At 50.1% G+C, this 121896-nt stretch overlaps 6 protein-coding genes across 9 annotated transcripts; 4 read left to right on the plus strand and 2 right to left on the minus strand.

The window, feature by feature from the left end:
• The first annotated feature begins 49212 nt into the window (after nt 1-49212).
• Nucleotides 49213-69619, plus strand: Ctdsp2 (CTD small phosphatase 2). 3 transcript variants are annotated; one of them, XM_085843231.1, is made up of 8 exons: nt 49213-49767; nt 61267-61415; nt 62367-62405; nt 62776-62877; nt 63592-63648; nt 65634-65726; nt 65805-65990; nt 66141-69619. In XM_085843231.1, the coding sequence occupies exons 1-8, from the start codon at nt 49704-49706 to the stop codon at nt 66264-66266; spliced, it is 816 nt and encodes a 271-aa protein (XP_085699357.1). In that variant the 5' UTR covers nt 49213-49703; the 3' UTR covers nt 66267-69619. The 3 variants fall into 3 exon arrangements, with proteins under 3 accessions (XP_085699357.1, XP_021029546.1, XP_085699358.1); XM_021173887.3 differs by having other exon boundaries at nt 49222-49767; nt 61267-61412; XM_085843232.1 differs by lacking the exon at nt 49213-49767 and adding an exon at nt 53973-54156.
• Nucleotides 69620-69666: 47 nt separating this feature from the next.
• Nucleotides 69667-90106, plus strand: Avil (advillin). Its single transcript, XM_021174704.3, has 20 exons — nt 69667-70479; nt 72982-73060; nt 74308-74382; nt 75826-76022; nt 76883-76991; nt 77082-77192; nt 77634-77836; nt 78261-78339; nt 78460-78558; nt 79223-79376; nt 79471-79571; nt 80016-80153; nt 80314-80472; nt 81112-81291; nt 82988-83133; nt 83581-83725; nt 85557-85745; nt 86200-86268; nt 87554-87679; nt 89595-90106. Exons 2-20 carry the CDS (start codon nt 72995-72997, stop codon nt 89706-89708), a joined length of 2460 nt encoding a protein of 819 aa, XP_021030363.1. The 5' UTR covers nt 69667-70479; nt 72982-72994; the 3' UTR covers nt 89709-90106.
• A 1623-nt stretch (nt 90107-91729) lies between these two features.
• On the minus strand, nt 91730-100074 carry Tsfm (Ts translation elongation factor, mitochondrial). The gene is made up of 6 exons (XM_021174500.3): nt 99971-100074; nt 99672-99845; nt 98766-98894; nt 97564-97686; nt 94302-94389; nt 91730-92310 (listed from the first exon to the last, which is right to left on the minus strand). The coding sequence occupies exons 1-6, from the start codon at nt 100043-100045 to the stop codon at nt 91904-91906; spliced, it is 996 nt and encodes a 331-aa protein (XP_021030159.1). The 5' UTR covers nt 100046-100074; the 3' UTR covers nt 91730-91903.
• Nucleotides 100075-101839: 1765 nt separating this feature from the next.
• On the minus strand, nt 101840-110781 carry Eef1akmt3 (EEF1A lysine methyltransferase 3). Its single transcript, XM_021175320.3, has 3 exons — nt 110447-110781; nt 110217-110328; nt 101840-102328 (listed from the first exon to the last, which is right to left on the minus strand). Exons 1-3 carry the CDS (start codon nt 110705-110707, stop codon nt 101919-101921), a joined length of 783 nt encoding a protein of 260 aa, XP_021030979.2. The 5' UTR covers nt 110708-110781; the 3' UTR covers nt 101840-101918.
• Mettl1 (methyltransferase 1, tRNA methylguanosine) lies at nt 110770-115572 on the plus strand. Of its 2 annotated transcripts, XM_021174481.3 has the most exons (8): nt 110770-110949; nt 111130-111298; nt 112280-112443; nt 113701-113885; nt 113990-114103; nt 114260-114361; nt 114513-114678; nt 115241-115572. In XM_021174481.3, exons 1-7 carry the CDS (start codon nt 110886-110888, stop codon nt 114660-114662), a joined length of 948 nt encoding a protein of 315 aa, XP_021030140.2. In that variant the 5' UTR covers nt 110770-110885; the 3' UTR covers nt 114663-114678; nt 115241-115572. The 2 variants fall into 2 exon arrangements, with proteins under 2 accessions (XP_021030140.2, XP_021030139.2); XM_021174480.3 differs by having other exon boundaries at nt 114513-115572.
• Nucleotides 115573-117371: 1799 nt separating this feature from the next.
• On the plus strand, nt 117372-121654 carry Cyp27b1 (cytochrome P450 family 27 subfamily B member 1). The gene is made up of 9 exons (XM_021175201.3): nt 117372-117614; nt 118219-118409; nt 118815-119017; nt 119104-119304; nt 119377-119549; nt 119811-119983; nt 120187-120265; nt 120816-121013; nt 121329-121654. The coding sequence occupies exons 1-9, from the start codon at nt 117420-117422 to the stop codon at nt 121440-121442; spliced, it is 1527 nt and encodes a 508-aa protein (XP_021030860.1). The 5' UTR covers nt 117372-117419; the 3' UTR covers nt 121443-121654.
• The last annotated feature ends 242 nt before the right edge of the window (nt 121655-121896 follow it).

Here is a 121896-nt window from a genome sequence, read left to right on the forward strand (position 1 = left end):
CCACGGAGGGTCTTCAGGCTGAGTTCAGGAAGTCACCTGGTGTCCTGACTGCCATAGAGAGCAGACTCATCCTGGTGAACAAATGTTTTGGGTTGTTCTATAAAACCCAAGGAAAACCACAGTAGGTTAACAGTATTCCAGAAGAGTCTAGATGTGCACACTTTGCCTTCAAATACTAACGCCATTCATCCAGTGTGTGTGCTTGGCACAGAGCTGAACGGTGGGGGTCCAACGAAAGGGCAGCCCCTCCCTGAGCCTGGATGCTGCCTCACAGGAAGAGGCAAAGAAAGACGTTTCGGTCCTCCACTGGGCAGCCAGCCCACCCAGCCCCTCCCAGCCCTCCCCACCCCCCCAGCAGGTGTTGCCCCCATTCCTGCTCTGTGTGCCTTATGGTTTCTGCCAAGAGCCAATCCTATCAGAAGGCTCTAACTCCCTAGGGTTTGGGCAGTGGTTATAAGAGGTACCCTAAAGATCTCTCCAGAAAGTGAGATCAAAGTTGGCAGCCTCCTGATTCCCTCCCAAAATGATAAAGCCAGCAAGTTAGAGTTTAGTTTGGGCCCCACTTGGATCTCCCCCATCTTGTGTTCTCTCCCCACCCCCACCCCACCCTCTGTCTCTCCCTCCCTCCCTCCCTCCTCTTCCTCTTCCTCTCTCTCTCTGTTCTCTGGTGTGGCCTTCCAGCATCCAGGACTGCTCCTCTCAAAGCTTCCTGAGCCAAGGATTTGCCCAGCTTACATACAGCTCAACTGCCCTCTGATCTCTGGGGTGCTGAACCCCCTTAGCCCTGCACAGATTCCTCCTGGATCACCCACCGGTCTTTTCTGTTGCTGTAAGATTTGCTGACTGCAGGTGCTCCACCATCCACCATTAAGTACAATTCTGACCACTGCTGCCGTGAGCCCTCCTATACCGGATCAGTCAGTCTCTGCCTTATTCTTGGGGCTATTCAAATATTTCCCATATTCAAATATCTCTCCTATTTCAAGCTCCCCTCCACCCTTCACAGGCACAGCCTGAAAGTGCTCAGAGGAAGACCCGACTGTGAGCCTGCAGCGAGCCAAGATTTTAAAGGAACAAACAAATTAAGGGCCTGATCTGAGAACACCCAGGAAGCCACGAGCTCTGCTACCTTTAAAAGGAATCTCTGGGGCTTTTTTCAAATGCACCGAGGAACGCAATGGCTGCCGAGTCTGATCTGCTCACCATGGACGCGGGGCCTTGGCAGAGAAAAGCAGCCCAGGCCCCGCCAAACCTAACTGCTTTAAATTAGCCTTCCAGTAAAAAGGGGGTGCTGTGCTAACGGGTCCCCAAAGCCTCCCAAGCAGCAAAGCTCTGTGACTGAGACTGTATTTCCCCTAAACAGCCTTTGAGGAAGCGCTAGTAACAGAGTGGACAATGGATTGTGGATCAGGCCTGGGACTGAAGCTGAAGCTAAGAATTGGGCTTTCACTGCATCTCAGGCCTGCTTCCCTCTCTCCCTAAAAGGGCCCCTGCTCTTTCCCAAGTTGCCTCCAAGTGGAAGAGAACATGTAACTCCCCCAGAGCAGAGAGGCCCAGGAGAGGGGAAAGCAGGCAGGCCCCATGCAGGCTCCCCTCTGACTCTGTGGAGACACTCCTCCCTCCCAGCATGTGTGTGTGTGTGTGTGTGTGTGTGTGTGTGTGTGTGTGTGTGTGTAGGGGGTTATGGACTTTCTGAACAGCTCATCCTTCAGCCAGCCCAGGACCCAGCATCCTGAACCCTCATTTACAAGTTTTCAGTGCCAACTAACACATTTGACAATCTCCCCAAATATGGGCCCTACCAGGTCTCATTTCCAAGGTCTAAGTAGTGGAGGATTCTGAGAGAAAGGGGGTCTTGGGGGTGTGAGAAGTGGGGAGGAATCCAACCAGACAAACCCAACGCCTTAGTTTCCTGGACCAAGGCTAGAAAGGACCAGAAGGAATGTCCCCAGCCAGCCCCATAGCAGTCTCACCGCCCCAGGAGTGGATCCAGAGATCTTATTATGAATCAACAGTTCCAGGAAAGGCTCTACCCCAAGCCCACGCTCGGCCCAGGACCTAGCCAGGAATCACCAAGCAGTCCCAAAATTTCAAGGCATAGTCACTTTCCAAGTCAGGCCGCTCTGCACACCAGCCCCCTCTCCTCTGTACACCGAGTGCCTGCTCTGCAGCCCCATAGCTAAGAAGGGATCAGCTGGTTTTAAAGAGCGCATTCCCGCATTCCCGGCTCGGTTTTGGTTCTAGCTTTATCTGTGTCTTATAACAGCACCCTTCCCTGTGTTTATAGGAATTCTGCAGGCAGGGAGCTCAGCTGAGGGGCCCCCTAAACTGCCCAGTCTGTGCCTATTCCAGATTTTGTCAGGAGGCCTCCAAGAAGAAACCTTCCAGCTAACTGCATCCCTGCCAAAAATATATTCTAGTACATAATTGGAGCCCCACCCTGCAGGAGCTCCATGATTGCACTCCCACAACCTCACAGTACCTTCCAAAATTTGTCCCCACAAACTACCCCAAGGGTCTCAAAAGGTTTATACTCCCACTGGCCTGTGGCTTGGATTTCCTGCCTTTCTCCCCTCTGGTCTTTATGGCCTTCCTCTTGCCGTGCCTGTCCTGTCTCAGCACCCTGGGCTCTGCCCCGCTGATGCTTTCTCCCAGACACCCGACAATCTGCACAGTGGCAGACTTTTCTTGCAGTCTGTGGTTACTAAGAACAAGTGACTCTGCTAATGGGATTATTCTCCTGAACATGTATCGACTCCACACCTCCAAAATTCTTCTCAAGCTTCCCCTGAGCTCCCCATGTTTTCTTTCTTCCTTTCTTTTTTTTTTTTTTTTTTTTTGGTTTTTGGTTTTTGGTTTTTTGAGACAGGGTTTCTCTGTATAGCCCTGGCTGTCCCGAAACTCACTCTGTAGACCAGGCTGGCCTTGAACTCAGAAATCCACCTGTCTCTGCCTCCCAAGTGCTGGGATCACAGGTGTGCGCCACCACCGCCCGGCCCTTTCTTTTATTAATTTTATGATGTTCTTGTATGTGTATAGGTGACTTGCCTGCACATAAGCCTGTGCACCACTTGCATGCCTGCTGCCTGAAAAAAACAGAAGGGGGCATTGAATCCCCTGGAACTTTTGCTAAGGATGGTTGTGAGCCACCATATGGGTGCTGGGAATTGAACCTGGGTCCTCTGGAAGAGCAACCAGTGCTCTTAACCTCTGACTCCTCTCTCCAGCCCCCCTACCCTGCCCTACCTTCAGTTTTCTGCCTCTTTCTCTTTCTTTTCCTCCTGATACAGAGCAACTTCAAGTTCCTGTGGGTTCCTCCTTCTGCAGAATGCCCAGAGGGTCTCATGTACTCACAACAAATAACCCTTGCACAAATGGTTCTTCACAGCCTATTCCAGCCTACTCCCCAAAGAGAAACATGTTCTCCGGGAGAGCGGTGGGCTTCTTCCCTAGAATGACAAGGCACAGCATGTTATGCTCTAGGTAGCACCGTCTTCCTATGGACTTACCCAACCCCTCACATCTGGTACCACCAACGGTCAAGAAATCCACCCCTAATTGCCTGCCTACTATTTGTTTCTAAATGAGTAAATAAAGACATTTATTTAGTCAGGATTGGGCGGTGCACACACGTGCCTCAGTGCACAGATGGAGGTCAGAGGACACCATGTGGGAGTCAGTTCTCTCCTGCCCTGTGGGATACAAGAATGGAAGAGGCTGGCGGCAAGCCCCTCACCAGACCTTTGTTTCTGAAGGTTTGCTAATCAGAATCCTTGTTTTGGTTGGAAGGACCATGTTGTCCAGTCAACGAGTCAGCGAGTCAGCGAGTCAGCATGTAAGACACAGAAGGACAATAAATGGCTCCACCAGAGGAGATTCTTAAAGTACTCAAGCTCTCAGGACAGGAGGAACCAAGGGAGGGGGATCTGGACTTTTGATGTGGGGCGAGGTAAAGGATGGGCGGTGTTATGTGACTGATATCACAGAGCAGTATGGAGTCACCAAAGCTGGCACTTGAAAGGGTAAGTGGTATATTACACATGCTTTATTCTACCTTTAAAACTAAGCCAGCAGCATGGCCCCAAGAGGAATTAACCCAACAAACAGCAGCCTTCCTTCTATAACCTCAGTCAAAGCACAGCCCCGAAAGCGCCCCCATACAGGTCTCTGAAGAAAGAACAGCTCACCACCCTCAGAGCCAGCAGCCTGCCTTCTTCTTGTCAGCCCTGCCCTGATGGCTACAGGAGCCTTTCTTGAATCTAAGGAAAATGCCAGAACCCCAGAGCAGCGACAGCTGGAGTATCGTCAGCTGTTGGTTCTATACCTAAGTCTGTCATTAAAATCATCTGTGCGATTTTTATCTGTCTCAGCCTTCTTATAGAGAGAACCAGGACGGTAACGGCCAGTCTTCCATCAAGATAACAGAGGGGAACGTGCTTTGAGAAGCGTGTGCAAACTGGTCTTTCCCATTTCCCTTGATCAGACAAGAAATATCTCAAGCCTAAGAAGGAAGCCGCTACCTGAAAATAAGGAGGTAGCCTGCACCATTCAGTAAATACAACTTCGACCAGAGATAGGAGGACATCTTCTCCTAATCTATGCCAGAAAACCCTCATTTTACCAAGACACTTATTTCTCCATGATTGACTCTTTTAGCAGGTTTTTTTAAAAGATGATGATGATGGAGGTGGTGATGATGGTGATGTCAGAAGTGACACCTTCTAGACACCTTCTAGAGACACCCAATGCACTCTAATATGCTGAGCATCAACAGATTAATGGGGAAAAATGCCATGACCATGCATCCAGTGGCCAGTCCACAAATTTCATAAGAAGGTGGTCCAAAGATGGCTCCTGTTGGCAGTGTTGGCTGCCCTTCAGTCTGCCCACCGGCTGGATTTATTGCCTTGGCTGTTTCCACAGGATGTAGGCGGCAGCTTCTCTCTTCAATAAAAGTCCTTCTTTCCCTCGGACACAAGAAACAAGTTCAAATTACTGCGGCCCAGGTGAATGCCAGAACATCACCCCTCGCCCTGGGTATCCCTGAAGAACCAATATGGAGCCTTCCAGAGAAAGGTTCTGAGCCTCCTCCTGGCCTCAGGCTCACAATACTCAGGACTTGTGCCGCACCTCTCAGGGCCCCAGCTCCGTGCAGATGGAAGTCATCTGGTTGAAACTTTGTACTGACTTCATCAATAATTACGTTATACTTGGCCACACCCATTCCCGCATCATCTCCTTTGGAGTCCCCTTCCCACTCACCCAGGCTGCGCCAAAAAGCAGAAAACCCAACAGGGGATCTAGGGACATGGTGTGGGCCAAAGACTTGGACCATGCACCGCTTCAGGCCCCTACTTCGTCCAACACAGCCCCCCACGCATCGGCCTCAGCTCAGAAGCCGAGGCTGACACATCCGATAGCCAGCCTTTGCTTTAACCAGGGAGGAGCCGTGGAGTCTTCATCCTGCTGGAGCCTTTGCACCGTCCGGACCTTACAGGGTGGCCCGCTGATCGTGCCTGGTCCCCAAGTCTTCTGGATTCACATGGGAGCATCCACGGGTCACCGAATCCCAGATTCAAAGACACCCCCTGCCCCGAAGAAGAAGAAGAGAGTTGTGTAAAACTCTGAGAACCTCACTGTAATTCCAAAATGGCCTTCTTTCCCCTTTTGTAAGAGCTTCGTCCTGCATGCAGGAAGGGCAGATCAAGAGGACTTTGAACCCAGGGACACCTGGGGGAATAAAATATTGCCGTAAACCTCTTCACCGGGTCTCACAGAGGCGGCCTGTGTAAGAGAGCAAGACCTTGCTCGCCCGACTTTACCACAGCTTGGGAACCAGGAAGAATGCAGAGTGGGAAGGCCCCAGAACTAAGAGGCCCAGGAGCTTGAAGCTCTGTGGAAGGGGAGGGGGACTTCCAGCCCCCCCCCCATTTCTGAAAGGGCTGAGGATGTCTCCTGAGGAGGAGCTCCAAAGGGTCCACAGCAAGACTGGCAGCCTGGAATGTGGGCACAGCCCCCTCTTGCCCCAGCTGCCCTCTCTGCTTCTCACAGGAGGAGTCGTGCCCCCTTGGAGGCCCCCAGGCCCTCGGCTGGTGGAGACCCACCCTGCCTTCTCACAGGGAGCTTTGAGGAACTGCAACTCCAGTCTCTGCCCTCACAAAGCCCCCCTCTGTCACAGCCTGCCTCCCTGAGAACAACGCCCCCCTCAAATTTCCCCCGACTGTTCCCACCCCCACGCATGTGCCTCCTACAACAGCAGATTCTAAGCAAAGTTAATGTCAGATACCGTCTCCCAACAGCATGCCGGAACAAAGGCTGCACATAACTAAATGTGCCCGGGTGCTTGTCAAGGCTTAGGCAAACTTAATTACAGGGAGAGGCAAAGCCACTCTGAGCAGCCACACCTGGCCATACAGTAAACAGCACTTCTTCCTGTCGAGATGGGGGAGCCGAGAGACAGGGAGGCAGGCGACAAACCACAATTTGAATCATTTGGGTTGAAGCTATAAATATAATAATGAGTCATTTGTAAAATATAATTTCATCCAAAAGCCTAGAAAAAAAAAATAGGAAAGCAGTCTCTGTGCTATTTCAGGCTAAATCGTTCAAGGGTGTTCTGCCAGAACCTTGGGAGGGGACCCAGATGCCCACCAGCCTGGGACTCACATATGGGCGTCCTCAAGCCCGCCCCCTGCCAGGGTGCGGCTGGGGACCATGCTTAGGCACAGGCTGAGACTGGAAGGCTGGCATCATAGAATGCATAGCTCGGAGAAGCGATAAGCCACGGACAGGCCAGCGTTGGCATCCAGGCAGCGAAGACAGGTCTAGGACAGATGTGTTGTAGCTTTTAGCTAGCTTCCCCACCCCCCACCCCCACCCCCGTCTTGGGGCCCAGTAGCCTTTCAGGGAGAGGGTGACTTTTATTATTATTATTATTATTTAACTAGTGTGGCCCAGGGTCTCTGCCTGAGTCCATGGGAAGATCCATTCCAGCCCAGGGTCCCAGTTGCTGAGAGCAGTGTATAATAAACCTCTTCTGAGCAGAGATCAGTAGGCGTGGCCAACTCAGCCACACAGTTGTGAAGAGCATGATTACGGAGAGGCAGCGTAACGAATCTGTGTGATCTTAAAACTACTTAGAGGGCTGGAGAGGTGACTCTGCCATCTGAGCGCGACTGTTGCTTTTGCAGAGACCCCAGTTCAGTTCCCAGCACCCACACCATGTGGCTCCAGGGATCTGATGCTTCTGACCTCAATGGGCACCTGTGCTCATGTATGCATATGCACGTGAGGACACATGGGGACACACACACACATGCACACACGCACACATACACATACACCTACATTTAATTTAAAATGATAAAAAATGCAAATTTAAAGAATGCTAATTTCATGACAGATCTTTGTTAAAAGATCTTCCTATGTTTTGGTTTTTTTTTTTCCTTTTTTTTTTTTTTTTTTTGGTTTTTCGAGACAGGGTTTCTTTGTGTAGCCCTGGCTGTCCTGGAACTCACTTTGTAGACCAGGCTGGCCTCAAACTCAGAAATCCGCCTGCCTCTGCCTCCTGAGTGCTGGGATTAAAGGCGTGCGCCACCACACCCAGCCTTTTTTTTTTTTTTTTTCTTATCTCCTTTCTTTTTTTTCCTTTCTTTTTTCTTTTTATGACTGAAACTCTCAAGCATGGGAAGTGTGGACACTTCGCAGCTCTCAGACCACCCCACTCTCAGCAGCAAGGGCAGCTGCCATAGAAGAAAGAGGGGCCAACTAGTTGCTCTTAGACTCAAAGTCCCCAAGTCCCAAGAGCCTGTGAATGCTACTGCTGCAGCCCATGAAAATCCCTTGGGATGATGATCTCTGCGATGACCCTAACACAATTTTCACAGGGAGCAAGGGACCTGTCAGTCATGTGGCCATTTCCTTGATTGTGCCCTCCCCCCAGCCTTGAGCAGGCTGAATCAGACCTTGTTTGCCACAGTCGTGTAGTCCACCTAGGGTGGAGTCTATAGCGCTGCCAAGTCTGCAGCTTACTGCAGGAAGCCACTACCTGCTGAGCAGCTGAGCTTCAGAGAACTTTGTCTTGGCTCGTTACTTCCCATCCATCCCCAGCTTTCCTTTCAGAAACCCAGTGACCTGTGACCACTGGTGGCTACACTTGAGCTGTCATCTTTTGTTTGCTTGCTTTGTCCTGTTTTGTTTTCTGAGACAGGGTCTCCCTGTGTAGCCCTGACTGTCCTGGAACTCTTTCTGTAGACCAGGCTGGCCTCGAACTCAGAGATCTGCCTGCCTTTGCCTCCTGAGTGCTGAGATTAAAGACGTGCACCACCGTTGCCCCATTTGAGCTATCATTTTGGCTGTAGAAGCTAGTTCAGAAGTCTCAGGGTGATCCCCAGAGGCTAGAAATACTTCAGCAGTGGGCGTCCCCCAAGGGGCGCCAGTTCCCACGACCAGTGACACTGCAGCTGTCACAGCTTCTTCTGCGATGCAGATTTTGCTTCAGGAAACCTTCCTTTGGCCATGTGCACTTCAAATGACACTTTAAGTGACTGTGCCAACACCCACTCAGATGACCACACCCATGGCCGCCCCAGACCCCCATAGCTGTCTCAGGTCTAGACAAGAAGACACGCCTCTTTGCAACCATGACAGCACATACATGACCAGGTGAGTAAGCAGAGTGCCGCTCACTTGCTGTCTGGGGCTAAAACCCACACTTCAGTAAAGGGCTGTCAGTGCTTTATTGCCTGCGTGTGGCTTGGGCTAAGCTGGACACCCCAAGAAAAGAAAACTCTCAGGGCTGCCAGCCGGAGCCTCATGCAGCAGCAGCTAGATTAAAGGGTTCCTACAGCACTAGGCAGAGTTCAGAGGGCCATGACGAGGCATGGCTGTGGAAGTGCTAGAGGCCGATGCCGCTAGATCAGCTCCAGAGTGATGTTTGAAATACAAAACCACAAAGGGTGGCTAGCAGTCCTGTTAGCACTAGCCACTGGGTGTTGACCCTGCTACGCAAGGCCTACAGGTTGAAACCTCTAGGTTGAAAGCCATTGATTAGCTTGGTGTGATTAGCTTCAGGAACTGGAGCTTGAAGCTTCAGACACTAAAGGTACACCTTACCTGTTTTCCATTTCTATGTAAAGCAAGGCAGAGGCCCCTCGGCTGACTGGCGGCATTGCACGGCAGAACATAGAGTGTCTGGACAGCCTTGGTTGGTGACGGGTAAACTAAGAACCAATCTGGCTTGGTTTGTAGTCTTTGAGTGAACTTCTCTTTCTCACTCCTATGTTGTCTATAGTTGGGGGAGTGGGCAGGCAACATTCCACCTGCTATTTAGGAGGTGTCTTGTTAGGGATTCCATCACTGTGAAGAGACACTATGACCAAGGCAACTTATATAAAGGTAGACATTTCACGGGGGCTGGCTTACATTTTCAAAGGCTCCTCATCATTATCCTCTTGGTGGGAAGCATAGCAGCATGCAGGCAGACACCGTGCTGGAGAAGGAGCTGAGAGTTCTACATCTTGATCCACTTGCATCCAGAAGAGAAGACTGGCTTCCAGACAGTTAGGAAGAAGGTCTCGAAGCCCACCCCCATAGTGACATGCTTCCTCCAACAAAGCCACACCTCCTAATATTGCCACTTCCTGGGGCCAAACATTCAAACCACCACAGGAGGGAGGCTAAGCCAACCAGTCACAACTAGTGAAGCTGCAGCCAGTGTCCCTGTGTCCTGCATCCTGCCTTCTGCTGTCTTGAGTGGGGCAGTGTTGAGGTTGGGTCTGTTGCTATGTATTGTAATGCTAAACATGGCCCCCAAAGCCTGGTTGTCCCCAGAGAAGAAGAAATGCTCAGAACCTATGTAACCTTGCTCCTTAATTTAAAACTATGCCAACAGCCTATAGCTGGACAGAAGAGAGGTAGATAGGATTTTGGTTCCTGGGCCTAGGGTCTGAGGCAGGAACTACGGGGGGGGGAGGGGGGTAAGGGGAGAAGAAGGTGAAGAGAAAGGAAGATGACATGGGGTAGGGGAATTATAGAAACAAGTCCATGAGGGCTGGCCAATTGGAGTAGGAACAACCCAGGCACAACAAGGCAAGTCATATCTCAGGGTTATTGGTAGGGAACTAGACAAACTAGCATAGAGGGTTGATATCTGCACAGCTCTAGTGCTATCAAGGCTTATTATAAATATAAAGCTTTTGTGTCTTTTATCTGGGAACTGAATGAATGATCAAAGGCGGGGTAGAAACCCCCAGTTGACATCAATTATTACCCACAACAGGACAGCTTTATTTTCTCCAAGACTTACTTAATGTTATTAAATATCTAATCACTGTTCACACTTTCTAAATGTCCCATGTTTTTCTGCTTCTCAAAGACTTACTCGTATTATGTTTAATTACTTCTAAGTGTGTTGTGTGTGTGTGTGTGTGGGGGTGTCTGCGTGCAGGTATAAGCACAGGCAATGACGATGGAATACAGATTTTAGTAATAACTCAGGAATATTGGAGGGGATGTTTGGGAGTGGCCCAGCCATTGAGCTGATTAAAGCATATTAAATATAAAGCTGTGTACGTGTGTGCATGCATCTTTCATTCAGGAATCCAGAACATTGGGGCGGGTAACAAGGAATGCACGCCGACACCACTGCCCCTGGGGCAATTTGAGCAGGATTAATCACCTACTACAACTCCTCCATCCACACTCCCTCCACCCACACCCCCTCCATCGAAGTCCTCGGGATTGTCTCCATTAAGTTACTGTCTCGTTTTGCTGACATGGAAGCGCCCAGAGACACACGTCCATTCAGTTCATGTAACATTTTTTTGTCTGGTTGTTAGCACTTTGTCTGTTGAGAGCACATCTCATCCTATGTGCTAAGGTTGGCCTGAACTCCTGGGAATCCTCCTTTCTGGGTCTTTCAAGTGCTGAGATTGCGGGTGTGAACAGCTGTGCCCTGCTGATCTTGTACAACTTTTTAATTGCTTCAGGATCGAGGGTGAATTCAGTTTCTGCTATTCTGTCTTAGGCAGAAACCGAGGCCGCTGGGTAACATCTATGTATGTCTGTCTATTCATCTCAGGGTCCTGTTTTTAGAAGATTTCTCTGTAACCATCACTGACTCCACCAACCACTCTATCCAAATTCATGGGTGCCAGGGTCACATCTATATTTCCTTATATCCTGGTATCTGGCATTGAGTAGGTGCTGACCCTGACATGGTGTGCACACCTGTCACCCAGAACTCAGGAGGCAGAGGCAGGAGAGGCAGAGTTCAGGATTATCCTCAGTTACATGGTTTGAAGCCAGCCCGAGCCATGAGATGCCCTATAGGAAAAAATAAGCAAGTAAGTCAATAAATGAAGGAAGTGCTGATGAACTAAATATGTAGGAGAATAAAGAGAAATAAGTGGTCACTCAGACATCACCAGCTAGAAACAAACAGTAAGCCAGGTGTGGCACAGGTGTGGCATAGGCAGCCAGAGTCTACAGAGTGAGTTCCAGGACATCCAGGCTACATAGTGAGACCCTGTCTCAATAAAACAACGAGGCTCTACCCATGCTGAGTGTATGCTTGGGGCTTAAGCACTCACAGCAGCAGTGACAGTGACATCTGTCCTCTGTATTTCTCACCCCAGTGAAGCTGGCCGCGTGCAGAGAACTCCCAAGAATGTGACTTTAAATATCCTGACCTTGACAGTGCCACAGTCTTTGATCCAGGGCATGTGAAGCTGACACAGGAGACACCCAAGGTGCCAAGAAAACAAAACCCGCTTGCCTGAGGCTCTCGAAACACTGTCAGGGAGTGTGATGGAGAGAAGAAAATCTACATGGAAAAGTCTGGAAATCATCCATACCCATGAATGCATGCCTCACACATGTGAGCACATATTCACGCACACACAAGCACATACATACATAAGTACTCCTTACACATACACTCATGCACACATTCATATATGCACGCACAAGCACACATATAGATGCACAGAGGCACATATATACACACACACTTCCATACACTCGCATGCACACACCCACATACACTCATACACACACACACTGAAATGCACATACAAACAAGCACATATATACACAAGCACTTCCACACATGCACGAACATGTCCACATACACACTCACACAGAAGAACATACATACACATGCATTCCCCCCACATACACACATACACACATGCACACACATACGTTCACACACACACAAGCACACACATAGACAAGCACTCCTACACACACACTCATGCACACGTACATACATGCACATACAAGCACACATATACTCACACAGAGAAGCATATAAATACACACGCACTCCCCCACACATACACACATGTATGTGTGCACACAAACACACACCTAGAACTCCCTGCTTGTGCAGTGACACCAAGTGAAGCCCCCAGACATACTTGTTGCCACTCTGTAGCTGGACCATAGTCCCATTAAAGTAGAACAAAAGCCTGCTTGAAGACCTGAGATTCAGGGCAGGTGAGCCCCTGATGTTGCAGCGTGTATGTCTCCCCAATTTCCTGGGCTCAGGAATCTATGTTTTTGTTTGGCTTGGTTTGGTTTGGTTGAGATTATAATATAATCATACCGTTTCTCCCTTCAAGTGCTCCACTATATCTGCCTTAGCTCTCTTTCAAGTCCCAAGTCCCACACCTCTTTTTTTTCATTAATTTTTGTTACATGCATATATACCTAAATGTAACCTGCTCAATCTGTAAATTACTTGTGTGTATGTTTTCAGGACTGACCGTTTGCTATTGGATAACCAAGTCCTGTGCTCTTCCCTGGGGACAGCTCTCTCTCTCCTGCTCAGCTTTCCCCAGTTGCCTGTAGTTCTTTGTGTAGGGTTGTGTAGGGTTGAAGCCTATTCTTTCCCAATCCACTTCAGCATGCCGTTGCCTTTGTTCAGCTCATGCTTGGGCAGCCATGTTGCCGAGAGGTATAGCTTCTGACATTAGGAGACACAATCTCACAGCCAACACCCTGATCCTCTGGTTCATTCAACCTTTCTATCCCATCTCCCGAAATGTTCCCTGAGCTCTAGGTGCCGGAGTTGCTTTGTAGGTGTCTCCATCAGAACTGGGCTTCCGAACTCTGCGTTTTGATTGGTTGATCAGAACTGGGCTTTTCAATTCTGCATTTCAATTGTTTGCAGTTTTCTGTGATGGTCTCTGTTGCAAAGAACAATTTCCTCGACAAGGGGTGACCCGTGCTTTTGGGGGGCTAATAAATTAGGTTCTTTCGAACTCCTAGTCTATGCCCTACACATAGCAAAAGTACTGCAAGGACAGAATGCAAATCCTGTTACCTATGACTACGGAGTACGTAACAGCCCTAAAGTAGCATTCCCAAGGCAAGTCTCCTAGCCCCCAGAGTGTGGATCAGTAACACAGATCCCTGAGCCAAATTTTACAGGAAAGGAATCAAACTTGGAGATAAAGCCCAAAAAGCTGTATTTGCACGTATACAGAAGGGTGCGGTTTATGTGTTGAAGCCCGAGATCAAGAGGTTGTTTCTCAAGAGGCATTCACCTCGGCCTTTGACACGGAGTCTCTCAGACAAGCTTCATGGATTCACATTCTGCCTCCTCACCGCTGGACTGACTAGCTGGCACACGTACTTTTTCTTCATGAGTCGGTGATTGAGCTCAGCTCAGAATGGTTCCTCAAGCACTTTGTTGATTGGGCTATCTCCCCAGCTGCAAGAGGCAGCATTTTAAAGAACGTCTTGTGATCTGAAAGTATGAGGACCAGAGCTTTAGTATTCCAGCCCTAACAAGACTGACTCATCCTGTTTGGGAGACGGAGAAGGAGAAATATGTTGGGAGTTGCAACATCTCCTGCCCAACGTCTTCATCGCAGCATGGCATCTCTCTGGCAGTGCGACTCCCTGCCCTGATTTCAGGCTTCTCTGCTTCTGGATGATTCCAAGAGCTATCATATAGAACCAAATATCACTGAGGCATATTCTTGCAGCCTGCCTGATAGCATATAAATCCAGATGAAAGTGGCCTCTGCATCTGGAGTAGTCCTGATGCTGACAGCAATCCTCTGTGTGCCCCACGCAGGCCAGCAAAGTGCTATTTGGTCCTCTAATACAGTGGTCCTTAACCTGTGGGTCTCGACCCCCCTTGGGGGCGGGGTCAAATGATCCTTTCATAGTCCTTTACATTGTGATTCATAACAATAGCAAAATGACAGTTATGAAGAAGCAATGAAATAATTGTATGGTTTGGGGCCACCACCACATAAAGAACTGTATGAAGTGGTTGCAGTGTGAGGAAGGTTAGGAACCACTACTGTAAGCAATGAGGCTTAGAAGTCTTCCCAAACCCCCAGCTTCAAGCACAGTCCTGAGTTACACCTCAGAGCGAATTGTAGGAAGGTGAAGGGAGAGTGTCGCATCTTCTCCTCGCACTGAGGCTGTGCCTCTCACATCTGTCACAGGAATACGGTCTCCTTGGTTAGAGGTGACTCTCAAACAGTGTCAGGAAGGAGATGGGGAGCAGCTTCGTGGGCACCCAAGTCTGTCTCGTGTGTTGTGTTCTCCTCTCTGTGTCCACATGCCTGAGGATGGACCACATTCCTTGAGTGCCTCAGGATAGACCACATACTTTGAGTGTCTGTTCATATACTGTAGGAAGTGGTCTTAATGCTTTGATCTAATTTGAGATGGCATGTAAATGCTGAAGGTTCTGTTCCCCGATTGGTTTTTGTTCAATAAATAAAGATGCTAGCGGCCAATGGCTGGGCGGTAAAGGTGGGACTTCCAGGTTCCCCCAGGCTGGGAAAGGAGAGAAAGGAGGAGGAGATCCACTGTGCTTGGGAGGAGGAGACAGCCACCAGCCATGTGAGATCTTGGGTGGAGTGGCCATTGGCTACTTCCTCAGTTGGGTCTAGGGTAGCAAGCGGGAGATTAGAAGCGCAACTAAGCTGAGGGCAGATTTAGAATACTGAGCAAGGAGTAAAAGGTAGGGCACACCAGCCAAGGGAGGCTTAGAAGAGCCCAGCCACTGAGCCATACGGCAGGTTTAAAATGAGCTAATGTGTGTGTGTCTCTTATCTGCAGATCTGAGATAGCTCCTAGACGGATGTGTGTGTCCAATCAGCAGGGAATCCAAAGCCACCGTGTAGACAAAGCTATATGCTACAATATACCTACGAGTGCATCTTAAATCCAAGTTCCTGGACTTTTCCAGGTTTTAGGATGTTAGCCATTTTGTTTTGTTTTGTTCGTTTCTGAGATGGGGGATCTCTCTATGTATCCCTGGCTGGCCTGTTACTCATTGTGTAAACCAGGCTGGCCTCAAACTCACAGAGATCTGCTTGCCTCTGCGAGGTCTCACTGCCCTGGGTTCTGACTCTTCTGACTCAGCCAGTTCCGCTTTTAGGGCCTAGCTCAATTGAACTGGTTTCTACATCCGCTGGGAATATTTAGGCTAGAATAAACAAAACCCCAACTCAACCAGCTTAAACAATATAGAGCTCGTATCACCTCATCTTACTGTGGAGTTCAGGAAACAGGTGACTTCAAGCTTGACCCAAGAGTGTACACAGAGTCACGAAAGACTCAGGTCCCCTCCTCCCTCCCTACCCTGTTTCTTGATTGCTTTCTCACTATGTGTGGTGGTTTGAACAAGAACGTCTCCCATAGGTTCATATATTTGAATGCTTAGACATCAGAGAGTGGCACTGCTTGAGAGGGATTAGGAGGTGTGGCCTTGTTGGAGTGGGTGTGGTCTTAGTAGGAAGTGGGTGGGCTTTGAGGTTTCAAACACCCTATCCAGGCCCAGTGTTTCTCTTTCTTCCTGCTGCCTGCAGGTCTGGATGTAGAACTCTCAGCTACTTCTCCAGCACCACATCTGCCTGTGTGCCACCATGCTTCCTGCCATGGTGATAATGGACTAAACCTCTGACACTGTAAGCCAGGCCCAGTTAAGTGCTTTCCTTCATAAAAGTTGCCACGGTCAGTGTCTTCACATCCATAGAACTCCGGAATACCATGTTTCAACAGCTCCCAACTCTCCCCTTGGACAGTCATAACCTCAAAGGAGTAGCTTCCAAACCACCCTGAGATTCACTGAGGTTCAAGTCTGTCACTGATTTGAAACAAGGACAAGCATATGACCTGATGCATCGACTGCAGCCACAATCCTGATTAGCATAGGCATGGGGGGGATAAGGTCCCATCCCCCCAGAATTGTATGTCTGGGGCTATGACTCCTCTAAAGGAAAACCAGATCTAAGGAAATAGACACTGGGCAGGTACAGCCTAACGTATTAAAGTTGACAAGGTGTATAGTGACAATTTTGGACTTTTGGTCTCTTTTAGAAATACAGAAATATTATAAGAAAGTGTTCTCATTTTAATCCCAGGTGTGGGATATGGGGCTGCTTCAGATTGTCTGGAAGCAGGTGACGATGATTTGCCTCATGCTCTGGCAGGGGAGTGATTTTGCCAGCTGCAGACTGTTTCTGCAAGTTTGTGACACTTGGAATTCTGGGAATTTTTCAGAAGATAGATAAATGCTAGAGCCCTGATAGGAGGGGTTGTTGGTTGCTGTTGGTCATCATTTGTTAAGTATCCATATGCAAAGAAGAAACAACATCAAGAAAACATTAGATCAAATTTGTCCCAAGGGTCTCAATGCCCCTAATCAGCAGGAAGTATTCTAACAATAATGTCACACCACCTTCCCCTATTGGGTGCCACACATGAGGAAATAAATGGGTGAAAGACCAGCGTCCTACCAAAGCTCGGGTAGACTGCCTCAGAACCACCCAGGACAGGCGTCAGGCCTCACAGGCCACACAACCCTGCTCCGCTGGGTGGAGAAGGTGCAGTCTTGGGCACCACAGACCACTGGGTAGCATGGGAGAGCCAGTTTGGGGGTCCTTGGGTCTCACAGTGGTCCAGGACAACTGGTTCTCACTCTCAGACATCTCAGACTGCTGTATGTCTCAAGAGAGCTGAGAACGGGCCCTTAGATGGACTCTGGCCCGGGAGCTAAAGGGGGAGAGCTCTAGCATGTTACCTCTGGGGATGAGAGTCTGGCTAGCACAGGCTGTGAGCTCAGCAGGCGGCTTGGGTTGGCTGGCAGCCATGGCTGGAGCATAGGAAGGCCTCCCAGTGAGAGGTTTGGCTTGTTAGAGAGAGACCTGCTCCGTTGCTCTAACACAAATCTCAATGAGCAGAGACAGTTCATGGTTTGATGGTGTTTACTGTAGAAAGGCAGAGAGAGGAGAGAGAAGAAGAGAAGAAAAGTAGAGGGCAGCCATGGCCACATGGAGAGAGGGCAGAAGGGAAGGGGAGAAGGAGAGTGAGAGGTAAGAGACAAGGAGAGAGCAAGAGCTTAAGAGAGAGAGGAGGGGCCGAGCAGCCCCTTTTATAGTGGGTTGGGCTACCTTGCTGTTGCCAGGTAACTGTTGGGAGGAGCATACCTGGCTGTAGCCAGAATACCAGGAGCTTGGGACGTTGTCTATGTGACTGATAGTCACAAGATTATGGAGTTGAGGAGTTGATGTGGTGTCAGGCGCTTTTGTCTGGGAGCATAGCTTAAGGTTAGGTCCCTTGTAGATTTTTTCTACTGGGTCTCCCGAGTAAGCCTGACTTGACCAAACTGCAGATTGCCTTTCACAGTCCAACATTCCCCTCTATCCTTTTCTCACTTATCTAGGGTTAGGGGGTTGAAAGGGTGGAAGAAAGGGAGTAGAGAAAGGTAGAGTAAAGAAGAACCCACAAAGTAGCAAGAAGAGAGTGTTGGCATTTAGTCTAGGCTCTGTCCCACAGTTACCTGGCAACAGCCAGGTGTGCCTGACTCACTATAAAAGGAGCTGCTGGCCCCCTCCTCTCTGCTTTCTTGCTCTCATGCTCTGTCCTCTTGCTCCTGCTCCCCCTCTCTCCCCATTACAATCCCCCCTCTCTCCACATGCTCATGGCCAGCCTCTACTCCCCTACTTCTCTCTCTCTCTCTCTCTCTCTCTCTCTCTCTCTCTCTCTCTCTCTCTCTCTCTCTCTCTTTCTCTCTCTGCCTTTCTCTGCCTCTTCTACCCTCTCAACTCCCCTCCCCATGCCCTGAATAAACTCTATTCTATACTATACCATCATGCGGCTGGTACCTCAGCGGGAAGGGATGCCTCAGCATGGGCCCACCCCCTTCCCCCACACCTTACCTCGCCTCTAACAAACTATTCCTTCTTCTCTATCTTGGTTATAAAATACAACAGAGGGGCACTAACTGTTTCTTGCACCTTATCCAATCTGATCTCAGACTGGCTCAGGTTCCATGACATCACTGTCTTGATTTAAATCCTTGTGGTTTCCATTTTCATTGGAGTAAAGACAGTGTTTTTGCTAGCGGACCTTACATGATGGCAATGGCGTGTGACCACCATCTTCCTCTCTCACGCTTCCAGTAACCTGACCTTTCATGGCACCTTAAATATGTCACGTTCCTCTTTCCCCAGCACTTCCATGAGTGCTTGCCTTCTCACCAAACCTCTGCCTGGCTAGCTACTCTTTCCTCACAGATTTCTGTGCCTGTCGCTTTTCCTCGATGCTTTCCATGACCCTCAACATGACCCCCATTGGTCTTTCTGGCACCTTGAACTACATGTGGCTTGGTAACCTATCTTGGGTCAAAGCTTTTAGTGTTTACAACTGCCTCAACTGTCTTCCAGGTGTGATCGCCTATGCAGAGACAGATGAAGAGTGACTTCAGTGTTCCTGGCCTTGACAATGCAGGGATACCAAGTGTCACACAGTAAAGCAGTTTAGATTCTAGTGTGCACATAGTGAGCCTTGCTGACCACGGTTGAGCATAGACCCATCATTCCGCCACTTGAAAGACAGAGGCAGGACTATTGCAAGTTTGAAACTAGCCTGGTCGACATAGTGAATTCCAGTCCAGCCACTCAAAAGGAAGTCCCTGTCACAAACAGAACACCCTAAGAATCTTACGTTCCATGTCTTCGCCCACCAGAGTCACATGCAGCTGTAAGACAGTCGTCACCACCACCACCACCACCACCACCACCACACTGTCAGCAGCCCTCTTTAGTGGACACTGCATGGCTGGATCACACACTTGGATGGAGCATGAGAAACTCAGCCTCCACGCAGGGCAGCCGAGCCATCCTGTGCCCAGCACAGTCCTGAAAAATAGCATGAGGAACCCTGGGCTAGGCTCCTACTCTTCAGATGCTGAGATGCTTCCAGTCAGCTCCTCGGTGCCCACCCAGCTGCCCAGAGCTCAGCATCGCACCCCTCATGTGTTTCCCACTTGCCTGCTTTATTGCGCCCTCATCTCAGCTTTCCAAGACCTCCTAGATGCACTGTCTAAACTCCAGTCTCAGGCTCAGTTTTCATTCCCCACAAGATACACAGAAGACACTTTGACAAAGGAAAACAGAGAAGCAGGCTGAGGGGGAGCTCCCACAGCCCCCTTCCCTATAACGAGTCACTGCAGCGATATGACATTTGCAGAGGCACAGGCTTCGCTCAGACTACAAAACCTCTAGCCTTTATTTGCCCCCGTTGACCCCTCTCCCCTAGACATCCTTTATTGACACAATGTTTCCCTGGATTTCCTCCCACAGCCTGGCTACTATTTTCAGTTTCCTTTGTAAAATACAGTGGGTGGTGTTGACGCCACCGGTGATGGGTGCATAGGAGGTTGGAGCTCTGCTCTGCCCTTCAGTGTGTTTTAGACTTTCCAAAATAGTTTTTAAGAATAGCTCTTGCACAGGGTTGTTCTTCTCTCCTCTACCTACCCAGTGGCTCTCAAATGTATAGAGGCTTATATAAGCATCGACCCAGGCTTGTGTTAAATGGACACTCCTTTGCCCTGCTTGACTGGCTCTTGATAATTTTTTTTAATTTATTTGCTTTTATTTTATGTGCATTGCTATTTTGCCTGCATGTATGAGAGTGTTAGATCTTGGAGTTACAGACAGTTATGAGTTGCCATGTGAATGCTGGGATTTGAACCCAGGTCCTCTTAAGTGGTTGTCAGTGCCCTTAATGACTGAGTCATTTCTTTAGCCCTCAATCCCTGCTATTTTTCTGACTTTATCTCCAGCCATATTCCTTTGCTCTCACACTGACCCAGCCATACTGGGCTTCTGGGTTGTCTCTCTTCTTCTTTTTCTTTTTCTTCTTCTTCTTCTTCTTCTTCTTCTTCTTCTTCTTCTTCTTCTTCTTCTTCTTCTTCTTCTTCTTCTTCTTCTTCATCTTCTCCTCCTCTTCCTCCTCCTCCTCCTTCCTTCTCCTTCTCCTCCTCCTCCTTCCTCCTCCTTCCTCCTCCTTCCTCCTCCTTCCTTCTCCTTCTCTTCCTCCTCCTCCTTCTCCTTCTCCTCCTCCTCCTACTTTAAACAAACTTGTCAGGAAGTTCTTACGCAACTGGGCAGTAGTGAGAGTAATGGCACATGCCTTGAATCCCATTGAAAAGCAAGTTCCAGGACAGCCAGGGCCATTAAACAGAGAAACTCTGTCTCACAAAAACAAAAAAAAGTTCTCTGTGACTTGTGCCCTTGCACAGTAATGATTGACACATGCCACTGTGTGATCCCTACTCAGCGTCACCTGCTGCAGCAGTCATCCCGATAACTCGTTCATAGGCACGCACGCACCCTATCACACTGACCTGACTGCACACACTTATCACTCTCTAAAAACATCTCATCTGTCTCCTTGGCTCCTATCCACTAGCTCCAAGTTGGCTAGCTCTCAGATAAGGTGAACTGACTCCTGTTTTCTCTCTCCCCTATCCTGACTTTTTAATCAAGAGGTGTTGGATGTAAGAGATAATTAAATAGGTAGGTGTAACTTTATTTTTTTTTTAAAGATTTATTTATTTATTATATGTAAGTACACTGTAGCTGTCTTCAGACACTCCAGAAGAGGGCGCCAGATCTCGTTACGGATGGTTGTGAGCCACCATGTGGTTGCTGGGATTAGAACTCTGGACCTTCAGAAGAGCAGTCGGGTGCTCTTACCCACTGAGCCATCTCACCAGCCCGTAACTTTATTTTTTAAAAAACATTATTTTTAATGATGGTTCTTTTTTTTTCCATATTTTTTATTGGGTATTTATTCCAATTACATTTCCAATGCTATCCCAAAAGTCCCCACACGCTCCCCCACCCACTCCCACTTCTTGGCCCTGGTGTTCCCCTGTACTGGGGCATATAAAGTTTGCACAACCAATGGGCCTCTCTTTCCACTGATGGCCGACTAGGCCATCTTCTGATTCATATGCAGCTAGAGACACGAGCTCCGGGGGGGGGTGGGTATTGGTTCTTAAACACTTTACTTAATGTCCCTTGTAGTCCACCACCAGAGGTAGTGAGAAAATAAAAGGATACAGGAGGGGGAAGTGGACCTGTTTAGAAAGTTTCCCTGGAACAACTCCCATCGGTGTTGTCTGGAAAGTATCAGTTCAGTTCACAGGTCAGCAGCAGCAGCTCAGTCCACTAGCAAACACTTCACAGACACACCAGCAGTCTAGTTCACAGAGTCGGGCTAGCAACAGCAGTGACACAGCCTAGCAGAGACAGCCAGACCTCAGCCTCAGCTCGAATCAGCAGGAAGGACCCAAAGGGACGCCAGGAAAAGTTCTCGACTGTGTCTTTCAGAGAAGTGAAGATCAGCGAAGACTCAAGACCAACAAGTGTTGCACAGCTAGCTCTATAAGCAAGCCAAGCTCAGTCCTATTTATACCCTCCAAACATCCCATGTCCTCCATGGGGCAAGTCAGCACCGATCTTCCCTCAGCGTCTGTGTCTGTCTCAGAGGACTTCACTGGGCCAATCAGCCTGAGTCCACAGAAGCGGCAAGAAACTGTGACACACCACCAGAAGGTTTTTTTTGGTGTGTTTCTTTCTGAGTCCTGACAAATGCAGCTCAACTACACAATGTAAGGCAGACCAATACATGCATGTCATTAGCGAAAAATCCTTCATCACCTATCCTTCCACGTGCTTGCTTTAGTAGAACATCTTTTCTCCTGTGTTCCTTCAGCTAAATGTTTCTTCCTGAGTCTGTCTTAGTCTTTCACCTGTGTTCACTTCAGAAAAACACTCCTTCACATGTTTGCCCTAGCAAAACACCTTCCAACACAACTGATTTTCAAAAAAATCATTCAAGTTTCCACTTTAGATAAGTATGCAGATAGGTAGATAGATGGCAAGTAGATAGAGAGAAGATAGATAGATACATAGATAGATACATAAATATATATGTAGATAGATAGATACATTGATAGATACATACACATATACATATGTAGATAGATAGATACATGCATACATATGTAGATAGATACAGACATACATAATACATACATAGATACATTGATAGATAGCCTACCTACATATGTAGGCACATAGATACATAGATTCATACATAGATACATTGATAGATACATACATACATATGCAGATAGATAGATAGATAGATAGATAGATAGATAGATAGATAGATAGATAGAGATGAATAGATAGATACATAGATAGGTAGATGGATAGATAGGTGTCCCAGTCTCTGCAGTCTCCGATGTGACAGGAACGACACAGGCACCAAGTCAGATTCACGCAGCAACTTTACTTCGGGCTTTTTCTTTTACAGCTCCCTTCCCCAGCAGCTTCTTCTTAGGGCACGGGCTAAACTACTATTCTACTTCTTCTCATGGCAAGGGCTAAAACTCCTCACTACTTCTGGCTTCTACGTAGGGCAAGGGCTAGACTTCTCTCTCCTCGCTACTCGAGACTCCTCTCTCTCTAGCTCCACCCCACCTCATCCAATCAGAATTCACACACACACACACACACACACACACACACACACACACACACACACGCACGCTCCAGGCATGCGCTTAGGTTGTTCACAGATTGGCTGACAGATCTGGATCATGAGGAACGGTCCAGCCTGGCAGGCAGCCCACGCATGCAGCCTCACTGTGCATGCTCAGGCAAGGCAGTAAACAAGTGGGTTTCACAGGGCCTGTGGCCGCACCTGCTTCCCACAGATAGGTAGATAGATTAATAGATAGATAGATAGATAGATAGATAGATAGATAGATAGATAGATAGATGAATAGCATAGCATTCAGGGTTCAGGAGAGAGCTGGAATTGTAGACTGGAGATAGGAACAATTTCATGGAATGGTCTGCCCAGGGAGAGGGAAGACTAGAATAGAATCTAAGAGATCATCATCAAGAGGAAAGAAGAGGAGGCTGGGAAGGAAACAAGGAAGGTGTGACCAGCAAGCAGGACAAGCAGGGGATGAAGAAGTGGCCAGAAGAGATTAGATTGTGAAAACAGAGTCCCATGGACAGGTCCAGCAAGGACAGAACTGGACAGAGAAACACCTGTTCCTGTCACTTGGAGCTCCCTCTCCTGGCCTCTGCAGGCACTGCACACACAGGTACATACCCACCTGCAGACAAACACATCTACACATAATTCAAAGTCATAGAAAAAAAAAACACATTTTTTCCTCTATTAGATTTTTATACTATACTGTTACATAATTTCTTGCATGTTTACAATGTATTTAAGTTATATCTACTCCCAACCCCTACCCTCAACTCCTCCTGCCCCCTTCCTCTTCCCAAATAAAAATGCACATTTCAACCTTACACATTTATGTACCCATAATAGCTATGGGTACATACAGTTTGTACTTCCGCTCAAAGATAGGAGCAGGAGTCTGGTCTCAGAATGAAAGAACACAGTGTAGCCACTGTCACCTGAAGGATGTGTGATCTAGATACTGTTTATAACCGGATGAAAGAGCAGAGGCTAGCCCGCCCTGTTCTAACTCCAAGGAAGACTTAGCTAACATAGACTAGATAATACTGGAGAAACAAAAAACTGCCCAGATTGGTTTGCCCCATGCAGCCCAGCCTGCACAGATGCCCAGGAGGACCTTCTGGCATCAAGCTCACTCTAGAACCCAGCCTGGTAGAGCAGCCTTTATCTGCACATTGCCCATCGCTGAGTCATAGGAAAAGAGAACTCGGAAGCATTTTTGAATTAGCAATTGGATTCTTGGCCCTGAAGTGAAATGTATGGCTTCCACTCACAACCCACTGGTTAAAACCAGCCAGATGGCTCTATCCAACAACAGAGGGCCAGAAAGACAGATCAGACCATATGTCAGAAAGCAAGGAAGCAGAGATATTTGGTTAACAGCTCAAACCCTTTTGAGACCACCAAGGAGGGCTTACTCTTGACGAATGTTCCCTAGAAGACAGGATCCTGTGAGTGAAGTCACCAACACACCACAGGACCTGGCAAACCTGACCAAAGTTTCTTCACCAGGAGTTGGGGTCTGGTTTGGAGTTCAGAATCCGGCAGGAGAGCTGAACTTATGCTGGGAAGGACTTTGAATTACATAGGAAACATTTTCTAGTCTAATAGATTCTTGGCAACAGGAAGTCACCAGAGGAGCTTTAAGCAGGAAAATAATAAAAACCTGTTTGTGTTTTAGGAGGATAATTTTGGCAGCACAACGGGAAGGTTAGAAGGGCAGGGAGACCATGGCTGTTGCAGGAATCCAGGCAAGCAATGAGCAAGAGAAGTCTGAGAAAGTACCTCAGAGGAGACAGGCAGAAGGGCCTTCTACCTGAAAAGGACTGCTCTCAGAGCTGGAGAGATGGCTCAGTGGTTAAGAGCACTGACTGCTCTTCTAGAGGTCCTGAGTTCAATTCCCAGCAACTACATGGTGGCTCACAACCATCTGTAATAGGATCTGATGTCCTCTTCTGGTGTGTCTGAAGACAGCTACAATGTACTCATATAAATAAATAAAACCTTTTTTAAAAAATGAGTAAATAAAAAGAAAAGGACTGCTCTTCCATGCACCTTCTGACTTTTGTGGAAATAGTCAAACATGAACAAGAGCAGAGAGTTTGCTTAGCTAACAGTAATATCATGTCAAGCAACCACCTTTAGTCATACATGGCTAATGCATCCACATGCCCTACACACCACTAAATCCTCAAAGCAAATCTCCATGATCTCAAACTGTAGATTCTTTAGTATGTGTCCCAAAAGATTAAAATCTCTACTATTGCCGGGCGTGGTGGCGCACGCCTTTAATCCCAGCACTCAGGAGGCAGAGGCAGGCGGATTTCTGAGTTCGAGGCCAGCCTGGTCTACAAAGTGAGTTCCAGGACAGCCAGGGCTATACAGAGAAACCCTGTCTCGAAAAACCAAAAAAAAAAAAAAAAAAAAAAAAAAAAAATCTCTACTATTATTTCACTTAAAAACTAACAATATAGCCGGGCAGTGGTGGTGCACGCCTTTAATCCCAGTAGGCAAAAGCAGGCAGATTTCTGAGTTTGAGGCCAGCCTGGTCTAAAAGTGAGTTCCAGGACAGCCAGGGCTACACAGAGAAACCCTGTCTCGGAAAAAACCAAACAAAACAACAACAACAACAAAAAAAACCAAAACCCAAAACTAACAATATAGACAAATTCAAAATCTTACTGACAGGACCCGGGCCCCCAGTGTCAGTTAGCGTGTTTACCTTCTTCCTGTATTTCCTGTAAACTGGTAACAGAATCTAAAACTTCCCTCTTTAAATTTTTTTCTACACTCATTTTATCTGTGTGTGTGTGTGCTGTATGTGGAGGCTGTGCTGTCAATCCATTAGCTTTTGAAACAGGGTTTCTCAGCGACCCAGAACTTAGCAAGCAGGGTGGGCTGGCTGACCATTGAGTCTCAGGGACCCATTTATCTCTTCCTTCTCAGCTGCCAGAGCATGCACACATACACATACCACACACACACATACACACACTACATCACACACATACACAATATATACACACATACACCACACACACACACATACATATACCACTTCATACACACACATACACACTGCACACACAGAAATACACACCCACATACACACCTAAATATACACACAGACACACACTACACACACACACCACACACACACATCTTCACACACCACACACCACACCACACACACCACTACACACACACATACATAAACACACAACAAACACATATACAGACCACTCCACACTCACATACACACACACATACACATATATATGTACGCACGCACACCACACACAGTGGGAACTGAACTCAGGTTCTCATGTTTTCTATCAAGCACTTTACCAACTGAGCCATCTCTCTACCTGCGACCCCCAACAATTATTTATAAACCATCATTCTTTAAATTTCATTTATTATTCCTGCATATATGCATGCATGCATGCATGAGACAGGAGAGGCAAGCATCCTAATCGAGTGTAAAGAGGCCAGAGTATGGATGTACCTCCATCCTTCTACCTTTTTTTTTTTTAAAGATTTATTTATTTATTATATGTAAGTACACTGTAGCTGTCTTCAGACACTCCAGAAGAGGGCGCCAGATCTCGCTACGGATGGTTGTGAGCCACCATGTGGTTGCTGGGATTTGAACTCTGGACCTTCAGAAGAGCAGTCGGGTGCTCTTACCTGCTGAGCCATCTCACCAGCCCCCCTTCTACCTTTAAAAAAAAATGTTATATGTAAGGTTGCTTTCCCTGCATGCATATCTGCACATCATGAATCCTGTGTACAGCACATCCTATGAATTCCTGGTGCTTCCAGAGGCCAGAAGAGGGCACAGGATCTCTTGGAACTGGAGTTTACAGATGGCTGTAAGCCATCACATGGATGCTAAGAATTGAACCCAGGTTCTCTGGAAGAGCAGCAGCCAGTGCTCTTAACCGCTGAGCCATCTCTCCAGCCCTCAACTTTATGATCTAAGACAGTGTCTCCTCACTGAATCTAGAACTCACTGACTTGGCTGCATTGGCTGGTCAGAGTTGCAGGGTCCCCCGTCTCTACCTGCCAGCAGTGGGATTACGGACGCACGCCAGCTTTTCACACAGGTGCCCGAGACCTGATTGCAAGTCTTCATGCTTGGGCGGCAAACACTTTCCCCAGGGAGCCCTCCCATGCAGCCCTGGATGTGGGTTGTTAGGTCCTCCCCATGACCCTTCAAGAGGAGTACTTATTCCAAAGAAGAACCTGAGACCTGGTGGTGTGACACAACCTGCCAACCCCACAAAACCAGGAGCTGGAGTCCGGATCTAGTCTTTCTGAGGCCTTCTCCTGGCCCAGAACAGATGACACCAGAAGGGAGCCTAGCTCTCCTGAATCCCTGAATAACTTCAATTTTAATAATAGACATTGTGGGGCTGGTGAGATGGTTCAATGGGTAAGAGCACCCGACTGCTCTTCCGAAGGTCCAGAGTTCAAATCCCAGCAACCACATGGTGGCTCACAACCATCCGTAACGAGATCTGGTGCCCTCTTCTGGAGTGTCTGAAGACAGCTACAGTGTACTTACATATAAATAAATAAATCTTTAAAAAAAATAGACATTGTGGAGCTGGTGAGATGGCTTAGTGGTTAAGAGCACTGACTGCTCTTCTGGAGGTCATGAGTTCAAATCCCAGCAACCACGTGTTGGCTCACAACCATCCATAATGAGAAATAAATAAAGAACCTTTGGGCCCTGAGTGAGCAGGGTCTGATTCAAGCGGGAGCCAGAGCGAGCAGGACCAGAGCAAATGAGAGAAGGGAAAGGGAGGGAAAGAGTATAATAATAGACACTGTGGTTTTTATAAGTGCCTAACATGTCACAGTGGCCTAAATCATGGCTGTGCCAAGCTCCCACTTTCAGGAGAGAACACCAAGGCCCAGAAAGGGAACATAGCTTATCCTGAGCCCTGCAGCTGGTGAGCACTCCCAGCCTCCTCACACCCAGGTGACAATGGCCCCCAGCTTCCTCACTGCCCTGCCTGGCCTTCTCTCATGAATGGCACCAACCTGCCAGTACCTAGAGACAGAGCTGTGTAAGGAGATGGAAACCAGCAAGCCATCTCTCCTTCTGGAGTTCAGGAGAGAGCTCTTAACAGGCCCAGGGTGACCTACCCCTTTCTGCCATAGGGTCCAACCAAGCTAAACTAGCATCACACATACACACGTGCATGCACATGTGCACACACATACACACACAAACACGTGCATGCACATGTGCACACACACAAATGCACACAAAGAGAGAGGCCGGGAGGGGTGGCTTATTTTCTCAGGAGCCCCTTGTAGCATTGGGACAAGGATTCAGAAACCCAGTTAGAGGGGAGACAGCGACAATGCTCCCTGTGAGCACCGGTTCCTCCCTGGAGCCACAGGGACAATTGGAGAGAGAAACGGGGACATTCTCCCCCACTGGGCCATCTTGTGTGCTCTGCACTGGCTGCTGTGTTCCCTTCATCTGCCGGCTCTAAAATTTCAAATAGAAACGGCGCGGCAAGAGCAGCGGCAGCAGGATAAATAGCCACAGCGGATCGGAGCTGAAGCCCTGAGCAAGCTTTATTCATAGCTTTAGAAGAACTCTGAAGGCTCCTAGTAGCAGCTGCTACACAAAGCTTCGCACTTTAATTCTAAGGCTGCCAGAAATAGGTCTGTCAGGCCCGAAATATCACCGCATTCCATTACTCTTAAACTGTGCGTTACCATCATGCCTTCATTACCAGCTGGGGATGGGGGGGATGCTCTACCCCACCCCTCCACCCCCCAGGGAGCAGTCAGGAGCTGTGGCTCAGGGAGGCGGCAGAGGGCTGAGTAGGGGCTTGCAGAGGAGACCTAGCTGGCAGCCAGCTTACACTGCTAAGGCCACAGAAGCCAGAGGGTGTTGTTATTAGCTTTAGAAGAGGGTGATGTCACTGGCTGAAGTGACATGAGGCAGTGGGAAGGAAGGAAAGCTCTGCGTGGGGTGGGCCACCAGAACGGTTGCTACATGAAGAACGAGGCCCAAAGACTCGCTGGGGAAACGGTGCCAGGGAAATCAGGCCACAGAGCCCCGGGAAATTACAAGCACAAAGCCTACTCCTGGGGGGAGATGCCTGACCCAGGTTTGGAACCTGAAGCAATCTGCATGTTTATAATAAAACGGACACTGGGAAGTTCTGAATAATTCAGCAAGCGCTGTGATCTCCTTACACCGCGTGTCCCCGAGGTTCAAAGGGAAAGGGGCAGGCTCATCCCAGGCCCGCTGCTGTTGCTGGGCTCTATGAAAGGGCGTGACAGATGGGCCGACGCTGGCCACCACCCAGTCACGCTTCACGTGCTGATTGGTTTTCAAAGGAGGACAGGGTTTGTGAATGGGGCCAGCTTGTTGCTTGCCGCCTTCAAATGGATCTTGCTGGTCGTGTGGCCAGCCAGGCTCCCTTGTGAATGGGCATCGCCTGTGGGTGGTGAGCAAGCCAGAGATGACTCTCCCCGTCTTGTATCCCTCCCTTGTCCAGCTGAAGCTAAGATAGGATTGGGGGAGGGGAGGGGAGGGGGTCGAGGGGAGAGCCCCCCACCACCACCACCACCAGGCTCTCTCTGCTGGTGACTTTAATCCTTTACCAGTCTCCCTTGCTCTGCTCAAGCTCAATGTCAGCTAGTACTAAGTTCTGGCAAACGAATTTTACAAGTTAAGACAAGATGGAAGTTTCCTTCTCTGTCACGAGAAGAAGCACAAAGGTTACAGCACACAGCTATGACTCTAGTTTGTCACTGCCACCACCGTCAGAAGCCTAGGCCACTTGCTGCTCTGCCGTTCTTAGTCCTTGGCATATCACTCTCGCCAACATCACAACCTGCATCCAAGCATCAACCCAAAAGGAGATGGGGCAAAGGTGTCCGTGGTGCACACCAGCCATCAATATTTTCCCCAAAGCTTAGGAAATGGCAGCGTGAGCAGGGCAGTGGGGGCACACGCCTTCAAATCCCTGCACTTGGGAGGCAGAGGCAGGAGGATCTCGGAGTTCTAGACAAATCTGGTCTACAGAGTGAGTTCCAGGAGAGCTAGGGCTACACAGAAAAACCATTGAGAGAGAGAGACAGAGAGAGACAGAGACACAGAGAGAGCAGAGAGAGAGAGAGACAGACAGAGAGAGAGACACACACAGAGATATTATATGGCTACACTTAGCTGCAAGAAGGGTAGGGAAATGTAATGTTGGTTTTCTATAACCACATGGTTTTGGAGGAGTGGGAGGGGGGATATTGTCTTTGGTTCCTACATCCCTGGAGAGTCTCTTTTCCCAGACAATCATTTTCAGAACATAACAAATGTGGAAGCTAAGGAGAACACAACAGCAGGCCATGATGCCCTGCTGGGAAATAAGCACCTGTTTAACATCAAAGTTTTAGGGTCTCCTTCTTGGGGATCCCTCTTGAAATGCAATCCTCCCTGTGCCCATACAACACTTGGTCCTTTGGTAAAGTCCTGTGAGGACCTGGAGCTGACACTTGCTCCACTGCAGTGAGCAGCAAACAGGCCTCCATCCCACCCGGAGGCTCTGATCTACCTGCAGCCATGATACGGGGGAGCTAATTTGTTAGCCTGTCTGTAGGGTGCAATCTCAGGCCCTTCACTGCACCAATACCACTCAGCAAAGAGTCTGACGTTCTGCATGGGGTAGTGGTAGACTTCTGTTCTAGATCTCTTCCTGGACAGGTGTTTGCAGGCACTTGGTCACGCTTCCTATATCAGACACAAGACAGTGCCTCAGGATCAAACTTCCAGTTCTAGAGGGCTTTGAGATGCCTAAAGTCGACATCATGAGCCTGTTCACCTCCTCAGCCCTCAGAGTTCCCAGAATCCCATGGTTTTCCCTGTCTACACCCAGGTTAGTGAGGGATACTGAACGCTGCTGCTCTGGCGTCTGCACCTGAATTGATCTAGTGCCTTCTCCTGATTCCCTAGGACCAAACTCTGCTTCCTTCTCCATCTCTAACCCGAGATGCCTCTTCCCTCAGTGCCACACTCCCTCCCCACCAGGATCTCAGGAACCAGAAGCCGCAGGCTCTGCTTCTCCCTCACTACCTTTGGGCCAGCCCCCTTTAGAGATGAAGGCAGGACCCAGCCCATTGCACCAAAGCTCATTTCCACACCTACTCAAGATACTCCTCTGGTGATTTAGGAAGACAGCACCATGCACCCCTCTTCTCCTCTGGTCTCTTTTCTCCTCAGCCTTCCTCACTCCCCCAGTCCATTCTCTAAGCCCTAACCCCCTGCATCCCCTAAAATCTGTCCCCATTCCTAGCCCTACTGCTCTGGTCCAGGCCCCACTATTCATCTGGATTCTTTCTTATGCAGAAGCCCAGCTGTCCTTAGTCTCCAAGCCATGCCCAACAGGACTGCCCAAAAGGCCAAGCTACGAATTACATTGGTCCATGGCCCTCAGTGGCTTCCGGCTGCCTCTGACCATTGTCCTCTTCCTTCCTATGGCACTGAGGACAGAAGGACAGCTCTTGTTCCCAAACCCTGCTGCCCCCGTGCTCCTCTCCAAGACCCTTGCACCCTGCACCTGCTATTATTGACTCTGCCAGGAGTGGCCGTCTCTCCTGTCTCTCCAATATCCATCCTTCAAGTCTCTGGCACAACTTCATCTGAGAAGCTGCCTCTGTGGTTCCTCACTGTCCCAGCAGCAGGCTCTGTCTCTGGGCTGAAGTGCATATACTGCCCACGTCTGCTCCCATAGGGCCCATCCCACAAGGCACACACTTATCTGTTCTCATTACTAGTCACTCCCTCTAGAACATGAGCTCCTGGAGAGAAGGACTCGAATTGTGTGTCTTTGCTACTAACTACTGCTACTATTGTCTCCCTCTCACTTCCAGTTTCAAGGCTAACTCCCTGGGGAGCTGTGACCACACAGAAACTATCCCCCTGGGGATATGGGGTCAGAAGATGATTCTAGGATTAAGAGGAGGAGAAGGAAAACTGGGGAAGAGGGGTTCTCTTCTCATGGAGATTAAGGAGTGGTCTCTTTGAGTGGATCCTGAAACAGACAGACACGGATGGGCAAATCTGAAATCCAAATGAAGTCTGCATTTTGGCTAGGAGTGTTGTAGCAATGTTAGTTTCTCTACTTTGATGAAAGGCTGTGGCTGGGTGAGATGTTAGCTTTGGGGAAACTGGCTTAAAAGCTTGCATAAAATCTGTATACTGCCTTTGCTACAAAATGTAAATTTTGTTCATTAAAACGAGAGGTTGGGAGAATGTTCTGGTAGGATGCTTGATTCTCAGCACCACATAAAAGCTAGTATGTGGATGCAGGCTTAGAGTCCCAGCAGAGACAGGAGGTGGGGGTAAGGATTAGAAATTTAAGGTCAGCCAGGGAGTGGTGTCCCATGCCTGTAACTCCCAGCAATTAGAAGGCTGAAACAGATCCATCTCTGAGTTCAAGATCAGTCCAGATTGGACTGCCAGTGGTACACTGAAAAAAACAAAAACAAAACAAAAAGTCAAAGAGCAAGGAGATTGTGACCTAATTCTTCTTTAATGTTTTTATTATATATGCATATATGTTATATATATATTATTATATATGTCTGATTGCATGTATGTGTGTGTACCACACGCATGCCTGGTACTGATGGAGACCAGAAGAGGGTGTCAGATCCTAGGCACTGAGTTACCAATGGTTGTGAATCATCATGTGGGTGCTCAGAACCAAACCCAGGTCTTCTGTAAGAGCAGCAAGTGCTCTTAACCCTAATCCTAACCCTAACCTCTCCAGCTCCAGCTACTTGTTGAGCCCCTATTAGTCACTGAGCATTGTTCTGAGAGCCTTGGATACAGCAGTGAACCAGCCAAATCCCTGCCTTTCTGGACTTTAGGCCTGATAGATAGGTCGCGACTTTAGCCACTTCTCTAACCCCACTCCACTCCACAGACTCCACGGCTGGGCTCCTGGAACTGAAAGTGGGAACAGGAATGGAGGCAGGAGGCTTGAGGCGGCTCCAGAGCTCATACTGGGTGCGTTTCTAGGTTGCCAGGGTTCTGTGCGTCAGAGAGGCTCATTTATGAAAAAAGCCAAACAACTAGAAACCAGGGTTCTTCCAGATAGGCTGAAGGCGCATGCTCAAAGGCATGAGGGCGCATGCTCAAAGGATGACAGAATTGCCGTCACGTGACTGGATTTAGAACCCAGGAGTGGGTTGGTAGCCCCTTTCTGGTGTTGGCTGTCAAAGAGGACTGGAGTAGAAAACAGGCAAACAAGCATTCGGGGTTCACCCAGCACCCCAGTATGGGCAGGCTTTAGTCTGACAATTATAACAATTCCAAGGTCAAGGTCGGGGTCAGACCCAAAGCCACAGGAAAGGGAGGACACCATAGTTCCCGTCCCCACCCCCATCCCCACAGCCCCTAAACACACACAGACTCTGCGTCCCAGCACGCAGGCAGGTTTTGGCTCAGAAGGGCTTGTTACTGTGCTCTCCACCCAGGCAACAAAAAAATCAAAGCAGTATCCTGAGAGGGGCCCCAAGCGCAGGGTTTGCAGGGCCTCAGCCTCGGGAGGGAAAATTGCTCAACCGTGAGGAATGTGGAGTTAAAGCTGAAGCCAGAGGAAGCTCGGGAGGTGACAACTGGGCCTGGGAGGGGCTGCAGGGGGACCGACTGCAGACCTCAGCTAATGGCAGCTCCTGGATGAGAACACAAACAGCAGAAGATGTGCGCACAGCTTGGTGCTGTCACCGAACCGGGACTTGGCTCCTGCCTCAGGCTCCGGGACCCAGGCAGGAACCTCCCACTGAGAACCTGCAGGCAGCAGATTGCTGTGGCTTCCAGCTAACCATCTATCTCAAGCACCCAGAATGCGGAGACTGTTTTTTAATATAGTAGGTGCACAATAAATCGGTTTGAGCGATCGAATGGCTCTCAACCTCCGTTTCTTCCTGTTTGATCTCTGGGCTCCTAGCAACTCTGAAATTATGGGATGCTGCGATTAAATTCATGTTGTAAGGCTGTGGTTTTGCTTTAGTTTTTCAGGGACATTTTTAGTGCTACCCTTTATGATGTGCCAGGAGTGAATTTGACACCAGATGGCTTTTTTTTTTTTTTTTTTTTTTTTTTTAATAAGAAAGAAGACAAAGGGAGGGAGAAGAATATTTTCCAACTGGCAATGCTGACAGCATTTTGGAAGAAAATCCAGAGAGGCAAGGAGGAGCTGTTTTAGCTTGGTTCTTCCTTCCTGCACACTGCTTCCCTAGTCTTCACCAGAAAGAGGGTGGATCCTGCCGGAGCTTTTTATGGTTGAGGCCCAGGGAACTTCATAGTCCCAAGGAAATCCACCCCAGCCGTGTCTTCGGTCAGAGAGCTGGCCTCCGAGCTCAGGGTCATAGATTCCAGCTACAGGCAGGATTCTGGCTAACGGCTGACTCTGGTGTTCGTTGCAACAACAGGCGCTTGGCAAACCAAAGGCTTGATATGTCTGGGAAGCACTCAAGGAAGAAGAAAAAAAAAAAAAAAACAGCCAAAGTGGCAGAAACTCTTCTGGAATTCCTCCTTCTCATGGTGGGGAGCAGGGGTTGGTCTTTGCTCAAAATGGCTCCTAGCTCGGCTATTACTGTGTTGTAGCACAGAGGCGGGGAATTCCTAGAATTAAGTAATCTGGCAGTGCACAGGGTGGGTTGACTGAAGATCCAGAGTCAATCTGGCCCTGTGCATGGAGGATGTAGAGTCAGTCGGCCCTGGTTCCATTAGGCCTTGGCTCCGCTGATTACTGTTTGTTCGAATAGTACAATAGATTTCTACCACTATGTGCCTGTCCTAGTTAGGGTTTTTATTGCTGTGATGAAACACCATGACCAAAAGCAGTTGAGAAGGAGAGAGCCTATTTTACTCACAATGACACGTTACTTCATCAGGGCAGGAACCTGGAAGCAAGAACCAATCAAGAGGCCATGGAGGGGTGCCACTCACTGACTCGTTTACAGTTTCAGGTGGTTAGTCCGTGACTACAATGGCAGGGAACAGACAGACAGGTAGGGATGCGGCTGGACCGTGCAAGCTAAGAGTTTACATCTTGGCAGCAGGCAGAGAGAGGGCATGAGTGGGCCTGGTATGAGCTTTTGAAACCTCGAAACCTACTAGAGTGAAGCAAGCACCGCCCCCAACAAGGCCACACCTCCTAATCTTTCGTAAACATACAGTTCACCAATTGGAAACCGACCATTCAAATATATGAACCAATGGGATCCGTCCTTCTTCAAACCACCGCAATCCCTTAGCTGCCTCAACTGTAAACTGGAACAATTGAAAATTGTGCCTCAGAAAACTGTTCTGTGAATTGAATAGAAAAATGTAAGTGTTGATGGGCCCGGCACGAGAGTCACAATGTCTTCCTGTTCAGCTTCAGGAGCACCCAAAATCTGGACCTTGTGTTGGGAAGAGCCTCAAACTGTCTGATTTTGATGAAGCCCACTCTGATTGAGGAAGAGAATCCCGCCTAGTAGACTGGTCCCTCCACATCCCTAGCAGACTCGAAGAAAGACACCCAGGATGAGCAGAAATCACACGACAGACTTTCCATTCCACCAATGGGATCTGGCAGAGGAAAGGAGTTGGGGATGAAGAGGGAAGGAGCGCTAGAGGCTGGCTGGCAGGTTGTACCAATGCAGTAGACAGTAGCTATCCGCCATGAGCAGCGTGTAATAGCCACCCTTGGTCTACAGCTCTGCGCAGGGTTTGCACACCCTCAGACATAGGTAGCTGAGGACAATCTTGACCTGTTCATTCTTTTGCCCCCACATCTTAAGTATTGGGATTACTGGTGGACACCACCAAACATGGGTGACAAGCTGTCTTCTGTTCCTGCCATGGAATCTTCACTAGAAAGCTCATTTTTAGTGTGTGTGTGTGTGTGTGTGTGTGTGTGAGAGAGAGAGAGAGAGAGAGAGAGAGAGAGAGAGAGAGAGAGAGAGAGAGAGAATTTGCACGTGCATTTGTATGTTGGCATCTGTAAGTCAGAGGATGACTTCTAGGGGTCTTGGGGGGATTGTCACAGCAGTTAGGGTTTTACTGCTGTGAACAGACACCATGAACAAGGCAACTCTTATAAGGACAACATTTAATTGGGACTGGATTACAGGTTCAGAGGTTCAGTCCATTGTCATCAAGGTGGGAGCATGGCAGCATCCAGGCAGGCATGGTGCAGGCAGAGCTGAGAGTTCTACATCTTCATCTGAAGGCTGCTAGCGGAAGACTGTCTCCCAGGCAGCTAGGATGAGGGTCTTAAAGCCCACACCCACAGTGACACACCTACTCCAATGAGGCTACACCTCCTAACAGTGCCACTCCCTGGGCTGAGTTTATACGCACCATCACAGGGATGGAACTCAGGTGGTCTGGCTTGGGCCAGTACATCAGCCCTAGAAAGCTTCTTGAAGCAGCTTCTGCCTTTAAGTCACAGCGTCTGCACTATACAAATCCCAGCAGGAGAAGCTGGAGAAGAACACTTTCTCAAGTGCTGTGCGGCTAGATGGATGGAAAGTGGGGGAGGGAGGGTGGGAGGCAGCTGGTGCTTAGAGCCCAGAGACAGGTCACCTACTAACCCCAAGTACCTCCCTTCAACACTGCTGCTCCTCCTTCATACTCCATACAAACTTTTCAGCCCCTAGAAAGTTATGGACACCTACGTGCCCAGCTTGATCTATCACAGGGAGGCAAATGGGAGCCAGACTCTTCAGGTGCCTTCACACTTGGCTTGCAGGGATGGCAGACCCGCTCGGTTGGGAGAATGCTTGCCTACTATCAAAGCCCTGGGTTGTATGCCCAGCACTGAATAGAACCGGAAGTAGTGGCTCGTGCCTGTAACTCCAGCACTCAGGAGGCCAGAGGCAGAAAGAGCTGAGGAATCCTCAACTATATACCATGTTTGGGGCTAGCCTAGGCTACCCAGGACTCTGTCTCAAAAACAAGCTGACAAATTAATTACATCATAATATGTAGGAAATTGTATCAGGAGGATCATGTGTTCAAGGCCAGTCTGAGCTACATAGTAAAACCCTGTCTGAAAATAAAATAGAATAAGGACGGAAGGGGAGGGGCTGGAGAGATGGCTCAGCCATTGAGAGCACTGAGTCCAGAGGTCCTGAGTTCAATTCCCAGCGACCACATGGTGACTCACAACTATCTGTAATGGGATCTGATACCCTCTTTTGGTGTGTCTGAAGACAGCAACAGTGTACTCACATACATGAAATAAATAAATAAATCTATAAAGAAAAAGAAAGGAAGAAAGAAAGAAAGAGAGAAAGAAAAGAAAAAGAAAGGAAGGGAAGAAAGGAGAAGGAATAAATGAATAATAAATAAATAAGCTGACATCTAGAGTTGCCTGCTGTTATCCTACCCTGTTCCATCATGTCCATGCTCCTGCTGCACACAGACTGAATGCTCCTCATTATTCCGAATCACCCTGTCCTAGCCCGTTTCAGAGTGTCTGCACAGCAGCGTTTGCTTACTGAGGGATGCCTCTTTGTCCCTGGGTTAGTCCCTTTCTCGCTGGCATTCTCAGACCATTCTCTTCCAGGTGGGGTAAGGCTCAAACATGGGGACTTCCTGAAGATCTGTTTAAAGAGTAGTTGGGGAGTCAGGAAGTCCAGCCACATCCAGCACAGTCAGGGGACTTCCTGTGTCCCTGTCCCCAGTCAGTATTCATACAGGAGAGAGAGAGAGATCTGTCAGAGACATGAAACCAGAGAAAAAGAAGTACAACCAGAAACTGAAAGCTAGCATCCTGGACCAGATCAGAAGTCCCTAATACACACGCAAGCCCGGTGCTCACATTCCAGCGCTAGAACTCTGGGCAAGAGTGTGTGTGTGTGTATACATATATGAGTGTATGAGTGTGTATATATGTGTGTTGCGTGTATTGTGCATGTGTGTATATATATGCATGTATGTATGCTGTGTGCATGTATTTGCATGTGTGTGCATGTGAGTGCATGCATGTATGCTGCATGTATGTATATGTATTATGTGTTGCATATGTGTATGGGTGCGTGGGTGTTCATGGCCAGTGCATGTACGTGTGCTACATGTGTGTATGTGTGCATGTGTGTGTATGTGTGTTGCATGCACGTGTGCATGTCAGTGCATGTATGCGTGCTTGTATTTCAGGGTGAAATGTAGGGCCATGAGCACACTGAGTAGAGTTCTGCCACTGATCCCTGAGCAGGTAGACAGCTTATAACATACAAGCAGAGGAGGACACTAACAGGTCTTCTGAGAAAAGTGACTGAGCCAGAGAACAGTGGCACGTGTGTGACACTGCTAACAGGGGCTTCCCAGAGAGAGTCCCCAGCACACTCGGGGCTGCTATGCCATGAACCTGCATGAGCAGCTTCCCCCACCCCTACCCCCAGCTCCTGGTCTCCTCGCAGAGATTAATGGGCAGCAGAAAGATACCAGACTGCTAAGGAAAGTCTTCCATGAGATGGAAGTTGGAGAAATAGAAAACATGAAATCCAAGGACAATGACTAAAGGAAAAATCTTCAAAGTCATAGCCTCACACAGAGAAAGAGGAGGACGTGGGAAGGAGTCATAGCCTCACACAGAGAAAGAGGAGGGAGTGGGAAGGAGGGAGGAAGAGAGAGAGGGGGAGAATATGAATATGCAGGATTCCAAAGAACATGAAACCTTTTTTTAAAAAGAAAGAAAAATATAGCCAGAAGAATATGAAAACACTCAATAAAATGTAAAAGAAAAACGGTTATAACACTATGCCGAGTCAATGGATCAGGATACCACAAGAAACTGTGTCCCAGGAAACCGAACAAAAGACACAGTTAACAATATAGAAACAGAAAATTAGAGCGTCCATCTAAAGAATCCAAATAATATAAATGACAAAAAGAATGGACAGAACATATGGTGGTACACTCATATCCTCCAGGCCAAAAAAGGGAGGCAGAGGAACATGGTGGTGGCCACCATGTTTGACTAGAGAGCTCCTGAGACCCTGTTTCTCCTCCCCTCCTCCTCCTCCTCTTCCTTCTTCTTCTTCTTTTTTGAGACAGTGTCTCTCTACATGTCCTGGAACTCAGGGAGATCAGTCTGCCTTTGCAGACTGACCCAGTGCTGGGATTAAAATTGTGTGCCACCTGAGACCCTGTTTTGAAGAACAAAAACGGAGGGCTAATAAGTCAGCTCTGAGGGAAAGAGTATGTGCTGCCTGCGAGCCCAGAGACAGTAAACAAATAAACGAGCACTAAAAGTTAGGAATGAACAGAGAAAAACAGTACCAGAAGACATTTAAATAAATAACAAGTCCATTGTAGAACAGAGGGTCTGTCGTGAGGATGGGTCACATTGGGGTTGGGGGCTCATTGAAGCCCAAACTGCAGAGGCCAATCCTAGAGTTTCTGTTTAGTAGGTATGGGCTTTGGGCCAGAATTTTGTTTTAATAAGCTGCATTAAGGGAGGAGTTTGGGGAGGGAGCAGGACAGTATGTATGTGGTGTGTGTGTGTGTGTGTGTGTGTGTGTGTGTGTGTGTAGGTGTATGTGTGTGTCTATAGGGGGGGTCAGGACAACACATGTATGTGTGCATAAGTCAAGACTACACAGACATGGGGGGGTCAGGACAACACATGAGTATATGTGTGTGTGTGTATAGGTCAGGATAATGTGTGTGTGTGTGTGTGTGTGTGTGTGTGTGTGTGTAAGAGAGAGAGAGAGAATATCTCCTTCCACCTTGCTGGTCCTGGGAATGAACTCAGTTATCAGACTTGGCAGTAAGAGCCTCTACCAGCTGAGCATCTCTCTCAGTGGCCCTACAATTTGCATTTCTAGCACATTTCCACAGCCTTCCGGTTGCCATAAGGACACAGAGAGAGCCTGATTTTAGACGGAAAAGAGCTCCCAAATGTCAAGTCAGTGAATGAAAAAATAGACTGTGCCAGCCAGGCATCAGTGACACAAGCCTTTAGTCCCAACACTCAGGAGACAGAGGCAGGCAGATCTCTGTGCAGTCAAGTACAGCCTGGTCTACAGATCAAGTTCCAGGACAGCCAGGGCTACATACAGAAACCCTGTCTTGCAAAAAACAAAACAAAACCAAAAAAAGGAAAAAACTGGACTGTGTCTATGGCATTTCAAGATGTTATAGATAAAAGAAAAAAAATTCACCCAGAAGGCAGAGGTGAATCTCTGTGAGTTTGAGACCAGCCTGGTCTATATAGCAAGTTCTAGGACAGCCAAGACTACATAGTAAAACCCTGTCTCAAAGGGGGAAAAAATACCTTAAAAGGGTACTAAAAGGAGGTGAATCAATTAATTCAATGTCTCAAAAATAAGGAAATAGGAAAAACTTCTCAGCCGCTCTCGAAGCTGAGAAATAAAGGAACAATGTCTCCAAAATTCTGAAAGAAAGTAATTTTCAACTTAAAATTCCTTACCCAGCCAAAACTATCAATCAAGTGCAACAGCGAAGTTTTAAATATGCAAAAATAATATTTAAATATTTAAACTATGTAAAAGTCTTACATTTAAAAAAAAATATTCCCTCTTAGGCAGTCTTTCTCTTAGTTAAGTCTTGGGCAGAGCTACTAGAGGATTTGCTCCATTAAAACAAGAGACTAAAGCAAGCAAGAAAAGGAAAGCCGGGGTCCAGGGAAGAGAAGAGCTTCGGCCATAGCTGTGTCCAGAGGGCGTTGGCTGAGTATGTGTGAGGCCTTTCATTCCAAGAGAACTCAGAATTACGCACTCCACAAAATGAGACATCTACAAAGGCAGGTTGCTCCACAGACCTACTAAACACATCAGAACAAAACTGCCAGGGTGGAGTATCCCAGGACACATGTCTGTGAGGAGAGGGAAAGATGGTAAAATTCTGACAGCCTTGGCCATATACAAAACTGTACTGAGGGCATTTTGCAGAGCTGTTGAAGGGTGTGGGAAGACAGAGCCAGAAAGTAAAAGAAACCATGGAGCAAGTACAAAATGAGACATCTGCCCAAAAAAAAAAAAAAAAAAAAAAAAAAAATTAATTAATTAAAAAAAAAAAGCAGCTGTAATTAAAAAAAAAAAAAAGGAGATGTAAACGGGGCAGACAACAAAATGTCATGGCAGAAAGGGGATGTAAACAGAGCCCTTGCCTCAGAACCAACAGTATTTACAGAGTTCATGATGTCATCGTGATGATGTCATAAAGGGGACGGCCACAGCGAAAGGAGCCAGCAGAAACCCTCTACCAAAACAAGAAGGGAACAAATTACAGAGATAGATGACTCCTGAATGCCAGTATATATATATATTATTCAGGAACAGAGAAGGAAACAGCAGAAACAGCTAAGAGATGAGAGAGAGGGTGGTCCCCAGGGACTAGGCTCAGGGTGAGGAGAGAAGCCAGGAGGATTTCTGATCCTGTCAGAAGCCTTTTGGCACTATTTGATGTTTAAGCTGTGCGCGTGCTATTTTGATAAGATAAATATTAATTTTTGTAAAGCAGCTAGAGCGTTGACATCACTCCCTGCCATATGCCTGCAGAACTCAGTGGACTGGCGAGGGTAATGGGTTACACACACACACACACACACACACACACACACACACACGCCGCTATCCTCCAGGGTGAGCACTATTCAACTTACCCCTCCGTCTCCAATGCAGTTTCGCCATTCCCTCCTGTTCAGCTGCGGCCATCGGCTGAATTTACTCAAGTTCCCATGCCTCTGGGCTTCGAGCTCTGAGTCTACCTTCCCCTACTCTACTCTCAGTCCAGCTGCTGGACTCTGCTTTCTCTTTCACGCCTCAGGGAATATTTCTTCCTGACCTTCGCCTTTTCTCTCCCCTCCTACACCTGTAGTCCTTAGCACACCGGGTTGTAATTGCCCTCAATTTCCATCTGCCACTGAACGCTGTATGTAAAGGCAAGATCTCTTGGAGGCCTGGTGCACGGTGGAGTCCCGGATGGATGCACGTGTCATTTTTACTAATAAACGTTCGAGTGAGTGAATGAATGATTCTCGAAGAAATGACTTCCTTCTCATCGTGGATATCGAGAGTGCTGGTCTCCACACAGCATTCCACTGTCTTCCCTTCTCCCTCCCTCTCTCCCTTCCATCCTTCCTTCCTTCCTTCCTTCCTTCCCGAGAACATTGCACTCCTGAGGCAAGTTGACAGTAAGCTGTGTTGAAGTCCCAAGTCTAGCCATCCAACCCTGCACGGAAGCCAGGGCCCCTTCCTGTGACCTAGGTCAACTCCAGGACAGGTTTGTTGTTGTTGTTGTTGTTGTTGTTGTTGTTAATGTTTACACTAAATCAAAGTTAGTTGCTTGGGAGTCTCTGTCTACCCATTTTGGAAGGAAACCGATTGAGCCTCTCAGTTTCCTGGTCCCCTGTCCCAAAAGACAGTTTTCAGAGGCCTCCAACCAGGCTTAACAGAGAGTACCGATTTAGAATTGCTTGACAAGGATAATCTTGGCCTTCACTAAGTATCTGGCTTTAACCAGTCTTCTCACTTCCCTGCACATTTTGCAGGCCAAGGGATTCCAGTCTTTCCAGTAGGCGTGCCCTCCTGACTCCCACCCAGGTCTAGGAATGGGAAAGGTACGCGGACCACCGCAGGGGTACAGAAGTTTAGCTAACAGCAAACACGCAGCAGGCTCAAGGAGAGTAAAAACCCAATTTGCCAGGGTAGGCCGGCCAGAGGTCAAATCAAAGCTGGCCTTTGGGAGGTCGGGGGAGGAGGGGCCAAAATCTGCATCACCATAGAGTGTCAAGGCTGCCTGCTAGGTCAGGGGCTTCCTGCCTTCCCACCCCTACGGCACCACGTGACCTCAAAGAGCCGCCTAGGCTTTGGAATGCAGCGACAGCCAGGGAGCAGCCTGGAGGGAGGGTGAGGCGTGCCTGCTTGGGAGGGGGGTGGGGCACAGAAGGGGCCCCAGCTATCCTTTCCCTACTCCGCAAGCCAAGAGCAGCTAGGCAGAGGGAGGTTTGGTTTGGTCCAGGGAACCTGTAAATACTACTGGACTCCAGGAAACTTGATCTGCTCCTGTGGCTTCCTTATTTAGGACCAGGCTAGGTCCCCAATTGCTGGGGCCTAGCTCAATGTGATCTCCCAGAACCTGGGAGGGAAGGAGCCGCCGTTGGTTCTGGTGGGTGCAGATCAGCGGAGGGGACTTGGGTTTACCACTCCCCCACCCCCAGCCCCACCCCACAGTAGTCCAGCTTTTAGCTCACACTACTCCCTCTGTCCCCATACTGAACATAGTGTGTTAGGGTGGTATGTCTGCCCTGCCCTGCACCTTTTCTGGATGCTTGGGCAAAGTTGCCAGTTGGCTTGAATCTAGATGGAAATTCTGGAGCCTAGGTGGCTAGCAGGGTGTTGACATACTCAGCTATGGGGTTCTGGGGTCTTCTTGTCCTGGGTGGAAAAATAGCCGCCCTGATTCAGTGCCCAGAGCAAGGAGGCAGTGGTGCCAGTCTGAGAGGGAGCGTAGAAAACAAGACAGCCCCTGGGCACAGGCTGCTGTGGGTCCTCACGTATGTCACACAGGGACCTGGGAGAATTAGAGGAAGAGCTGCCATCTGAACCTTAATCTAAGGCGAGGCAGTACCACAAAGAGAGGGACATCAGGCAGACAGGAACCCCCGTACTCAAGTGTGGAGGCACAGGTCCTCAGGGTTCTTCCTCGCCGTTGCAAACTGCAACGTGGGGTGGGGTGGGGTGAAGCCAGATGTGGGGACCTTGAGCTTCCTCTCCGAAGCCTTGGGCGAGCTGCTGCATCATTCTACTCCACATCGACGGTCTCAGATTTGCATGTAGGAGCAAGGATGGACTTGGGACTTGGATGAGGCACCTGCTGACAGAACAGCTCTGTGACTGGAAAGGGAAGGGAGGAGCCACTATTGTTCAGGACTCACTATAAGTGTGAGTGGGGAGGACTCGGGAAGGATGGTGACTTCAGGTCTCTGGTGTGAGGGGCCTGGGTTGATGAGTGACTTTACTAGAGGTGATTCAGGCCTCATACTTCACCTGTTTTCTTACTGAATCTTTACAACCAGCCCCAGGAAGGGAGCGGGGCTGTTATCTTTACTGGAATATGAAGATTGAGTCAGGAGGCAAGTAAGGGCGGGGGACTGGGTGACAGCCCCCAGCAGCTTGCAGACTTCATCATCCAAAATCTGAAGCCCCCTCCCCGCCTCCCATGGGCAGTTTCCCAGTCGGGGCACTACAGAGAAGCCAAGCTCCCTACTCCAGCTCATCCATTCACCCCAGCGTCTGATGCTCCCAACCTCAGTCCCTGTCACTGGTTTCCCTCCCTCCCTGCCTCATGACAGGACACACAGTGCTGTGTAGCCCTGGTGCTGAGAACTCACCAATGGTACAAAACGGAATGAGGACTTGGGAACAACCAGATGACAACTGAAAACTCCAGACTAGACTGTTTTTGTTGTTAAAATACTAACAACAGCCAGTCCTGGTGACACACTTTTAACCCCGGAACTAGGAGGCAGAGGCGGGTAGATCTCTGTAGTTGAACCAATTTAAACTTATCCCTGTCTAGCTTACAAATGAATAAAACTCAGACTATGGTTATTTTATTTGGCTTTGACAGTTACTGGGGGTCACCCCTAATTTATTTTTCTAACTGCTGGCCTGGCTACCTCCTCAGCGGCGTACCCCTAGATACTCCCTGTTTCTCCTGGCCATGTGCTCATGGCCCATCTCCTCTGGAGATAGCTTCCTTCTCTCTCCCACTCCTCCTCCTTCTCCTCTTCCTGTTCTCCCACCCTCTCCCCCCCTCTCTGCTTCCCCCAACCATGTAACTCAAAACCTGTCCACCAAGCTGGGCGTGGTGGTGCACACCTTTAATCCCAGCACTCGGGAGGCAGAGACAGGCGGATTTCTGAGTTCGAGGCCAGCCTGGTCTACAAAGCGAGTGCCAGGACAGCCAGGGCTATACAGAGAAACCCTGTCTCCAAAAACCAAAAAAACAAAACAAAACAAAAAAAAAACCTGTCCACCTCTAATCTCTCCAGTAATTGGCTGTACCATTTTTATTCAACCAATAGTTTTAAATTAAAGACACAGTTTGTACAACAAAAGCTGGTAAATGCAAGAATTCACTGATAGGCAAGAAGACCTTCGGATACAGAATTCAGCATTACAACACACAGCCACAGAACAAACCTCAACAGATCTCTGTGAGGTTGAGGTCAGTCAGGGCTACAGTAAGACTCTGTCTCAAAAACCAAACAATACATAAATAAAATAATAACAAAGACAGGACTAGAATGTGGGCCAGCTGGGAGACTGTTTCCCTCACATGCCCAAAGCCCTGGGTTTGTGTAATCCCCAGCCCCACATCAACCAGATGTGTTGGTACCACATCTGGAATCCCAGAATTCCGGGGATGGAAGCAGAAGAGTCAGGGTCGTCCTTGGCTGGGGAGATGGCTCAGCAGCTAAGTGTGAGGACCTGGGTTCTCATCTCACAGTTCCTGTAAAAGTTGGATCAAGTATTGTGCTGGAGGGAGAAGAGGAAGAGAGACAGGCTGACCCCCTGCAGCGACTGCACAGCCTGGCCAGGGCCAATACAAGACCCTGTCTCAGACAATAAGGTGATTAAGAAAGACATCTGATATTGACCGTCCGGCTTCCCCAAGCACACCCACTCACTCAAAAGGAACACACACACACACACACACACACACACACACGAACTCAAGGCATTCAAGTCATCTTGGGCTATCCTTGTGATTTGGAGGACAACCTGGAATACATGAGATCCTATCTGAAATCTTTTTTTTTTTTCTTTTTTTTTTAAATATAACATTTCTGGGCTGCAAAGATGGCTTCCAGAGGTCCTGAATTCAATTCCCAGCAACTACACGGCAGCTCACGATCCAATACTCTCTTATGGTGTTCAGGCATACATGCAGACAAAGCACTTGTATACAAACAAACATTTCCATGACTTCAGAGAGACCATGACAGGTCTCTGTTGGTCTGCCTTGTGCTTGCTCTATATGGGACGTGGTAAGCACATTGGTCCAGAGGAAGCTCTTCCAACCCTGCCCATTTCTGTTTCCCTTGGCTCAGGGTTGGCCCAGGGACCTCCATATGACCTCAATTTCCACAGAAGACAAGGCAGCCACTCTGTGTGAGTGCCCCCATCCCTCTGCTCCAGTATTGGGGGAAGCGCTGCTGTTTCCAAGATGCCTCTCAACCTGCCAGTTAGAGAGTCAGGGACAGAGAATGGAGCAGGCAAAGTAACCTGGGGAGAGTCAACAGGCTAAAGGGATGGGCTCTAGTTGTCACTTAAAAAACAAATACACATTTGTGTATGTGTGTGTGTGTGTGCGTGCTTAGCCTAAATCCCTGGAGCTGGAGTTAGGGGTGGTTATGAACCAACCATCCATGCATGTGTGCTGGGAATCAAACCCCGGGCCTCTGCAAGAACAAACGCTCCTAACTTCTGAGCCATCTGTCCAGCCCCAACTTGTCATTCTTGGACCAAGTTAAAGCTATACCCTGGGCATCTGGCCCAGAATTTGCAGGCAGGAGATTATTTATAAGTCTGTTAAATAAAAGTCAGAATGGCCTTGCCTCCCACCTCTCTTTTACCACCCTTCCTTAGAAAAGAGCCCCATTACTGAAACCTTACAGGGCTTTCTAGAGTGGAGATATATAGAAGAAGGATTCCCAAACTCTCTGTCTGGGCTTGGGGGATCGAGTGAGGCTGCCTAGACTCCACAGGAAGAAGAGTCCTGACTGGCCTCACAGAGGCCTTCCCTCCTCCTCTCTCCACACTCCATCTCATTCTTGTTTGTTCACACCCTGTCTTTTCTCCCTTTGGGTTCCTCTGAGTGTGTGCACACAAACTTTCCTTGGCTTCAAGCAAGCAGTGCCTGAGGACCCCCTGCTCTGTGTAGTTCAGAGATGTCCAGAGCTCTCTGCACATAGGAGAGATGGGTGATGACATCATTTAGAGAGCGCCTTGAAAAAGGAAGTAGGCCGGGTGTGGTGGCAAGCGCCTTTAATCCCAGCACTTGAGAGGCAGAGGCAAGCAGATTTCTGAGTTTGAGGCCAGCCTGGTCTACAAAGTGAGTTCCAGGACAGCCAGAGCTATACGGAGAAACCCTGTCTCAGAAAAAAACAAAAAAGAAAAAAAGAAAGAAAGAAAGAAAGAGAAAGTAGAAGCCATGGATGAAGGCATATCTGTCATCCCAGGACTCAGGGGGCTGAGGCAGGAGGATCGATGTAGGTTCAGGGTACCATGAGCTGTGTGGCAACACCCAACTTTAAAACACAAAAGCCAGAGAAGCAGGCGAGAGCACAGGCAAGGGAACGTATCTGACCGTGTGCACACCCAGGGGTGAGATGCAAGACGCATTTAACTCTGTTGTCTCTGGCTACAAGTCACTGCATCCTGCACAGAGGAGCACCGAGACACGAAGTCACCATGTGTTGGGCAAACAGACAAGGACCTCTCGTTCTGTCTGGTTATACACGAGACACGAGATCCAATAATGAAGCACAATTCCTAGTCTCCAGGGGCCTTTTAAATCGTCACGGAGTTCCTAGAGAAGGTGTGTAGAAGGACCCGAAATCCATCAGCTGGGACCTCAGATGAATCTCGATTAACCCTTTCCAGACCATGTTTCTTCCTCTCGAAGATGAGCATATCTATTCTGCTAACCATAACATGAAAAATTAAACAGGCCAGGTAATAATATATATGGAAGTACTTTATAAATATTACAGGGGAGAAACTATCTATGGAAGAGGAAATGAACAGGAGAGAAGTGTCATCCAATGGACAAGAGAGCAGGCCTTGGCAGGGAACCGCCTAGCAGGAGCACAGGGTCAAAGTCCGACAAGGTCCCTTAGCAACCCGCTGAGACAGTCCTTACAGATCCCATTGTTTTAAAGGTGGGAGGCAAATATGTCAGAACTCCCCCGGCTTCCTTTCCTTTAATGAATTAGAATCTACCCAGACTCAGGGTTTGAGGTTACATAAGCATCATTCAGATCCTCTCTAACAGTCACATTCATTTTGGAAAAACAGCGTTTTCATTAAAATGATGTTATGTAAAAACAAAAAAGAAAGAAAAAGGAAAAAAAGGGGAAAAAAAGAGCAGTGTGTGTGTGTGTGTGTGTGTGTAGAAACAGCAAACATTCGCACTTGTAAGGAACATAGGATATACACATATGATGATAGTGCCTTGTAGGTTGTGACTACTTGGACAAGATGAAGAGACACAAATGTCCAGCTATGAGGACTGCAGTAGGAAAGCCACCAGGTGCCCCCCCCCCCGTTCCCCAGGAACTATGGCCTTGAATCATAGTAACTCATCCATCACCTAAAGCATTTGAAATGGGGCAATGGGGTGGTTTAGCCAGTAAGAGCGCTTCCCACGAAAGCCAAGTTTGATTCCCAGAGCCCACTGTGGAAGGATAGACGAGAACTTCAGGTGCAGTGGGATGCATATACAGCATACAATTTTTATAACAACCCGATACAGAGTTAAAACTGTTCCTTTGGAGCTGCTACTCCTAGCAGACAAGTGGAGAAACCCTTCCTGAGAAACCTTAAGAAGTTTGGGAGTTCAAACCTGAGCCTGGGCCTAAAAAATGAGGGAGGGCTTTCTGGGTCCACTAAACACCTCTATCCTCCTCAAACTGAGGATGGAACCATGAGATGGGAGTTGGGGGTAGGGGGGAGCTGGACTGGGAGGATGGGGTAGATGCCTGAGTGGGAGCGGCTGGCACCAAAGGTGGCCTTAATACATAAGGTGTCATTTTAGTGTGGTCACCCAGTCCAGAGGGTCAATTCCATTCCTCACACTCTGGAGTCTCGGTTCCGCCCCCTACACACTCCTTCCAAGGTATATATCAGCGGTATTCTTATATAAGGCACTGGGCTCTAAGCAGGAAATACCGTAAGTGCCTCGAACCCAATCTGGCGTCTCCATTTTTCCCCAGGTTTCGTAGGGCGGAACCATTGAGCCTTCTTGGAGTAAAGCGTCGGAAACACAAACACCCCAGCACCGAGCACGGAAACCGGAGCTTTGGAGTGGCCTTTTTAAGTAGTTGGGAAGGGGGTGTGGCCGAGAGGACCAGGAGGCCGCAGCCCAGCAAGCGGGGAGTGGCCCGGGGGCGTGGCCGTGGCGACTGGAATGTTGTTGGGTCCTTGCACCGCATAGTAAGGAGGGGCCACGCCCCCTTTCTGCGAGCGGGCCAATCGGAGTGCCGGAGCGGTTTCAAGTCTCCCCCGCCAGCCTGCCCGCCCGCCACCCCACCCCCCTCGGGGATTCGCTTTTTCCGTAAGAAAATAGCAAACCTCTGCAGGGTCCGCGGCCCCCGCTGCTCGCCAGAGGAGGGTCCCGGGGCCTAGGACGCTGGCCCGGTGCGGGACGCGCCGGCAGGCGGCGGAGAGGCCGGCCCAAGATCTGGGAGGAGCGCGGGGGTGGGCGCTGCAGCCGCGGGTTGTTTATCTGGAGTACGGAGGGGAGGGGGGAGCCTGGAAACCGCCCCGTGTCCCATTTCCTCCTCTTGTTTTCGCTCCGGATTCTCCATGTTGGACCCAAACTGAGGAGCCCGGAGCTGCCACCGGGGGATCGGGGCTGGGGGCACCGGGGAAGCCGCCGCCTGGCCCGCCCGCCCTCTGTGCAGGCCGCCTCCCTTCCCGGCCCGGGGAGGAAACGCGAGGGGGATGTGAACAGCTGCGGGAGTCGGAGTCTCGGGAGCCGGAGCCCGACGGGCCCCCGCCCAGGCCCCCCAGCCCAGCCCGCCTGCGCGCCCGCCCGCGCGTCCTCCCGCCCAGCCAGCCCGGGCCCGCGGGATTGTTAGATGGAACACGGCTCCATCATCACCCAGGCGCGGAGGGAAGACGCCCTGGTGCTCACCAAGCAAGGTAGGGGCGCAACTTCCCAAAACTTTGCGTCGCCCCCGAGCGGGGAAGGGGCGGAGGATCCGGCGGGACCCGGGGTCCGTCGGTCCTCGCGCACCCGTCGGGCTCTCGGACCCCGGTGGGGGCTGAACGAGGCCCTGGCTGCCAGCGCCGGGCGGGAGGGTGTCATCCGCGCAGCTGTCACCCGTCGGGCCACCCCTCCCCCCCGGGGGCAGGCAGAGGCTCGGAGGGCGCGCGTCGCGCCAGGCCACCCGCGCCGCCCCCACCCGAGCCGCGGAGATGGAGTGGTCACTCCTCCCCCACCCACCACCGCTGCGCGCCTGCCCCGGGCCCCCGGGGAGGGCACCAGGGGTCCCGAGCTGGAATGCCACGGGGACCGGAGTTTTCACGCAGGACCGGGATGCCCGGGCGCTCGGCGGTGGCGGCGCGGGGACTCGGGACGAAGTTCACCCGCCCGAGGCGGGGGCGGTGGTGGGGGAGGGGGGAGGGCCGCGGTCACCGCCGGGCGCGGGACTCTCTTCGCGGCTCGGCGGAGCAAACAAGCCGGACCGGAGGCCTGGCCGGAGCCCCTCCCTGCCCCGTGCGCTCCCCCGGGGCCGCCGCTGCACACACACAGCCGCGTTTGTTTAGACCGGGAGCGGTGTCCCTGGTTACATAATTCGCCGGATGGCATCAGACCCAGCGTGTTTCTGAATCGCGCAGCGAAAAAGTGCGAGTTTGTCTGTGGGCAGAATCTCGCGACCCCCCCCCCCTCCGCCTGATTGCAGGGGGAGGTCGTCGGATTGAAGCAGACAGGGACGTCCGCAGGCAGGCCCTATCTGGGGAACGAAGCGGAGGCCTCAGCCTCCCGCGGGGGTGGGGAGGAGATTGGGGCTGGGAAGATGGGGTTGCTCAGTTTGATCACAGTGGGGTCCCCTGAAACTCTCCTCTCCCCTATGTTCATCTGGCCTTGAGCATTGTGTTCAAGATAGCTGGTAGAAATTTCCGCCCAGAGTAAGGACTAGTGTTGCCCCCTTCCCTCCTTTTTCTTTTTCTAGAGAACTCCCAGGACTGTGGCCACTTGGCTCAGAGGCTGAGAGGCGAGCACGCTCTTGGAACCAGATCTCAGGCGTTGCAGCCCTTTCTTTCTATTCCGGAGGGGCATAAAAGGCCCGTGCCACAATTGAGTAGACTGAGACTTAGAGCCTGGAAGGAGGCCAGCTGTGGGGCCTGGGTGTAGTCATGCCCTACTAATACTAAGCAGCAGGTCATTTTTCCCGGGGGTTCACTTCCCAAGGAGTCTACCCAACTTGCCCTAGCCTAGGGGCAGAGCAGCTGGGCTGGTATCCCAGGCTCTCTGGAATTCCTTGTTAGGTTGGGGGAAGGGGAGCGGTGCGTGTTTCTTGGCCTTCTGAAGCAGCCTGCGCTGAGGAGAGCCGAAGCTCTGCCTGCCCCTCCTCTTTGCCAGGGTCCCCTGTTCTAACTGCATCACTGACCCAGCTGTGAGATTGGCGGCGCAGCAAGTTCACCTCCTCTCCTGGCCAGCCTCTCAGCAGTGCTGAGCGCCGCAAAGGGAGGCTGCCTGTGTTTATCAATTACTGCCAGTGTTCAGTTCCCTTTGCAGCCTCATCCCAGGAATAGGACCCATGCTTCAGGTGAAGAAATCTGGATGGGAAAGGACATAAGAGGAGGGGGTAGTGACAAGCCGGGCATGGCGTGTGCCTCCTTCCCACCTATGCTCCCTGCAGGGTCTCCTAGGTGTCTTGAGGGTGGTGGGCCACATCGGGATAAGAAGACTCGGGACTGTGCTGTAGCTGCACTGAGCAAATCAGAGCTGAAGTTTCATCCGGCAGGCAGGATGAGTGACAGGCGGCTGAGAGCAGAGCAGCTGGCTCCTGACCGTGTCAGGTTGCTGCTGGTTGAGTTTTCTTGGAGTTACAGTTTTGTTTTCTTCTTTGTGTGTAGTTTGTCCTTCACATTTCTCCCTGGAGGAATCTGAATTCTCCAGCCAGTAGACTCTTGGTGTCTCTCCCCCCTCCCCTTGTCATTCGATTGCATTCTCTGGGAAGGCATGCTTGCTTCTGAGTAGCTTGGCACCCAGCAACCATGCCAACTAGCTGAGTCGGACATCATTTACAAACAGAACCTGCATGTTAACACTCCTTTAGGAATTCCCTCCCCTCCACTCTCACCATCTCCCATCCCCAACTCCTGGCTACCTTTGGAAGAGCAGAAGAGGAGGAGTGTGAAGCAGTTTATTAATGAGTTGATTTCTGGAAAGAAACAGGTTGCCTCTAGCTTCGGTGTTTTCTCAGTGAAGTTGTTTACCAGTGCAGATTTTTTTATGTTGACTGTTTGTTTATTTTTAGCATTCTGTTCTCTGAGTGTTAAGGCTGCCTGGTGTGTTGACGATTCAAAAGTAATTACAGTCAGGGAGGTAGGACAAAGTTGCTGAAGTCATTGATAATAAAAGCAGCAAAATTAGATCAACTCTCCAGGCAGACAGGAGAAATGGCTCCCTGGTACAGCAAGAAGCGGGCCATGTATGTGTCACATCAAAAATAAAAGTAACCTCTTGGCAGGAATGGGTGTAAGGGTGTCACACAGTTACTAGGAGGCTGTGCCCAGCTCTGGGCTCAGATGGGGAAAGCAAAGGAAACAAGGCTGCCTTTGGCAGCCCAAAGTGAGGTAGGGGCGGGGCCTCCAGAGACCTATCAGGACTTTGGGGGGAGTCAGAAATGATCTGTAATGGGCAAAATCCAATGCCTGCTTTTGGAAGAATGACTAAGCTTTGGATTCCTTGTCTCACATCTGGAACTGGGCAGGGTCTGATGTCTAGTTACACTGAGGGTTCTTCACTGAGGAGGCTGTCCCTAAAACATGCAATGGTTTTGTTAGATTTATATTTTGTGTATAGGTGCTTGGCCTCCGTGTATGTCTGCACTGCATGGGTGCCTGGTGCCCACAGAGGTCAAAAGAGGGCATCTGGTTCCCTGAGATTGGAGTCAGATGATTGTGACCCACCATGGGGTCTGGGACTTGAACTCAGGTCCTCTGGAAGGACAGCCAGTGCTCTAAACCTCTGAGCCATCTCCCCAGCCTCTCAATGACAAGTTTTTCTTCTTGCTCCCCACAGAAGGGAGAAATCCTGACCTTTCCCCTTGAGAGTCCAAGCTCCCTGTAGCTGCAGCTAAGCCTTTAACAGGAAAAGCTTTGAAAGGAGTATTGGTGGTGGGTGGGTAGGGCCCTCCTAGGCCAGCCTGCACTGGTGGGAGCTGACAGACTCAGTCCTGCTCCTTCTGGATTTATCCCCCATCCTGGGATCAGGCTGAGTGGTCGCTGAGACCATGTAAGCCAGAATTGCTCCACACTGAGAGCCTGGGGTATAGGGCTTTTGCTCTACCACAGTCAGTAAGTGTGCAGAGCCGGAGGCTCGGCAGCTGACTTGGAGCAGTTTAAAGAAGCCATGCTTGAGAGAGAGGTGAAAAGTCCCTGGGGATTGCAGGCATGGGGAAGCGTGGAGGTGTGGGGGAGGCCCGAGTCCTTCCTCTAAGCCAGAGAAGGTAGGAAGTTAAACAGGGTGACAGCTGGCTCTGGAGGCCTCTCTGGTCAGTCTTTTAGTGAGATGTACTAAGTAAGAAAGGAACACTAGAGGGGCACTTGTAACAGCAGGCTGTGAGAAGTATGAGATGCTGTAAGTATGGGAGAGAACATGTGCACGTAAGTGGCTGTGTGAGTGTACACGCATGCACTTACTGATGACATACGTAGTTGGGCACAGCGCCCCCTAAGCTTTGAGAAGTGTTGAGTATTGTCTTTTATTTCCATCTTGGGATATTTTATCCTGGGGTTGGTGAGGAAGTGGGGTCACCAGTTGTTAAGTGTTTGTTATTGTTGCTCCAGTGTTGGTTGCTCCACATTGGTTGCTTCAGATTCATTCCTGAATGCAGCTTGGCTGGTGTTCTGTCCTCCCTCTTCCTGTCCCTTGGATACGCGGTCTGTCGGATGGGTTTACTGCTAAGAACAGGCGCCCCCAGTCACCACATTGGTGTGAAAGATGATCCTCTGTGCCTCCCACAGCCTTCCTACAGACAGTTGTGGCTGCTTGTGCCTGTGTGTGTGGCAGGGATGGGACATCTCACAGCCCTGGGCCTCATGGAAGTCTCTGAAGTGCAGCTTAAACCTTGGAAGCAGTTTGGTGTCTTGGAGAGGGAGCTGGCAGTTGTGTATGTGACAGTGACTGCCACTGTTTGGTTTGGTTGGAGTCTGTGGTCTCGGTGGATTATGTTCTAGGTACTCTTAGTGACGAGGAGAGCGGGAGCTTGTGGACAGGTGGCTTTGGTCTGAGTGGCGAGCGCAGTGAGAACCTTGACTGCTGTTCATCCCGTCGCAAGCTGGAAGTGACTGAGAAGGGTAAGGATTTGGCTCATTACATCCCTCACGTACTGAAAGCCTATGTGTAGCCAGCTGGGCTGTAGATGAACATGTTCCGTGCAGATCTACAAATGAACATGATCCGTGCAAATCTACAAATAAACATGTTCCGTGCAGATCTTATGGGGAAACTGGTAGAAATTAGAAGGAGGAAAGTGGACTTGTTTGAAATGGAGCACTCAGGATCAGAGACTAAGAACAAGTTCCCTGTGATGCAGCACCGAGCCCTTCACTCGCGGGAGCCTGGTTCCTGTGGACCCCACAGCCTGGCTCTGGGCAGCAGTGTGTGCTCTCTTCTTATTGGTTAGCTTTTCTACTGCTAGCCTTGAGCCTGATCTGAGTGAACCTCAACATAAAAACACACACATTCTCATTCTGTCTTGTCTGTGTCTCTCATAGTCAAGTTGTGTGTGTGTGTGTGTGTGTGTACATGTACACACACACACTCCCCCCTCCCCCTTGTGGTGGTGGTGTACTATGAGACAGACAGACAGACCTTGAGCTGCTCCTGCCTGCTGCTCAATGATGGATCGAGGGAGGGCCTCCTTGTCAGCCTCTTGGAACCCTGACTGACTCCCATCCTGGTGAATCTGCTCTAAGCCACATGCACTGTTCCCAGGGAGCAAACACGGCTCCCACTCTAGTGAGAAAAAGGCTGTGTGACACAGATTACAGGAAGGGACAAAGCATTCCACCTCTACACAGCAGGAGGAGGAGGCCTCTCCTTCATGATACTACTGAAAGGAAGGACAGCCAGCCCAGGTCTCTTGACTAGGGTCTTGTTTGTCTTTGTTTTGGAACAAGTGTGGCAAACCAGACTCAGCCCAGCAGTACCAGGCCATCATCAGATCTGCTGGAGAGGGAGGTGTCTGGGGCTCAGAGGAATCGCATTCTAATTCTGAAAGGGGTTGGTTAAAATTCTCTGGCTCTCAGCCAAGGACACACATCAGAATCCCTTGTGACACTTACTAAAAATGCAGCCCCCTCCCCCACCGCACACCTGGGACCCACTGACTCAGAACCTGGCAGGTGGGCCAGGCATGTGTGTTCCAAGTTCTCCCGAGATTCTGACAGGTGTCCTGGGAGAGGAGCCAGGAAGCACAGCAGAGAAGCCAACTGCCTGTTCAGCCCTGAGCAGAGCATTCCCTCAGGGTCCAGAGTCACTTTCATTAGGCAGCCTGTGGCTCTAAGATCCAGGGGAGCCTAGAGTTTTCTGAGTGAGTGGATAGAGTAATTGTTCTTGCTCACCGAGTCCCAGCCAGGGTTCACAGAGCGCTCCCATGGGCAGGGTGCTGAGAGCAGAAGCTTGTGTGACCTGTGGAGCCCACCCTTGCCACCCTACCTGCTGCTTCACCCGCTGCCCTAGGTCTAGATCCAGATAGCTCAGAGGCTGCTCTCATTGGCTGGTGGAGGGTGGGGAGGAGCAGAGGGCTTGGAAGTGGGCAGAGCACATTGAAGAGGCCAGATCCTGAGGAGGGAGCAGGTTGGCCAGCCTCAGAGGCAGAGGGACATAATGAGTTTTGTGTGGACCCAGAAAAGGCCTTGGCCCACGTTTGGGCTGGGATGTATGGCCTCCTCAGGAGGAAGGAGCACTAACATGACTGGTATCCAGTACCCAACACTGTCTCCCCTGCACTATCCAGCCCTGTGCCCCTAACATTTCTCAGGTTAGTCCCTGCAGCTCCAGAACCTGCTGCTCCTGGAGACCCCCATTGCATCGCACCTTTAAATATTTATTGCTATTATTTTCAAATAATTAAGGGAAACTTATTAAAATTCAGGTCTGAGACCCTGAGAGGGTTGGGGCAGGGGCAGGACTATGAGGCATGGTGGCATAAACCCACCGTCCCTATATATGCCTCATGAGGCTGAGGCAGGAGTGTGAAGCTGGTGTGAGTCACATGGAGATGGCTGCCTCAAATACACACAAATATGAGAGGAGCCTCTCTACTCGGCAAGGGGAACAGAGGAGCTGTCGATGCAGGACTACCAGAGGCCTAAGCCGTGCTGATAGAAGCCAAATCCTGTGACGCAGACTGCTTAAAACAACCCAGCCCATGCACATGCTGTTGGATTCACACATCTACTTCTGCCCTGCCTGCCTTGTTGGCAGAAGAGAGCACATCAGTAGTTGGCCACTGTGCATGAGAGGCCACCATCCACTGCTGCTCTGCCTGTGGCCTTCCTTGTCTAGGCATCTCCTGCCCTCTTGTCTCTTTGCCCACTTACCTGCTGGTCCAAGGAACCCTTCCATCAGCCTGGCACTTGAGTGCCTGTCTGTAGCCAAGGCACAGACGCTGCTGCTGACAACCTGGGAGGACTCCTCTCCACAGGGAGCCCCAGTCAGATGTGCCTTGGCTGCAGGGCCCAGGCAACTGGCCAGGAAGGGCCGGAAATGCTCCAAATACTCTCCTTCCTCCATAGCACAGGGGAGGAGGCCGCTCAGAGAGGCCATTTTATAGTGAGAGCAGCCCTGCCCTGTGCTGTGGTCGGATGGCAGCTGAGGGGGAAGCTCGGATGTTGAAGGGAGTGAACCAGAAAAGTATCCTTGTATGTGAATGGTCTTCTGAAAATCCCATCATGGCTCAAGGAGTTGCCTTCTGCCTGTCCGGCGCTGTGCGGATTTCCTGTGAGGAATTCCTTTACCAGGATACATAACTGTGTTGTTGGCAACTGTGACAACTAACCCTGACCTTCAGAAGGTTAAAAGTAATGCCGTCCTGGTAAGGCCAGGCTTCATCTTCTTACGGGCACAGGTTCCTATAGGGTGTTACTGCTGTGGGGTGGGTGCCAGGGGAGAGGGCGGTGTTAGCATCGGGTGATGCTGGTCTTGTCATATCCCAGCACTGTCCATCGAGGCTGAGCCCGGGAAGGAAAGGTATGGTGGATGGGGAGTGGGGGGAGGGTTCTCCCAGGCACACATCCCTCATCTGACCCCGAATTTTAACCACACATGAGGAAGTGAGGGCCCCTAGTTCTCTGTTGCTCTCCTGGAATGAGGCCCAAGTTGTTGCCAGTTAGTGTAGCTTTTAGTCTTAGAGGCTACCCTGGATCTCACTCACATGTTTTGTTTATCCTGAGTGAGGTCCTGCTATTAACCCAAGTTTTGGATGAGGAAACTAAGGCTTCATGGTTGAATCCAGCAGAGCCTGGCCTCCAGCCCAGACAGTACCAAGTGGAGGGAGACCTGTGTCCATAATCTACCTCATGAGGAACCCTAGCAGCCCCAGCCTTGAGTTGGAGGGGTGTTGGGAGGGTCCTGGCTTCTAGTCTTCAGTCCCCAGCCCCTTCTTCTACTTAGAACTGGCCTGTTGTACGTGAAGAGTCTTGGGACAGGAGCAGGTGCTTCGCAGACAGGAAAGGAAGGCTTAGCTACCCTCAGGAAGGAATTGCTGGAGGGGAGTGGGGTGGGGGCAGGGATGTAGTGCAGGAGCCATCCATCCATCCCAAGGCTTTTGACACAAGGTTTTGGGAGGGAGTGTGTCCTTGCTGCCTTCTGTACCTCTCTGGTCTGCCTAAGAATCTGGAGGGGACATGGGGGTGAGGCTCATCCTGGAGGGAAGTAGAGCAACTATTTCCTAGAAGAGGCTAAGAGCTCTGACTGCTCTTCCAGAGGTCCTGAGTTCAATTCCCAGCAACCACATGGTGGCTCACAGCCATCTGTAATGGGATCTGATGCCCTCTCCCCTTCTGTCTGAAGAGAGAGTGTGTGTGCTCACATAAATAAATCAAAAGAGAGAGACAGAGACAGACAGACCAGTGTGTGGAGCTGTCTAGACACTGTTGGTGAATGCCCACAAGCCTTGGCTCTGGGTTCAAATTCTCACTCTGCTCTCATAACACTGCATGGCCCCAGTGGGCTGATTATCCTGTCTGCCTGTTTCTTTTCCCCCTGCAAAATGAGAGGCAGGACCTACAAATGAGTTCCTCCTGAGGGTCGGTGAGGCCCTGAAGGCAAGTGTCTAGCACCACTCAGCTCCTGCAGTGCCTCCTTCCTTCCCTCACTTGGGGACTGGACATGAGACTGGAGGCTTCCCCAGGACCGAGCTCTGCAGGAGTGGCAAGCCGAGAGGCCCTGCAGTAGTTGTTAGCACCTGTCTGTCATACATAGGCCAAAGGCTGTGGAACAGAATAGGTGAGGCTGTTGTTGGCCATGGAGGGAGAAGCTGAATCCAGCCCTGATGCCCCTCAGGAGTAGTGTTTGAAAAAGTAGGGAAAGCAGCCTGCATCAAGGTTGCTGTGAGGTGGGGCCTGAAGTGGGGGAATGACTTGAGGTCCTGGGTCTAGGGTGTTTCCTTCAGAGCTGCACTCAAGGTCAGGGCAGTTTTGATCTCCTGAGACACAGAGGTTGATGGTCACACTGTGCCTTGGAGAAGCCCCTCACTCACCCCTACCTACAGTTCAGGATTTCTGCATTGGCCTGGGAACTTGTGCCTGTTGGGCCTCCTGCAGTGGACACAGGCAAGGCCTCTCCCTGGCCCTAGCCAGCTGCTCCAGGATTCCTTATCCTCACAGAGCTGGCAACTGTGACGTTGACCACACTGGGCCTGGCCTCTCTTGAGGAACGGCCTGGGTTGTGTGGTCTTCTAAGAAAGACTGTGCCTCCAATTGTGGGTTGTGCAAGAAGAAGACAAAAACCACAGGAGAAGCTTTGGCCTTGGAGCTTTGTCTCTGCGTCTGCCCGAGCCCTTGAGCGGAGAAGTTAGTGGGGGCCAGTGGGTGGGGCTGCGAGCAGCCCCTTCTGGTTTCTGAAGAGATGATTAGGAGTCTGGAGGGCCCTTTCTTGTTTGGGGGCGGGGGGTGTCGAGACAGGGTTTCTCTGTATAGCTCTGGCTGTCCTGGACCTCACTTTGTAGACCAGGCTGGCCTTGAACGCAGAAACCCGCCTGCCTCTGCCTCCTGACTGTTGGAATTAAAGGCTTGTGCCACCACGCCTGGCTTGGAGGGTCCTTTCTAAGGATCCACCACCACTGAGCGTTGAATTTGGTCTTGAGAAGGCTGTGGCAAGTTTCTTCAGCACAACATGCCCAAAGAAATCTTGGTTCTTTACATGTGGTCAAGACTGGAAGCGATGCCACAGGGGCCAGCAAGGTGTTTCAGGGGTGAAATGCCTGCTGTTCTGCAATCCTGACAGCCCAACTTTAACCTTGGAGTCCACATACAGGAGGAGGGACAGTCACATAAAAGTGTGTCCTTTGACTTCACATTTAAAAAATGATGCCCACATTTTCAGACAGTTTACTGGAAAGGCTCAGTTACTTTTCAGAGAGGTCCCCAGTGGCCATACCAAAATGAAGGGTAACCCCATGCCTAACCCAAGAGGGGAAAGAAATCACACACTAGCTGGGCAGTAGTGGCACACACCTCTAATCCCAGCACTTAGGAGGCAGAGGCAGGTGGATTTCTGAGTTCAAGGCCAGCCTGGTCTACAGAGTGAGTTCCAGGACAGCCAGGGCTACACAGAGAAACCCTGTCTCAAAACACACACACACACTAGGAAGGCCTTGGTTGTCCAGATGAGAGGGACTTCACTGACTGCTGTAGCTGCTGCTGCTGTGTAGGGGCCTTTTCTGAATCCTTGATCTGGGGAACTGATTGGGTTTTCTCTCCTCTCCCTCAGGGTCTCAGGCAGCCCAGTCATTGGTTTTGGCTCTGCCATCATCTACTCCAGTGGGTGGCCCACACTGCTGTATGGGTTTCCCTTGGAAGAACATCAGGAAGCCCTCTGGGGTTGGCGGGTTCATCCTGCTTTTCCCTTACATGGCACCTCTGGAGCTCATTTGCCTGCACAGTAGTTTGTCCAGTGCTTTAAAGTAGACCAGCCTGTTTCTCAAGTGGCTCTGGGACATGCAGACACCACCCCCACCCTGGGAAGAGATTTATAGCTGGGACCATCTCATAACTGGGTGTACAGCGCCACCTCCTGGCCACATTGCCCCTCGCAGCAGCTCCTCCTTGTGTAACAGCAGATCTGAAACCCATTGCTGATGCGTCCTGTAATGCCCTTTGCTCTGTATCAGTCAAGCCTTTCTGGAGCTGCCTTGCTGAGCTGCTATTGAAGTGGCTTTGTATTTCCAAAGCCCAGATAATCAAGGTAGGGGGAGCAGCTGCAGTCTAGAAACATAGGCTTCAGACTCAGACTGGAAGCTGCATTTTGTCATGACCTAGGGTCTTAATTCAGCTCTTTTCCAACCAGCTCCCTAGGTGGGGTTGGCGAGGAGGGTGGTTGGGTGAGCAGTGAAGTTTTTTTTTTTTGTTTTTTTTTTGTTTGTTTTTTCGAGACAGGGTTTCTCTGTGTAGCCCTGGCTGTCCTGGCACTCACTTTGTAGACCAGGCTGGCCTCGAACTCAGACATCCGCCTGCCTCTGCCTCCCGAGTGCTGGGATTAAAGGCGTGCGCCACCACGCCCAGCTGAGCAGTGAAGTATTAAGGCAAACATCTAGATCATGAAAAGGAAACACGATTCAGATGCAGTCAGCTAACTGGAGCTGAGGTTTGGGATTTCAGCTTTGTGTGTGCACATGAGGGTGCATGCTCACACTTACCTCTGTGCACACATGAGGAAAGCTTATAGGAAATGGTTCTTTCCCCCATGTGGGATGGAACTTGGTTGGTCAGGCATGGTGGTTGCTGATCCAGGGTCTGGGGAAGCGACACTGATCTGAATCATGGCTCCACTGACTCCAGGGGACCGAGTTGCTCTCCTGTGTCAGGAGAACGTAGGACCTCAGAAGCTCATTTTGATGGCAGTGTGCTGGTGCTGGGTCACAGAACACCCGGCCTACCTTGAGATCCCCTTGAGACCTGTCATAGCATGAAGAATGAAGCCTGGGCAGCTCAGATCTCCCCAAGCCAGAGAGTGGGGTTCACTGTGTCCTTATTCAAGGGTGTGTGCACGCGCTCCATTGTCAGTATGTATGGCTCTTTAGCAGGTGTGTGCTCTATATATGGTGTGTGTCACTCTCAGAGGCTGTTCAGCAGGTGTGTGCTGTACCCCCGCAAAACCTAGACTTGAGAGCGTATGGACATGTGGAGACCGACAGTGTCCCTGTAGCTAATGCCTCCATCTGTCCTTCCTTTCTTCTCTAGGCCTAGTCTCCAAGTCCTCGCCTAAGAAGCCCCGTGGCCGCAGCATCTTCAAGGCCCTCTTGTGCTGTTTCCACACACAGCATGTTGTCCAGTCAAGCTCTTCTACTGAGCTCACACACAAGGAGGAGGCCAACACCATCGCCAAGGTAGCAGCAGGATGGGACGTGGTACATATTTGGCTTGGTCTAGTGTCATGAAAGTCCCTGGCCCACAGGCCCTTAACTCTTTTCCCTTAGTAGTCTGTCTCCTTCTTGATACTTATCATCTGTGGGGATGGCTGTCCCGACACTGCAGATTCCAGGACCCCGGAAAGGTGCCCTGCAGATGTGGAAAGTGAACCACATGTTAATTGTTGATAGTGGTGATGTTGGGGCTCAATTATCTGGCTGTGAAGCCTGTGGTTGTTATTGTCTTGTTTCCAGAACTGCCTCTGAGCCATAAAAACGCCATGCTCTGAATAACCCAGCATTCAGGAGGCAGGTGGATCCCTCTGAGTTTAAGGCCACCCTGGTGTACGTAGCAAGTGTCGGGCCAGCCAGAGCTATGTAGTGAGACCCTGTTTCAAAACAAAGACCCTACTAGCAATTTGTTGTTATGCTACTATGAACCACTTGTAAGTCAAAAGCAAAATGTAAGATCATATATTACCATGGGGAAATACCAGCCCATTTTTGAAAGATACATGCTCAAATAACATCTTAGGTTTTTGTAAGTTCTGGGATCTTAGATGTTTTTTTAAGGCTCACATTAGGACATTAGTACTTTTTACAGCATTTTTGGTGTTGTCCCTTTGTGACTCCATCCCCCTTCACATTCATGGGCACGTGAGTGGGAGAGTGTTTCCACGCTCCCCGTACAGCGCATGCCCCGAGAGGGCAAGAGGTTAGCCCTGCAGAAAGGAGCTCAAACCTCAGTCCCTGAGAGCCTGTGCCCATGTGTGGAGAGGAGGCTTCCCCTCTTGACCAGCTCCTCAGGAAGGCCATGCTTGTCCTGTGGGAGTGGTGGGTGGCTGGGTTCTCGGGGAGCAGATCACAGGCAGTGGTTTGCTTAGAGAGGCTGTAGTTGATAAATTAACTTACCACATCCTTTGTCTCCCACAGTCCGATCTGCTCCAGTGTCTCCAGTACCAGTTTTATCAGGTGCGTTGAGGTGGCTGACCCTGTAGGCCCTGACTAGCCTGGCAGGCAGGCAGAGCAGTTACTCTCCTGTCCTGAGCACCTCCCCACTCTTTGTGCTGAGTATTTGCCAGGGCCCTGTAAAGCTGTGGGGACAGGCACACACCCTCTTCCCATCTCTGCTGTCTACTCCCTACCATCCCAGAATGACACCAAATGTTTCCACAGCCTTAGTAGTCCTTAGACCCCACTGCCTCTGTTCTCTGCTTTTAAGCAGGACCTTCCTGCGTTGATGACTGTCTGCAGGCAGCTTGGCTCTTCCCAGTGTTGTGCTGAGGGGAGATTGGGCTTACTTCTTGTTGGGCACAGCTCAGCAGCCTGGCTCTGCTTTTAGATCCCTGGAACCTGCCTGCTCCCCGAGGTGACAGAGCAAGATCAAGGCAGGATCTGCGTGGTCATTGACCTGGATGAAACCCTTGTGCACAGTTCCTTTAAGGTGAGTCAGTGTGGCACCCTTCCCTTGGGCCTGTGTGAGCCGCACAGCAGGTCAGTAAGGTGGGCAGATGAACGTGGAAATGACAGGGACAGGACAGGCTGTCGGCTTCCCTAGAGTCACAGATACCCAGAGGCCAAACTGAAGAGATTAAGGCACACACGCACGCGAGCGCGCGCACACACACATCACCCCCCTAAATGCTGTGTCTGTCTCTACTTACCGTGGAAAAGGTAGGTAAGCATTATCTGGTTTTCCTGGCGGGTATGTTTAACTCAAGAAAGCCTTAAGTTGGGTGCAACGGGAACTTCCACAGTCCCTGTGCTTGGGAAACTGAGGCAGGGAAATCACAAGTTCCAGAATAACATGAGTTGCCCAGTAAGAGCCAGGCATGCATGCCTGTATCATAGCTCAGGGAAACAGGAGGTGAACACGGCTAGCCCAAAGAGCCAGGCATGCATGCCTGTGTGCGTAGCTCATGAAATCAGGAGGTGAAGGCTAGCCCAGACTATGTAGAGAGACCCTATCTCAAAATAAAAGCCCTGAAACTTACCTCAGGTAGAATTTGGCGGGTAGGGTGGATGGGTGGATGAAGGAGAAGGGAAACCTGAAAAGATGTGATACTTTTTGCCCTGTGCTGGCTAAGAACTGCTCAGCGGGCTGTCTCCAACGGGTAGAGTTTCCTGTCTGCTGACACTGTGCACTTCCGCCTTCTAGCCAATCAACAATGCTGACTTCATAGTGCCTGTAGAGATTGAGGGGACCACGCACCAGGTGAGCTGTTTGCCAGCATATACCCTGCCTCAAAGGGAAACTGCCTCTTGACTTGTTTATCATCAGCTTCCATGTTTGTTGATGGTTTGTCTCCAGATCGTCCATATCTCCCTCTAGCCAACACTCCTGTCTCTGTATAGTCAGACTGTTTATCTCCCTCTAGCCAACACTCCTGTCTCTGTATAGTCAGACTGTTTGCAAGAACTGTTGGCTTTTTTAAAAAATATTTTTAAAGAATTAGTTGTTTTATGTATATGAGTACACTTAACTGTATTCAGACACACCAGAAGAGGGCATTGGATTCCATTATAGATGGTTGTGAGCCACCACGTGGTTGCTGGGATTTGAACTCAGGACCTCGGAAGAGCAGTCAGTGCTCTTAACCACTGAGCCATCTCTCCAGCCCAGGATAGGGTCTCTTTATTTAATTCTAGCTGACTTGGAGCTCACAGAGGGCTGGAGTTAAAGGCCTTCACCACTGTGTGTAGCCCCTGGCATTTTCACATCATAGTCCTAGCCATCACTGTGGCTTTTTAAATGTGCATTGGTGGTTTTGCCTGCGTGTGTGTCTGTGTGAGGGTGTCGGATCCCCTGGAGCTAGAGTTATAGTTGTGAGCTGCCAGTGGGTGCTGGGAATTGAACCCAGGTCCTCTGGAAGAGCATGTGCTGTCCAGCCCATGCAGTCCATGCTTAGACCAGGCGAGCCTTGCTCTGTGTGCAGGGCTGTTAGGATTTGCTCCTGTGCCCTCTGGTGAAGAGCTACTGAATGTGTCTTCCCTGGCCCAGGCCCCTCCTATGACACCTTTCTGACCTCTACACTGGTTTCTGTAAGTGCTCCATATGCATCTGTCAGAGTGGCAGAGTCCAGGCTCTGTCGTGTACACCCTGCTGCCTGGGGTTAAGTAAGGACCACGAGGCATTGGTGAGAGACCATGTGCCCAGAGGCATGCTGGTCGGCCCAAGGGAGGGATGGAGACAGTGATGCAGACATCCTAGCAAGCGTGAGACCTGTTTCACAGATGAGACAGTTCAGCTTGAGACTGTCCTGGGTTTGTCATGGCAGCCCTCTGCCCCTTTACAGAGCCTCGAAGCTGTGGCTCTTTACTCCGCCCATCACCCCCTGCTGTCTAGTTGAGGAAATAGAAATGTACAGAATGTATGGGGCCCTGGCATGGGCAGAAGGGGCCTGAGTGAGAGGGCTGCCTGCCGTGTGGATCTGAGGAGAGCCTGGGAGGAGAGCAATGCTTGGTGAGGAAGGGGCTTGTTTGTGAGGCTTAAGGAGTGGGTGGTTGATGGGTAGATGCATTTGCAGCTGCATGGAGGGGTTCTGCTGCTAAATGGGAGGGCTCTGCTCAGTGGGTGCTGATGTGGGCTAGGAGGGACTGGGGTGGGCACACCCTGTGCTGCTTTAAGGAAGTGAGTGAGTGGGCCTAAGGAACACTTGTGCAGGCTGAATGAAGTAAGAAAGAAAGAAGCAGCAGATCGTAGACTGGGTGGCGAGTTAGTTGAAGAACCCTTAAAAGCAAGCAAGTCCTTGGAGCTGGTGTTGTGTGTGCACAGAAACCTATGAGGGTGTGTGTTTGAGGAAGCTTGTGGTTCTTGCCAGATGGGACCTGCACAGGCCGTCCTGCCGGAATCCCGTACAGAAGGCTACTGTGGAGGCTGCGGCTGGATTCAAGTAATCCAGGATAGGCTGTGTCCGTCCGTGAGGCCTGTTCTTGATTACTTGTTTCTGGAGGCAGCGCATGGTCTGCCCTCAATGAAGATGGCTCCTGGAAGTGCGTTTCTTCCTGCTGGGTTAGGGTTGGGCCTGTTGAGGCAGCAGAAGCCTGGTAACCTGGTGGAGCTGTCCATGGTGGGCCAGAGGTCTCAGTGTCTTGACCTGGGTATCTAGGCCTGCTTGCTTTTCTGTCAGTGCACAGGCAGAGCCAGTGCTGTGTCCTTGGCCTTGTGGGGTTCCTGCAGCAATCCACTCTGTCTCCCAGGTGTATGTGCTCAAGAGGCCTTATGTCGATGAGTTCCTGAGACGGATGGGGGAGCTCTTCGAATGTGTTCTCTTCACTGCCAGCTTGGCCAAGGTACCTGACTGCAGGAGGGGCAGAAGGCAGGGGAGACCCAGCCCTGAACCTAGGCTAAAGCTTCTCTTTCTTTTCCAGTATGCTGACCCTGTGACTGATCTCCTGGACCGGTGCGGGGTGTTCCGGGCCCGCCTGTTCCGAGAGGCTTGTGTGTTCCACCAGGGCTGCTATGTCAAGGACCTCAGCCGCCTGGGAAGGGACCTGAGGAAAACTGTCATCCTGGACAACTCCCCTGCATCTTACATCTTCCACCCAGAAAATGCAGTGAGTGCTCGCATCAGGGACTGGGGTGACTGCAGGGTGGGCCCGTGGGCTTTATCAGAGGAGTCCCACAACCCCTGTGTGGCCCAGCAGCCTCCAGTGGCACTGGAAAGGAAAGGAAACGTCAGATAATGTCACTTTTTCCTGCCCCAGGTGCCCGTGCAGTCCTGGTTTGATGACATGGCAGATACAGAGTTACTGAACCTGATTCCAGTCTTCGAGGAGCTAAGTGGGACAGATGACGTCTACACCAGCCTTGGGCAGCTGCGGGCCCCTTAGCCTTCCTGCTCCAAGAAACGGCCATCCCAACAGGGGACTCTGCTACACTGTGCCTTTGTGGTCAGCCTCACTGACAGGGTCTGCAAGTAGCCAGGGCGTGTGGGACAAAAGCTGTAGGCAGGTCACACGCAGAGCAGGAAGTCAGACCAAGACCCCAGAGCTCTCTGCACCCTGTGCTCAGTTCCCAGGTGGTTGTGTGGGTGTGTGTGTGTGCATGTGCCCGTCCGGTAAACTATGGTCCTGGGTGCCCAGTTGTGCAGTAGGGGGAGAAGCTGAAAGATCAAGACTCAACCCAAGTCATTTGTCTCTTTTCCTGCTATGCTGTGAGCTACTGAGCTTTACAGCCATGAAAACTATTGTAGGCTCCCTCACCAAACCATGGCTTTCCCTCAGCATCACAAGACCTGTGCCAAGGAGAAGGGAGAGGCCAGAGGCTGCTTTGGATGCCCAGACACACATCTTTCAGAAAACACAGAAACCTAGCCAGCAGCTGCAGACATGTTTGGGAATATGAGAGCATGTTCGCAGACCCACCAGGTTCTGTGTCCTACGGGCTACACCTGGCTCCAGCAAGAATGCCTGCCATGGGCACTTCTATGTACCCGGGCTCCAGTGCCAGGCCAGCCTTCTCACTCCCAAGCCATAGTCCTACTCCCATGGGAAAGGAGGTCTTCTCTCTGCCCTGGAGGAGGACATATAGCTGATTTCTGTTCTTTTAACTCTTAAAATTCTCTTTCTAAACTTGGAGTGGTTTGTATTCGCCCGAGCTCCAGTCCTGGGCCTGAGGTTCGTGTGGGAAGCGCTGGGGTACAAGGAAAATGCAAATGTTCAATGCAAGATGTCTGTCTCCTTGCATGTAGATCCCAAAAGTGCTCTTCAGGGGTTCTGTGCTAGCTGATGCAAGGACATTAGCTCCAAAGGCTGGGGAGGGCTTGGCTCTCCCTCTGTGTCTTCCTGGTGTCCCGCCCTGGCCAGGTCTCGTCTGTTCTGTGTGTCTTCCCCAGTGCCCCACCCTGGCCAGCTCTCATCTGTTCCGGCCTTTATCCTTCTTGGCTGTTTCTCTTCCTCTCCAGGGGCTTGGGAGAAGGACTTTCCCAGGTTGTACTTAATTGATTGGTTGTCCCAGGTGTTGCTCTTACTTGATTTGCCAAATGCCTCCTGCTTCTCGTTATAGGACTGAGTGAGGTCCTCACAGCCCTGTGCTCTGGGCAGCTCTGAGCTGTCAGTCCTGTTGCTTTAAATGTCAGTCACAGAGTGGAAAGCTAACATTGGGAACACAAGGGGCCCCTGAGGAGCCTCCACCTCAGCATCACTGCCTTAACTGAGTCCTGCCCAGGGTTGGGTAGGATTCTCCGCACTCCCTGCCTCCCTCTGAGGTGGGTGGGAGTTCCTACCCCATCTCTGCTTCCCCTGGAGGCTGGTGAGTGTTTGTGGGTTGGTTCAGGTGTGGTTACCTCCCACTCAGGAGTCAATATTTTCTAGTTTCCACACATGAGGAGGTCCTGCCTGGGGTTTGAGAAAGCCTGGTGGAGGCGCGTGGTGGTGTGAGTGGAGGCTGGCTGGCATTCCTCCAGCATTCTGCAGACTTCTTCCTGGGCCCGAGGCTATGGAGCCTTGGCTTTCACTTCTGTGACAAACATATGCCATGTCCCCAGCCTCATTTGCTGGTGTCTGTAGGGTCCTCCCAAGGTGAGCTGAGGGCTGCAGGTGCTAGCCAGGAACATGGGAGCTTGGCTGTGGCTTCAGGTCCAGGCCCTGGTCTCATTGGCATCCCAATACTGCAGGAGGGGTCTTCTCACAAAACTCTGAGGGCTGATCTTGACTAAGCAATAAGAGCCTCAGAGTTGATTAAGGTCCCTTTCTGGCTTATTGGTTCTCCATGCTTTACCTGTGACCAAAGCCCGGTGTGGCTTCATGGGAGCCCCGTTACTTCTCCATGAAACCCCAGCTCTCTAGGCCTGACTGCCACCAGAATCCTCTTACCACCTGCAGTCTGCTACCGAGATGCCATATCAACTCCTCTCTTCCCAAAACTAGACAGGATCTGTCATGGTGGCCCGGAGTCAGCTAGATGTTGTCTCTTGCTATCCCTGTGCTAGTTCCATGTTTTAGGAGCAAAGTGATACTGGGGAGGAGAGGAGCCAGTGCCTCCTGAAGCCCTTGCTCCACTGCCACCAGCCCAGCTGCCCCAGTGCAAACTGGTCTTCAGGAGTCAGGAGACCACCGGACCAGGTGTCAGCATCCACTCAAAGCCATGCTAGGAATCTGCCCCTGCCAGGTTCAGCTCTTTACGGTGCCTCTTCAGGGACACAGTGTGTGTCTGATTGGGCTTCTCATCAAAAGCCTGATGTTCCTGTCCCTCTTATAGGGGGAGCTTTGGACACAGGACCAGTTTGATAAAGGGCCAGGTAAGGGTTTCCACTCTGCACATTGTAGAGGGGACACTGTAGGCCCATGGGTCCCTAATTAAAGAAGTTGAGTGAATTTGCCTTCGTTTAACCAGGGACCTGTCTCACTCCCTCCCAAAGATTTTTGTATAATTGTATAACCCCCTCTGTTAACAGTGGCTCAGAAAAGCTTTGTACTAAAAGCATGGGACCCTCACAGCAACCATTCCTGGGAGATTGGTCCCTTGCAGGTCCATGTCCTGCTCTTTCCAGAGGCCTCTTGGTGGTGTGGCCTGTTTGTGCTGTCCTGCATCCAGTGTGTCGGCCTGGCTAAGTGAGAATGGTGAGCTGTTTCCCTCTTTGGGCTACTTAACCACAGCTACTCCTTTTTTAAAAATAGCCTAGTTCTCCCTACACACACACACACACACACACACACACACACACACACACGGTTTGATGAATTCCAAACGGGTTTGAACTCCTGTTTAGCCAAGAATGATCTTGAGCTGGTCTCCTGCCTCCTCCTCCTCCTGAGTGCTGGGGTTACAGGTATGATCACCTTGCTGGCTTATGAGGGGCTGGGGACAACCCAGGGCGTGTCAGGCACACACTCCCAACTAAGCTACATCCCCAGCCCCTCTTTCTAGAAAACATCGATAAGTCTATATCCAGGGGAGCCCATCCTTTAGTGCGGGGTCAGCTCCCAGAACTGCCCTGCACCGTAAGCTGGTGGTTCTCCACGCCTGTCATCACCCCAAATCTGTCTGTTCCCATGATGCCATTTGGAGGGGAGGGGTCTGCTTCCCACTGTGACCAGGCTATGGGATCCTTGGCCACCTTGCTTCATGATTTGATATATTTGTTGTATTCAAAAACTTGAACTGTAGGATGCCATTAAGAGTCTGTTTATATTTTTGGAATATTTGTATTACAATTGTTAATAAAGGCTGGTTTACAAACCTGTGCAGGACTGGGAGCTGCTTTCCTTTCATTCCACTGACCAGACACTCGGTGGACACTGTTCTCCCTGCATGACCTCTGTGGTCCTGAAATGATGATCCCAGCAGAATAAACGCTGGGATTCTGACCAAGGTTACAGAGGCTGGGAGTGCATCGGCTCCTCTCTGGCCTGGGTTGGAACCAACTCCCTCTCCCCCAGGGACTTAGCAAGCGTGTGCTGGCTGTGCTATTGACTGGGGTAAAGACTGAAGCCCTGGGGGAATTGGAGGCTCCTGCGTGTGCTCTTGATGCTGCCAAGCAGAAGCCTTGAGATTCAGAGCCCAGCATGGTTTCTGGGCACATAGTAGGATGACTTGTACAGACTCCAAGTAACAAAAGCTTTCCCGACACCACAGAATCGCCCAGAATCATCTCGCAGTCCTGAACGTCCAGGCACACAGTAGGGGAGCTCTAGCCAGTCTCCTGTCATCAGCATAATACGTTCATATCTACAATATGGCAAATTCATATCCTCCCTCACTGAATTATTGATGGACAGTGCACTTTAAAAAAAATCAATAGACCAGGGTGTGGAGCTGGAGTTAAAAGAAGCCTTTAGAAGTCTGCTCTTCTTGTTTTTTGCTGTTTTGCATAGGAGCAGATAAAGCTTTCCTCTCTGGTTTGAATAAGTCAAGCCCAGGGCTAGGTTGGCTGTGATTGGCCAGAGCTAGGAAAATGTGGTTATGATGCAAACACAAGCAAATATAACCCAGTGTCTGTGCTGTGCGGCCATTGCTGAAACAGGCTTCAGGACGGGCTGCTTTGGGATACCTCATCAGTACTTCACCTGCTGCTTTGCCGGACGTTGGAGGACAGAGGGTCAGGTAGGTCTACTCTGTGTGTCCTTGTCAGCCAAATGCTGAGTGTGGATGAGGCCAAAGGTGAAGAAGGGACAAGAGTCATACCTTCCCTGGCTTTTGTCTTTTGGGATGAAGCTTTGGAAACTTCACACTGAGAGAACCTGTAGATCCCACTGACTAAGTTGGGCCACATTCTTGAGGCTCAGGGATTTGGGGTAACAAGACCCCTCTCATCTGTTCCACTGTGGGGCAAGAGAAGTTTAAACCCCAGTAGGTTACAAGCTACCTGGAATCCCCAGACCATACCCCGTGCCTGTGATCTTTGTAGCTCTCGGTACTCCAAAGTGCTGGTGGTTACGGCTTGGGAAGACAAACAGACCCAGCTTTGGGGGACTTTGATGTGGATAGATGGAACTGGGCTTTCTGGGTGTGGCATTTCCTGAATCTTGGGTCTCTAATCAGCTCCTGGATTCTGAAGTTCCATGGGGGACATGGGACTGCACTGGGGGCTCGGATTCACCGTGCTAAGGTGGCTGGTTAGGCTTTACCGATAACCAGGACTGTGTCAGCTCTGGTTCCCTTTCCTGGGTGGGTCACGCATTAGACTTAAAAGTGAGAAAACTTGGCCTGAAGGAAAGCTGACTATTTCCTGGTGGTTCTGAGCTGTGCAGGGTGGGGCAGCACAAGTTATCAAATTAAATCCTCAAACATTGGCAGTTCCGCACCACGGCTCTGCTTCAGTCTACTGCCGGCAGCACACAAAGGGCCTGGCTCTTTGGTGGTACATCCTCTCCAAACCCGGTTAGAGCTCAAGAGAAGAATGGTCGGTGGAGTCAGACCCTTTTTTTCTTTTAGGGGTGGGGCCTTGCTGGGGATAACAGACGTCTACCATTTGAACAATGCCCCATCCCCAGACATGCCACACTTAACAAATCCTGTATATCACCAACTATCAAACATCCACACAATCTCCCCCCACCCCCACCCCCCGGGACGATTCTGTCTTTTAATCTCGCGTAAATCCAACCATCCCATCTTTAAGTCTTAGGAGAAGCCAACCTAGTGATCACTTGGCATACTGTGAGAGCTCAGTCTCCCTGAGGGTAGGACTTGAGAAGAGACATGTTCGCAGACTTACTGGGTCACCGTGTGTTAACCCCAGCCAAGTGCTGACTACTGTGACCAGCGTAAGGTCCCCATAGTCCTCTTACCACTTCCCTCCATGGCCTTATTCAGCTCTATGGGTGCTGAGAACCTCTAAGCTCCCTGAGGACAAGCCTTCTAGAGAAGCTGGGGTCTGCGTGGGACAGGCAGGGAGGCCTGCACCCATTTTCCTTGCTGACACACTCAGCTCTTTGTCCTAGGCACAGGCATTGTACCTTCCCCTTTCTTCTGCAAGACCAGTTCATGTATTAGTCATGAGAAAGGGTGGTTACTGTTGTAGGACGCTTTGCAAAGTTAAAAGTGATAGCCAAGAGCAGGTGGGGGTGACAAGGTCTTGCCAGGCATCTGGGAAGAGGAGTTCAAGAATTGAGAGGAGGGGCTTCATTTGGAAATACTTTTTCTGTCTGGATTTCCTCTCTGTGAGCAACTGAACTTAGTTTTGGGAAGGCTACAGCATGAAAACATGGCTAAAACACAGACAGGTGTGAAAGAAAATAAAAGGGATGGACCTAGGTCTGGTGGCAGAAGCCTGTAACGCTGGCACTCAGGAGGCTAAGGCAGCTAAGGCAGAGGAGTGTACGACCAGCCTGGGCTACGTGGATAGATCCTGTGCTGATAAAATAAAATATGCCAGGTAGTGGTGGATCATGTCTTTAATTCCAGATCTTGGGAGGCAGAGACAGGGGGATCTCCTTGAGTTCAGGGCCAGCCTTATCTACAGAATGAGTTCCAGCATGGCCAGGGTCTCAGGGACCCTTTCTTGAAAAAAGTAAAACAAAATGAAACCAAAAAAACTCAGCTCTGGTGCCCATGCTAGCGTGTCTATTGACAGATTATCTACAATCTCTCTAAGCCTCATCTGTACCACAGGTGACAGGGAGATGGCCACTTCCTGAAAATGAGCCACTGTGGGCAGTGGGTCAACATGGGCGTGACAATGTCACACTCTGGAATATGTGTTGCCCTTCCTGCCGCCCCTCCTCCTCGCCCATAGAGAGATGGCACATACTGGCCCAGCACCTACTTCTGGTGACTCATGACCGCCTGTCACTCCAGCTCCACAGAATTTAACACACCAACATGCATGTGTATATCTTAAAGGAAATGTGTCATTCCTATGGCCCAGAGCTCTTGACCAAGGTGACAGCAGGTGGGAGACAAGCCTTTCAAGCAGGACGGCCCAGCCAGGTCACTGTGTGAACTTGAGCTGCCGTGGTGAAATAGTGTGGTGGTAGCATGGTGATATACCGAATGGGGATGCGGTGTGGTGGCTGACGAGACAGGGAAGTGTCTTGGGAGAAGCAATGGCTCCCTGTTCACTGTGAATAGCATCACCCGGGCTTTGTGATGTTTCGGTTCCAGGAAGACAGACACTATGTCTCTGAGCAGTGCCTTCAGGGCTGTGAGCAACGACCCCGGGATCATCACATGGAGAATTGAGGTGAGCCGAGTGGGAGCCACACCCACCCTGACCACTGGGATCTGAACCAGTGGCTACAGAAGGTCAGCATCAGAGGGCAGGCTTCCCCAACCTTGAACCTCCCAGTGACTCAGTGCAGGCCCCCAAGCAGAACCAACCTTGTCCTTCATCCGGGCATCTGGTTGGTGAGTCTACACTCCCAATAAACATCTCAGAAAGACAGGTCCCTTAACCGAAGACTCTTGGCTGCTGGTCAGAACATGTCTGGTTCCTACCAGCTTTGGGATGGGACATGCTGTTCAGACGGGCACTGCTCGTCTCTTTATCCTGTGTGGCCTTGGTCTCGAGGGTGGCTCTGCGCTCTGGTCTGGGTGGACCTACCAGATACTAGGACATTTGCACCTCTGCCTAGTCAGTTGTTGCAGCCTGAACCCCACAGGTAACATTTCCCTTTACCCTGCTCAGTTCCAAAGTGTGAGCCACGAGCTCTCAAGGCTTGTGGAGTCTCCTCACTCACTTCAGAATGAATAGGAAGGGCTGGCCAGAGGGAGATGGATGTGTGCAGCCAAGCCTGCTGACTAAGTGCAAGCCCTGGGGCCCACATGGTGGAAGAAGGGAACCAACACCGAGTTTCTCTGACATTTACACGTACCGTGTAGCACACAGTAAGTGTAAGGAAGAAAGGAAGGGACAGGCACCAACCTGGACTCACGAAGCGTATTTAATATTTTCACACCTAACATCCGGGTTTTACATAGAACATACACAAAGATGGCAACGGGTTTGCTTCACTTGAACAGAGAAAGTATCATTTGTATCTGAGGCCGTGTGAACCATCTTCCTTGTATGAGCAAATCAGGGCCCCACAACCGAGACTGTGACCGTGGGACCCTCAGCCTTGGAGCATCACACGCCGCTGGCGTTCTCTATGCCGTCTGCCTGCTCTCCTGCCTGGACAATCCACACAGCTCCAATGAGGGTTACTTGGCTGTTACACCCAACTCCTTCCCCTGCTGTGGGCGTTGGGGGCTCACAAGCCTCCCCAGGGTACTGTGAATGAGACCAAGGGGGAGGCTATGGGGAAGGACACAGAACACTCAGACCCAGAATGCTCCTAGAAGCCAGAACAGTGCTCCTGTCCCGCGCCACAGCTTGCCTGTAAAGATAGGGAGATGGTTCCTCCACTACCTGTGCGGGTGACAGGAGAGGGAGTCTGTGGGGAAGGCAGGAGCGAGGGACACAGCTGCATACTCTGCTAATCCTTCTAGAAAATGGAGCTGGCGCTGGTGCCCCTGAGTGCTCACGGCAACTTCTACGAGGGAGACTGCTACATCGTCCTCTCGGTGAGCGATGTCCTCCACAGCTGTGTTCTCCCCTCAGCTCCCAGGCTGTAGACAGCTCCCACGGTGAAAGTGGTGGGGTTTGCATTGTCTGTGTAGACTCTTCTTTACATTGTCGGACAAGGGCCACCTTCAGGCCTGGGTTGTGATTGTGTGTGTGTCAGATGGTGGGCCTGGGGCCCTCAGTCCAACCCTTCTCCTGGGTGTAAGCTGTCCACACACCCACACACATACCATACACACACAGCACACACATCCCAGGGTCCCAGCCATACACTAAAGTGTTCAGAAGGCCAGACAAACATGCAGCCTGACTTTGGCCACAAAGTGCTCACTGTGCCTTAGGTACGATAGTTTCCATTGCTGTGACAAATGCCCTGAGCAAAAGCATCCTGAGATTCATTCATCTTATGTCGCTGAGGAAAGTCAGGCCAGGAGCTCAAGGCAGAAACCTGGAGGCAGAAACTGAAGCAGAGCCCACAGAGCAATGCTGCTTACTGGCTTGCTTCCTGTGGCTTGCCAAGCCCCCCCCCCCCCCGAGACAGGGTTTCTCTGTGTAGCCCTGACTGTCTTGGAACTCAGTCTGTAGACCAGGCTGGCCTCTGCCCCTCTGCCCCTCTGCCTCTGCCTCTGCCTCAAGTGCTGGGATTAAAGGCGTGAGCCACCACTGCCCGGCTCTTGTGGTTTTTTAAAATATACCCGAGGACCACCTGCCCATCCGTCGTGGATCAGGAAAACGCACTACAAACGTACCCCTGGGCCATCTGATGGAGGCATTTTTTCTTAATCCACATTCTTCCTCCCAGATAACTCCAGCTTGTGACGACAAGTTGACAGGATAGACAGTATACCAGTCATAACACTCAGGAAGACCAACTTCAAGGTCAGCCTGGGCTACAGGCAAACATTCAGTCTCCTAAAACCAAAGAATGGAGCCTAGTGGCACACACCTATGATCCCAGCACTTGAGAGTTGGAACTAGAGAGATTAGGAGGTTGGAGGCCTGCCTCAATAAGTTTTGACTAGCTTGGGCTATGCAATAACCTGTTTTGTTGTTGTTGTTGTTGTTGTTGTTTTTTAAATAACCTTTTGCTCGTTCTACTGGATGAATACTATCACACACACAGTGCTGAAAGATGTGCAGTTCTGTGAGTGCGGGGGCCCTTCAGACAGAGCCTGAAATCCAACTGGGGAAAGGTTCCCCACTTTAGAAACAGCAAGTGGTCAGCTTCCCCAAATGTGGGAAAGAAACGGAGCTACCAGAGCTTCAGCGCGCCTGTAAACGGGCCGTGCTGGAGCACAAAGAAAGAAGGGCTGCACATGTGAAGGGGCCTTGCCCTGAAGCCCCGTAGCACAGGGCATGCTGGAGCCTTCCCACACCAGAGAAGTCAGCAGGATAGCAGAGGTGAGCCTAGACCTGACCCTGCCCCTCTGGCTACATCCCAGACCCGGAGAGTGGGCAGCCTTCTCTCCCAGAACATCCACTTTTGGATCGGGAAGGACTCCTCCCAGGACGAGCAGAGCTGCGCGGCCATCTATACCACACAGCTGGATGACTACCTGGGAGGCAGCCCGGTGCAGCACCGTGAGGTCCAGTACCACGAGTCCGACATCTTCCGTGGCTACTTCAAGCAGGGCATCATGTGAGTAGCTACGCACAGAGTGGAGACAGATACAACAGTTCCCAGGAGAGGAAACTAAAGGGCCTTTGAAGTAACCTGAGAGATGCAAAGCAAAGCAAAGCCATCGCCTTGCTCGATCGGGAGCAGTGCAAATCAGAGTGGGGTGGGACAGAGGGCTGGGCGGGCTGTGAGGAGCCATACGAGGCAGTGAGGGACAGTACTGCGTTCTGGAGCGTGCTGGGACTATAAATTGTGAACCCCATCTCTCAGAACAACCTCTCACACACACAGGCCTGTAAGGACCCATGATCCAGGGTGTTCCTGACTGCTTTAGCGGTGGGAGGAGGCTGTGGTCAATGTAGGTGTCTGTGAGTCAGTGGCAAGCCTCACCTAGCACACATGAACAAAGACACAGACAATCTCTGTTTCTGAAAGTCGTGCACACGGGTGACAGGACACGCTTTATTAGAATGAAAGAGGGACGTGAGACTGCACAGAATAAGGAGGCAGGGAGAGTTCTGGGAGGTCACACGTAGGCGCTGCGGTGCACAGACACCACACATGAGGTCCAGCTGGGGCTCTTGCCTATAATCCCAATCTATGGGGTTCCTTCTGCCTGCTGCACTACTCTCATCTGTGGGACTTCTCATAAAATCTCAGCTCACATGTCCCTTCAGGAAAGCCCGCCTCGGCCCCTAGTCACAGGCCTATCCTTGGGGCAGCAGGTGCAGTGTCTGTCTACTTTGCTCGTTTGTTATTATAAGCAATGTAGACAGAGGCAGGCAGATGTCTGTATGTTACTACTGTAATTCTCAGTAGTCTTCCCAGAACCTAGCGCTGTAGCAGGCATAGGACAAATAACTGGATCAATGTCCCCTCAGCTATAAAAAGGGGGGTGTAGCCTCTGGGATGAAGCACGTGGAGACCAACACCTATGATGTGAAGAGGCTGCTACATGTAAAGGGGAAAAGAAACATCCAAGCCACGGAGGTGAGTCCCACACGTGAGTGTCCTGGGTGCCCGGTGCTCCCACCCTGGCACCTAAGACTGCCCCAAACCGCTCTGACTGCTCACACACAGGTGGAAATGAGCTGGGACAGCTTTAACCGAGGCGATGTCTTCCTGCTGGACCTTGGGATGGTCATCATCCAGTGGAATGGCCCGGAGAGCAACAGTGGGGAACGTCTCAAGGTCTAGCTCCTCCCCCTCCTCTCCTCCAGGCCTGTCGTCCAGCTGGGCTCCCCCTCTTGGGTGCCACCTTCCTTTGCCTTCTTTTTTTTTTTTGGTTTTTCGAGACAGGGTTTCTCTGTGTAGCCCTGGCTGTCCTGGCACTCACTTTGTAGACCAGGCTGGCCTCGAACTCAGAAATCCGCCTGCCTCTGCCTCCCGAGTGCTGGGATTAAAGGCATGCGCCACCACGCCCGGCCCTTTGCCTTCTATGCTTGCTGACCCCCAGGAGTTCAGGGGGGACTTCTGCCTAAGCGTAGACTCTGTCTTGCAGGCAGGCCAAGGGCTTGTCTTGCTCCTCAGCATCAGAGTAATGTGCCTGCCATCCTGGTGGCTCGCATGGAAGCTGTGGGGAGGGAAAGGGCACTGGCTGAGCTGAGAGCCCTCCTTTGGCTTCTCTGACAGGCTATGCTTCTGGCAAAGGACATTCGGGACAGGGAGCGAGGGGGCCGTGCTGAAATCGGGGTGATTGAGGGAGACAAGGAGGCGGCCAGCCCAGGGCTGATGACAGTCCTCCAGGGTACCCTTGGCCGACGCTCCATGATCAAGCCTGCAGTTCCTGATGAGATCATGGACCAGCAACAGAAATCAAATATCATGTTATATCAGTGAGTGTTTTAGCTTGGCTGTGGGCTGGAGGCTGGGTGTGGGGAGGTGTCCTCTAGAACAGCAGGCACTCAGCTTGGGTAGAGACGTCGGCCTTTGCTCTTGGTTCGACCTTTCTAAAGTTATCTCCTACAAGGAGCTCAGAGGCAGCCCATCTCAGAGAGGCAGCTATCCTCCCTTCTTGTTTAAAAGTCTCCTGGCCTGCGGGTGGAACCTTTCTGGTGTATCCATGCCTAGAGGTGTGGATGGGATAGTTGTGGAGCGAGATCCACAGTCTCCTTCAGAGAACAGAGTATATCTCCCTCTCTGTATTCAAGCTGTGTCTATCTCCAAAAGTCCACTCTGTCTAGCCACACTGAAACATCACTTTAGCTATGGGATGCTTCATAAAGAGAAGGCGCAGGCTAAACCTCTCTCCTTCACCAGTGTCTCCGACACAGCTGGGCAGCTGTCAGTCACAGAGGTGGCAACAAGGCCCCTGGTCCAGGACCTACTGAACCACGATGTAAGTGGACTGAAGGGGGCTTTCTTTGAGGAAGCCGGAAGTAACTTTGAAGGCAGACCCCTGGGCAAAGTCTCCTCCGCCTTGAGTTTGAATAACCATACTTCTCCCTGACTGATTCAGGACTGCTACATCCTGGACCAAAGTGGCACCAAGATCTACGTGTGGAAAGGCAAAGGAGCCACCAAGGTTGAGAAACAGGCGGCCATGTCCAAAGCCCTGGTAGGAGCTGGAGATGTGTGACGCTGACTGAATATTCTGCCATTATCGATATAGACATGTGCTCAAACATGCCAGGCACTTGAGCACGGTGACATATATGAGCTTCAAAGTAAACAGACTGCCTGGGATACGAGTGTAGGTTTTACCTTTTCCAACTGAGTGTCCTGGGCAAGGCCACTGAGCACCTCTGAGCTTCAGTTTCCCAATATCTAACAGGGATGAACCCTGTCTCCCAGAACCACTGTAAGATAAAACCAGTTCGTGAGTTACTCAGAACCGTACTGGCACACAGAACCCGCTCTCAGAAGGTCCTGTTGCCATTAAAGGGGGTGTCACATGTCCAGATGAGGGCCCGGTCCTCAAGAGGCATTTACTAAATTCTGTAGCTCCAGCACGTGATGTGCTTACAGGGAACAAATGTGCAAATAACTGATACAGTTAGTAGAGGCGCATAGTAGGTCCTGCAAGATCAATCCATAATGGCCATAGTTGTGGCAGTTTAATGAAGAGACACCAAAAAAGTGAGTCAGAAGTTGGCAATGATTCCCAGGGTGAGAGAGGAGAGAATCCCACCGCCTGATGTCAGATAGTGAATTACCGGATGAGCAAACACTTAGTAAGTCCCTGTCTGATGTGCTTGGGGGGGGGGATGTGGGGACTGCAGGATTTCATCAAGATGAAGGGATACCCCAGCAGCACCAACGTGGAGACCGTCAACGATGGCGCAGAGTCGGCCATGTTCAAACAGTTGTTCCAGAAATGGTCGGTGAAGGACCAGACCACGGGCTTGGGGAAAACATTCAGCACTGGTAAAATCGGTGAGATTTCGCCACGCGTGTCTTCTTCTGCTGGGACCCTAGAAAGAGGCTCGAGTGTCTGCTCACTTGGCTTCTCCCACCTCTTTCTCTGCAGCTAAGATCTTCCAGGACAAGTTCGATGTGACTCTGCTACACACCAAGCCAGAAGTGGCTGCACAGGAGAGGATGGTGGACGACGGCAAAGGCCAGGTTGAGGTGAGCCCGGTGAGGGCGCACTCAGCCTCTGGGGTGTTTCTGCTGCAGAGGAGGGCAGCCAGTTCTGTATGCTTCTGTCCCCACTCCACATTTCCATACTGTCCAAGAGGCATGGAGCTGGCTGTTCACCCACAATGCTTCAGGACAGGGAGAGACACTTTCCCCAGTCATCTATCACCTGGAAGATATGTTCAAGTCATCTGCGAAGACCATGGCCACTTCACTCCAAGCTTCTGGCTTGGTGTGACCTGGGACAGTTCTCAGGATTCAAGTCTTGCAAATGTGATGGGTCTTCAGGGCACAGAGGCGGGGAAGGGCACTTGAGATGGCTGTTAGCGCTTTGTCCCCACTTGGGGTCTGTTCAACACTGCCCAGTTCCCTTCCAGTGGAATTCCCTGAACAGGATGCCCCTCTCTGAGGAATTGTGTCTCCTCTTGTGTCCAGGTCTGGAGAATTGAGAACCTGGAGCTGGTCCCTGTGGAATACCAGTGGCATGGCTTCTTCTACGGGGGAGACTGCTATCTGGTTCTCTACACGTATGAATTGAACGGGAAACCCCATTACATCTTGTACATCTGGCAGGTAGGTCAGGCGCAAGCTCTCAGCGCGGTATTGAATCCAGGGACCTCCCTGGGAAACCCCATTACATCTTGTACATGTGGCAGGTAGGACAGGCAAAAGCTCTGTGTGGTGTTGGATCCAGGGGCCTCCCTAGGCTCACTCCTTTCTCACTCCACCGCAGGGCCGCCACGCATCCCAGGATGAGCTGGCAGCCTCAGCCTATCAGGCGGTGGAGGTGGATCAGCAGTTTGATGGAGCCCCTGTGCAGGTCCGGGTTAGCATGGGGAAGGAGCCACGCCACTTCATGGCCATCTTCAAAGGAAAGCTGGTTATCTACGAGGTGAGGACCTACAGATAACTTCATCTTGTGCAAGGATGCTCGGAACTGAGGAATTAATAAAGAGCTACCAGACAGGCTGGTGGCAGGATGAGGTGGCCTGTGTGGCGGGATGAACAAGGCTTAGCTGAGACGTTAGGGCAACGGAGGCGCTTGGTCTGCAACATCCAGGGAAATCTCAAGCCACTATCTAGTTAGCGCACTGTCTTTCCCATTCTGTGCCACATGATCTGCACAGCAGTAGCTATTACCCAGCCTGCACCCATCCAACACTGCCCTGCCTCTCCTCAGTCACTGCCCTGGTGTGCCCCTCTCCTAGTCTAAGGCCTGCTTCTTCCACAGAGCCCTGATGGAAGCCTGGGCAGGCAATTCAGACACTCAGGTATGGGGGGTCTCTCAAGTCTGATGTCAGGTCCTTCTCTTGCCCCGTGTAAGCCAATTTCCCAACCTCACTCTCCTCCTGTGCACAGTGGAATAATACCTGCTCCTCAGAATTACTCGAGGTCAGTTAGTGGAGGGAAATCGTGGTCCTCTCCCGTTAGCCTAGGGGGATCCTGAGGGACAAAGATGGTATACAGTCCATCTGGCGTTCATAGCAGCCAGCTCATACAGCACTCTGAAGGTCTGGACTCTGCTTTTCAGGGAGGGACTTCCAGGAAGGGAAACGAGGAGCCTGACCCTCCAGTAAGGCTCTTCCAGATCCACGGGAACGACAAATCCAACACCAAAGCAGTGGAGGTCTCAGCCTCTGCTTCCTCGCTCAACTCCAACGACGTCTTTCTGCTGCGGACTCAGGCAGAGCACTACCTGTGGTACGGCAAGGTGAGAGTGCTGCTGGGTCCTACTAGTTAGTCCGTTGGGAGTCACGACTGCCCTGGCTCCACCCTCAGCCCTGTCAGTAATGCAGAAGTACACCCAAGTTCAATCCCCAGCAACACAAAAGGCTGAAAATGGGAACTCCTATCTGTAACCCCAGAGCACACACATGCTTGTGTGTATGCGTGCACGCGTGCACACACACACACACACACACACACGTAGGTACACTCACATATGCACTATGTACACACATCCACATACATACACAAACATATCCACACATACACACACACGTTTGTACACTTACATACAAACACATACACACATATGTACACACATCTACGTACACATACACAAAATCCTGGAGCTGGAGAGATGGCTCAACAGAGATGCCACCTGCAGAAGACCTGGGTTCAGGTTCCCCATGGTGGCTCACAACCATTTGTAAATCCCATTCCAGGGGATCTGACACCCTCTTTGACCTCCATAGGCACTGCACACACTTTGAGCACATACCTACACACACATACATGTGGATAAAACACTCATGCAAGTAAAACAAATCTTTAAAGAGCACCAGTGAACAAAAACTTCCTTACACAAAGATTTGTATACACATGTGCATAGTAGCACGTTTATTCACAATCCCCTCAAATTAGATGCGATCTGGAAAAATAGATGAAATTCAAAAATAGTAATATTCCTTCAATGGAATTACTATTACTAATATTACTCAGCAATAAAAATGGAAGGGCCACTCATGCACACAACACAGAGTCTCCAAGTGACAAGAGTCTCCTGTCAACAAAGAATTCTGTCTCCCAGGCTGGATGTGACATGCTTCCACTTGAGAAATGCCAGGACTGTTCTAATGGAGCCCAGCTTAGCCTATGTCAAGAGTTCAGGACTCAGGGCTTGACATCAAAGGGATAGGAATTGAAGAGGACTAAAGGAATTTCCCTGTGGGAACAGAGATCTGTTTAAGCCTTGTGGAACCCAACAGTCAGGTTTACTGTAATTAAAAAACTAAGACTAGGGGCTGGAGAAATGGCTCAGTGGTTGAGAGCACTAACTGCTCTTCCTAAGGTCCTGAGTTCAAATCCCAGCAACCACATGGTGGCTCACAACCACCTGTAATGGGATCTGATGCCCTCTTGTGGAGTGTCTGAAGACAGCTACAGTGTACTTACATATAACAATAAATAAATCTAAAAAAAAAAAAAAAAAAAAAAAGACTAAAGCTGGGCAGTAGTGACACACACCTTTAATCCCAGCACTCAGGAGGCAGACGCAGGCGGGTTTCAGAGTTTGAGAGCATCCTGAGTTCCAGGACAGCTGGTGCTTCACAAAGGAATCCCGTCTTCAAAAGACAAACAAAAACAAAACAAAACAAAAACAATGAAAGTTACATGCTAGGGATACAGGGCTTGCTTGTTACAGAGGCAGAGCCTTTACTGTGCATGTGCATCGGAGGAAATTGTGTGCTAGAATTCCAGGTGAGGCTAAATCAGAGGCGGCTTCTGCGTAGGAGCGCTGTGGGTTTCAGAGCAGGCCTGTCCTTTGCCTGCATGTCCTGTCCTCCCCTCTATCCCCATCCTGGGGCACGGCAGCACAGAGCCAACCCCCAGTTTCAGAAGCCTGGCATCCCTACCAATGTGCCCTGTGCCTCTAACACCTGTGTTCTCCTCACCCCATTCAGGGGTCTAGTGGGGACGAGCGGGCAATGGCTAAGGAGCTGGTCGACCTTCTCTGTGATGGCAATGCGGACACTGTGGCTGAGGGCCAGGAGCCACCTGAGTTCTGGGACCTTCTGGGAGGAAAAACAGCCTACGCTAACGACAAAAGGTAAGTGAGCAGTCAGCTCTGTCTTCTTGGCTGGCCTGGCCAGTGGCCCCTACAAATCCTAAGATTCCCTCACAGCTTTAAACATTCCGGGCTGGGGACACAGCTTAGTCAACAAAGTCCTTGTGCAAACACAAAGACCTTAGCTCCATCCCTCGCAGACTGAAAGCAGCTACAGCAACGCAGGCCTGTAATCCCTGTGCAGGGGAGTGGGGGTGACAACAGGATCCTTCAGACTTGCTGGTGGCCTAGTCTAACCAAACTGACACAATCCAGGCCCTGGGAGATGCTGTCTCAAACACTACAGAGCTATGGGAGAAGACACCCAAAGCTATTTCTGTTCTCATACGGACACACACGCATACGTGTGCACACACACTCTCGAGAGCACACACACACACACAACATGATTCCTATGCATCACTCTCCTTCTGCATGACTCTACTGCAGGCTGCAGCAAGAAACCCTGGACGTCCAGGTCCGGCTCTTTGAGTGTTCCAATAAGACTGGCCGCTTCCTTGTCACGGAGGTCACGGACTTCACCCAGGAAGACCTGAGCCCAGATGATGTGATGCTTCTGGACACCTGGGACCAGGTGAGTCACACTGGCAAGTTCAGGACGCTGGCAAAGGTCTCCACAGTTTGGGCTGTTTCTGTATGACGCCTGCACCCTGGATGAAAGCAGGCTAGGGCTGGGCCAGCTAAGTCAAACATCTTCGGTTGGCTGCTGGCGAGCCTGCTTTATGTCACAGGCAGAGTAGACCGATGTCTAACCTCACCAGCCTTAAGCCGGGGTACTGATACATGGCTGCAGTCTGAGCAGCCAGCACACAGAGGCGGGAGGACCCAAATAAAGTTGGAGGCCAGCCCCACCCCTAGCCCTATCCCACCCGTCTTAAAAAGTTAAAAGGGGAGGGGGCAGCAAAAGGGCCCAGTGAGAGCTTGCCATCAACGTTGACAACCCAAGTTCAATTCCCAAGACCCACCCGATGTAAGGCAAGAAGGCATCCTGCAAATTGTCCTGTGACCTCCACGCCTATACTCTGGCACATGTGTTCCCACATCTGCCAAATAGATAGATACAATAGAAAAGTTCCAGCCGGGCGATGGTGGCACACGCCTTTAATCCCAGCACTTGGGAGGCAGAGGAAGGCGGATTTCTGAGTTCGAGGCCAGCCTGGTCTACAGAGTGAGTTCCAGGACAGCCAGGGCTACACAGAGAAACCCTGTCTCAAAAAAACAAACAAACAAACAAAACAAAAAAAGAAAGAAAGAAAGAAAGAAAGAAAGAAAGAAAGAAAGAAAGAAAGAAAAGAAAAAAGAAAAAGAAAAGTTCCAGCCAAACAAAACAAAAAATCCCTCTCACCACCCTGGGGATTTTCTCACCTTACTTTAGAAAACAAAGCATAGCATAAGGTCCTGCCTTCTTTTGAGGATGACAGCAGATTCTAGAGACTAGGGATGGGCCTTTAAGGCAGCAGGTGCACGAGATGTCTTCCTGTGTATGCCATTTCCCTCCATGCTGACGAGCCTTCGGGGTTTACAGACTGGTGGGACGGGCCAGGCAAAGAAACCTGCGTGCTTTATGGTGAGGTATGTGAAGTGTTCAATGCAGTTTGGAGCTCTCATAAGACTCCTAGAGGAGAAGGCCAAGTGGGAAGAGATGAGCCGGGCTCTGGGGGAGGAAATGGTACTGGAGAACAAGACACAGGATCCTACCAGAGAATAAAATAAGCCTGGCCGAGTAGCTCGTGCCTGCAGTTCCAGCACTAGTGAGGCTGAGGCAGGAGAATTTCTGTGAGTTCAAGGAAAGAGTAGGCTGGAAGTCAGCCTTGCCTAGAGAGTGAGATCCTGTCTCAAAACCAAACAAATAAGCCCACAAAGACATAAAACAAGACCTAAGGTCCACCCTAGAGAGAGATAGATACAGCTGAGAGTAGCTGTGGGCTCTGAGGGCCTGACCCATCACACCAGAAAGCAGGATGGGCCAAGAGCAGTGGGTATTGGCTGTGTTATCACAGAGAGAGGTGTGGTGATGGGGTAACTGCCTTGATCCAGCTCATGAGTCCAGTGACTCCCTGGATCCAGGGCTACAGACCTGACTCTCAGTTCTGTCCTACATGATGGAGGGCTCAGGCTTACCAAGAACGGACGTTCCCATGAGATAGCCACTTAGACAGGAACGGCTACATTTGGCTTCTCTGAGGTTTGAAGCACACCGAGACAGCATAAGAGGTGCTTTGTAGGCTGTTCATTCAGGAAGCTGTGGTTCGGATGCGAAAACTTAGAAGATCGAGCTGCTTCTGGAACCTTCCTCTTTGGAGCATGAATGAGGATGTGACTGGCAGGGGGCGAGGGGGATGAGCAGTGTACACAGCAGTATTTGGTCCTGCGGACGCACTAACAATATGAAATCGGTGCAACAGGTGTTCTTGTGGATAGGAGCGGAGGCCAATGCCACGGAGAAGAAGGGGGCCCTCTCGACGGCCCAGGAGTACCTGGTCACACACCCTAGTGGCCGAGACCCCGACACACCGATCCTGATCATCAAACAGGGCTTTGAGCCCCCCTCCTTCACAGGCTGGTTCCTGGCATGGGACCCTCACATTTGGAGCGTAAGAAAAATAGAAATTGAGGATGCTGTTCTGACTGCCCTGAGCCTCAGAACTCATGGGGGGGGGGGGGGACATGCTGTTCCAGAGCCAAGTAAAACCCGAGCCACTCCCCACACCCTTGCCTGCTTCCCTTCTCCTTGGCTTTGTCTCCCTGGCAGGGAGTCTAGTCAGTTCCCAGCTGTGTCAGCAGGAGGCAGCAAGGAATTATGATACCTGTCTACACGTGGTCACAATCCTGACAGTCCGTGGAAAGTCACGGCGGGCCAGTGGCAAGAAATCAGGCGTCTGACGCCCGCTCACCAGCTTGTTCTTGCCACCAAAGAATGTTGGTCACTTGTAACTGGACCTGAGTATACCCAAGCGCTTCATGGCTCTACCTACACACACCAGGCCTATGATGCTTGTTCCCTGTTGTCAATAAATATCTCCTCCTGTGTTTTCTGTCTCTTCCTAGGAAGGAAAATCATATGAGCAACTAAAGAATGAGCTGGGAGATGAGACTGCCATTGTGCGAATCACCGCTGTGAGTCGGGTTCACTCTTAGAGGAGAGAGAGGGTGCAGCAGATGCCCTCGTGGTGTCTTTTAAGAATAAAAAGAAAAGAAAGAAAGAAATTAAGAAAGAGAGAGGGGGGAGGGGGAGGGAGAGGGAGGAAAGGCGGAGGGGGGTGAAGAAGAGGGAAAAGCAGGTCTCAGAGCCAAGTTCCTAATTTACTGCATTCCAAAACACGGTAGGTATGTGGGGGAGGGGGGTTGGAGAGCTGGCTCTGCAGCTAAGAGAAGCCCCTGTGTTGGGTGGCTCACAGGAGACTCTAACTATAGCTCCAGAAGTGTGTATTCCTCTGGACTGTAAGTGCACCCACACTCCTGTGCACACATATCCCCCCATATACATAATATACTAACTAAATTAAAGAGTTTAAGGTCATCCATGTTACATATTGAGTGGAGGGCCAGTCTGGGCTATATGAGACCCTGCCTCAAAAAAGGAAAAGAAAGGGAAAAAAAAGGAAAGAAAGGAAAAAAGAAAAAGAAAAAAAAAAAAGAAAAAGGAAGCAAAAGAAAAGAAAGAGCAATAAGAACAAAACCTAACTTTATTACTCAACCTTTTAGGATTATTGTTGGTATTCCTCAGGCACAAGCTTCTAACCCAGATGATATTTTATTAGTTTCTTATGGTGAAATCCACGCTGTTTTAGGCCACGGACCCCTATTTTAACAGCTACAAGTGGAGCTTGCGGCCAGCAGCGCTTGGAATGACAGAATGGGATTCATGACACAGGGAGGTCCAACATTTACACGTTGTCCTCTGTGCTCTGCTAACCCAGGTCCCAAAGCTAATGGGATGCCGATAGTGTCTTTAAAGTATACTTAAGCGTAGCTTCAGTCTGAAAGCATTTAACGACTGAAAACGTAGGACCTAGATAAAAACCCCAAAGGAAGGGATATATATGATCATAGTACTTGAAAACGACTTCCGGCAAGAGGTAGACAGCTCAGCGGCACCTGCCCAGCATGCGCGAGGCTTTGGCTTCAGTTCCCAGCACTACATAAACAAGCATCTATATGTAATGCATGGTTAGACCTAAGTGCAGTGCGCACGCCGATCTGGCTCTAAAGTCTCACACTGGACCTGCTGAATCAGCGTCCCCAGGTTTGTCAGGCATCCAGGTTTAGGGACCGCCATTCTGAAAGATGTTCACAAAGGATGGAGAGCACAAGCCAAAGTGTAAATCTTATACACGCAGGGAACCGAGGCCACACGAAACATCGCTCTACTTATCTGTGTCTGTGCTCCTCTCTTACGCAGGACATGAAGAACGCGACACTCTACCTGAATCCTAGTGACGGTGAGCCAAAGTACTACCCGGTGGAAGTTCTGCTGAAAGGTCAGAACCAGGAGCTGCCTGAGGATGTGGACCCCGCCAAAAAGGAGGTGAGTGGTTGTGGGTGTGTGGGAGGGGGGAGGGGGGCGCGCATGCGCGGAGCTCGCATAGCCTAAGCTCGGAGTTTGGGAAAAGGCTTGGAGCAGATCCAACATGCTGCGGGAATTGCGGGAACTGAACGTAGGTGGCGGAGCTCCCACAGGTTTATAGCACCAAGCTGGGGTGGGGGTGGGGGTAGGGGGGCTCGAACAGATCGAGCGCAGAGGTCCTGAGTTCAATTCCTATCAACCACATGGTGACTCACAACTATCTATAGTGAGTTCTGATGCATGTCCTCTTCTGGCACGCAGGTGTACATGCAGATAGAGCACTCATACACATAAAATAAATCTTTAAAAAAATAAGTTAAAAAATTAAATAAAAGGGGCTGGAGAAATGGCTCAGCAGTTAGGAGCACTGACTGCTCTTCCAAAGGTCCTGAGTTCAAATCCCAGCAACCACAATGGTGGCTCACAACCATCTGTAATGAGATTCAATGCCCTCTTCTGGAGTGTCTGAAGACAGCTACAGTGTTTTTGCATATAATAAATAAATCTTTTTTATTTTTTTTATTTATTTTTTTTTTCGAGACAGGGTTTCTCTGTATAGCCCTGGCTGTCTTGGATCTCACTTTGTAGACCAAGCTGGCCTCGAACTCAGAAATCTGCCTGCCTCTGTCTCCCAAATACTGGGTCTAAAGGTGTGTGCCACCACCGCCCTAAATCTTTTTTAAAAATTAAATAAAAAATACCACGTGGGCTGGCAAGATGGGTCAGTGGACAAAGGTGCTTGCAAACTCAGCGCCTCAGAGAGGGGAGAATTGATGCCACCAGTTATCTTCTCATCTCCAAAGAATGCTCCCTCACAGACGCACTAAATAAATGTAACAGAAGACTTTAAAATACCTCAGATGGCTTCCTGCCGTACTTACAAAAGACTCCAAAGGCCTCCACAGTCTGGCCCTGCCCCTGGGGCCCTCACATACTCTCTTCTTCATCACCCTTCAGCCAGTGCCCACTTTTCTCTCTTTTTGCTTGCTGGTGTGGGAGGGAGCCAGCTGCTTGCCACTTAGAGGTCACCTCTGACCAGCTTTCTTTGACTACGAGTGTCCTAACTCTATTCCCTCCCCACAACACACACTCGCCTTGGGCTCCTTCATTTCCTGGATTAGGTTTTAGTTAAATGAATTAACATCTTCATGCTGCGTGCACAGATGAATGAGTGGATTTTCCCCTTGAGTTGCTTAAAGGATTCTGACTTTTTCCCTAATGTAATCTCTTCTCTAGCCAAGTCTTAAGCATCTAGAGTGCAATGTTCTTAGAAGCAGAGGTCACAGTTGGGCTTCGTGGCTCATGACTGTAATCCCGGGACTATGGGGATGGAGGCAGGAGAGTCACCATAGGTTCCAAGCCAACCTGGGCTATGCAGTGAGTTCTGTGACAGCCAGGGCTGTGGTAAGATGCTGTCTCAGAATAATAAAAATAAATAAAACCCCCTAGCACCAAAAATAAGTATTCAACAAGAATGGTAGTGAAGGCATGGAGCAAGATACTCTACTTGATCATCCATCCATCCATCCAAAATCAAATGTTTATAATTCATACATAATGTATAATCCATTCACTGCCTATCAGGCAAGGAACCAAGTGGGAAACCCAGTCATTCTTCCTCCACTGGCTCAAATGGGCCTCCATGGTCAGGGAACAGTGTAGGGCTGTTTCAGCCTTCCTGACACCTCCCTCCCAGGGTCTACCTATCACTTGACTATGGTTCTCGGGCTCAATCCCCTCGCAAGCTTGTGTGCCCAGGCAAGCACACAGCCATGCAGCCTCCCTCCTGCCTTCCTGCCCTCCTCTCCCCAGCTAACTTGTAGGCATTTAGTGAAATGCGCTGTCTTCTTTCTCACCACAAATTCTGTTTTCTCAGAACTACCTCTCGGAACAAGACTTTGTATCTGTGTTTGGCATCACGAGAGGGAAGTTTGATGCTCTGCCTGGCTGGAAACAGATCCAGCTGAAGAAAGAAAGGGGCCTTTTCTAGAGCAAGGCGTGTGTCTGCTGCCCGGCCACAGGAGAGAGCAAACTTGCAGTGCCAACATCAGCAAAGAGTTCACCTACCAACTGAGCCCGACATGCGGCTGCTTTAGATAAGACCCATCTCAGGATGGCGGATTGTCTTTTGAAGTCATCCTTGCATTTCTTGGTTGCTATCCATTAGATGCTGACTGCTTGCCTTTTGGCTTTTGTGTTTTTTTTAGCTGAAGCTGTAGCAGAGAGCGTGAAGGCAGAAAGAGCTAGAAACTAAGCTTAAAGTATTTAATTCATCAGGACCCACATCTGCTTCCAACTACACCCTGCAATCCCCAAAGCACTAGAGTTACCACACACTCCCTGCAGGCCGGGATCAAAATGCCCAGGTCTACCGTGTGCCACAGCATGTTCAACTTTTCAAATAAAGAGGCCATGTGACTATGTTCTTATAGTGGCTGTAGTTATTATGGGAAGAACATTTCCGTGCTGAGAAAATAAAGAGGCAGTCTTGAAGTTGGGCCTGGTTCACAAGCCTCTAACCCGTTACCAGCTCAGCTAGGGTAGGAACACAGTTGTGAGTTCAAAGCCTGCTTGGGCTACAGAGAGTATTCAAGGCAGAGCTGAGTAACTTAGGAAGACCCTGACTCAATTTTTTTAAAGTGCAGTATGGGGTGGAAGAGATGGCTCAGGGGTTAAGACCACCTGGTGGTCTTGCAGAAGACAAGGGTTTCGTTCCCAGCCCCCACACGGTGGCCCACAATCATCTGAAACTCCAGTTCCAGGGGAGCCAATGTCTTCTCTGTAACAGGCATGTGAATGGTGCACATAAACACATGCAGGCAAAATATTCATATGCATAAAAAGAAAAAAAAAGTATGTAGGTAGCAATGGTGGTGCATGCCTTTAAAACCAGCACTTGGGAAGGCAGAGGCAGACAGATCTCTGTGAGCTCAAGGCCAGCCTGGTCTATACAGTGAGTTCCAGGACAGCCAGGGCTACACAGAGAAACCCTACCTCTAAAAACCATATGAATGAATGGAGGGAAGGAAGGACAGACAGATGGATGGATGAACGAAAGAAAGAAAAGGAGAAGAGGGGAGGGGAGGGGAGGGGAGGGGAGGAGGGGAGGGGAGGGGAGGGGAGGGGAGGGGAGGGGAGGGGAGGGGAGGGGAGGGGAGGGGAGGGGAGGGGAGGGGAGGGGAGGGGAGGGGAGAGGAGAGGAGAGGAGAGGAGAGGAGAGGAGAGGAGAGGAGAGGAGAGGAGAGGAGAGGAGAGGAGAGGAGAGGAGAGGAGAGGAGAGGAGAGGAGGAGGAGAGGAGAGGAAAACAATAAAAGCCAAGTAGTGGCTTTTAATCCCAGCACTTGAGAGGCAGAAGCAGATAGATCTGTGAGTTCGAGGTCGGGTTTGGTCTACAGAGCTAGTTCTAGGACAGCTAGAGATACACAGAGAAACCATTTCGAAAAAACAAAACAAAACAAAAAAAGGAAGAAGGCCAGCACACACTTACCTCAGCAGTATGCCTCAAGTCCTGGTTCAGTCCCCAGCGTCAAAGCAAATAAATAAAGGCAATGCTGAGAGAGCTGTGTGGTAACTGTACCACTGTCATTCCTGTCTGCCAGCACACCCATTTCAGGGGCACATACCAGCGTATGCACCACTACAGAGAGCATGCTGGAGCTGTCAGCAAAGAAGCCCACGTCGCCCAGACAACTCTAACACATGCCAACAAGTGTGAAATCCAGATAACAGGAAACACTGCTAGGTAGTTCCAGGGAAGATACATGGTCCAAGATGTCACAGAGTCAACACAGAGTGGAGACCTTTGTCACAGGAACAGGACAGTGTGTTAGAAACTTCCAGAACTATATAATAGACTGGTATAGGCTGGGGACTGGGGAGACTGGGTAAAAGTGCTTACTATACAAAGCCTGGCATGTGTGCACTCACACACACACTCACACACACACACTCACTCACACTCATACACTCACACTCATACATTCACACACACACATTAAGTACTATACAAATGAGAAAAATTCTTTATTACATCACCATTTAATAACTTTACCCATGATTATATATCTTCATTTTAAACTAAAAAGAAAAAAAAAACAAATTTGAGGGTTGAAGAGGTTTAGAAAATAACTTTTTATAAGGAAATCCAGATATAAAAATTAAATATTTCCACTTAGGCCAAAAACCTATTCAGCCTCAGCCACGTGTTCATCTTCTCCACATTCGAAACGCACGAAGTCCACTACAGTCACGCCCTGGGGCTGCACGTACTGCCCCAGTGTAATGGAAGGATCCAGGAGGTACGGCTGGGGCAGCATCCTGGTCTCCGTCTCCCCCCCAGGCTCATCATCCAGGGAGCCCACAGAGAGAGGGGCCATGCCCACCACGTGCTGCCCCAGGCGGCGGCCAACCTCCTCCAGGTTTGTGATCTGCTCGGGAGTCTCACAGACGACCAGGGCTCCGTACTTCCCCAGCACCAGGTTCTGGAGGGAGGGGCTCTGCATCACTCCGTGCACATAAGAGCCAACATAGAACCCAGAGGGCACCTTCACCCAGGCAGCTCGCTTAAGAATCATGTTCTCTCCCAGTTTACCTACAAAAGAGCATAAACAAGAAACACCACCACTGGATTGAGGTGACTATGGCGGCACCCACGTGAGCTGTGGACGGTGACCTTTCTGTCCGTGCAGTCAGTCTATCTGCACCGTGATGGGAAGACACCAGCCTCGGCCTGTGTTTTAGGAGGAGGGAGAGGAGCAGAGCCCCTCTGAGAGTACTCTAGCTAAAACAGGCTGGCTGTCACTCAGGCTGGCTGCCAAATTCATGGTTCTGGGACCTGGGGCATTTATCAACTACCAAGCCTTGGTTTCCCCCTCTATACAATGGAATTGATATGACCACTTTTCAGGTTTACTGGGAGAAATAAAGAAGGTGGCACAGGCAAGGAGCATGCATTGCGGTGTGTCATGCAGAGCAGGCACTCAGAACCTGGCTATTCATCACACTAAACTCAGGCTGAGAGATCCAAATGACCCACAGGGCAATACTAGCAGAGCGGGAGTCACAACTCAAAGCTGACTCCAACTCCCACCCCATCACCAAATCACTCAGGAAACACACCTACAACTGACACAACTGGAAAAGGTCTGTAACCGAAAGCTGCAGGAAATCCAAACCCAGGCACCCGACAGTCCCAACTACCACTCTTCAGAGGTGCAAAGATTCTGTGACATTCTCAAAACTAGAAACTGATTCAAGTTTCTCTTGTTTGCCCAGGATCCCCTTCCTGAGAAGCCTGAATGAACCAAGATGAGATAGGGATGTGAGGCAAACAGCAGGGACTCCGGAAGACACAGGTTAGCCACAGTTACAGCTAGAGGCCATTCAAGGGAAGATCCAGAAGTCCCATTTCTTCCAAGAGTTCTGCACACAGCCATTGGCTTGGCTGCTCTCTCTGTGACTCACCAGACAGAACCAGAGATTACCATGTGAAAACAACTATGCCTTGACTAGAAACTGCAGACCACAGACAATCCCCAGCAACTGCAAGCCAGCCTGCTTTCTCCCTCCCTCAGGACAGCCCCATAGTGACCGGAACATGGCTTCTAAAGACTCGCACCTTCTTAAACTCACTATCGAATCCCTAAAACAGACGATCTTCCATTTCCTTTAAAGGGGAAAGATTGTTAGGCAGTGGGTACGGATGAGTGGCGAATGCCTTTTCTCCCAGCACGCAGAGGCAGAGAGGCAGAGAGGCAGAGGCAGACCTATCTCTGTGAGTTCAAGGTTGGCTTGGTCTACAGAGTTCCAGAACAGCCAGAGCTACACAGTGAAACCCAGTCTTTAAAAAATAAAACGCCTTCTCCATCCCCCCCAAAATATTTTTATTTTATGTGTAGGGTGTTTTGACTGCCCTAACCCTAACGGTCTGTGAACCGCACACAGGCAGTGCCCTTGGAAGCCAGAATCCCTTGGAACTACTGTTAGAGGTGTTCACTAGTCCAAGCTGGTGCTGGGAATCAAACCACCGTCCTCTGGAAGAACAGCCAAGGCTCTGAACTGAGCCGTCACCCAGCCCTTAAGTTTTCTTCTCCACCTTTAGTGAGATTTTCCCTCAAACACACACAATGGTCAGCTGGAAGATGAAGAGCCATCTCCTCTCTGCCTTTGGTTATAGTTGGCACGGTGATGAGATCATTTTAACTAGTTGCAAGCCATTAAAAACCATGAGAGGTAGCTTATAAATCTAAATTCCTTTAAGGAATTCAGATTTCTGACTGTACCAGAACTCCAGTTCCCTCAATATGGCACCTCTTTTGGTTCTTCATGGTGTCTATCACTCCCTAGAAAGGCCAACCCATATTCCCATAGTCCTGCCCTTAGCAGCACATGAGCTTGTAATTCTCTTTTTAATTATTTGTTGAGAGTTTCGCACATGCGTATGACATGTTTCCATTGCATCTGTTTCTTCTCCCTGCCTCCACTCCCGAGCTGACATCTCGGTTACTGAATGTGACGTGGAGGAATGCCAAAGATACCAGGAAAACCCGATCATAACTTTCCAGAGCCCTCACAGATACTCACCAATCACTAGGGCCAAATGATCCTTGAGAGAACCTTCCCTGTCGGGCCCAGCTGCAAGTTCAGAAAGCTCAGAGGAGTTGAGAAAGCCCTACATACAGGAGACAAGTGTGAGCTGGCTCTGACGGCTGAAATCACCCCAACAACAGGCAGAAAGAGTGAGACCTGGGAAAACACTTAAGAGGACCATCTATAAATAGATGAAATTTCCACTAAGCCAGGATGTTAAAAATTGATAACGCTGTCACGCTTATAAATATCTTACTCTACTACTGCACACACACACACACACACACACACACCCCGCAACTCCATTAGACGCTCATCTTCTAGCCCTACCTTCTTAGGATTTCCTAGAAACAGGAGCCAGATTTTTACATAATCATAAAATATCAAAGTTCCCAGGAATGCACAATGAAGCACACGAGAAGGAAGGGGCAGAGCAGAGCTTGTCTGTGCAGTGGCCTTTGGCTCTGCAGTTCTAGGGCTGGGAATTGGACGATGCATTTCTTTTTCTGATACTGTTTTTGGGGACAGGGTCACATTCTGCAATCCTGTAAGACTTGGAAAAACCATGCAGCGCAAAGTAACCTCAAACTCCTGGAAATCCTCCTGCCTCTGCCTCTTGAGTGCTGGGATTACAGACACGCATCACTATAACCTGCTGCTGATGAACTTTCAAAGATACAAAAGTGTGAATTCTTTAAAAGCAAACATACATAAGATCATCCACTAAATAATTATTTCTTTTTTAAAAAATCATCTGTGTACATCCCTATACAAGTCTTTATGAGGAGAATAATTATTTCTAATCATTAAAGTTTGACAATTGCCAAATGCCCAAACACAGGAGACTGGCTGAATAATCCTTGGCACATCGTACAACATAATACCATGCAGCTACAAAGACAAAGGACAGTGAACATGGTAGAACATGGTAGTGAACATACTAGAACATGGTAGTGAACATGCTAGAACACGGTAGTGAAGATGGTAGTGAACATGACTGTGAACACGGTAGTGAATGTGGTAGAAGAAGCCTTAATCCCAGCACTTGGGAGGTGGAGGCAAAAGGATGAGAAGCTCATAGCCAAGCAAGGCTACAGTGTGGTCAAGGCTGGCCAAGTCTGTGTGAGACACTGCTATAGACTGTTTCGTGACACAGGACAAGTAAAAGCAAGTCGACATGTCACCATCAGTACCTGACACAAATGTACATTACAGTGTTGTAACAAGAAATGACTTAAGACGATAATCCGATGAGCCTGCTCATCTACAGAAATAGTTAGCAGGGGCTTTGGGGGCTGGAGCAATGGCCCTGTGGTTACGATCACCAGCTGCTCTTCTAGAGGACTCTGGTTCAGTTCCCAGCACACACTGGTGTAACTCCAGCTCCAAGGGACCCAGTGCCCTTCCTGGCCTTCGAGAGCACACACACATGCTGCACTGCACACATTAAAAAAGAAAGAGAATGTGAGTCAAGACTGAGAGAGAACTCAGAGGTTAAGAGCACACGGTTGCTCTTCTGAGGACCTACGTTCAGTCCCCAGCACCCACGTGGCAGCTCACAGCCACCTGTCTAACTCCAGCTCCTCTTGTAACCTTTGTGGGCACCCATATGCATACAAATAAATAAATATAAAGTTTATATAATAAAAATAATGACATTTGAAAGGGAGTCAGAGGGAGTCAGAGAGGCAGTGCAGTGGTAGGGACATGTGCTGCCAAACAGGATGCCCTGAGTTGTCACAGAACCGACTCCTGCAAGTTATCCTCTGACCTTCATGCACACCCATACACACACACACACACACACACACACACACACACACACACACACGCATGCGCGTGCGCGCCAGTGCTATGATGTGATAGAAATGTTTTGCTAAAGCACCAAGACGTCTCTTATCCTTTTGTTTGTTGGTTGATTAAGACAGGCTTTCTCTGTGTAGCCCAGGCTGCCCTGGAACTCATTCTGTAGACCAGGCTAGCCTCAAACTCAAGAGAGTAACCTCACGGGCAACCAGGTCCACCAAAATAATGCCAATGTATTTAATTCATTATTTGTATATTGTCTAATTCAGCTATGATATGTCTCTGTATGTTTTGTTTTTGTTTTTTAAAGAATTATTTACTTGCCAGGGCCAAGAAGTGGGAGTGGGTGGGTAGGGGAGTGGGGGGAGGGGGTATAGGGGACTTTTGGGATAGCATTTGAAATGTAAATGAAAAAAATATCTAATAAAAAAAAAGAAAAGAAAGAATTATTTACTTTATGTATATGAGTACACTGTGGCTGTCTTCAGACACACCAGAGGAGGGCATCAGACCCTATTACAGATGGTTGTGAGCCACCATGTGGTTCCTGGGAATTAAACTCAGGACCTCTGGAAGAGCAGTCAGTGCTCTTAATTGTTAAGCCATCTCTCCAGTCCATTTCTTTTGTTCTTCTGAAACAGGGTCTCACTGTGTAGCTTGTTTTGCCTGTCTGTCTGTCTCCCTCTCTTTTCTTTGAGAGTTCCTTTAAGTCTATCATTCATGTGATATTTTGAATTGTGAATCTGTGGTTTCTGATCAGCTAGGGCTATGAATAATCAATCAGCTTATGATAAACAAGGGTCAGGACCACTGACCGAAAGCTTTGCTTTACTGGGACGATCAATGCTGTCTAGCTGGGACTGAGAGGTCAACACGGCTGAGGGAAGTTCTTCTGGGAAGTGTTCCCTCAGGGTCATCACGTCAGACAGCATGAGCTGCATCCCCAACACCCACATAAAAAAACAGCACGCATCTGTAATCTAGTAGTGGGGTGGCAGTTGTCTTTCCGAAATCCACTACTAACCAGTCTGGCTCAAGGGGTGAGCTCCAGGTTCATTGAGAACCCCTATCCCAAAAAATGATGGAAGCCAGGTCTAATAGCTCATCTCTCTAATTCCAGAGTTCAAGAGGCAGAGGCAGGAAGATCTCTGTGAGTGTGAGGCCAACCTTGTCCCAGAGAAGCCAGGCCTAGAGAGATCCTGTCTCAAAAAAGAAGGCGGCACTCAGGAGGCAGAGACCAGCCTGTCTGAGTGAGTTCCAGGACAATCAGAGCTACACAGAGAAACTCTGTCTCAACTCCTTCCCCACCCAAAAAGAGAAGTGCAGTGTGCCTAAGTTCCTGGTTTCAATCCTCAATCACTCACCCCAAAAAGGTAAAAAAAAAAAGAACAGACCCTAAAGTGTGGAAGACAAAAAAACTCAGCAAGCTGGAGCCGACCCTCACGCTCACCTTACTGTACGTGGAGAGCTGATCCGTCAGGTTCTGACAGTGCGCCATGGTTCCCAGGGCTACTTGCTGGACCAACTGTTGAAACTTTAAATTTCTGGAGACGAAATCTGTCTCACAGTTTACCTGTGGGAATGCACGGATACTGCTGTATAAGCTGTTTACTAATAGTTTCTAAAAGTGCCTTAAGGTTGGAGACCTGGCCAAGGTATTGACAGGACAAGCTGCAGGCCCACAGTTCCGGGGTGGCAGAAGCCAGGGAACTAGTCAGCCACGGCCTGCATGCCCAGGAGGATTCCAGAACACCCTGAGGGACTCGCACCATGGCCACTTCACCCACTGTTTGTGAAAGCGTCTCAGGCTGGCCTTGAACTCGCTAGGTAGCCCAGGATGACCCTGAGCTGACCTTCTGGCCTCTACCTCCCATGCACTAGAATTACACCCACAAACTACCATGTCCATCTCCCAAACCACATTTGTTTATGTTGTTCCTTTATTGTAGCTTTATCTGTTTTTACACGCCTTGACCCCACAGACCCCTCTAAGCCTGCTATTTACTAGTCATCAATACACCGAGCAATACATTACTACAATTACCAACTTTCTTATCATGCTTTTTGTTTTGTTTTATTTTGTTTAAGAGTAAAGGTCAGGATTCCAGCTTGTAGCCTAGCTGCCCTCAAACTCACAGTAATCCTCCTCCCAAGTGCCTCGGCCTCCCAAGTATGTAGTGAACACAGGGGAGAGCCGCCGCACCCTGCTACTAGTTTCTAAGTCCACCACTTACAGTCTAACATTTTAAGTCTAACATTTAGAATAAATGATCTAGGTCGCTAGGACAATTCCCATCAAGACATTTATACTTTTTTTTTTCCTTTTAAGATTTATTTATTATATATGAGTACACTGCGGCTGTCTCCAGACACACTAGAAGAGGGCATCAGACTCCATTGCAGATGGTTGTGAGCCACCATGTGCTTGCTGAGAATTGAACTCAGGGCCTCAGGAAGGGTAGTCAGTGCTCTTAACCACTGCGCCATCTCTCAAGCCCTGCATTTACATTCTTAATCGCGTCACATAACGGAGGCCCTGGGGACTTCGCTCCAGCCATCGCTTACAGATTCCTTAAGCATACAAAGGGTCCATCATAGATCGTACGCTCCAAGACACAGCTCTTTCTAGTATGTGGCATCCCAACAACGCACCTCTACTAAAACAGCTGTGTTTCCCTCCTGCAGAAGTCCAATCAAGCCTTCTTTAGTCTTCCTCCCGTGGAGCTTGGCGGCTTTGCTCCATCCTTCCTTCTGGGCCTGTTTGTGCAGCCAGTCCTCTGCCTACAAATGCAAAAGAAACAGAGGAGAAGGTCAGTCACAGGAACTAGAAATGAAAGGTACTTTAAAGTATGTCCAAACCATATATGGCTTTTTATAATTTCTTTTTCTTTAATGATTTACTTATCTTATGTATATGAGTACACTGTAGCTGTCTTCAACACACCAGAAGAGGGCATCAGACCCCATTGCAGATGGTTGTGAGCCACCATGTGGTTGCTAGGAATTGAACTCAGGACCTCTGGAAGAGCAGCCAGTGCTCTTAATCGCTGAGCCATCTCTCCAGCCCCCATATGACTTTTTCTGCACACTCACATTCTATAAGAGAAACTACTAAATGCTCTACACCGGGCGCTGTAGTCGCTGTTGCTTCTCTACTTTTAATCTTTACAACCCCACTATGGGATAGATGGTAGTGTTTTCAACAGACAACGCTGACAACACGAAAGGATTCATTGCGATCTCCAGAGTTAGAGCAGGTGTGAGGGCCTCTGGAGTCTAACTCCTAAATTTATACAAACACCGATCTCCAGGCAGCAGTAAATCTCATAGCCATAAGGAACATGGAATTCAGCAAGTTAAGTTTCTAGGTTAACTGCTTCCAGTGAAAACGCAGTTGAAGGGTAAAGCTCTCGTTTAAGCCAAATTCTCCTCTTTGGCCAGTTCTGTCGCACAGGACACTGGGCAGCAGCAGGTCATGTCTAAGCTCCGCAGAGTGACCCCCGGAAGGAAAGCATGGGGTGGAACCGTGGCACCAAATCTCGCAGCACCTCCTCCCACCTGCTTGAGGTCACCGCCACAAGTCTCCAGAGCCTTCTTGCAGTTGACAAAGGAGTAGCCGGTTTTCCGCCGCAGTTTCATGAGGAGCTCCTTGCTGGAGGCAGCAGAGGACAGCGAGGGGCCCGCGTGAAACGTGAGCCATGGCTGGGACGGCTGGAGCAGGACAGCCCTCGCCTGGGGAGAGTAAGGAGAATGGGATGAGCTCCCAGAGCAGGACGGGAGGAGGGGGAGCACCGTCCGCGGGGCCAGGGTCGGGAGAAGGGAAGGGCGCGCGCGCTCACGACGCCGGGAGCCCTCACCGAGCGGCCGGTGCACGCGACCGGGAAGAAGCGCAGCGACCGCAGCAGCGACATCCCTCTGGTCCTCCCGCCCATCGGCGCACAGACTGGACGCCGGCCTACGGCGTGGCGCGAGGGCCAAAACGCCTCCCAGAACGCGTGGCGCGAGGATGTTGCCACCTGCTGGCCGGAGGGGTGTGCCCGCTTCTTTTGCTTACCTCATTAAAATATTTCACAAAAGACTTGGCGGTAAAGTTGCTGCGAAATAACAACACAAGACATGTAGGTGACACTTTGTTTCTTTATTTCCAATGTACTTTTATATTCATTATCCATTTATGAGTCCGGACACACAGCAGGTAGGTAGGGTGGGCTTAGGAAATTGCCCAAGGTCACCTGGAGAAGTAGAGTTCCTTCAATAAATAATTGCTGAATTAGTAAAATATCTACTGAACATATGTGTGCCCGGAGCTGTTTCTAGTTTCAGGGGATCGGTGATGCATAAATCATAGCTCTACCCTCCAATGCATCTATTGGTCTGAGGAAATAAGAATCGGGAAAGGCAATATAAGGTCCCTAAACAGTTAAAAGATCTCCAGTCAAGGAAACCACATCCAAACAGAAAGCTCGGGAAAAGGAGTGGTTTCTTATTTTTCCTTTTTTTTTTTTTTTTTTTTTTTTTGATTCCAGAAGCAAAGCCTAAGTGTAGACAGAGAGCAATGGCCCTTCCTGGAAGGGATCATCGGAAAAGCGGAGATGTCAGGGAATGCCCATAGAGTTAGGGAACAAAGCTTTAAGACACTTCAGCTAAAAGTGCAATAGAAACAGAGTAGGAAATGAGATACAAAGTAGCTTAGGAGCAGGTGTGTGTGGCCTGAGTACCAAGCAAAGACGTTTGTTCTGACAGTAGAAGCTAATCAGAGCAGGTTTTGGAAGATGGCAAGAGCTTGAGGAGTGGCATCTAGGTTAAGAGAACAGTGGCAGACACATCAAAGACGGTTGTGTGCCGAAAGGCTAAGTAAAAAAGAGCCAGACTGATCCAGAGGGAGAGAGACAAGAACCAAAGGCAAAACAAGAAGGAAAACCTGACGTGGAAGGAAGAACTAGAGATTAGAAGAACCTCGAACCCAATCCAGAATTTGATCACATGATGCCTGTGATCAGGTCTTGAGCTTTGCAAAGGATGAAGAAGCTACAGACCAAGGGACATCTCTGATTCTCCTCCTGGGGCTCAGGTCTAGGGAGACTCGCTCTATGGAGACTCTTATTTCAGCAAGCAAGGTACACGCATTCTGGGGTATCTCGGCATCCAGCTTTCTGGCAATGTTTAGAGATACAGAAGAGATAATTAATGCCTGTTTTTCCCTTTAAAAATGGCAAAGATGCCCGGAAGTGGTGGTGCACGCCTTTAATCCCAGCACTTGGGAGGCAGAGGCAGGTGGATTTCTGAGTTCGAGGCTAGCCTGGTCTACAGAGTGAGTTCCAGGACAGCCAGGGCTACACAGAGAAACCCTGTCTGGAAAAACAAAAACAAAAACAAAAAACAAAACAAAACAAAACAAAAAAAAAGTCAAAGAGTTTTAAAGAATCCATGCTGTTTAAAGAACTGTAAGTGGCGATCTCTCTGTAGGGACTGTTCGTGCCATTTATTCCTAACTATCCTGACCGCCTTCCTCTGAAGGCAAGTGTTGGGTGCTTTCTTTGGGCTTTAAACTCAAAGCTCCTGGGGCTCTGCCATTCCTAACAAGCAGCCACCTTTCGGCATCTTCCCAAGAGCAGTTAGGGGAACCGAAGGGAAGAGGAAAGGAAGAAGACGGGGGCGGGGGAGGAGAGAGGGAGAAGACGGGGGGGGGGTGTGGAGGGATGGGAAACGGGGACGGGGGGGGGGGGGCGGGATCCATCCTTTTCTTTCCTCCTGGTGTTCACGGCTCTGGAGGGATGCCATTCCTCCACTGAGACAAGAGTTAGGTCAACAGAAGGGGTGCTGTCCAGCAGGTGTCACCTCCCTGTGCCTGGCCCTATAGATGTTGACATTCACATCCTCATCCCGCTGGGCCAGCTCCAGGTGGAAGTGCTGGGGCAGGAGGCGCCGAAAGAAGGTCTCTGCCCCGTGTTCTGCTCTCATCTTGGAGGCCAGGTAGATGGTGCCGTGGGGCCCACACAGGTGTCGGAGGGTCCCCAACAGTAGCGGGAAGGTAGGTTCCAGGTACACGATATCTGCCCCCAGCACCAAGTCATAGTTTCCAGGAAAGACATGCTGGTCAATTCCCCAGGACAAGGCGCACACCCGAGCCCGGCCTCCGGGTGGCACATTGGCGTGGACGTTATCCTGGATTTGCTCTAGGGCCACTGGCAAATCAGTGATGGTAACATCCCCCCCTGAGGGAGAGTGGGGAGGAAAAATGCAAGTCAGAGGGACCAAGACAGGGCTCCTGACTGGAGGGTCAGAGACCCTGAGGTCTCGTGTCTCCATGACCCGAAGTCCATACTTTGGCTTTTAGTTGCCCTAACCTCAGTGCCAGCCACGCCAGCCACTCTCGTTACTCTACATTCTACAACATCAACATTCTCTCCGAGCTAATCTTCAACCCCTCTGCTCAACACACAACAATCAGATGTCAGCAAAAGCCTGAGCAAGACTAAGCCGGGGTGGGGGTGGGGTGAGCTACGCACCCCTACCCACGCAAACCCAGGAGACGTGACCTCAGCTGAGACTGAAAGGACAAGCACACATTGGTCAGGTGCACCTTTCTGAGCAGGGAATGGGGAACACAAGTGCCTGGCAGGCAAAGGGCAAAGCATAGTTTAAGGGAGGCTAGACTCTAGAGCAGAGGTTCTCAATCTGTGGGTCGTGACCCCCCCAACATCGGAAAACATAGGTATCTACAGTTACATTTCATAACAGTGGCAAAATTACAGTTATGAAGTAGCGGTGAAAATAACTTTATGGTTGGGAGTCCCCACAACAAGAGGAACTGGATAAAGGGTCACCGTGCATTAGGAGGGTTGAGAACCACTGGGCTAGAAGATGTAGAAATTGAAAGAATGCCAAGATCCAAACGGAGAGCCATTGCATGCTAAGAGAGAGTCAGGCTTGATGGAGTGTTGTCTCGTGCTAGGCATGCTATATTGCCAGTTGGAGAAACAGGTTTTAAGAGTAAGATCTGGGCTAAAGACAATGAGATCAGCATTTCAGAACACTTCACTCTCACAACAAACATGTGTACTGAGTGCTTGCTAAACTCGAGGGATACAACCCGAGGCAGCACAAAAAGAACAAAACCGCAGCCTCCAGAAAGCTCATTCCAGACTTGGAAACAGCTGCAAAAGTAGTAACAAAAGTAACTAATCAGCCAGGCGTGGTGGCACACTCTAATCCCTGCACTCGGGAAGCAGGGGCAGGCGGATTTCTGAGTTCGAGGCCAGCCTGGTCTACAAAGTGAGTTCCAGGACAGCCAGGGCTACACAGAGAAACCCTGTCTCAAAAAACCAAAAACAAACAAACAAACAAACAAGGTAACTAATTAGAAGCATGATTGATGATAAAGAAAGCGGAAGTGCTAAGAGGTAACTTATTCGTCATCATCATCATCTTCAGTTTGTACGCCAGGTGTCTAGAACACATCAGTGAACAAGACAGGGGAGAATCCACACTTGTGGATTTACAGAATAGTGCCAATGTAGTGGTGGCAATGGTTTGTTGGCCTGTCTTTGTGCTTCTTGACCTTGACATTTTTTGCAAGCGTATAGGCCATTCAGTTCAGAGTTAAGTTGTACATTTAAAAATTATTTTACATTTACTTCTTTTTTTGCATGCAAGTACCATAGGGTGTGCGGGGAGATGGAAGTACAGCTTACAGTCAGGTCTCTCTCTCGACCTTTTGGGGCTTCTGATCTGCTGGATCATCTCCATGGCCCAGGTTGTACATTTTTTGCCAAGAAAGGCACAGAAAGGAGGTTTTAGCACTAGGGCAGAGCCAGGACAAGCAACAGTCAGAGACCAGGCAAGACCCTAACTAAGTAAAATAGAGGCTAGCTGGAGAGACGAACGGCTCAGTGACTAGGCACTTGCTACTCGTCCAGGGGATCCAAGCTTGGTTCCCAGCATCTATATCAAGTTGCTTCCAGTGGTCTGATCTGCAACTCCAGGGGATGTGATGACTCTGGCTTTTGAGGGCACCTGCCCTTATGTGTACAAACCTATGCAGGCATACACATAATTTAAAATAATAAAAATAACGTTTTAGGGGGCTGGAGAGATGGCCCAGGGGTTAAGAGCACTGTCTGCTCTTCCAGAGGTCCTGAGTTCAATTCCCAGCAACCACATGGTGGCTCACAACCATCTGTAATGAGATCTGATGCCCTCCCTCTTCTGGTGTGTCTGAAGACAGCAACAGTGTACTCATATACATAAAATAAATCCTTTTTTAAAAATGTTTTCAGCCTGGTCTACAGAGTGAGTTCCAGAACAGCCAGGGCTACACAGAGAAACCCTGTCTCAAAAAAAACCAAAAAACCAAAAAAACAAAACTGTTTTAAAGGAAAATAAAAGGGAAGAGGCTGGGATTGTAACTCAGTTGGTAGAATATGTAAGGGCCTGGGTTTGAATCCACCAAATAAAGAAGTAAATAATTTTTTAGACTGGAAGTGATGGTGCGTACCTATAATCCCAACACTATAGAGGAACAGACAGCCAGATCGGAAGTTCAGGGTCATCCTTGGCTACATAATTTGAGGCAAGCCTAGACGACATGACACACTGTTTCAAATGAAGGGGAATGGGACACTGGCTCAGTGGATACAGGTGCTCACCAAGCCTGAAAATCTGCTTTTTATCTCCAAGTCCTATATGGTGGAGGGAGAGAACTGACTCTCACAAAAATGTTCTTTTGACAATGTTCAATGTTCTTTATGCATGCTGTGACAAATAAAGGCCTGTGCCACCACTGTGTGGCCACACATTTAATTTCTTTTTAATTAGAAAAGAAGAGGAGGGAGAGGAGGAGAAAGAGGAGGAGGAGAAAGAGGAGGGGGGAGAGGAAGAGAAAGAGGGGAAGGGAGAAGAGGAGGAGCGAGAGGAAGAAGAGGAGAAGGAACAGTGGCAGGAGATGAAGAGGGGACCAAAAGAAATGAAATATCCAGGCATGGTGTAGCTGCCTGTACTCATAGAACCTGAGGAGCTGAGGCAGGAGGACCGTGAGTTCTGGACCATCTGGGGCTACATGGCAAGACACACTGTCAACAAAGCACAAACAAACAGGGTCCGGTGGCTCACATCTGTAATCCCAGCCCTTGGGAGGTAGAAGCAAGAACATCATGAGTTGAAGGTCCACCAGGGTTACATTAAGCCTTGCAAAAAGACACACAGTCTGTCAAATAGCAACGTGGGCTACCATGAGGGACCGAGCAGGGAAAGACCAGGAGCGCACTTTCAGTGGGATGCTTGGGAAATCCTCACTAAGCAGATTTTGTTTGGAAAAGACCTGAAGGCAGCGCTGGAGCAAACCACGTGGTTTGGCCTGGCTAAAGTCTACCAAACACAGATCAGCAGGCACAGAGACCTCGAGGCCGGACTGTGCCCCGCAGTGTGAAGAGCAGTCAGACAAACAGCAACAGGAGCTGGGACAGGGAGACGGAGGGGCAGGATTCTAGGATGCGTGGGAAGATAGAGGGGAGGTTTCAGGGGAAGGATTACACTTGGATTGCTGTGATTTAAAAAACAGGCTCAGTGGATAAGAGCACTCACTGCTCTTCCGAAGGTCCTGAGTTCAATCCCCAGCACCCACATGGCAGCTCACAACTGTTGGATGCTGTCTTTTGGTGTGCAGATTCACATACAAAGTACCCGAATACATAAAATACAAAAACAAGGAAATCTAATAGTAAATAAATAAAGTAAAATGAAATGTGCTTTAATTATGACACATGCTCACAAACAAGGGGGCTGGAGAGATGGCTCAGCAGTTAAGAGCTCGCTGTAGAGGATGCAGAGGGGTTCCCAGCACCCACATGGTGGCTTACAAACATCTGTAACTCTAATTCTCCAGGCTCCAGTCCCTCTTCTGACTTCTTCAGGCACCAGGACAGCATGTGGTACATACATGCAGGCAGAGCACACACACACATAAAGATTAATAAAAACATCTTTTAAAACAAAACAAAACAAAACAAAACCCAAACCTGCAGAAGGCAGGACAGATCCAGGGAGATTGGTTAGGGCAGAGATGATGTTGGTTAGAACTCAAGTAGTGACAGTGACTAAGAAGTAATCAAATCCTTAACATATTCTGCACACATCATCAAGCTCAATAAACCAATTCTCCTCCCTCACACAAAGAAAAGGGGGGGAGGCTTTTTTGTTTTGTTTTGTTTTGTTTTTTGTTTTTTCGAGACAGGGTTTCTCTGTGCAGCCCTGGCTGTCCTGGAACTCACTCTGTAGACCAGGCTGGCCTCGAACTCAGAAATCTGCCTGCCTCTGCCTCCCGAGTGCTGGGATTAAAGGCATGTGCTACCACGCCCAGCGAGGGAGGATTTTGATTAAGGATACTTTTTGAACATTTGGTCTAACTGAGGCCCAAAGGCCCATTATGTAAATGAAGAGGGCTTTGGGAGAGGCAGGCTTGGAAATGGGAGCATGATCTCATTCGTGAGCAAAGTGTGAGATGTCAAACAGTCGCATGGAGATGCTGAGTCACATGGATAGGCTGGGCTATGCAAACACCTGGATGCAGAAATGAGAGGATCTCGGTCCTTTCCATAAAAAGGACATGCGAAGCTACAAAGTGATGTGACTTCTCAGGAGGGAGAAGAGACAGAAAAAAACAAGGGGTCAAAAGTCCGCTGCTGAGCTCTGGGGTGCTCGGGGTTTCCCTTGTAAGGATAAAAGGGCATCAACAAAACGATGTAAAAGTGTACCTGTGGTGTGTGGAAGCCAGATGCGTGCTGGCCCAGAAAGCAAAGGACATTTCAAGGAGATGGGAGTATCCTCGTAAGATGCCGAGTCCACCGGGGCGGGCTAGGAATTGACTCCTGGGCTCAGAGCATGGGGTGGGAAGTGAAGCTCACAAGCCCGGCCAGAGCCATGGGAGGGAGGGACACGGAGGACAGAAAGCCTGAGTGAAATGGATTGAGAAAAGAACAGAAAGAAACTACAGACAGGGACATTAACATTTAAATGTATCCTCTCCCTCCTGAACAGAGCCACTTCCCCCGGCACACACACAAGTATAGTTTCTGTATACACAGAGTATGTATAGATGGTGCGAATGTATATGTATGTATGTGATACATGTGTGTATAACTACACTGAAATGCTTATTGTGTGTGTGTGGGGGGAGGGGTTGATCCTACATCTCTTGAGCTGAGTGAGAGAGAGAGAGAGAGAGAGAGAGAGAATGTACATATTATCCAGAGAGAAACCCTATTGTGTGGGGGGTCCTGGAGTAGTTGATCCTACATCTCCTGTGTAGGCAGAGTGGGGAGTGGGGGGTGGGAGTGGGTATATGTGGGTGTGTGTGGTGTATATGTGTGTGGGGGTATATGTGGTGTGTGTGTGGTGGGGGAGGGCATGGGGGGATATGTATGTGTGGTGTGTATGGTGTGGGGTGTGTGTGTGTGTGTGTGTGTGTGTAAAGCCTTCCCTTCAAAGGGCTGTTTGAGCCTAGCAATGGAAAATACATTTGCATTAAGGAGACAGTAACACTGTTTCAAACACAAAGTGCAGCCCCCATGAAGTCCCTAAGGAAGGAGACATCAAAGAAAGTTTGCAGAAAGGACTGAAGGCCAGCAAATTACACAAGGAGAATAGGAGGGGAGAGGCTCAGAAAGAGGCTAGAGAGGGAGGCAGGCTGTTGGAAAGTAGCAAGGCTCCAGAGGGGGTGGGGTGTGATAATGATGGTAGCCATTTTGAAAAAAAAATTCTGATTGTAGGGTGGTGTGAGCCAGGATCTAGGTGGGGGCAAGAACTGGAAACAAGAAGACCAACCAGTTTGACTACTTATTATAGTCTAAGGAAGAGATGATGGATGATGGTGGCTCAGGCTGGGCAGCCAAGAGAGTAGTGGGAAACAACACAAGAAAATCCCCACGGGTGGCTGTGACTTCACAAGGGGAAAGGCCAAGGAGAGCCGGCTTGGCTGGGGAAAGCACCAGGTCGGCTTGAGCGTTGCTGACCTCTCCCACAGAGAACCATGGAGACACCTATGAAAATCAGTGCAAGAATCCGGAGTGGAAGGCTGAGTATGGTGGAACGAGGAAGGGACAGACATGCAAATGTTGATAAGGCATCCCAGGGTCAGCTGAATCCTGGGATACAAAGTCAGAGAATAGATTACACCCAGACCCCAGACTTGGCGACTAAACAGGGCACAAAAGCAGCAGCTGTTATGGCAGTAAGTGAAGACAGGTGTTCTCTCTCTCTCTCTCTCTCTCTCTCTCTCTCTCTCTCATACACACACACAAACACATAGATACACACAGGCATATGCACATACACACATATACACATGCACATATACACAAACACACACGCATGCACACATAGACACACAAAGACATAAATATACACACATACACATGCACATACACACATACATACCACACACACACAAATGCTCACATATACACACACATACACACATGCCCATACACACACAGAAAAGAAACAGACACACACATACACACATAGACGCAGACATATGCACATATACACATGCACATACATACACACACATACATACCAAACACACATAAACACATATACACATACATACCAAACACACATAAACACATATACAAACATGCACATACACACACATATACCTACATCCACACACACATGCACACACACACACATGTACCTATATCCACACACATACATGCACATACACACATATACCCACATCCACAAACACATATACATACATGTACACAGGCATACATACACACAGACACAGACACACACTTTTCACCTTTGCCTCCTTCCCTCCCTTCCTACCTGAAATGGGGTCTTACTCTGTAGCCCAGGCTAGCCTTGACTTTACCGAAACATCCCTAATCCCTGCGTGCTGGGATTACAGGCATGAACCACTCCACTTGGCTCCTTTGCTTTTCATGTAACTTGCTCACTCCCATCCAGCCGCCTTCCTCCAACTCATCTGCCTGTGCTTCCCCTTGATGGACTGCTCAGCCCTCAAGGTAGCTAGCGAGAGCACAGCCATGCTACACAGACCTCACCATCATGTATGTTCCGTAGCATCTTCCCACATTGTCCCTCACTAGACTACAAGTTCCTTGGCACACAGAGAATACATATTGACTGACTGAAGGAATAAATATAAGAATTAATGTCTGCCTCTGCAAAGACTGCCCTTAATGTGACCCACTTCTGTTCCTACAAATAAGGACATCTGGTTTACACGACTTAGATCACTAGGCAAGAAGCTTTTTTAGGTTTTTGCTCAAAGTGAAGCACAATTTCCCTGACCTTTTCCTTTCCCAGGTTTCAGCTGCTTAATTACCAATTACCACCCATATATATATATATATGTGTGTGTGTGTGTGTGTGTATATATATATATATATATATATATATATATATACACAATTACCACCCATATATATATGAGAGGTAATTGGTAATTGGTATTAAGTGTGAAAAAAAATACATATATTCACACTCGGGTCCTTCAAAATTCATAACCTTGCTTTTTCTAACATTAAAAACTCTAGGCTCTATTGCAGTACGGTAGCACACACCTATAATCCCAGCACTAGGAAAAAGTAAGGCAGGAGGACCAGGCAGGAATTCAAGGCTAATCTCTACGTAATGAGTTTTAGGCCAGCCTGGACAACAAGAGAGCCTGTCTCAACCAGACTACAAAACCACACCCACACCCCCTACCCACACCCCCACCCAAAAAAAAGGAAAGAAAAAGATATTTAAAAGATCCTAACATAACAAAGCTACAAATCTTTGATGAGGTTCACTGTCCTATGTCTCTCCTTCAGAAAATCCATGCAAGCATTTTAGCGAAAGAGCATCTCCAGTATTTTTTTCACGGAAAGCCTATCTTATTTGTTTCAGGTACCCTGAAGCCAACTAGCTTGAGTGTTCTGAACGCTCATCAGCGCTGTCTGCCTTGCAGGAGAATAGAGGTTTGTTAAAAGGAAAGAACTGAGCTGAGTTCTACCCACCCCCAGGAATCCACGTCCTCACTTCTCCACACTCCAGCTCCCCCTCCTCCCGCCGCAATGCCAGTTCACGCACCCAGCAGCGCCGCCAAGATTCCCACGATGCCCGTCCCCGCGCCCAGTTCGATCACCTTCTTGCCTCGAAAATCCACATTTTGACTCTCGAAATAGTCACATAGGCTCAGAGCCTATGAGGAAGGGAAAAAGAAAGTGGGAAACTGTCACAACGGTGTCTCCATATGGGAGAGCCGGGGTCCGGGGACTGGACCTCTCAGGGACCCTCACTTAGGGCAGCCCATTCCTCACCGCATCCCACACGCGTGCCGCCACCCCAAGGCGCGACCCAAAGTTCTGCGTGATGCTCAGCTCGTGCCCACAGAAGCAGAACCGGCTGCTCTCTGAGTAAGAGTCGGTGAAGAGCCCGATCTCCCGTGGGAACACGGATTCGGGCTCAGTCTCCGGATCGGTGCGATAGCTGGCCATCCGGCAGATACAGCCCCCAGCACCCCGGCCAGCGCTCGGATCCCCTCTATCGGTGCCGGGTTGAGGCTGGGGACTGCCAGCCATATGGGCTGCTCCCAGGCACCGGGCCCCGCCTCCCCAGTTCGCCCTCCTTCTTCCAGCTGGACTTCCTGGAGATGGATGGGGATGACCCCCGAGCCCGGGTCCCTGGCGCACACAGAACAGGACCCACACAGCACCATACGGGCCAGACTTGGTTTGAGACCACCCGGAGAGAGAAGAAATGATGCTTGAGTTTACTGTCAGAGGCGGGTCCCTCACATCCCGCTCACCTGTGGGGCGCACAGGTATCTGTGGACATTTGAGAACCCAGACTAGGCCAGAACGACCCAAGGGAGGATGCGGGGTGCCCGGAGCTGGCCTCCCCAAAGCACGGTTAGCGATAGCAGGGCGCAGGTTTCCCCTCCCGCTCCCTTCAGGGTCCTTTCCCTATGGTGCAACAGAATTTGCTCTTCGCTCTTTAAAAGGCGGGGCCTGCTGGCGGCCCGCGGGTTGCGTCATCACCTCGCGCCGCGAGCTCGGCTCTCCACGTGGACTGCGTGGCATGATGGCGGGAGCCGAAGCCCCCCAGCCGCAGAAGCGCTACTACCGGCAGCGCGCCCACTCCAACCCCATGGCAGACCACACGCTGCGCTAGTGAGCGGGCCCGGCGGGATCCGGGAGGGAGGGAAGGCGGTCGCGCAGGGGCCACCGCTAGGACTTGCGATGGAGCGGGGAGGGTTGTCCGGGTGACACGTCAGCTGAGGATGGCTTAAGTAGATTGGGCAGAAGGCGGAGTTGGCCGGCTGGGAGGGGTCGCCGTGTTGGAGACTTAAAGTCTGGGTGGACTTGCCAGCCAGATCTAGGAAGAGGGGGAAAAACTATTGCCAAAATGAAGCGAAGCAAGTTGTCATTGCCAGCTTCCGATTTTTCTTTTTAATTTGGTTTGGATTTTGGAGACAGGGTTTCTCTGTGTAGCCCTAGTTGTCCTGGCACTCACTTTGTAGATCAGGCTGGCCTCGAACTCACAGAGATACAGCTTCCTCTGCCTCCTGAGGGTGTGCACCACTACACCCGGCTCCGATTTGGGTTTTTTAATTTATAAAAAGATAAACATATATACACACTCCTGGCCACTCCTTGTTCCATCCTCGCCACACAAAATACATAAACAAAGAGGGCTGGAGAGATGCCTTAGTGGTTAAGAGCGCTTGACTGCTCTTCCAGAGGCCCCAGCAATCACATGGTGGCTGGAAACCACTTCTAATGGGTTCTGATTGCCTCTCCTGGTGTGCACAAAGACTGAACACTCATACACATAAAATGCACGGGTAAATAAAATGTTTAAAATATACATAAACAAAGTAGTGCTCCAGTGCCTTAGGCAGTCAGTCTCTGGGAAAACCTGACACACATCACTACCCAGAAGAGCTTGGCAGATCTGCAGCCATAGCCTCATGATGGGACTGATTCACACCCTAGAAGCCAGGGGACTTCCCATTACGCCTTCTACATATCACATGGCCCCTGCATGCAGAGTTTTTTTTTTCTAAGCCTACCCCACCCCCAACTCTTACACAAAATGTCTGCACTGGTATGTCCAACAGTCTCACGTGTCTCATGTCTTCTTTCTAATAGCCCTGTGAAGCCAGAGGAAATGGACTGGTCTGAGCTTTACCCAGAGTTCTTTGCTCCGCTTGCTCAAAATAAGAGCCATGATGATCCAAAGGATGAGAAAGAAAAGCACTCTGGGGCCCAAGTGGAGTTTGCAGACGTAGGCTGTGGCTATGGTGGCTTGTTAGGTAATAAGCTGGTCCTTTTCTTGGGACAAGGAGAGGCCTGGGTTCTGCCATCTCAGCAGGTTAGAGGCAGGATTAGTTGACCTTTCCTCCTGGGACCAGACAGCAGTGACATCAGTGTGGAGAGCCTCCTCCTTCCTTCTACTCTGGGTCTGTGGCCTTTGCCCTGGAGGAGGGAGAGAGCTGCCTCAGATGTATCTGAGAACCCCGGTTGTTCTGTCTAGCTCCAGTGGCTCCAGTCCCTCCATGAGCCATTCCACTGCCTTGTGCTGGGTCAGTGAGCCGGGTCAGCACAAGCGTCAGAGATCAGCTCCAGTGGCCACTGATCCTGAACCGTCTTTCTCGGGGATTCCACCACCTTCCCTCTTCTTACCCCTTCTCTCACCAGAACACATTCTGCTCCACCCTCTCATGGTCTGGAGTTCCTGTTACATTTGTTTTCCAGAGCATGCATGTCAAGCCACTGGTCTATGTTCACATCTTCCCTATAGAGCTTCCCCTATAGACAGGTAACAGTGTGTCAGAGAGGTGGTGTGTGGAGACTGAAGACTTTGGCTCATGTTAGCGCTGCCCCCCCCCCCAGTTAATTGTATGGTCTTAGCATTTCTGACCCCCAGTTTCCCCAACCTTCACACTGTACCAGAGAGTGTTATAAAGACCAAATGATGCTGGGCAGTGGTGATGCACGCCTTTGATCCCAGCACTTGGGAGGCAGAGGCAGTTGGACCTCTGAATTCAAGGGTAACCTGGTCTACAAATTGTGTTCCAGGACAGCCAAGGAAACCCTGTCTCAGGGGAAAAAGAAAAAGAAAAGAAAGCAAGCTACGTAGTGACATCACTGGCCTGTAACTCCTGCCCTTTTATTCTAGTCTGTATGACAGATCTTGTCTTGTTGTTGGTTATTTTATTTTATTTTATTTTTGGTTATTTTATTTTTTGAAACAGGGTTTCACTATGAAGCCCTGTCTGATCTGGGCCGTCCTACATCAGACAGGCTGACCTTGAACTCACAGAGATTTGCCTGCTTCTGTCTCCCATTCCCTACTTCCAGTTTTTTGGATTAAAGGCATGAGCCACCACACGGTGCTCCTGGGACAGTGTGACAGTGTTTTTCCTTTCTCTTCCGAAGAAAATCTCTGCAAGATATGGGTATCTCTGCCCCACTCCTGACTTAGATATCTACAAATGAAAATTCTCTTTCCTGTTTAACCTCTCTGTACTTCCACTGATGGTCGGTCCCCTTGATGTCTCTATCCCCAGTGGCACTGTCACCACTCTTCCCAGATACCCTGATTCTGGGTCTGGAGATTCGGGTGAAGGTGTCGGACTATGTGCAGGACAGGATTCGGGCCCTCCGTGCAGCTCCCGGGGGCGGATTCCAGAACATCGCCTGTCTCCGAAGTAACGCCATGAAACACCTTCCTAACTTCTTCCGCAAGGGCCAGGTGCAGCCTGGGGAGCAGCCGGGTGGGTTAGGCTGGTTGGCAGGTAGAGGTGGAGCTGGGCATTCACGGACGGACAATCCTGTTGGCGAACATCTGTCCCACAGCTAGCAAAGATGTTCTTCCTCTTCCCGGACCCACACTTTAAGCGAACGAAGCATAAATGGAGAATCATCAGCCCCACGCTTCTGGCAGAGTATGCCTACGTGCTGAGAGTCGGGGTGAGTGAGGAGGGGAGATGCTGTGGGTGGCCTGCCCGGGGCTCTTCCCTGAGAATTCAGCCTGGGGGAGGCACAGTTAGACAGTAGCACGATCAGTGTCACCACCTCGTTGCTCAGCTGCGTGCAGCCCTGTCTCCAACACTGTTGCTCGTCCAGGGCCTGGTGTACACCGTCACCGACGTGCCGGAGCTGCATGAGTGGATGTGCACCCACTTTGAAGAACACCCACTGTTTGAGCGTGTGCCGTTTGAAAAGCTAGTAAGTCAGACATCCGAGGGAAATGGCAGGCCAATCAGAGTGGCCCCATAGCTGGTCCTTGAACTTAGCTCAGGGGTGGGAGAACGGGAGTCTCCGGGCCCTAAGGCAGTTTAAAAGATGGGCAGGGACATTCTGGATCCTCTTTCTGCAGAGTGAAGACCCCATTGTGGAACATCTAGGCAGTTCAACTGAGGAAGGAAAGAAAGTTCTACGCAATGGGGGAAAGAATTTCCCAGCCGTCTTCCGAAGAATACAGGATCCCCTCCTCCAGGCAGTGACCCCCAACCCCACCCTGCCTTAGCCGGACCCCCTAGAAGGTGACTGGAAAAAAGATCAAAAAAAAAGAAAGAAAGAAAGAAAGAAAGCCGGGCATGGTGACGCACACCTTTTATCCCAGCACTCGGGAGGCAGAGGCAGAGGCAGGCAGATTTCTGAGTTTGAGGCCAGCCAGGGCTACACAGGGAAACCCTGTCTCGAAAAACCAAAAAAAAAAAAAAAAAAAAAGGTCAGCTTTCCAGGCCTTCCCAGACTGGTGGGACTGTGGGGCCGTGACCTCTCCAAGAAGTCGGGGAACAGTCTGTGGTGTTCTTTACCCATCGCTCTTACTGCCTTTTTGTTCCTCCACTGTCTGAAGAAATCAGATGAAGCTGGCTGAGAAGGTCAAAGGACCGTGGGCCAGAGGGGATATTTGGAGGGCTGTGGGTATTCTGTTCTCACTGAGCACACCCTCCCCGCCCCCACCCTGGGGGGGGGGCTTCTCTAGCTCGGGTGAAGCATGTGATGCCCACTGTTTAGTCTGTGTGTGTGGAGAAACATGTGATGTACCACTGTCTAGGCTGTGTGTGGCTCAGGTTGCCTTCACTTGTGTTTACTTTGCAGTCCTGGGGATGATCAGGGTGTGTGCCCACGTACCCATGTGCCAATGTCACTATTTCCCAAGAAGGGCTGGGGTATGTATGAAATACCTCCTCCCAACTTCTCCCTGCTTACAGCCTGACCCAGGCTGTCTCTGCTGCCTCTGTTGCTGCTCTCTCTGTGGAAGGCTCTGAAGAGCAAGAGGGTAGAGAGCCTTCCTTGTCTCTACCATGTTGAACTTGATTCCAGAATTTCAGACCTGACTGGCATAGTTGTGTCTCATGGGGAGAGGGAGGGAAGGCGGAGGAACAGGGAGATAAGCTGGAAAAAAAATTTAAAGAATTGTTTTTATTTTATGTGTTTGAGTGTTTGCCTGCATATATATGTATGTGTGTCACACATGTGCCTGGTGCCCTTGGGGGCCAGAAAAGGAAGTTGGTTCTCCTGAAACCAGAGTTACAGGTAGTTGTGAGCTGTCATGTGGGTGCTGGAAACTGAACCTGCACCTCTGTAGGAGCAGCCAGTGCTCTTAACTGCGGAACCACCTCTCCAGCCACTAACCTGGAGAGTTCTGTGGCCGAAAGCAGTAAGCGGCTGCTGACCACAAAGGTCATAGAGGAGGTGGTGTTAGCCTGGGATTCAGACTGCCCTTGACTTTCATTCAGTCCAGAGACAGGGTCTCCAGGTGTGTAGGAGTGAGGGTATATGCTCATATGCTGGTACAAGGACGATTCAGTAGGGTCGGCTTTCATCTCTCACTGTGTGGGTCCCTGGGACCAAACTCAGATCATCAGGCTCAGTGGGAGGCGCATTTACCTGCGGAGCCATCTTACTGAGACACTCCTTCATTTCTGTTCCTCAAACCCTAATCCCATGTCTGCAAAGAGGGGGGTCCCCTTGAGCTAAGAGACTTCCTTCCCCAAGAAACAAAGATGGAGTCTGGAGAGATGCCTCGGTGGATGAGAGTACTCAGTCTTCCAGAAAACCCCAATTCAGTTCCTAGCACCCAAGGTGGGTGACTCACTTCTTGTAAATCCACTTCCAGGAGATCCAGTGTCTTGGGTTCTGGGCAGCTGCACTCATGTGAGTGCACACACACACATCCCCAATATGTGAACACATAGTTTAAAGTCTTTAAAAGGAAAAAGACAACCTGTGGCTCAACAGTTAAAGAGTTCTTGTAGAGAACCTGGGTTCAGTTCCCAGGCTCACACCCACCATAATTCCAGATGCAGGCTATCAGCTCCCTCTTCTGACTTCACAGGCACCAGAGCACACAAGTACACATGTATAAAGGCAAATCATGGCTCTGCAGTCAAGAGCACTGACTGCTCTTCTGAAGGTCCTCAGCTCAAATCCCAGCAACCACATGGTGGCTCACAACTATCTGTAATGAGATCTGACACCCTCTTCTGGTGTGTCTGAAGACAGCTACAGTGTACTTATAATAAATCTTTAAAAAAAAAAAAAAGGCAAATTGTGCATATAAACACTGAATCTAACGCCGGGCATGGTAGTGCACGCCTTTAATCCCAGCACTTGGGAGGCAGAGGCAGGTGGATTTCTGAGTTCAAGGCCAGCCAGGGCTACACAGAGAAACCCTGTCTGGGAAAAACAAACAAACAAAAAAACACCCAGTGACTCTAAAATACAAATAGATAAAAGGTAAAGGTGGCCATGTACCATCTTTCCATGGTGTTACATGCATAGGAGGTGAGAGGCGTGGCCAGCGCAGGTGAACCTATCTCCACAGCAAAAAAGACAACCCAAGAATATGGGAACAGCTGAAACTGCACCTTCCACCTAGTTTCCATTCAGGGGCTGACAATTTCCAGGAATGGGCCTGAGGGACTCAGCTCCCCAGGAAAATGGGAAATCCATCAGGCTCTGGCTCCTGAACTCCAGAGACACAACCTTTCCCAGGAAGACCTTTAGGCTGCTGCTGGACCAGGGCATTAATACAAGAGGAGCACAAGACATCTGGTGTGGAGCTGTTGCCACAGGAGACCCAAAAGCCAGAGAGTCAGCCCTAGCCCTGCCTACTGTTCTGGGTGCTGAGCTACACAGACCACTTGCAAAGGGATTGGCTGAAGAGCTTGGAGAGGGGCGTCTTCATCTCCAGGACCAAGGGTATATATGGGTTCAGGCAAGTGCAGAAGATGCTCTGGAAAAGTGCTCTCGAGCAGACTCCCCAAACACAGACATGACCCAGGCAGTCAAGCTCGCCTCCAGAGTTTATCACAGAATCCACCTGCCTCCACAGCTGGATGCCTCGCTGGGCTCCAGAGGCAGTGACTCGGTTCTCCGCAGCTTGTCTGACATCCCTGGGCCCTCTACACTCAGCTTCCTGGCTGAACTCTTCTGCAAAGGGGGGCTGTCCAGGCTACATGAACTGCAGGTAAGGGGGCAGTCCTTGCCCTTGGTAGGACTGAGCAGGGAGAGCCGGCTTTAATGGCAGAAAGGACCACGGTGAAGAACACAGGAAGGAGGGTCAGTGAGGGTGGAGACCTGTGGATTATGAAAAACTCACGCTGGGACCATAGAAGGTTCCACTGCCCCCGGAGTCTATACCTAACTCCCGGCAAAGGGATGTACTGTCGCTTCATACACAGTAAACCCTGCAGATCCAGGACAAGCGTGCTGAAGGAGGGAGAGCGCTGTGCTATCCTGCAGATGAAGCTTAAAGCTACATGCTCCTTTTCTTTCACTAGAGGCTCCTCTTGAGGTACAGTTAGGAGAAGAGCCCTGAAGGAACTGCTCCCCCTAGGCTAGAGCCAGATAACTAAAGAGAAGTGCTAAATGTCTACTTCAGCAAAACTCTGTTTTGCCATTCTCTCTCAAACTTTCATGGGATGGGAGAAAAAGTTTGCCACTTGGGGGCCCTACGCTAGCCCGGCACTGAAAAAGCTCCCTTTTCCCAAGCCTAGCCAACACCCTTGGCCCTGGCACAAGCCAAACTGAAATTCACCCGCCCAGGTATTCAAATGCGCTGATTCTCTCAGGTGCATGGCGCTGCGCGGTACGGGCCAATATGGTCTGGCAGCTTTGGGACACTTCGCACAGTTTACGTTGCTGACCCTACACTTGTGGAGCAGCTCCTGCGACAAGAAAGTCACTGTCCAGAGCGCTGTAGTTTCTCATCATGGGCAGAGCACCGTCGCCGCCACCAGCGTGCTTGCGGATTGCTAACGGCGTGAGTCGACCCCTGAGTACCTTATTCCTGCCAGGACTCCCACAGCCAAGTTGGGCTTGGAGGGAGGTCGGAAGTTTCCACCAATCTTCTGGCATTTCCCCGGTTCTCCAGTCTATACTCCAGTCCGAACGCAGGTAGAGCCGATTCCTCACCCCTCCCTGCATGTTTGGGGCCAGATTCCACGAGAGAGGCGAGGGCACCAGCATTTGGCTGGAACGTGAGCATCTGTGATTCAGTTTACCATGGAACCCACTCCCATCCCTGAGCAGGAAGTGAGTAAAGATGAGAGATTGGTGAGGTCAGGGTGATTTCTACACCCGGAGAGGGCAGACATAATACTCCTGGTCACCCTAGCCTTCTCCACACACGCTCACATCCCTAATGTCCCTCTCTGCACCTGGGCAGGGATGGTGAAGAATGGCAGAGGCTCCGAAGTCTTCTGGCCCCGCTACTCCTCCGGCCACAAGCAGCCGCGGGCTATGCTGGAACTCTGGACAACGTGGTCTGTGACCTTGTGCGTCGACTAAGGCGCCAGCGGGGACGTGGCTCTGGGCTACCCGGCCTAGTTCTGGACGTGGCGGGAGAGTTTTACAAATTTGGCCTAGAAAGTGAGTCCTAAAGCAGAGTTAAGGACCTGTGTAGATAGTTCAGGGTCCTAGACGGCTGATGTGTGACTGTGCCCCCTCCTGGCCAGGTATAGGCGCGGTGCTGCTGGGATCGCGCCTGGGCTGCCTAGAGACTGAAGTCCCTCCTGACACAGAAACCTTCATACACGCAGTGGGCTCAGTATTTGTATCTACACTCTTGACCATGGCGATGCCCAACTGGTTGCACCGCCTTATACCTGGACCCTGGGCCCGCCTCTGCCGAGACTGGGATCAGATGTTTGCCTTTGGTAAGGCCCGGGGGAGGGGACTGGGTATCAATACTGCACTGGAGCAGTGAGGCAGCCTGCCTTCCTTCTCAGCCCAGAGGCACGTGGAGCTGCGAGAAGGCGAAGCTGCGGTGAGGAACCAGGGAAAGCCTGAGGAGGATGTGCCGTCTGGGCATCACTTAACCCACTTCCTTTTTCGGGAAAAGGTGTCTGTCCAGTCCATAGTGGGGAATGTGACAGAGCTACTTCTGGCTGGAGTGGACACGGTGAGGTTCTCTTTATAATGCGAGTGCCATTTCCAGAGTGCAGTGTCCTTGTCCATCCCTGTCCCATCCCCCCACCCCCACCACCTCCCGTGCTCACCCCCCCCCCATCCCGAGAACTCTAGGGCCACTTTTCTGATTCAGGGATGAAGGTTTAGCCTTAGTAATTCCTTGGTCCCCGACCACTCCCTCCCTATGCTACCTACCCCCCTTCACTGGGGTCCCCATGTCTAACAGCTCAGATGATCTCACCTGTTCCCTCAGGTATCCAACACGCTCTCCTGGACACTCTATGAGCTCTCCCGACACCCCGATGTCCAGACTGCACTCCACTCTGAGATCACAGCTGCTAGGACCAGTGGCTCCTGTGCCCACCCCCATGGCACTGCTCTGTCCCAGCTGCCCCTGTTAAAGGCTGTGATCAAAGAAGTGTTGAGGTGATGGGGGAAGGAAAGCAGGAAGTAGATAAAATGTTAGGGGGGAGCAGAAGAAGCTGGCAGTGTGTGGAAGGGGGTTGGGGGGAGGGAGGAGAGAAAACTGGCCCCCTACTCCTGCATTTGGAAGCTGGAGACAAGGTGACTGGAGGCACTGTGTTCCCCAGCCTCACCCTGCTGAATCCATTTTCTGTTTCATGACCTAGATTGTACCCTGTGGTACCTGGGAATTCCCGAGTCCCAGACAGAGACATCCGTGTAGGAAACTATGTAATTCCCCAGGATGTGAGTAAATCTTTCTGCTAAGCCATTCCTTACTGCTTTGGGCACAAGTCATTCTCAAACACTCCGGTAGCCTTTCCAGCCCCCCTTCCCCCCAGTATAATGGGAGTAGTAGAGGGAGGTCCTTACCACCAACCAAGGCCCACTTTTTGTTTTTGTTTTTCAAGACAGGGTTTCTCTGTGTAGCCCTGGCTGTCCTGGAACTCACTCTGTAGACCAGGGTGGCCTTGAACTCAGAAATCCGCCTTCCTCTGCCTCCCAAGTGCTGGGATTAAAGGCGTGCGCCACCATGCCCAGCTCCAAGGCCCACTTTTAAACTGGTTTGCAGATCCTCTTCTTCACATTCCCCACCCTTCTGCATTCTTGGGCTCAGACTGAAAACTCCGATCCCTCTGCGGGGAGGGGTACGGTGTTGAGATAGAGTCTTGCTATACAGCCCAGGTTGGCCTTGAACTCTCTCTCTTCCTGCTTCAGTTTTCTGAGGGCTGGAACTGCAAGTGTGGACACGAAACTCAGCTACCAAACTGACAAGTCTGTCTTCCTTTCCCACCAGACGCTGGTCTCCCTGTGTCACTATGCCACTTCAAGGGACCCCGCACAGTTTCCAGACCCCAACTCTTTTAATCCAGCTCGCTGGCTGGGGGAGGGTCCGACCCCCCACCCATTTGCATCTCTTCCTTTCGGCTTTGGCAAACGGAGCTGCATCGGGAGACGCTTGGCAGAGCTGGAGCTACAAATAGCTTTGTCCCAGGTGAGTGATCTAGAACTTATACCGTTTCCTGTCTGGAAAGGCCCAATAAACGTGGGTGATCTTGACCTCTGACAAACATAACAAAACATAGAAGACTCAGCAGACTGACAGTCCCACTTAGGTCTGGAACATCAACAAAGATATTTGGACTATCATTTTCCCTCCCACAACGCCCTGCCCTCACTGACCAAGAAGTCCCTTAGTGGCTACAGATGCCATTCCAACAGTGGCCACTCTAATGTTCTTTACCAATTAAGGTACCATTTTAGACCCACCCACAATGACAACTTTCTCCCCCCCCCCCCCCATTTTCAGATCTTGACCCATTTTGAGGTGCTACCTGAGCCAGGTGCTCTTCCTATCAAGCCCATGACCCGGACTGTCCTGGTCCCTGAGAGGAGCATCAATCTACAGTTTGTAGATAGATAACCATGCAGAAGACAGCCAACATCGTCTCAAGACAGGACGGGGTCTTTGTGATACACAAGAGGCACACTCTCCTTGGAAGCCTGTCTGACCGAGCAAACTCCAGGAAGCAGGCCCTGACCTATGTGTAGTTGGCCTGACTCAGCAGGCATCCCAGAACCACCATCCTTTCTCCTTCCTGCTCAGTGCCTCTCCTGATCACTCCTCAGGATCCGATGCCTTCAGATTTTAACACATCCTTAAAGTGCCAACTCACGGGTTAACTACCAACCCCAGGCAGCCTGGGGAGGGATTCGCCCCTGATCCTGTGGTGCTTGATGCTCTAAGCTAAGTGACTGCATCTGGTCTGCACCTGGCTGCGTCTCTACCTGGCCATGTGTGCTTTCCGAGGAGAGTAATGACTAGTCTCCTGGGCTTTTAGCTCTTGTTCTTTTTGAGACAGAGTCTTGCTATGTAC

Source organism: Mus caroli, unplaced genomic scaffold, assembly GCF_978045245.1.
Source record: "Mus caroli unplaced genomic scaffold, Mus_caroli_1 scaffold_9, whole genome shotgun sequence".
In the NCBI taxonomy this organism is placed as follows: Eukaryota; Metazoa; Chordata; class Mammalia; order Rodentia; family Muridae; genus Mus; species Mus caroli.

Excerpts from the sequence above, each read along its gene's own strand:
- Ctdsp2 (XM_085843231.1), top strand. The coding sequence starts at position 49,704 with ATGGAACACGGCTCCATCATCACCCAGGCGCGGAGGGAAGACGCCCTG. Across the intron at positions 61,416-62,366 it reads CCAACACCATCGCCAAGGTA|TCCGATCTGCTCCAGTGTCT; the intron begins GCAGCAGGATGG and ends TGTCTCCCACAG. Across the intron at positions 65,991-66,140 it reads TCTTCCACCCAGAAAATGCA|GTGCCCGTGCAGTCCTGGTT; the intron begins GTGAGTGCTCGC and ends TTCCTGCCCCAG.
- Avil (XM_021174704.3), top strand. The coding sequence starts at position 72,995 with ATGTCTCTGAGCAGTGCCTTCAGGGCTGTGAGCAACGACCCCGGGATC. Across the intron at positions 80,473-81,111 it reads GAAAGCTGGTTATCTACGAG|GGAGGGACTTCCAGGAAGGG; the intron begins GTGAGGACCTAC and ends TCTGCTTTTCAG. Across the intron at positions 87,680-89,594 it reads TGGACCCCGCCAAAAAGGAG|AACTACCTCTCGGAACAAGA; the intron begins GTGAGTGGTTGT and ends CTGTTTTCTCAG.
- Tsfm (XM_021174500.3), bottom strand. The coding sequence starts at position 100,045 with ATGGGCGGGAGGACCAGAGGGATGTCGCTGCTGCGGTCGCTGCGCTTC. Across the intron at positions 98,895-99,671 it reads GTGGCGGTGACCTCAAGCAG|GCAGAGGACTGGCTGCACAA; the intron begins GTGGGAGGAGGT and ends TTGCATTTGTAG. Across the intron at positions 92,311-94,301 it reads TCATTTGGCCCTAGTGATTG|GTAAACTGGGAGAGAACATG; the intron begins GTGAGTATCTGT and ends GCTCTTTTGTAG.
- Eef1akmt3 (XM_021175320.3), bottom strand. The coding sequence starts at position 110,707 with ATGGCTGGCAGTCCCCAGCCTCAACCCGGCACCGATAGAGGGGATCCG. Across the intron at positions 110,329-110,446 it reads CGGCACGCGTGTGGGATGCG|GCTCTGAGCCTATGTGACTA; the intron begins GTGAGGAATGGG and ends CCTTCCTCATAG. Across the intron at positions 102,329-110,216 it reads AATCTTGGCGGCGCTGCTGG|GGGGGGATGTTACCATCACT; the intron begins GTGCGTGAACTG and ends ACTCTCCCTCAG.
- Mettl1 (XM_021174480.3), top strand. The coding sequence starts at position 110,886 with ATGATGCTTGAGTTTACTGTCAGAGGCGGGTCCCTCACATCCCGCTCA. Across the intron at positions 111,299-112,279 it reads GCAGACCACACGCTGCGCTA|CCCTGTGAAGCCAGAGGAAA; the intron begins GTGAGCGGGCCC and ends TCTTTCTAATAG. Across the intron at positions 114,362-114,512 it reads GTGTGCCGTTTGAAAAGCTA|AGTGAAGACCCCATTGTGGA; the intron begins GTAAGTCAGACA and ends CTCTTTCTGCAG.
- Cyp27b1 (XM_021175201.3), top strand. The coding sequence starts at position 117,420 with ATGACCCAGGCAGTCAAGCTCGCCTCCAGAGTTTATCACAGAATCCAC. Across the intron at positions 119,550-119,810 it reads TTCTGGCTGGAGTGGACACG|GTATCCAACACGCTCTCCTG; the intron begins GTGAGGTTCTCT and ends CTGTTCCCTCAG. Across the intron at positions 119,984-120,186 it reads GTGATCAAAGAAGTGTTGAG|ATTGTACCCTGTGGTACCTG; the intron begins GTGATGGGGGAA and ends TTCATGACCTAG.